Consider the following 144,179-nt stretch of genomic DNA (forward strand, 5'->3'; position numbering starts at 1 on the left):
TTTATTAGCCGCATGGATCAGAGGTTCAGAGGACTGATGTCAGTGTCGTTCTCTGCTCCATCCAGAAATTACACGAAAACCACTGGATTTTTTTTCAGATTTGGCAGATTTAGTGGGGTCAGAGAGGAAAAGTTAAGCTTGGTGTTCTGAATATCTGGGGATCCCACAGGCGTAAAATAAAGTGTAAAAAAGCATAAAAATAACAAATTTTCACCAATTTTGCTTAATTGCAGAAAGACCATTCAGTAACTTTTTTTAAGTTCCTGTGATTATTGGTAATAATATCTTGAATATGAATGTAGTTTGATTTGGCTTGAATCACTCTGGAATGTCAATGGGTTTAGTATAAACCCTTGTAGCTAATGGCCCACCCAAATAGCAAATATTGATTTTTATTTTATTTATTTATTTTTTTGTACAAATACATTACAAGGAAACTGTATGATATCTCCCAGCTTCTCTTTACTATCATCTTAACAACTGTGCTGCTTGCTGTTGCTATCATGCTACAGGGTTTTCTATCCTATTACTGGAACTATGAATGTCCACAGGACTTCGGGGTCTCCATGACCCTCTTTTTTGTTGTTTCTTTGTTAAGCCACATAACACTGACCTATGAATCATTTGAGCCTCAGAAAGGTACCTAATTCAAGGGATGAACCAGTGTTATGTCTATACAAAAACAGACAACTTGGCAAGGAACCCATTCTAAACTGTATCTTTGGGCTTTGTGTGATTTTGTGACAGGCTGCTAGTAACAATTTGTTCCCATTTCTTGAGCTGAATCTATGAAAAATGCCAAAGATAATACAATTTGACAGGCATTAAAATAGTATTTCTGCACCAAAAAAGGTGATTCACAAAGAACTATTAGCCAGAAATTTGGCAATGTCCTTAAGAAATAGCAAAAAAAAAAAAAAAAAATCCAGCAAAAACCTGGCGTAGGATCTGAGAAATGCATTCTATGGCCCTTCAGTTGATCCACCCACTGTTCATTGAAGCCTCATCAGAAATGGTCTCAGTGGAAGGGCGGCTGTCAAGAAGTCATTCTTAAGGAACAAAAACAGGCAGAAAATGCTGAGGTATGGCAAATTACACTGGACTGAAAAATATTTATAAAAATTAATAAAGTAATCAGTGGCAGCAGGTCTTTAGTGATAAATTCAAATGTTGTCAATATGTTTGGGGGTTGAGAGGTGAGCGTCTACATCCATCTGGAAAACACTGTGGAGGCTCTGCCATGGTTTGAGGCTGCATTTCAGCCAGTGGTGGTGGGGATCTTCTCAAAATTGATGGAATTATGAATGCAGAAAAGTACTGTCAGATTTTGAGCCACCGTGCAATACCATCTGGAAAGCAACTGACTCACAACTGCTTCATTTTTCAGCAGTACAATGATCCCAAAGACATTAAATTAGTAGTAAATGCACACTTTGACAGATAGGGGAAGAATAAAACAAAACAAAAAAACAAAACACAGACACCTGAACACTGTCAGTCATGGATTACCCCCCCCCAGTCCATCAAAATTTAAAGAAATGAGGGGTGGGTTAAGACTTTTGTACAGACTGTATATTCATTATTTAGAACCTGTCCAAATGGAAAACAACAAACAATGCCACATTTCAATAGATTAGGTCAATTTATGTGGCAATCACATTCCTATGTACAGTGCCTTTATAATGGTAACTGAGTTTTATGTTTAAAAATCTTGCTATTAAGAATATGCTGGAGCAGAACTGAACCCAGAAATATAAATGTTTTCCTTTTCCTGAGACGTAAAAGATAACAAGAAGCTATTAGAACAACTGTTAAGCAGTGAAAACTATATTCAAAAAGGCCAGAAAAGCAAATTGAACTTCACGAGTCTTCATACTGTTTTCCTTGAACACCACTCCTCACTCTCCAAGTCTTCTGAACTCACCGAAGAAATTGGTAGCCATGCTTTGCTTATGGTACTATTAAGGTTCTGGGGGATGAAAGTGCTCAACTCTTAGTGGTTCAAAGATCTCAACCAGAGAACCTAAAAGGGTGCTACATGTTTTTAAAGAGTGTTTTATTTTAAAGATAGGTATGTTTGACTGGTTTTAAAGCTTCTGAAGTATCATACCACATATAAATCAATTTTCCATCTTTGTCAGAAAAAAAGTCAGAAACAGACACTGCTGCCTCCAAATCTTAGGCCAATTATTTTGTTCCTCAGACATTCTTCTTCTTTTTTACTACTAGCACATTACTGAAACTAAAGCATCCTGTCCCTTGATGAAGTTATTTAACCTACAAAGTATGCTGCCATATTCCATAATAATAATACTAGGTGAGCTTCGGGTATCAATTGATGGTGTTTTCTTTGCCACTCAAAATATTAATAGATCTTGTCCACATGAGGGTAAATTAATCAATTATGCTTGGTTGTAAATCTTTTTTGTGTGCTTTGTAGAGCAATGCACTTAATAATTAAAGTACTTGCAGGTGGATTTGCCAACATTAAACATGTTTTTTTTTTCAGTGTCTACTGTAACCTACAGCAAGTTTCTTAATATAAAAATTATTGTGCTGCAGTTTGTTATTTGGTAGCTATTATCCTGTTAAGCTCAAATTTAGCACTGCGTTGAATCCTTGTTGGTACTTGTTGGTCATTGTGAGCGACATCGCTGTTTGCATTAATATTTCTGTGCTGGTGTGTCGCACGAGTTAAACTCAGATGTTTATGTTGGATTTTGTGCCAAGGTATCTTGAGCTAAAGTTACTATTACTGAAATGTATAAGAAAACACTTCAGAGCCAACAGGGCCAAGAGCTACAAAAACATGAAAAAATGGCACATGTCTACACTGATAAAATACAAGCTATTGGATTAAGATAATGAGCAAGCTAGATACAATTATTTTATTTCATTTTGTTTCACAAAGGCATTTTCCATATGCCAATCAATATTCTGTGTTAGCAAAACAGACCTGTTACAGTTACAGCATAGAGTATAGGGTAAGCCAGTATAGTTTTAATGGGGTACTACAAATGAATAATTTCTTTAGTCTTACTGGTGTAATCTCACGTTTCATTCAGTAACCACACAGCTGCTGAAACATAGCTAATAAAAATTTTAACATCAATCTTTAAGATAAACACTGGCCAGATATGATCATTTGCTACAGAAAGTTTGGTAATTGTAGCTCTTTGCTGGCTAAACCTTAACCATTTTGTCAGGCATACAAACACTGGAAATCACATTTTTCCCCAACAATCAAATTCTTAACTCAGCATAACAGACGACCATCACGTCAGCACTAAATTAACAATTCAAACTTAAACACATACATTCCTGAGAGTCTTTGTGCTGTCCAGCACAATATGTTACATTTTATGCCTACTTTTTAATTTCTTTATGTTGACTGATGAGTTGTGTCTGGGCTTGAGCAACAGAGTCACACTGGGGTCTGATTTAACTGTAAAGAATAATGCATTATGCTGTAATTTAATACTGAACTGTAGCTTTGTTTATATTTTCCCCTCAAGGGCAACAACATTTACTTTCTTCTACTGTCCATTTATTTGGTTTAATGCTTTTGTTTGTTATTCAGTTCAGTGCTTGGAGTCAGAATTGCTAGCAGCATTATAATATGAATTCATAAATCTTAATCACATTTTTTAAAAATTTTAACAACTATTGTAAAGTCAGTGAGGAGCAGGTGAAAGAAAATAGAAACACAGTTTGAAACTGAATGAGTTTTAAACACTTAAAAGGAGAAAACTTAATAGAAGATTTCGTCTCTCCCACAGTTCTAAACACCAATTTTATTCTTTGTCTCTTGTGCTTTCTAAGTGAAACTACAGTTTAAAGTGAAAAACAAAATGATTTGCAGACTAGAACACATATACACTCACATATACACATATACACTTTATTACTGCTCTAATTGATTGAATCCAATTTTATTTTTATGAGCAAGCACTCTGCAACAGTGGGAAGGAAAAACTCCCTTTTATCAGGAAGAAACCTGAGCAGAACCAGGCTCAGGGAGAGGTAGTCATCTGCTACGACTGGGGATTAGGGGACATAACTAACCAGCCATTTACAAGAACCCAGTCCATTTATGCATGTAGACATGGTCAAGACCTGCTGAGGTTCAAACAGAGCATCAGAATGGGCAAGAAAGGTGATTTAAGTGACTTAGACTAGCCTGTCTGGCACCAACAACCATGACATATTCAGAGTATTTCAGAAACACCCGATCTACTGGGATTTTCCCACATAACCATCTCTAGGGTTTACAGAAAATGGTTCAAAGAAGGAGAAAATATCCAGTGAGCCACACAACAGAGGAAGGCCACACAGGATATCGTGCCTGTCAGCTAAGAACAGAAAACAGAGATTGCTATTCACATGGGCTCATCAAAATTGGACAATAGAAGATTGGAAAAACTTTGCATTTGAATGTTGCAACAGAAATTGAGACCCCCTCAGACCAGGCTGAGACAGAATAGTTCAGGCTGCCAGTGGTTGTGCTGAAATGCTGTGGGGAGGATACAGTGCTGCTATTATGTTAAATTGGACCAAAATTTGAGACAAATGTTTCCAGCACCTTGTTGAATCTGTGCCACAAAGGTTCAGCGTAAAAGGAGGCCTAATTGCCTAATTGAGTAGCAGCCAGGGGTAACAAATGAAGTGGCCAGTAGATGTAATTTTTATACCATTTCCACAAATAAAACAAAAAACAAAACAAAACAAAAAAGGATTATTTAGAAAACAGTCAGAATTCAGTAACCTTTTCAAGCCATTAAATTGTACATGTGCCTATTTTCCTGTTTCAGAGTACAGCTTCTCTTCTTGCTATAAAATGTTCTTTGCGCTCTATATTCTGCTGGGACAATCTAGGAAGGTAGGATGTTTCTGGTACTGTGTGTGTGTGTGTGTGTGTGTGTGTGTGTGTGTGTGTGTGTGTGTGTGTGTGTGTGTGTGTGTGTGTGTGTGTAAGAAAATGAGAATGGGATAACGTATCGTTTCCTGATCACTATCTTACATAATCACGTGTTAACAGAGAAAGACAGGAGAAGAGGGAGAGAGGGAGATAATGGAGAGAGGCAGGGGGGAGCACAGGGAGGCCGGTACGAGTTTGAGAGCCGTGGATTGATCTAAAAACCGACCAATCGGGCGCCTTCCTCGACTTGAGCTGCCGCAGTAACTGGGCACAATTGGAGGATGCATCGGCGAAGAGATGCGCACACATGCACTAGCTCGGCTCTCGTCCGGTCGCTCGCACATACGCGCACACGCATACGGGAAGGAAGGGAGAGTGTCGGCTCTCTGCAAGCCGTGAAGCTTTGCCCTGGAGAGGATGACAGTGGTAGAGGAAGGAAATTGAAAGAGACGGAGAAAAGGAGAGAATGGGGAACAAACTCAAACTCGCACATTCTTTTCGCCCTTAATCAGCTGTCATGTGGGTTCAGGGGGGTGCGCGTGGACAGGTAAGAGAGAAAAATAACTTTGTATGCTTTTTTTCCCCCTACTGTCTAACCTATTTCAAGTTGTCATTTGCATGTGTGCGTTTAACTCTCGGTGGCGTGCGTGTGCCTGCGGGAACACGCTGCTGTGCTTCACAGAGCAGGTAAATAAATTGCCTGGGGGTCTTGAGCGCGTGAGTGAGCGCTTCTAAGCCGAGAGTTTGACTGTGCGCGCGTTTGCATTTGCGCCCCGCGTGAAATTGTGCACTAAGCAGGAAGAAACGGACATGATGGAGGGGGCAAAAAAGTAAGCGTGCGCACACGTCATTTTTGTGTTATCAGGAGTGTATTTGGCTCCGACGCGCTTCGGTTTTTCTCCCGGGGTGTTGTTTCACACATTGCCTCAGTGGAGTTATGAATGATGGACAGGCTGCTATAACAGAGTGGGAGTTGGAGGCTACCCGATACCTCTGATGCGTGTGCCGCACCAGTGTAGCCAGACTGAAATTTACGCGCAGTGCAGGAAACAAGAGTCCACTCATTGACTGCAGCTTCTATAAGTAGAGCTTTCTCTCTCCGCACCAGACTCCATCTCTCTATAGAGAGAGAGATAAAGGCGCATTTAGAGTGAATGCCTCACTTATCTGAATGCTGTGAGATGCTTTGACAGTCGCGTGTGTGAGTGTGTGTGGATAGAAAGATGCATAAGGCAAGTGTCAGTTGCTTAGCTGTCCCCGTTAGTGTTGCGTTGATTGGCTCCCGGTAAGCACAGGGTGGATTGTATGGCTGCCAGTTTTGCATTGCATCTTTCAAAGATCCTCACCTCTTTGATGTGTTTGCAAATGTTTAAGAAAAAGATGCCAAGTGTCTTGTAATCCAATAGCATGTTTTGGGCTACAGTGTCTGGTAAAATGATGATATTTGGTACACAGCTGAATACTGAATGGCTTTATTAGAGACCATCTGGTTGCTGCTGTTGGAGTTCTGACATTGATGCAGACAAAATGCAAATCCTCTTTCAAATGACTGAAAACTGCACTAAGAAAGAATTTTAAATATATTTTTCCCTTTATTTGGGGCCCTGGGGACACTCATAGTGGATACTATTCCAGTGGATTAAAGCCTAGTTCTTATTTAACCATAATGACACGATTAGGAGAAAGAAAAAAAAAAAATCAGCAATTTATTATCAGCTAATCTATCAAATATTAGTCAGACAGCTGGTTAAGTGTTTAGTTGGTAGCATGTCGCAGATTATTAAAATGTCCATAACAATATCTCAGGGTGCAAAAATCACTAAAGGTCCACATTTATGAACCTTTCACCAGCAAATGTTTGGCATTTCTGGATTGTAAATGACTAATAATGAATCAATCATCAAACTTCATTGATTAGTTTCAGCACCAGACTGCAGACCAAGGGTTTGGTTATGACACTGACCTTCAGTATGTAAGATGCCTCACATACTTGCATTCATTACATGCAGTGAATGCAGCCTTTTGAAGGGCCTGTGCAGAACCACATAAGTCTTATCTTACTGTGTTTGACTGTATAAGCCATTATCACCTATTTTTCCAATATTTGTCAGAACATGTTACAGGAGCGCTACACAATTACCGACCCAAGCATTGAATTAACTATCACAGCTACCAAAGTCAAGTTAAAATAAAAAACAGCAAGTGTTAACTTTCATGTCTGTGCATACTGTTAAAGCAAGAAATGAGGCAGCTGACTGGGTTCTAAAGAGACCTTAAGAGTTGGTGCTTGAATCTGAAATGTACTGGTTATCTGCCCAATTTAATCTGGCAAGTGGAGGAGTCTGGAATAGCATGGCAACATATGCAAAACATAACCCACCAGCTGCACTAGCAAAAATAAAATGCATAAGAAAAAATAACTGAAGAGCAGATTGATGAACACAAAACTGGGAATGATTATTTTTGTTATGACAACCAACAAAGAGACCCTAAAATTGCTCATTCACTTTGACTAAGATGAGTTAGATCTACAGTGTTGATGTGAACCTCCACATAGCTATTTTCACCTGTTAACATGGCCCAGATATTGAGTAATACAAATTGTGATGGGCTGGTTTTCTGGATAATAAGTTAAGTGAATGATCGTCTTAACTCTGGAGTTAAATGGATTTTCTTAAACACAGACACACGCACATTCATGCAGTGCCACCATTCAACAGACCAGATGATCATTAACAATGCATTTATAAAAAAAAAAAAAAAAAAAAAAAAGAAAGATGGAGTGGCACATTACAGATCACCTGCCTGGTAATAATCCAAGGTGAAATGCGGATGTACTAAAATGACAATAGCCTGACTTGACTTCATTAGACACTCTTGGCTGATATGGAATACATAAGTGTCCAGAGCTAATTTCACCATTCAGTAAAATTTGACTTGATGTGAGCTGCATTTACAATCAGGCTTAAGTGTTTGGATATCCCACTGTGTTTAATGCATGTGGTGCATATTGTGATAAATGCACGAAGGCCAAAGTGAACATGTTAATCACTGGAAACTTTGTTTGATGCCAGACATGCAAACATTACCATGAAGTCAAGTGTCAACTGAAGTGCGAACAATTGTGCAATTAGCAGTCGCTCATTAAAGTGTGTTTGTAGCAGAGCAGACATCTTAAACTCTCAGCATGGCAGCAAGTTGCAGCTCTACCGAATAACAGTTTGTCAAACTAGGTGCAATTTTAGAACAGGCACTCAAATTACAGGGAAACTACATTCAGCTACCCCCTGCTGCCCACAGACAACTCTGCCAAAGGACTCTGAAAGGCAATGTTTTGATCATTTTTGATAAGTTTGTCTACCTAAGTACCAAGGTTCTGTCACATCGCTAGCAGACTAGACAGGAATAAGAACAGTGGATTATTATTGCCCCAACAGCACATTCAAAAAGGTCATTTAAAAGACAAATCCTGCCTCCACCATACACTCCCTATGTCTGTTCAATAGCACCTGAAACGTAGGGACATAATTCAAATAAGAATTATAGCTTTAGCAAGTCTTGTCAGCAGTGCAATCATCTTCTAAATCCAGGATAGTGAAATAATTCCCTGCTTCGAATGCAGCAATGTGATGCTGTTGTGCGGCTTGCAGTGTTAAATGATGTATGGGATTTTGTTGTTAAACTTTGGAGACATGACACCTTGATGGGAATGTATGCTTACACTCAAAAATGAGTTCTCAAATTGAGAATTAATCATGCACTAAACACTGTTTTAAAGTCCTGGCAGGGCAGCAGTCATTAATCTGAAATAAGTTTTAAAGAAAAACAAAAAGAAACAGCTATTATGAAGAGCTGACAGAGGGGGGAAGAGTGGCACTTAATAAGAGTTAAAGAATTAACAGAATCCAGTGGACGCCCTTTCAAATTTGACAAAGATGTAACGGAAAATGATTGTGCTGTACCTCATTTGTAACAAGGTGGGGAAACAGGTACAGAAATCTTTCAAGCTGCATCTTAACCTGTTTTGGCTTCATCACTTCAGTTTACAGTAAAACATTAGTTTTAAGATTCTTAGAAAATGGTTTAAATGGGTGAAGTCTCTGGAGTTCATTTTTTTTTAACATATTTCTAATATCTACATACATAATCCATATAAATTTTATATTTTCTTTCTACGCTACAATACACATTTGTTAACCAATGTAGCTAATCCTGTTTACTACTTTATCATTGGTTCTGAGATAGTCATTAACATTCCTAAACGGGCACCTTCTGCTAAAGTTTCAGTGCTTCCTTGTCTGGGCCATTGAAGTAGCCATTATGCACAGTTAGGTCAGTAGTGTGGGCTAAGAGAAGATCTTCTCCAAGATCTGATGAACTGATTTGGTTTGGTCTACATGGTAATAGCTCAGATCTTGGAGGAATCTTTGCTCTTTTTCTCTTAGAAGATGGGAAAATCAGTCAGCAAAGCCAAAGAACACTTAGCTGGCTCATTAATACCACCAGAAAGAGATTGAATGAGTTCTTATACTTTTAACTCACCATTTTGGGTCAGTTGCCATCCAGCATTTTCTATATTTTGATTTAGAGTTTCATTGCCTCCAGTGAAACTCAGAGCACACTGACATTATTGCACTATGGGTGTCTTCTGTATGGGCGAGAGCAACATTAGAATGATTCATCTCCTACTCTCACTGTCAGTGACGAATGGGCAGTAAAGCATTTCCTTATAGAGCACTCACCCTATAAAAGGAAGTTTGATCGTTGGCAAGCATGTAGGCCAAAGCTTTGTGGTATCTCAGTAACACAAAGTAAATGATAAACTTGCTCCTATTTGGCTGAAATAATCAATAGATGGGGTGCCTCACTGAAAGAAAGAGTTAGAGTTCTCTGAGCTTTACTATGAAATATCTGCATTTATTTCTTTAAACTTGAGGATCCTCAAAGTGACTCGTCCAATCTAAGCAGATGCTGGGGGGGGGGGGACTGGGCTCCTGTTAACTTTCAGCAGACAAAAGCCACAGCTCTCTAAGCACTGCAAAATTCCTTTTAAGGATTTAGTTGAAACATCAGTCTCTCCTACAGGAGATGGCTTTGTGGTGAGTCAGATTGAGCACAGTTCCATTTATGTGAATTGCATAAAAAAAAAAAAACTGTTTTGGCACAATGCTTTATTTAAATGACCAAAATGTATGATTCAAAATATAAAATGAATGAAAACCAAGATGTCCTGTAAAAGGGGCGGGGGGGGGGGGGGGGGGGGGGGGGGGGGCACACTGCAGTAGGATGTATATGAGCGCATTTTGTCTGAATATTTGTCCAGTGTTTTATTGGAAGAATGACTTTGTCAGCCATGAAAACAGAGCCATTTGATTGCCAATGTGCTGCATGAATACTTAATGTACTATTAAAGGGGTTGGATTTCCATTTCACATTTGTGAGTGTTTGCTCAGACTTTCCCTTTTTTTTTTTTTTCTTTTATACATAGCTCTTAAGGATGAACTGTCATTATGTAATCACTGTGCATTTCTGCCTGGGATTCTGAGGGCTACCTCACAGTATTTTATTTTATTCTCTGCTTGAGTGTGTTGGGGTGGTGGGTATGCCTTTTGGCCACATTCAGTATGTTTCAGCTTCCAAAGGGAAGCTGCATTTTATTCACCTGGGTACATCCTTCACTGTGCTTATTCCTATTTAGATTTACATTCTGAGGTTCTAGGCTTTTTACTAACACTTTTGTACTGAGGAATTTACAGAGATTTGTGGCAGATATTGCTCAAATGAATCTACAGTGTTTGCAAAGAAGAGTTAGGAAGATATCTCAGTTTAACCAAAATATGACTTAGGCAGTTATGCTGAGGTTAACGATATGGGATTAAACCTCTGGTGAAACGACAGCTTTCTTTTCATTAAGACATCTGTAGAAGTTTTAACATTTGGCAACGTTAAAAACACTTAATTAATTCTGTCAACTGCAGTATTGTGCGAAAATCTTGAGCTGCTTCATATTTTGCTTCCAAACTGTCTGACCTTCTGGCTTTTAAAGTGGTCTTGAGCAATTGTCCTCCAGGCTTTCTGAAGGTCTTCCAAAGTTTTTCTTTGGATGTTGGCTGCTTTTCACTTGTTTTCTATCCAGTCCTTGTAACTGACCATTTTCAGAGGAATTATTTTTTATTGGTTGAGCATTTAACTCTGACCCATAAAATTCTTCAAGCATGAAAAAAAGGCTTCTAACTCAAAGAATAAACCAGTGTTGTTTACACATAATAGACAACTTAGCAAAGAAGCTATTTTAAATTATAGCTTTTTTAAAACTTTGTTAGCAGCAGCCCGTCACAAAAAAAACAAAACAAAAAAAACAATTTGTTACCATTTCTTTAGCTGAATCTACCAAAAATGCCAACAACACAGGCATAAAATATTTTTGCACCATTCTCTCACCAAATATTGACTTTCAAACTTGTCAAAATTATACAAACTCTGTTTTGCCTTATGAACTATATTGCTGTTCATGCTGTTCAAGACTTTTGCACACACTTTTGTACTGTATTTTTTTAGTAGAATTGTTTCATACTGTGCATCCACAACCAATACGTTACTACTTCAACCAAAGGAGTTCAAGTACCTCAGGGTCCTTTTCACAAGCATGCAGGGGAAGAATGGGGAGACAGATTGACAGGTGGCTCTGTGCAGTCTTCAGTAATGTAGATACTGTACTCGTTTGTTGTGTTGAATAGAACAGAGCCAAAAGGCAAAGCTCATGATTTATCTACATCCCTACCCTGACCTTATGGTCACAAGCTATGGGGAAGAGTGACCAAAACAAGATCGTAGATATAAACCTATATTGACAGACTGATATCATGAAGTAATTTTTTTGTATTGCCATTGTGAACTTGTTTTTCCCTTTTTCATGTGTTATTTTACACAATAAAACCCTAACCTGACCTTAATCATAGTCCTAACCTTTTTGTGTCATTTACAACCATAAAATTAGGAATGCATCAATATGTTGTGCAAAGATCAGTATCAGTGTGTTTACTGCCTTCAGCCTTTCTTCAAATAAGATGACATTTACCAGTGGCAGTGGCCAATGTTTAGCTGTTGTGTCACATCAGTTTTACTCATGCTGAATGTTCAAAGATACTGTAATAAAAGAAAAATAGGTGAAAGGTATTTCCATGGAACAAAAGGGAAAATAACAAAAAAAAAAACAAAAAACAAAAAAAGCATCAACTATCTTCTATAATGCTACTTTAGATAATACACCACGACTGGTGTAGTCTATTGGTGCAAAGTTAAAAATATGTTGACATTACATTTGAAATGTCCCTAAAGTGGTGTGCTATTTATACCTATTCCCAGATAGCGTGATGTTTTTGAGTGGTGTTTGGGCTAATCCTCTAACCTAGGATGAAGAGGTGAGTCATTGAGGAAGGGCTCAGAGTACGATTTCTGTTTCTCCTCACCAAGAAGAGCCAGTTGAGATGATTCAGGAGAGTGGGCTCCAAGGCGAGGTGTGCTAGGGATGCCCAACTGGCAGGAGACCAAAGTGCAGATCCAAGAAACACTGGAGAGGTTGTATGTCTTAACTGGCTTGGGAAAACATTTGAATCTCTAAGGAAGAGCTAGAGGAGATGGCTGGAGAGATGTAGCTCTCAGCGGTTCTATTTGCTTTCCCCCTCAACCTGGACCTTAAGTGGTAGAAAATGGAGGGATGGCTAGAATACAGACTAATTCAGAAGTCATGTAGTGAGCTGACAGAGTCAAGTCAGTAAGTTGTCTGTGTCACAGAGCAGAGAAACCCTGGTGTGTGGTGCTGATAAAACATTAGTGTGCTCTGAGCCCATCAGACTTGTTCACCCTTCACGTGCACCTCTGGCATGTGAAAGAGATGTTAATTGGACCATGTCAATGCTTTATGAGAGTGAGAGGGCGAGGTGGGAGATGGACAGAGCATCCATACTGATTCACAAACCTGAGGCAAACGAGAGGGGAGCCACTGGAGGCTGTCCACTAGAGTTAAGGCAACATATGGAACTTAAACACCACTTGAATAATTCTGGAAATGGTTACATTTTTAGAAAACAATCAACCACCATCTATAATTCTATCTGGAATTCTACTCAGTCATCTTTTAGAGGGGTTTTACATTATGTAGATTTAAAAAAAAAAAAAAGTATCAGGATGTCAGGATAAATTAAGCAATATTTGTTATTTCAGAAATATCAGGTATACATACTTCACAATGTAAAGTCTGTCACAACACTGACTCACCATTATTGCTATTAATTCTCCAGCCAAGTTGCATGGTGTGTAATCAGACTGTAGTTTTCTGACTTGTGATTGAACCATCCGTTTTGCAACATCTGCCTGCTTCCACAGCACAAAGACTCTAGTTGTGAGCTTGGAAACTGTTGTCAAACTGTCAAACCATGTGCCAGAGTGTCAAATGTCTCTCCATGCATTGAAATTAATCTCAATGTGCGTGAATAAGTGCGATGTGCCAAGAACAAATTTCAAGCTTGGCATCCAGTTGATGTCAGAGTTTTTTTAAGGTTCATATGCATTCTTAAATGACATTTATATGGTAGTATTTGTCGCAGCACACCAAGTGCCACTAATTTCTCTGTGAAGAGTAACTCAAGATCAACCTGCTGTTCTGTTGTAAGAATGCATTAAAAAAATAGATCCAGAATTTGGAAAATAAGGTGTTTTTTCAGAAATTAACATTTGCTTTTTGAGCAGGAGGCAACATTAGACAGTTTCACAGATTTGTTGATTTGTTCGGTTATAAATCATGAGAAATCTAATTTGCAATATTTTGGAATAAGACATCAGCATGGGGCCTGGGTAAAGTTGATTGTAGCAGCGATAATCTGGTGGGCGGTATTACTCACATCCCACAGCACAGACTATACTGAACACCATCCATCCATTTTCTTCCATTTATGCAATTCAGGGTCATGGGGGGCTGAAGCCTATCCCAGCCGTCAGAGCAAAATGTGGGATACGATGTGCATTTTGTTGTACTGTACTCTGCATTTTGTTGTCACTGACTTGTGACATATGCAGTGACAATAAATTGAATCTAATCTAATTTAAAAATGTTGCTGCTCTGTTGCAAGGTTAACACAAAGACAGACCATTCAAGCTGACAGCCAATTTAGAATTGCATGCAAGTCTTTGGACTGTGGGAGGAAGCCAGAGAGAGGACCAATGCAGGCACAGGGGCCACATGCAGACTCTACATAAAAGGCCCCAGCCAATAGATTTTAACCCAGGACCTTCTTGCTGTGAGACATCAATTCAAACCACCGCACCAAGGTACTGAACACTAGAGTCAGTTCACTTGAATTATATGTTATTTATATAGCACCGAATCTCAACAACAGTCACCTCAAAGCACTTTATATTGTAAAGTAAAAGACCCAACAATAAGAGAGAAAACCCCAACAATATATGACACCTCTAGCAAGAACTTGGCAACAGTGGGAAGGAAAATCTCCCTTTGAACGTGAAGAAACCTCCGGCAGAACCAGACTCAGGGAGGATTAGCCATTTGCCGTGACCAGTCACGATATCTGTTAATCCTCAACTCAAGATCCAAAGTTGTCAAGATCAACTCTTTGGGACCTATTGTGTGTTTCTGGGTTTAGGGTTCAGGTAGAGAAGTCGCATGGCAGGTGCTGAGGATTTCATGAAGCATCGTTCACCTCTGGTGTTTGTGGTGGTAATTTCTCTAATTTTTTTCAGACAGAAGGCTCCATAGTATCATGTTATTGTCTTCATATAACCCTCTATTACAAGATGTACTCATCTGTACAAGTTATGTTTTGCACAGAATGTTCCGATTGTATTCTGTGGCCATGGTGGGTAGATCACTTGTTCCTATAAATGATTCTATACTTGTTATTCTTTGTCAGATACCACGCAGACTGTTGCTGAACTCTGTTTTTTGACCCCTTTGCAAAGGCAAATTAAAACCTCACAAAGATGACGTGTTTGTGAAGATTGTTTTCAGATTTCTGTAACAGTATATACAGTAGGTAACAAATTAAACAAGACCAATGCTATATTAGAGATTTCCATAACATGCCAAGTATGCCAACAAGGAGATGGTCTATAACTTGAATGACAGGAATAAATTTACAGAATAGAGGAAGCTGTGGGTCTACCTTGCTAAAGCTGAAAAGGCTTTGGGTCTGCCCATCACTGATGCTCAGAGCCATGCAAAGGACATTGAATTTGCCATGGCAGCTGAAGAAAAGCAAAAGCTGAGGCACAATGTCATGGCTCACATCCACACCTTTGTACAGTGCTGCCCTACTGCTGCTCCTATCATCCACCTCAGAGTGGTGATGGCTTTGAGATTCTCTTGCCTGAGCTGGCCAGAGTCAGACAGCCTGGGAAACTTTGCAGAGAAATAAGACACAGTCATAAAGTGGACCTAGACTGTCTGTCCACCCTTGGTAGTTTGGGAGCTACTGTGCACAAGATCTGTACAGTCATCCGGCTGATGGCCAACCTAAAGGAGATTGAAGCACATTTTGAGAAGGAGCAGACTGGTCCCAGTGCTATGCCTTATAAGAGAAAATCCATGTGTGCAGAACGTTGCTATAGCTCGGCTGTTGTCTGATTATATTGTTGGCGGATCCTCTGCACACTGCCTCAGTCCAATGGCTGGAGAGGACGCCGGATGGCAGTGCCAACAGGAGAATCTCTCTGCCTTAGTCCATCCTGACAGCAGACATCATCCTGAGGACACTGCAGAACATCACAGAGGGTCTTGTGGTCTACCTGAGAGTCATTGAGAGTCAGAAATTAAACTCAAAAAAGGGGATCTATAGAGGGAGGTGGAATAGAAATAAAATACGTTTCTGATGGCTAATCAGGGAAAGAGTAATTTTTGGAGGACCAGTAGAGAAAAACTGAATGAGTCAGAATCTAGGAAACCTCACTGGTGATTCAGAAAAGATCAACTGTGAGTGAATTAAAATCTCAGTCCTTAGAAAATATAAATTCTCATTAATCAGTGCTAGACTATTTTGATGGTATTGCAGTAATTGTAGTTTGACAGTATTGAAAATGATATATATAAAAATATATAAAAAAAAAGAAAAGAAAAAAAAAACAAACACTCTACTGCCCCCCTCTGCCCACACAGCCTACTGTACACCTCCTTACACTTTTCCATGACTATTCTTTCCTCTCACTGCCTCTGCCGTCTGCATCACTAGCTTATTCTTTATTTGGATGATGAGGTGGCATATTTGTCTGCTGATGCTCCTAACACCCTCCCTGCTAGTCTCTGTGGGCACTTGAAAAGCAGTGCGGCAAGCATCTGCGAAACCCCCAAATCTCTTGCACTTCATCCTCTCATGAGGGAATCTACCTGGCAGCAAGAAAGCAAGCTTATCTGTGTATGAAATGCTAATGTGAATAGCCTCAGCCCTACTTTGTGGATGAGAGCACAGACACCCTCCTTGTTGTAAAACCCACCCGCTCTGTGTGTTTTAGCATGTGTGAAACAGTGAAGCCTGCCAAACTCCAGTAGCCTCAGCCTGAATTTAGACTTCTCAGACACGAAGAGAACCAAGTGCTGTAGGTGATATGAATACATTTTCAGTCTGAATCCACCTTCTGCCTTTTTCTCTTGTTCTGTTTGACTTACATGTAAATCCCAAAAGGATGGTGTTCATTCAAGTGGAGCTATAATGAGTAGTCAGTTCAATGACCAGCCAATTGATGGGAAATCATTCAAGAAATTCTGTAATTGAGCAATTAGTCATTTATTATTCCAGTATGCCAAAGATCTGTCAGTTCAGCTGCTAGCTATTGAGTGTGATCATTAATGGCTATTTGGGTTTTATTTTGCTTAAGAATAAATATGGTTGAAGGTTCACTGTGAAGTTTATTTTTATTTTTTTGGTGAAGAAATGGAAGTTTATAGCATCGGTTATTTCTAACACAAACCTCTAGTGTTGTATTTATGTGCTGAATTCATTTCATCCCAGTTTAGTTGACTGTGATGAGTTTAGTGTTTTTAATCCATATTTGTTTGCTAACAATCGTCTTTCTTCCTGTGTGTGTGTGTGTGTGTGTGTGTGTGTGTGTGTGTGTGTGTGGGGGGGGGGGGGGGGGGGGGGGGGGGGGGGGGGGGCTCTTATCCTGTTACATTAACACTGTCTATTACTGTTACAGATGTGCAGGACTGATGACAGTTGCTGCCTAGCTCCCACAATAAAGTCCTTTTATAATTAGCCATAGCTGCAAACCACTGCTGTAATGATAAATTAACAGAATGTGGCAGTTGGACAATTGCTAAAAAAATAAATCCTAATAAGTAAATAACAGGAACAAGTGTGTTGACCAGGTTAACACGCACAATAGCCATCTAAAACTCCAGTGTTTGTGAAATGGGAGCTTTACTGACCTCTCAAAGGTCCTCGTAAAGTGTTGCTCAGTGTTATCAATGCCAACTACTTCAGCTGTTAGCGAGGGGGGGGCTGTGCGCCTTCCTGTTTGCAGTGGTGCTGTTTGAAGTTGTGCGTTACCTGGAGGAGGCAAAGATGGCACTGCTGGTATTGATACTGTTGCAAATGAGTATCTAACCAAATAGTATGTTTTACCCCTCCCCTGGAGAGGGGGAACAGGGTGTTGATTTTGGTGTGTTTGTCTGTCTGCTGGTTAGTTACAGCAAAATTACCAGTCAGATTCATACCGAATTTGCACAAAAGATGGCCAGTGACCCCCTAGCTCACCTGACCTTTTGGAACATTAACCATTTCCATGACAAAAAACAATATATGAAGTGCAGCTATTGGATCTTATAGGAATGGTTAAAAAAATAGCACTGTAACAATGAATTAATCATTGAAAAGACAAATTGATTAAATATTGATCTTTTGTTGTTGAAATCATTTTACGGAGCAACATTATATTTGCTTATTCCACCTACTCATTCTTTATTTCCTGTTAAAATAAATTAACCTATTAGCCCATTACATTCAGGCATTTGACAGTGTGCTGTAATCTATGTGCATTAATTTTGATGGACCTCTGCCTGAGTGTTTTTTCCCGCACTCAAAGTGAAGAGACACGATGATGATGATGATGCGAGTTGAAAAACTGTTTTTTCCCCTGCAGTGGCCAGCAGATGGGTGCTGTCGACTCCATCCTGGCAATCCTCCTGTATGATGAGAGCTCAAGAAATCCAACCATTAAACACACAACAGATGGGACATTTTCCATCTTCCGCCCAACTCTCATTAAGCAGTCAAACAACATATAGTGTGGTTGATGAGTGCAGGCATGTTTTCTAATTTGACACCAAGAAGAAAAAAAAAAAAAAAAAAAAAACTGGAAGGAGTCCTGCTTCGCAGATATAATTAAGTTTGTTTAACTTGTCAACATGAGGAGATGAAACCATTAGAGGCTTTGAAGAACTGCACGTTGTGTGTGTGTTATATGACTCTTATTCAGGGCAAGTATACAGACTTATTTTGTTTGAGTTGACCATTTTTGAAAGAGTTATTGCTAATGATAGCATTATCTGCAATAATTATGGTGTGTCAGTGTGATATTCAGTGCAATGCCAATTTTCATAAGTGACATTAAGCTTAAAACTAGACGCCCACCCCAAATTTTCTAGATTTTGATCGCCAAAATGTTATATTGTACCACCAATAACTCCAGAAATTTTCATTGAAATCTGCTCTTAATTTTCCAAGTTATCTTGGAAAATTAGCCAGCCAGACGTGACTGAAAACATAACCTCTCAGTGGGCGAGGTAACAGTGCACTTAAACACACTGTAACAAACGTAAGAACTGCACTCACCTGTCACTCAAAGCAGCCACAGGCATATTTATTTACAACTTTAGCCTTAAAACAATTTGAATAATTTATGGTACTTTACACTGGATTTATTTTGCATCCCCAAAAATTGCTGCTTGCATTTGATTCTGTGCAATTTTTTGATGCAGGGCATTGGTGAAGTATCTGGCGTAGTCATACGCATGTTTTGGTGTTTACAGATCTTGTGATACTTTGTGTTAACCGTAGTTTGATTGTAAATGTGTGCAGCTATGCTCACTGTGCTCTCTCCAGTGCCAAAGACAAACTTCTGTTAAGGGAGACAACAAAGGCTAATCTAATTCTCGCTCTCATTTTGCCAATCTTTACTTTGCCAAGCCGAGTGAGAAATGGTGCATTTTGGGTCTGAGGTAATCAAAGCCAAGGGTTAGGACAGATGGTGTTTGGAGGGCTGTTTACTAGAAGGACAAGTTGCTGTTGACTTTGGGAGAAATGATGGGAGGGGGTGACTGACACACCATCCTCCCTACATGACTCAGTGGGAGTCATTACTGCAATGGGCCTAATTACCTTCAGGCCTAATCTGTGTTTAAAAACCTGCTGCTTATTGCTTTTAATTACCCACAAGTGTTGGAAAAAAGATTGGAATGCAAGGCTGGAGCATTTGTCTCTTGTGCTTCTGTGTTTGCTATGTGCATGAGAGAGAGAAAATATATGCAGGAATGTTTATAATATCCCACCTTTTCAAGCTTCTCATGTTTAATTGTAACTCCTCTGTAGTTCTGCGTTTCCTGCACTCTGGAAAAAAAAAAAAAATATCCAACTGTCAAAACACACTTGTGCTGCAGAGTATGAGGGAAGTAAAGGCCTTCAGTGCACAAACTACACCTTCATTTAAAATGTTAGTCGTACTGTCTGAAAGTTAAATTACTCTTGCCCTCATCATTTTAGGCAAGAAGAAAGAGAGCTCAGTTCTCTCAGTTCTTCAGATCTTGGTTTGACAAGATGAGTTGAGGGAAATGTTATCTATAGAACCAACTCATGATTAATATATGATCTTGGGGCTGTTTTCTTGGGGTCATCCTTGGAGTATGTAACGTGATCAAAGTTGATTCTTGCAGGTACTGGAATGTGTGCTCAAAGTAACTCGGAGAAGAAAACATCAGTAAAAGTACAAACACTAATGCACAAAGTTTAGAAATTTCTATTACAAGCAGCAGAGTCGCAGTGTAGAGCAGTAGGGGGTTAGAGCTCCTCCAGTGTAGCAATTTAGATCTGTTTGTTACATTTCTGGACTTCCCATTTCCCTTAATGTTAGTGCTTTGTTTAGGGGTCATGGAATTTTGGGAAAGTTGGGATGTGAGAAAAGTGAAAAGTGAGAAAAGTGTGTAATTTGCGATGTGGGCTACCTGAATCACAAGACATATTTCTGGCTCACCAACTCTCAATACGCTCTTGAACAAGACCAACACCTGAGCAACAGTTGATCTAACAGGAAAAACTAATAATTTTGAGTAGCTTTCATCATGTGTAAGAGTAATTTTATTTATTGATATATTTATTTTTTAAGGTGTGTAGACAGAACCTCAAATGCATCAGGACCAGTTGGGGCTGATTTGCCAAAAAAAAAATAAAAATAAGCCCTCTCAGATTGTATATCTTACAAAGCTTATTTCAGACTCGCAAGTTCAGGCAGTTTGTGTCAGAAACCTAACCACTAAAGCAGTCCATTCAGATATGATTTCACATATACTCTAGTAAGATAGCATTGTGGAAATATTACAGCTTGGCTAAACCTCTGAATTCCTGGCATTTTCTACAGCCTATTTGTCTCCAGTTTCATGGAACCTCCAGGGTTTGCCACACATTCAGAGGATTGCCCCGCTTGTGAAGCTGATCAAACTAATCCCCCTTTCTTTCATCAACAATGAGCCGGGTCGAATGACCCAACAGACTTGAGGTAAACAGTGGTTATTTTTAGAGCTGGTAGAGATCAATCAAACGTGATTTGACTTTTTTTTTAACTGGTGAAAGAGATGATTCTGTATGGTAAATAATAGGTAAATTGTGTCCCATGCATCAACAATAAATCCTTAAATAGACAAATTCCAAACAGCTGAGCTTCCTACATCGTCTTCAGTTACAGAGAACCAAGAAAAGAATAGTTAAAAACTTTAGAATTTTTCTTTAAATTCATAATCACTATCTATGAAATTCCCTTATGTCAGCTGAGATAAGCTCCAAAGACCCCAAGTTGAATGACAGATGAAATTGTAGAAATCCATATTGTAATAATACTAATATTTCTATGTGGCATCAGACATACAAAATGCATAAAACAAAAAAAAAAAAGGTGCATTTCTTAGGTTGATGTAAAATACTACAATTTGACACAAATAATACCCAGATGTGTGTCCAGGAGTTAAGGAGTAGAAGAAAACTCCACAGACCAATAGCTGGGTGCCTAAACCGGACGGTTATGACTTATGTAATTCAGCTCAAGAAACTACCTCTGAATCAACACACTGCCTCAGGAGTGGTTTTAAGGATAAATTCCTCATGGTATGTTTACATAAATTAACCTTTATTTAACCAGGAAAGTCCCATTGAGGTTAAGAACCACTTTTTCAAGGGAGTCCTGGCCAAGATAGGCAGCAACAAATACAAAACACCTGTACAAAATTGCATAGTTTGAAAACATGAGCAGAGACATAAAATGGTTAAAATTTTACAAACATACAGTAATTAAAAAAACTTGCAATTTGGATTTAAAAGCACTCAATGAAGTTAACTCAGTTTCCAGTCTTTCTGTGACCTGTTCCATGAGGAGGGCGCAGAACAAACAAAAGCCTTTAAACCAATGCACAAAAATCATACAAAAATTTGTCAAATCCTTCACACTGATTTGCAACATTCCCCACACTAACAATTTAACAATTTTGCAAGCAGATTTTGGCAATAAGTATTTTTGGCCGTTAGACTCAGCTGAGAAGTGACATCACAGAGGAGAATCCCAGATGAAGGTAGGTAATAGTGACTTTAACCCTCCCAGCATCTAAACGGATGAGACGGAGGTGGAGAGGAGGAGGGATGCACGATAGATGGTCTAAATGTAAAGTGAAGGACGTGGGTGGAGAGATTATTGGACAAGAGAAGTGGTGTTGACAGCACGGGAAAACAGAAATGACGAAGACAGCAGAGCGGCAAGATTAGCCCATATCACAAGAGAATTACAGACAGTTCCTTTTTGACCTTACAGAAGACAGAAGTACAGAACTGCACCAGGAGATATTAAAAAGACTAACTAGAACATCATAATTAGAATGATAATCTACTTGACGACAGCCAAATGTATGTTGTCTGGCTGACATTTGTCAACTAAATTGTCTTTCCTCTCTTGCAGAAAATGGTTCTGTTTTAAAAAGGAGACCAGATCACTCACTGCACTCATTAGTGACAAATATACCATTAAATTGTCTTCTTTTAAGCATCCATTAAAACAACTATATTGAGAGCCCCTGTCTGAATCAACAAAAGCACCAGAAACATAAAATTATGTTTAGGCCTCAGGAACATTTCACAGCCCTGTTTCAGTCTGCTTTCGCATAATCACATATTGCTCTGTCACTAATTTCTCTTTGTTTATTGTGTCCCTGTGCTCACTTCAGCCCTCTTGTTTACTTTCTTCAGCTCACTAACATTTCCTGACACTACAGGCAACAAACAGGCCCATAAACTGGTGGAAGCTGTTCGGATTTCTCTCCTCTGCGAGTCAAGAGTCACTTTTGCTGTGGCCATCGCTCTCCTTTTTGTTCTGAGGATAGAACAGTAGCTCACTGATATGTGTTTTGACCCGCCCCTGTGCTCTGCTGTCTGGTGTTTGACATAGACAGAAAGCTGATGCTCTGAAATCAAATGCAGTGGGTGAGCTCTCAGCAGGAGGCCAAAACATTAGCTATTAGCAGCAGGCGACAGGCGCCTGTCCTCCATCTCTGCCATACTGAATTGAGGTACATCTCTTCTGCTTTTTCACAACATCTCCCCCACCCTATTGGTCTGTCATTTTGTTTTATCTTTCTACATTTTAAAGTGTTTCATCTCCTGCAGTGTCATCAGTGGGTGTGATTACGTGCAAAAACTATTGGTTTTGCTGAGGTCTTATTAAATTTAAGTTGTTTACAGGACCGGTTGAGTCACTGCGATTGAGTTTTCCAGTTCCCATGAATAAAAAAGGAGATAGAGATATTCTTTCAAGCTATTTGAAGTTTACAGAGAGCAAAAGTAAAAGAAAAGAGAGTATGCTAAGATTCAAGTACCATTGGGGATGTTGGGTTGATGTCAGAACGAAAGAATTCTTATTTCTTTTTTAAAAAAAGGATAAAAAAAAAAAAAAAAAGAGCCACCTTGACCATGTTTTTTTTTTTTTTTTTCCTTTTTCTCTCCCATGTTAGAAGTAACCACAGAGATTGGAGTGCCAAGGTATTAGCTAGCAATGCCCGTAAGCTTGGTTACCAACCTGTATTGAACTGTACAGGTGCAACCAGATGTCAAAAGAAGCAATACTTATCCTTCTTTTTAATATAAAAATTTGGAAACTTGTTTTTTTTTTTTTTATTACTGTAGTCCAGGCTGCAGTTCTTCTGGAAGAGAGCAACATATACATATGTGTTCTAGTCTGTCCTTAAATGCTGAAGAAAGTTACCCATAGGCATAGGAAAAAACTACACATGGATGATGGAAACTACTTCAGTTCCCACGATAGCTCTGCCCTGATTTGCTGATATGAAAGTCAGTAAGAGTCAGGTATTGAAGTACTTTGTGTTATTATCCTGAAATACAAATACCATCTTATTTGACTAAGCTGTCATTCCCATTGTAACATTTTCAGCTTTGTTCCACAGGCTAAAATGTCTGCAGTGGCTAACGTTATATAAATGCTAGCGCTAACGCAATACATAAAACACTATGCCTTGAAGCAGGTACTCTGTAACCATTCTAACATTTTAGTTTGTGTCAACAAAAATGTATTGCATACATTTTTAATAAATTGTCTGCCACCACAGTGTGGTTTAATACTGACAGTCTGAACCAAAACCAGTAGAATTACTGGTAATGATACAGCTGCTAAATTTCTGGTAGGTGCAACACAGAAACATACAGTTGTGGTCAGAAGTTTAAATACACCCATGACCACGAGTGTCGTGGCAATTTTCTGCTTTAATGATTTCTTTGACTTGTTCCTTTTCCAGGGTGAAATGATTGTACGGCATACATCTTTAATGCCTTTAAAAATAAGGATTTACGAACTTAACTCGGATAATGTAATGAAAAATACTGCATTAACAAAATCATATTGAAACTATTGCATGAGTTTATTAACGTAGACAGCCTAGCATACATTCTGCCACAATCTTTTTAATGTAGCTGCCTCTGCTGCATATCCCATCCTGTTAAATGCTGCACATATATAAACATGCCGTGGGCTGAAGGCTGCTCAAAACAATATAATCATCATAAAATGGGGGAAATTATTTCCATTGACAGAGCAAGATGCTGTTGATTTTGTGGCTCCCTGAAATGTATTTTGCTTAGAATCAGGACGATAATCAGACAATTAGGAGGCTGATTGAAGAGAGCCCCAGGAGGCGAAAGTGAAACCAGTGGAAAAGAGATCCTGACACTGAGTCTGACTCAGGTACCACAAATGATTTACCAGTGCTTTCACCATGTAGGGGGATGTTTTACACCATCACTGAATTGTATTATCGAGTCAGAAAAAGAATTATTTTGAACCAAGAACTAAATCTTAAAATCTGTAAAACAGTTTATGCATAAGATTACTTAAGCATTTTCTGCAGGGCTTGGTATAATTTCCTCCGTTGTAGGAGGAGAGCAGGGGAAGCAGGATTTGGGCGTAGCTCTACCTACGCAGATGAAAATCTTTTCCAAGATTACACATTCAGTGTGTCACTGAGTATTTAGCCCTCTCTGCTTTAATCCAGGTTGCTGTAGAACACACTTTGCCTTTCAACCCATTACAACCACTGCACTTAGTCAACATGACCAGCAACTATAGTTTAGCTGCATAATTTGCATGTAAATATATTTAATACATGGGGATTAGTCAGGGAGTTCTGAGCACATCTTAATCCATACGAGAAAAAAATATATCTATAAAAAAAAAAAAAAAAAAAAGAATTCAGTGATTATCCTTCAAACTATGTGACAGCTGTAAGTTGCATTAATGTCTCATTTCAACGTTTCTCTCTAATGTTGGCGCATGCATTGTAAGAGATACTGTAGAGAGTAGCAGGCTTTGAAGTCTGTCAGCTCCTATATCCTGTTATATATCAAATGCATGTATTTGTCCTCTTGATAATCCCTGTGAAGCTGCTATTCTGCCGTAGCACTTCAATGCTAGACCAACTCTCCGCTGTAAGTCAGCATTCAAGACTGTGGAACATTTTATTATATATGGAGGGAGGAGCGGGAGGGCGAGGGTACAAACTCTTTATTTTGCAGGCTTTTAATGTGTTTACTCACATTTCATTAATTATTTCATGTTCTAATGGGGACCTTAGGTTTTAATTTAAAAGCAAAAGACATTGATTTTTTTAATTTACTTTTTTTTATTAAATGCCTCCACCAAAACATATTTGTACCTATGCATTATAAATAATTCTGTGTACTAATTGACATTCTTAGTTGTTTCAAGCTTGGGTTTTTGTTATAAATAAGCTTTAATTCTTTTCGTATTCCAAATTTTTCTTTTTAAGTTCTTCTGTTTTTGCTGACTTCTGAAACATCAATCAGTATTTTCCAATTCCACATCTGCGTGCAGCCAACATGCATTAAATATTCTCTGGGAGATGCTTTCCATAAATATGGAGCAGACAAGTATCCTGCCACATACTTTGTACTGTATCAGCAATTGGCCAGAACATTTTTTTTTTTGCTTTACTCTGAAGGCAAATTCAGGTTTGTCACAGTACATTGGAAGTATAGTCTAAATGTGACTTGCAAGAGTTGCGCAAACTTGTGCTTGCCATTCATTTATTAACAGTGATGTCTGCAGGGCATTTACAACAAAATATTTTGCAGTGCTTTTGTGAAACCAAACTTTAGTGTCAGAGTCCGAGTCTAATGGCCGTTTTGTTTTGGCCTAAGGTAAATTCAGCGTTTGTGTTTAAGCTGGTCACAGTGGACAGTTCTTCAGCTAAATACTTTCAGCTTTTCAACACACATTAAACAAGAAAAAAAATATATAGCATCCTCTGTTTTCCCTGTGGAAATTCAAATGTGGTAGAAAGAAAGGCTACAGTATGTAGCAGATAAATACTGTGGTTGTGGCACCAAACTGAAGAGCATTTCAGAATAGCGGGGTCACATGGAAAAGTTTCTTCTCATCAAAAAAAGTGATCAGTGAAGACCGATGTCATCCTTAAGCAACACTTAAATAACATAACATTAAAATACACCTCAAATTCAGACGGTTCACTCACTAATACCTCCTCCTTAAACGCTGCAGAGTTGCAGATGTGCCTGTAATGCACGTTCTTTTAAATGGGAATACAGGGACTGACTGTGCTTCACTTGAATGCACACTAACAGAAATTCAACAGTGCTTGCAGTTATTTTTTACTACTTTAATTCCATTTCCGATACTGTATATAATTTTGATTTAGGAAAAAAGAAAATTCCTTCTCTCTTTTCCATCCCACTGTCATCTGAAAATCACCATCTGCCTTAAGTCTGAGTGGCTTGATGTCTGTCCTTTCCATTATAAATGTGTTTCTTCCCGCTGCATTTATTATTCACTGTGCATGAGGCACTCTTCAGCCTCACTGTATGCCTTGGTTGGGTTTAAAGCATCCACATTAAAACCTTCAGTTCTTTTTTTTTTTTTTGATAAAGCCAAGCCCTCCTTTGGGTCACACTGTGAGCCATGAATATGACCTCACAGGGTAGTATCAGTCACCAAGTGCCCTGACCTTATAGGCACGGACAACCTTTTAACAGCGCTGTTACTCAACAAGACAGAAGTTGTTTGCGTTATCTGCATAATGGCAAAATTGGCTGCAGTACTGAAGCAGGATTTCTTGCTGCCTTTTGTTGTTTATCACAGTGGCCAGTTTGAAGTGTGCATCCTCATCTGTAAGGATTTACGAGTAGCAATTTAATTGGAGGGAATTAGTGAACATTTAGCTTCTAATATCCATCAAATTAATCTCCAACTCTGTTTTTCTTCCCCCTCCTCTCTCTCTCTCCCAGGAAATCCAGAATGGCTTCCGGGATTAACCTCTGCTCTTCATAGAGCTGCACAGAAGTTCACGTCCATGTGTACGGCCTCTTAGTCTGGGAAATTCCATAATGTAAATGTATCTTGCTTTGAACCATGAACCTTAGAGGATCCTCCTGGACCATCCCTTCTATAGTTTGGATTTAGATTCCTCTTTTGCTGGGACTACTGCGCCGGTGTGTAGCGGTGGCTGTAGGTGGCGGCTGCAGCAGCAGTGGTGGGAGGACCTCGCCACCTCGAAACACGGGGATAAGTTTACAAAAGCACACGCCACCATGAGGATATCCACCACCTCTTGTCTCTGTCCCTTTCTGGTCTGCCTCTGTTTCATCCAGAGGTGCGGTGGGGCGAGCCATCATGTTCCTACCAAAGTGCCCTCCAAGAACCAGACCAAACTGGCGAACGGGGAGACGGAGGTGCACCACAGGCCTAAGCGTGGCTGGATCTGGAACCAATTCTTTGTTTTAGAAGAACACATGGGACCAGATGCACAGTATGTGGGAAAGGTAGGATTTTTATTCAGCTGACTACAACTGAAAAATAAAAAGGGAACTTGCTTTTACATGCTGACATTTTCCCCCTCACATTTTCTTTGTTAGGACAGTTTACAAAAAGGAACAAGCTGTTTTATTGCAGTGGATTGCTATGTCAACATTGTACATGCTTTTTTTTTTGTGTGTGTGTCTTCTGATATGAAATATTAAGGTCTGATTGTGAAGGTGGTTCTGACATTATGATGTCCAACCAATTCTCTCATGATAATGTCCAAAAATGTGTTCTTCTCTGGAGCTAATGAGTGCCTCTCAGCATGTCTCCCACTCTGGGAAGCCAGCTATGCAAGCGTGGATTAAGGCTGAAAGTGAGAGTAGCCGTGTACATCAAGGTATCTTTGAACTGAAATATTAGATTTAATTTCTGTGGGAAATAAACCTAGATTTGATCTGTTGGTGGGAAATTAACCATTTCAGTAAAGAATTGGGCACAATAAGCTAGGGTGCCTCATAGTTAGAGATGCTATGAATGCAACTGGAGTGACTGATATCCCTCACAGTGGAAAACATAGTAGTGGGTGTTCTTCCTGCTTGTGCAAGGTACGATGCAGCCCAGTTGTTGGCTGTTGGTTGTGACTTTTCTGTCAGCTCCACAATAAGCCACAGGGAGCTGGTTAAGTCCTCTGCTTGCAGATTGCCTGCCCTTATCTCCCGAAATGTGAAAATGTGTTTCTTCGCTGCAGTGATCATTATTCTAGGCACTCAGGCACAGACTAATCCTCAACTGCGCTCTGAGAGAAAGGGAATGAGAAAGGCAGAACGCTTCTGACTCCACATATGTCTGTATTTCAACAATGGTACCATTTGAAGGGGAAAAGAAAGAAGAGAGGGATGAAATGCTTGGACAAAGGATGAGAGAGAAAAAAAAAAAACAGCAAATATGTCTTTCAGCCTTAAATGTCTGCTTATTGAATCAGCCTGGGATCTTTATTGTTGAAAAGTATATATATATATATATATATATTTTTTTTTTCTTAATATACCATAAAAACCCCCCATTGCCCCCCAAAAAAATCTTCGTCGATGAAGCATGGCATCCTTAGTACAAGTAATAATAAACAGTGTGCAGCGTTTTCAGAGCAGCAATTTGTTGACGCCCTTACTGCATAAACATGGTTAGTTTTATATTAAATTTGTCCACTGCTTTGAAGTTCGCGATTGTTAAGTTTGCTGACTGTTCTGTGCTAGATCTGCTACTACTACCTTAAGGGTACTGTTGTTCTGTGTGTGCAGTTTGTGTGTGTGTGTGTGTGTGTGTGTGTGTGTGTGTGTGTGTGTGTGTGTGTGTGTGTGTGTGTGTGTGTGTGTGCGTGCGTGCGTGCAGAGGGTGTTGCTGATGAAAGCCAAGTAAACATAAACAGCTAATCCTGGATGATAATAAAGCACTGAGAAGAAACATAAACATTATTAAGGAGTCAATTTGACATGCATGTTTAAAGAGATGAGGTCTCCAGATGGTGAGCACAAAAAAAACATTTAATTATGTGGGTTGAGACAAGTGTGCAGTGTCCTAATGTGGCCAGGAGACAGAATGACCCTTAATTAGAGGAGGAGGAAGAGGAAGAAGAGGAGGAGAATTAATGCACTTGGCACGTACTGTTCTATATTGTTTCATTTTTTTTCCCCCCTTTGCTTGATTAAAAACCTCTGGACATTCGCAAGCAGCAAATCAGCAGCTCCACTGCAGGGAATTGCCAACACTTTCTTTGGTGATAATTGCGTCATCAAAAAATGAAGTTTGAAACAGACGTTTCATGGTGTGATAAGTGATAAAATGCGCACCACAAAAATTCAGACAATCGTTGCACAGTCAAAATAATAAGCCGCTGTGTGCTAAGATATCTACACAGTCAAACATACGTATATCACATTGTAAGATTTGGCCTGTGACAGTTGGAAATCTTAGGTGAACTTTTTATCAATACTTTCACATAGGACAGCATAGAGAGACTTCTGGGAATAAGTGAAGCGGCCAGTCTGTCAAGAACATTTTAATCCCCTGAGGTATCCTATAATCCCCAGTGACACCTTTCTGGGGGGGTTGGGGGTGGGTGGGGGTTGATGCATTTGGAAAATGACAGCTTTGCGCATGAGTGAGACGCAAATGCTTGGCAGGGGACAGGGCTTGTCCAGAGAGTAGACAGGAGACAACCCGTTCTCCCAATGGGAGGTGTGAATGTCTTCATGTCAGTCAGCTCAGCATGCTGCTTTGAAGTAGTAAGACAGGTACAGATTGGAAGGTAATTTTTTGAAAATGATGGAAATCCCCAAACCCTGAATATAGTATATGAGTGAAGATTCACTGACTGCTGTGACTTAGTGGGAACTCTTGGAACCAGAGCCTTGGTCAGGAAAAAAAAAAAAAAAAAAAAAAAAACTTCAAATGAGTTTCACTGGATGTCCGCCTGCTGACAGAGTGGGTGCTGCAGCCCTGACTAGAGGCAGTACCAGTTGTCTTATCCTGTGTTCATTTGCAGAGCAAAGTGGCAACCTCTAAGAAAGGTGGCTAAATATTTTATTCATGCATCTAAAAATGGGATTGTGCTCTGACAGAATCAGGCAACTGTCTTGTTGTATGTATAGTAATAGAGCAACAGTGCGAAGAAGAATTCAGTAAAGTTGTTACGTAACGCTTCTTTTCATCATCATTCTTCACAAGACTGTTCAGATGTTTTCAGCATTAAACCACTGAAGTGTAACGTGGAATAACGAGAGAAATTTCACAGCCAGCATCTCGCCATTAAGCTGCGCTGTTGGAAACACTCAAAAAAAAAGGCGCGATAGTATTCAGCAACCACTGAGAAATATTTAAGGACAGACATCTGCATAACATCTGCAAGGGTGAGCTTGTGATGTGATGATCTGTTTGTGTGCATGCAGTACAGCTAAAGATTTATTTCAGCGTTGATTGCTCTTTAAATCACTGTTTCGATTTAGCTAAAGCCTGCATGTGTTGCCTGTCCGCTCTCAGTGTAGGTGTACATGTAAATGTCAGCTGGGTTTGCCTTCAGCCTCATCTGTGATATCAAGCTAGCAGAGCTGATAGTGTGTTTGTTAATACATATTAAAATTATTCAAAATGACATTAAAATATTGAAATACTTTCCTTTTACATGTGGCAAGTCAAAACTGAAATATTTTCCATTTACTTTACTTCAAACAGATTTCAGGAGCTGCAAAGTGAATTTAAAATAGCAACCTAATATTTACATTTAGTAAGCATTCAGAGAAAAGAAAGTACAACTACTGGTTTTCTATTTACAAATCAAGTAGAAACTTTCTGGGCCCCGTTTCTCTTTGACTCCTCCCCTCCTGATGCACCTGAACTCAGTGATTGACATTTGATTTCACTTCCTCATTTGTCAGAACATTAATTTGCAGTCGTTTGTTGTTTCCATCCATCCGTCCATCTTCTTCCACCTATCCAGCTCAGGGTCACAGTGCGACAGGCTATCCCAGCCAGCCAGGGTGAGAGGCAGGGTGCACCCTGGACAGGTTGCTAATCTGTCGCAGGGCTAACACACAGACAACCAACCAACCAACCATTCACGCTCAGTCACATTGTGATCCATGCATTGACGTACATTCATATTCCTCAATTCTCTCAGTCGTGCATGAACTTAAGGTGAACACACTCAGAGCTGTTTGAACCCAATCTCGAGTTTCCCCATCTCAGAGTTAATGAACTCATAGTTTACAGTTAGACTTTTTGTTGAACCTCGTTTCTGAAACAAGGTGCTGGATTCATTTGTTAACTACTTGAGTTTTATTCACCAATTATACTTGGGTTCTCAGCACTACGAAAGATCGATCCCTTCTTACTGGGATAGGTTGCCATGTTAAATTACACTGCAAACCAAACCAGCTCTGGAGCAAGTTTCAGATTTTAGATCAACAGGTATGAAAGAACTTGCCGTCACTATTCCTGCAGGATACCTCAGACTTCTGTGGGCGGAGTCAAACATTTTTGAATAGTGTCTAAAGTCTTTGTGTTTCTCTAATGATATCAGTAATAAATATAGATTCTTACACGTAACTTTATTCCTTCATTTGTTTGTCCCGTTCGGAAAAAAAAAAATAGCTACTTTGTTGCCAGGACACTTGGTTGTGATTGGTCAGATGCTGCCATTGCTACCTCTAATGGAAACATGCAGGTTAAACCCTCGGTTGACTTAGATTTGTGTGTGACTCTTTATCCTGACTGCTGATGTTCGGGTCAGTGAATCCAGAAAACATACAGACACCCTGGGTATGTTGAAATTGCTTGGTAGCACAGGCCTCAGGTTGTGCTTGCATGCAGGTAAACGTGTTGAACAAAATGGTGCAGACATTTGTCAAAATGCATTCTAAACAATTGGCTATAGTCTGACAATGATTTCACTTTATGAGGTTTGTTTTTTAAATTTATCTCAGGTTGTAAACAATGACTGGCAGATAGTGTCACAGAATGTGGGTTGTAGAGGAGAGAGGACCCAAATGTAGGACATGAAGGCAGAGTAAACAAAAGTGAGCCATTTATTGGCCAATTTAGAGTCCAAACAACTAAAAGTCTTGGAAAACAGGACAGCAAAAAGTACAAATGGTTGGATAAAAAGAGGAATCCAGGAACACAAAAATGAACAAAGAGGGTTACACAAAACAGAGTCAGCACAACGGAGAGCACAGACAAACAATCTGACAAAGAGGGAGAAAAGACTATTTATACTCTGAGGGCAGATTGGGGGGACAAACAGGGAATGAGACACAGGTGAAAGCAATTAACACAGGTGAAAACAATCAGAGAATCAGGGGAAGACGAAGTAAAACTCACTGGATGCAAAAGAAAACAAACCTTCTTGAGACAAATCTGTAACAGGCATGTGTGCAGGCATGCCCAATTTTCAAGGTGCATTCCCCCGGTCCTTTCACTGAAGCACAATTTAGACACTCTGGGCCTCAACCATTCACTTTTACTCACTGCCTGAGTATGAGGCAGAAGCTCTGCATTTTCAAAAAATGATCTGCTGACAGTATCAATTCTGTCTTATTCAAATATCAAGTTTTAGCAGCAGTTGGAGGCAGAGCCATTAAATTAGTGTCAGAGTTGCTTCCGGGACACTGATCATCTTATTACTCCATATCAAGAAGTCAACCATCCTGCTGCGAAGACAACGACTCATTCTGTTTCTACCCAGATGTCAAAATAGAGGACAATTATTAGGGCGGATCCATGATGTGCATCAATGGGATGTCTTCAGCACGCCCCTCATCACTGCCTCTTGATGTATGGTCATTAGGCGGGTGCTCCATCATCAGGGTTTACTGTGACTGTTACAAATCAATTGAATAGAAGGGGGTGCTCAGAGGAGTTGATTGGGAGGGAGCATGGTCAAAATGTGGTGATAATCAGACAATCAAGCACACCCACATAAAAAGTGATTAAGTCCCCTTGAGTGGAGCATAAGAGCCGCAATTTAATCAAAAACAAACCCACCCCTTTCACTAATTGCAAATATGAAGCCAAGACATTGATTACCAGCTAGGGTGCATAGCCTCCTCATTTCTCCTTCCTGTCCTGGCCACTCGTCATGCACCTTGTTGATGAAATAAATGTTCTTCAATGCGACTCTCACCTTCAACTCTCGCGTATGCTTTAGCAAGGCCCGCTTTCAACATCAGAGCAATGGTGTGATAATGAAAGTTTCAGAAACAACATGAAGTCAGTGTCTCTACTTTTTGTCTAATGCTTTTCTGTTTAGAGGAGTTGGGAAATTACGACAGTGCACACACTGATAAACAAATATGTTGACCTAGAATTATGGACTCGCTGCACTGTGTCCCACTAGTCCCCAGGCTGATTAAGCTGGTCATAAAATTAACATGTGAGTGAAATTTAGATTTCTGGAAACTAATTAGAAATGGGATATGGTTCATTTCTGGAAACGGTTGTATTTGACATGTGACATGAAATGTGATCAATGATTTTACATATTTCACATAATGCATGGTACATCGTCTTCTGTCTGCACAGAAGAGATGTTCTTCTTGCTCTACTTTTTTCTCTCTTTTCACTCAGTTCATATTGATTGGACAGATCGTCTGCATGGTGGCTTCTTTTAAACAGGCATGGAGCAAACAAGCCAAGCCAGGCACATTCATTATGTGGATCTGTACACTGAATACTACAAAGACATTACGAAGGGCATTCACCAATAATGCAGTCCAACAAGGCAAATTTATTATCAGGCTTTGTGCAATGAAAGGGATAAAGCCGGTGAAGAAGAGAAAAGAAGTAGAAGGGGAAAAGAGATGAAGGTCAAACTGCGTAGCCACTAATAATGTATCAGGATGGGACTCAATAGAGCGTATCTTCAGCTAGTGTGATGTAATTGTTACAATTCTGTTCCATGTCATGTGTTGCTTTTTTTTTTTTTTGTTTTTTTTTGTGTAGGAAGTTGATCTTTGGCACGCTCCGTTTAAGTTCACAAGCAGACTTTATGTAATTTTCTCGACTCTACCTGTAATGGGAGGAGAGTTATGCCTGTTTGAATTGCAGCCACTTCTAAGCCTTTTGCCTGATTACTGCAGAAGCAGGCATTCAGCTCTCTTTTTTCAGCAAAGAAGAATGGGACAAAGAGGATGGTTGGCATGGTGGTTATGTCTAAATTTTAATGCTTTTATAGTCCATGTTCTAAGATTTCAAGACTTTTAATCTTTTATCAATAATTTTTGTGCTTTTTTTTTTTTTGAGCTGTTTGTTGGTTGCAAAATAGCTGCATTGGGGGACTAAAGAGCTGTAATAATGTAATCAACTGTCCCTGTTAGAAGTAAAATGATCTGTTAATACACTGGATAATCAGTTGGCAGAAAGTTACTAATTTAATATTTGATGGTTTAAGCTTATAAGATATGAGGTTTTGATGCTTTTCTTTCTCATGATGAAACAAAGAGCATAATATCTTTCAGCTGTGAAATCTGAATCTTTCAAAATTCATATTCACCTCTCTTTGGTGTGAAATTTCTTTGGCTCGGTGTACCCTGTGAGTCAAACAGTTACTCTCAGAAGTCTTTCATGTCTACTTACTTGCACTTTGGAAATGAAATTTCAAAAGCACAACCTCCAAATGGAAAGTTTTGGCTAGGTCAGGCTCAACAACTGGGCAGACACTGTGCCATTTGCATTCACATTATTCACTCCAACTGCAGATTGATACCTAAACTGAGTTTTAATCAGATTGCACAGCCATAACCTGGGAGTTCTCCATTGGCACTGACTGGGCCAGTCACTATAATGTGCAGAAAAAATGGTAATGAATTAAAATCACACTGCATACTGCCACACCCTTTAGGTAAACGTGCAAGGAAGCACGTTTACCTAAAGGTGGGTCATGGAGAAAGTGATATTCTTGTTGTAAGAGAGAACCCTGACAACTACAGCAAAAAAGCAGGGAACTGCTGTCTGAAGAAAATGAATCTGTAGTGTCAGAGGCTTCAAAAGTCACAAATTTCCAAAGAGTTTCCTTTGGAGTGTCGATGTGTTTTTTTTTCTTTTTTCCTACAAAAAAAGAAAAAGGCAAGCCTTTGGATGCAGTAACTAAACTGGTGGATGGTGTACCCCCAGTGACATGGACTGTGGCTCAAGTATGTGTGTGTGTGTGTGTGTGTATGTATGTATGTATGTATGGATTAGTGTTAAGTAGATATATATTTAACACATTAAAACTGAGGCATACTGTAATCACTAATATGTAAGAATTTTGTAGTTGTAGGTCAACCACAAATATGAAAACTAACCAAATCTAAAGCCATGAAGAGCAGAGGGTTGTCTTTTAGAATGTGTTCAGTAAATATTCTGTGTTCTTTTCATCTTTTTAAGAAAATTGATGAATCCCAGATTTTTGAATGAAACATTCCTATGTGCAGTTTAAGCACAGAACTAAGCGTTGCTTAGTGAGTTCTGGTGCGCTGCTGGTTTTAATGGTTAATTTACTTGTATATTATGAAACATCTCACACTTAATGGACATTTTTTTTCTTCCACTTTAAATGAAACAGTAAACAGCTTAGGTTCTCTCATTATTGCCAGCTGCATTTAAGTACCTTAACTGTTGTAGTAAATAATAATGTTATGAATTTGTTTAGTTCTAATAACCTTGTTCTAATAACTATCTGGAGGCTACAAAAATATATTTATATATGTAGCATGTGTTCATCAGTAATGTCAGTTGTGTAAGTGTAGGTGTGTGACCATGGCGAGTTGTGGGGCGTTTTGGAGCATGAACTAAATTAAATCACCAAAGAATGTACAGTCGCAGATCGGAAGCCACAGAGGGAGAGAGAAGGATTAATGGGCTGGAGTGGCTTTGATCCTGGCTCCCCAGACCAGGTATGCCAAATCAGCTGATTATGTCAGCTGAGCTTTGCCATGGTGTGTTCAGGGACATCTACGTAGGAAGACAGGCGTTACCCACATATCACCACAGACTTAGTTAGGCAGGGACATTTGCAGAAAATCTAAAATCAGTGTAGGTAATATTCTACCTGGGCTTGCATGGGTTACACTGGGTGTTCCAGCAAAAAATATGCTGTGTCTCATCCCAAGACACTCGTGGGAAACAGATTGTGTTGAAAATGTGTGTGTAGGGTATGCAGGTATAGAAAAGATTCTTCTTTTACTGCTCACAGTTACTGTAATTCGTAGGTGCAATTTTCACACTATGCTTTAGCAACTCATAATTTGTGAATTTTCATTTGTCATCAACTCTGACAGACTAAATGGGTGACTCTGTAACTGTAATCATAAGTTACAGCTTTTGTTTGATTACGTCTGACCCATTAACTTCATTATGTTTTCCAGCATGGCTGCAATGAGTAAAATCCATGTTTAATGTTGCAGAACTTATGTTCCAGCGGCAGATTTCTTTCACGTTAGAGGATTCTTCTCTTCCTCAAATCTCTCCTCTTCCTGTAATTGGCTTGACAATACCAAAAGTAAACTAGTTGGCTGTGAGTACCAATTAGCTTGTGAACACAAACAGTTGCAAGCTGCTCTCAGCGATGAGTGTACAGAGTCCGAACTGTGAAAATGTTACAGCTTGTTGACAAAAAGAAAGTGAGGATGCACTAGATACCAGGTTGCTCCTGTGGGCATATAATGAAAGCACAAGGTTGGTTTTCTTTGACATTGGAGTGTTTTCACTATGCAGCTTTAGAGCCCCAGACTCTGTTGATCTCTTTAAACTCCTCAGAAATGCATTTCCAGCTGACAGCCACATGCCAATCATCTATTCCACTAGTCTTTAATATAGTCACCAGTAGAGGCTGAGAGATAAACACAATCCCCTGTTTTGATGGCCTGAGGATGGAAAGAATTCCTCAAAGATATTGTGGGGAGATGACAAAACAACAAAGTTTGGAGGATACATTTCACCTCCCTCATAACTTCTTGGACCTCTCTTTACAGCATCTGTGAAAGATTCTCATACATTTCCATTCATTATTTACTGGAAGGCTTGGACATTGCCATCATTTTCAATCCCCCATCTTTTGATTGCCACACATGGTCCTGATGTATGCTAAGCTCACATCAAGCCCGCTCTGTGGTTTAACAAAATTGACACTAATTGCATTAAGGCAGGATGTCATGAAATTTTCTGTGTGATCAAAATTAATAAAGTATAAATAAAATATTCCTACATTGAAGGCAGAATGTAGTGGAAGCACCCACTGCAGAGAAATAAAGCCCAGTTTTCAAAATAGTGTGAGAGAAAATTGCCACAAGCTTGTTTTGGTACAGTTAGGGGAGGAAATGTGTGAAGTATAAATGCTCCCCTTAATACCAGTGATGGGGACCATAAAGGGACAACAGTAAAGTCGGGGATTCTCAGTCACAGGTCCAGTCTATTAAGTTAAACATTATTATAAAATAGTCTAGCTTTTCAACATAATCTTGGTTTAAACCCCAAAGCAGCCTAGTTTTATAAAATTGCTCAACAGTTGGGTGGTTTGGATTGCCTGTGGCCTGGGGAGGAAAAATAATACCTGGGGAAAACGTCCGAAAGTCCACTAGCCATGTTTATAAACCATTCATTCCTGTTAGTGAATGGTATAATGGAAGGTTACCTACAGTGGTGTTTTGAGCCACCCAGACATACACCTAGTAGTTTTATCAAAACAAGACGAGTACTGTTTTAAGAGATTTCTACAGTATACTGCAAACCAACAAACTACAAAATTCATTTTGTTAAACAAATACATTTGCAAAGCCGATCTTTTGACATGAGGCTCATGTTTATTCACACCCTCGGCCACTTTATTATGTACACCTTGCTAGTACCAGGCTGTCTTCAGGACTGTCTTAATTCTTCTTGGCATAGATTCAACAAGGTGTTGGAAACATTCGTCAGCGATTTCGGTCCATTGTGACACGATAGCATCACACAATTGCAGATTTGTCGGCTGCGCATCCATAATGCAAGTCTCCTGTTCCACCACATCCCAAAGGTACCTTACTGGATTGAGAGCTGGTGACTGTGGAGGCCACTTGTGAATTCATTGTCATGTTCAAGAAACTAGTTCAAGATGATTTGAGCTTTGGGACATGGTGCACTATCCTGTTTGAAGCAGCCATCAAAATATGGTTACACTGTGGCCATAAAGCCATGGACATAGTCAACAACAATACTCAGGCAGGCTGTAGTATTTGAATGATGCTTAGTTGGTACTAAGAACATATCCCCCACACCATTACAGCACCACCCCCAACCTGAACTATTGATACAAGGCAGGATGGATCCATGCTTTTATGTTGTTTATGCCACATTCTGACCCTATCTTCTGAAATCGCAGCAGAAATCAAAACTCATCAGAACATGCAACATTTTTCCAATCTTGTCCAATTCTGCCAGCCTTTGCTGAGAGGAGTGGCACCTGGTGTGGTCTTCGACTGCTGTAGCCCATCTGCTTAAATTTTCCATGTGTTGTGCATTCAGAGATGCTTTTCTGTATACATGTACCTTGGTTGTAATGAGTGGCTATTTCAGTAACTGTCGCCTTCCTATCAGCTCAAAGCAGTTTGGCCATTCTCCTGTGACTTCCGGCATCAACAAAAAACTGCCGTTCACCAGATATTTTATCTTGTCCCGACCATTCTCTGTAAACCCTGGAGATGGTTGTAAATCAGCAGTTTTTGAAATTTGTGCCAGTTGGTCACATTCAAAGGCTTTGCCTATTCTGATGCCGAGTTTGAGCTTCAACAGGTTATTTTGACCACACCTAAATACGTTGAATTGCTGTTGTGTGATTGACTGCAAATGAGCAGTTGAGCAAGTGTACACAACAAATTGGCCAATGAGTAAAAAATGGATACCCCAGTTATTGTTTGCTGAACATATATGAATATAATTTGCTTTGTATAGCAGGACTTTCATTATTATATCCATGCCTTTGAAGGCAACAAGGTAAACAGACTAGAGAAACTATAAAAACACTGAGGAGACTATTTTTAGCAGGTATATTAGGGGAGCCCTGGATCTTGGATTTTCTTTTCCACTCTAGAAAGTTTGGAACATGTTGATGATTAAAATGGTGAAAATATTTCTCAAAATCATTGCATGTACTACAGTACATGTTTGTCATGGAGATGAGTGAAGGCCACTTAACACACTGGGAAGGCAAATTTATTGCTCATTAACCTCCTTTTCTTCATTGTTATCCTGTTGGTTTGATCTCAGATGGCCTGATGCTGCTGTACTTTGAGCCTATGATGTTTATGTAACGATGCACAACCTGTTAACAATCATTCATCATCCATAGATTTTGGAAGGTAATCATCACCATGCGCGTCATTGGTTTGTACTTTTGCCAAGCATAATATATTGACTCCTTCAAAGGAAGTCGATGGCTAAATTAGCAGTCTGACTGGAGGCAAAATTGCATTTATGAGCTGGAGCTGCTTGACAGAAGCAGATATATGCGTGAAGAAGATATGAAATTGAACTGTTAATAACTCTCTATGTGTTTAAATTATTAAATGTATAAGATGAATTGATTGTCCCACTACAGCCAGCACTAGAAGCTAATATTTCTAAATTGTTGGCACTGAATTGAAAGCAAATCATGTTAAAAAAAAATAAAAAAAATCTAATGCACTTCGTGCACACTACCATTAATGTGTGGACACGTTATGATTTCCTGCTTTGTGAGTTCATATTAGTAAAATCTAGCAGCTTATTAACTACCTAATTCAACAGGATCTTTGACTCCTTATCTAATTACAGGCTTGATATTTACCACAGAAAGGACAGTCAGCTCTCATCAAGAGTCAGGCTGGCAATCAGCAGCAGCTTTCTAATTAGTCATTTATTTGCTAGTCCAGGTTTTGATTAGATGTGGCCAGAGCACCTCTGCTGAGGATATGTTAAATAACTGATCTCTGTGTATTGTGTAACGGTTGTACATTATAGAGTATGTGTAGTTCTTTGCTTTTCTAAAACAGGTTCAGCCATTATTTTACACACCATAAAGAGAGAAAATGCACTGTGCTGTTCAGAGCAGCGCTTCAGCACCACATGTCTTATTACAGGGATGCTATGCAGCTTTTCTTGTGGTGCACAGGAAGAAAAACAAAACAAAAACAACAACAACAAAAAATACACATGATTAGTCTTGCTTAACAATGTGTGCACTCTTAAATGTTTTCAATAAATTGAACAGTAGGATGAATTGCTTCTATATTTAGGTTTCTTTGAAAACAGACTGTCATCAGTTCTGATCTTGAAAAAAACTAGCTATGTCCTAATTCAGACACTGCACCAGTTTTTCTTTTTCACAATAAAATCAAAGCTCCTCGTTGGCCAGTTATTAAAAATCCCTTATAGCAGATTTCCAAGACGTTCAAAAACACTAAGAATAATCTATTTAACTATTTACAAAAATAAGCAATTCCTTGTCAAATTCTTTCAGTTTGAGCTGTTATGAATCTTAGTGAAATGTTACAGCCAGAAAGCTAAATATTATGCACTGTTTATGTTCCATTGGTTTAAATTCCTCATTTGTGTCTTGTGCTAATACAAAAGCAACTGCCTGAAAAGCTTCATAGTAATGTTGCTCCAGTGTTTCTTTGAGAGCCTCATTGCTTTTCTTTCTCTTCCAGGAAATGGGTCTAATTGCTACAGTTTTAGACTGTGTGCTGTGCAGAGCTCTCTCTCTCTCTCTCCCCCATATATATTCTTCACTCGCTCTGTTGGTGATCTTTGTTCTTCAAGTTCGGGTCCTCTAGCAGAGCCCCGGGGGCTTGAGGGTCCTGCGTAGCATCTTAGCTGTTGCTAGGACTGTGCTCTTCTGGACAGAGATCTTGGATGTTGTTCCTGGATTCTGCTGGAGTCTTGAACAGCAGTGGGGACAGAGCATCTCCTTGGTAAATCCCACGCTTGATGGTGATTTGTGCAGTTGGCTTGAAGTTGTCCTCTAGTGTCCACATCCCTATTGAATTCCTGATGAAGGCTGTTAGAGTCCTGTTGATCTTGTACAGTTCTTGGCAGTCCACGACCCATGTGTGAGGCATTCAATCATAGGCTTTCTTGTAGTAAATCCAGGCAGTGCACAGGTTGGTCAGTCTGGTCTCAAGTGACTGCTCTGTCTACCAGTAGCTGGTGCTTTGTTCCTCTGGTGTTTTTTGCCAATTCCTTGCTGGGCCCCGCTCATGTTTTGAGCCATTTGCCTGCTCATCTTAGCCACAGTGATGCCTGACAGGAGCTTCCATGTTGTGCTGAGGCAGGTTATTGGTCGGTAGTTCGGTGGGACTGGTCCCTTCTGGGCATCCTTGGGGATCAGGACTTTCAGAAAGCCATTCTGGGTGTGTCTTATCCATTAGCAGCTGGTGGTTTGTGCTGCCAGGCACTCGTAGAGTACAGTGGATCTAAGAGCAGATTTACGTTTAACATATAGTGTACTGTCTATCATCATTTGGTTCTTGTCAAACTGAATTTAGAAGAGTCTGATCCATCGCAAGGACAAAAAGGTTATTCTTAAGCTGACAAAGCACTGAGGAAATTCTTTCTTGCGTTCAGTGTTTTTAAGCTTCATATCGCTGAGCCCAAACTTGATATGTCAGTGGGAAGGTTATTTGTTGACAAACTAGTTTAGGCATCTAAGGCTTAGACTCCTGTCTCCCTGGAAACACTACTGCTGCACCCCGAGTCTCAGCATGTTCCTGGTCTCTGTTTGTCTGTTTTTTTTTGTTTTTTTTTTAAATAATATTTTTTTTGTTTTTGTTTTTGTTTGGCTGGTAGATGATTTGCTCTCGGTGATCCTCATTTCAGAACTGTTTGTGACTGTGAAAACTCAGTACTATGACAGATGCTGTTAAGTGTCATTCAACAGAATTTTGACTGCGATTTTTTACTTCACAGTGGAAAACAGTTAAGATGATAAATCACACCTTTTGTATTGTGGTACTTACTATTCAGGCTTTACAGCTAACATGATTATTTATTCAGTGTATATATGTGTACATTTATGTCTCTCCAAAGATTAAATCTTGTTTGAGTTAAGTTGGTGTTTCTTGACATGCGTTTTCACTGCTTAAAGGGAAAAAAAAAAAATATATATATATATATATATATATATATATATATATATATATATATATATATTTTTTTTTTTTTTTTTTTTTTTTTTTTTTCCATTTTTAACACCCTGCTGAGCTACGGGGATGAAAGTCTTAACCCTTTTGGTAACAATTGTGGCTTAAAACGTGGCATGGTTTTCCCCTTTTCTTCTCTCCCGTGGTGAGAAAGAAGGTTCCCCTTGACAGGCTTGTAAGGATTTTCCCCCAAAAAAATGAAATCTCCAAAGATGCATTTCTTTAGTGAGCAAAGCCAGACACAGGAATATTGAGTTAGATGTTAGATGATTTTATTGAAGCTGAAATATGCACTTAGGACCAGTGTAATAACACTGGAAATGTTACTTCTATATAAAGAAGGTGTTTTTTTGTTTGTTTGTTTTGTTTTGTTTTTTGTGGCCTTCATATTCTGAATATGAATAGTATATAAACTTTAAATCACAACTTTAAAGCCCAGACCCAGCCATGTGTAAATATTTTGCTAGGGCTATTAATATTTTTCAACAATATTGTATCTATATTGTACCATATTGTATGTAATGTCTGTAGATAATTTCCAAGACTTCAAAACCTTCAGGATGCTAAGACCAAAATCCACAAATATCCAACATCAGTTAAGTTTAATGATGAAGTTATAATTAAAACTGGAGAAGCTTAAAGCAGACTTTAATCAACAACCATTTAATTAACAAGTGAACACCATAGTTATCAAAGGGAGTCTTAATAGTTTCATCTTGCAGGTACTTTACAGCTGGTAAGAAGTGATTTGGCAGCGTTCTTCTTTCCATATTCACACACTATTTGTCTCTTTTTCATTGCAGCTTCACTCAAACTCAGACAAAGGTGATGGATCTGTCAGGTACATTCTGAGCGGTGAAGGAGCTGGGACTATATTTATCATCGATGAAGTGACTGGGGATATTCATGCCACTAAAAGCTTGGATCGGGAAAGGAAAACACATTATGTCCTCCACGCGCAAGCCTTGGACCGCAACACAGAGGAGGCCCTAGAACCAAAGTCAGAATTCATCATCAAAGTACAAGACATCAATGACAATGCACCCAAATTTCCAGATGGACCCTTTGTAGCTATGGTGCCTGAGATGTCTGAAGTGGGTGAGTAGCTCTTCAAAATATACTGGACCTTCAAGTGATTGTTCTCTATTGCCAGTAGCTGTAAGCCTCCATTTGAATGGTCTGAGAGATGAAAAAATTTTGTTGATTTTTAAAATCTTCATGTTTTTAATCCGTTTTATCCCTCTCCTTAAAAAGAAAAACAAAACATTACATCGAGATTGTTGACTTTACGCCCTGTGCATATTTCAGTAAAATATATGAGCAAAAGCTCCTGCAAGATGGATTTAAAGATATTAGCATGAAGAACCGATATCAAATGTGTTATTACCCTGTACAGCAATCCCATCTGTCCTCTGTGATAATGTTCTCCAGAATGTTTGATCTTCTGTAAGCCAGCAAAGTCCTCTTTTTCATCTTTTTTTTTTTTTTCCTGGTTGCTGCGATGGTTTCCGTCCCGGGTGGGCAGGTCTTTATAAAGCACTCAATAGTGGCTGCGCAGCAATCCCCGCCATTGAGACAGTGACGTCCTCCACATCATGAGAAAAGCAAAGCCTCTGTCCACCTCCACTGAGACAGCTCCTCATATGCCTAACATCCTGTGGCAAACATCTATGTTTTATTTCTTTATTCTCTTGTTCCATTTTTAGCTTGGGTGAACAATAGCCACCCTTTTCTTAGTCCAGTGGATTCCGCCTTATGACATAATAGCTCAAAATGATGCTCTAATATTTCTAAGCAGTCTTTCAAAACATGCAAGTTGTCCAAATGATGGCCAAACTGCTGTCAGAGGGATTTTGCTCAGAGTATGCAATATGATAGTAAAATCTTGGCACTGGCAGTTTGTTGAAAGTAATCCATTTCTATCCATCTGTCTAAAAAAAAAAAATCTCCTGAGTTACTAGAAAGAAGTAGAAATCCTTAATAAAAATATCTCAAACAGAAAATTAATAACTTCATCAGCTCCACGCAGGAACAAGATGGGAATGTGATGAAAGAAATTAAATATGCAAACCCCAGCAGACCTGTACGCGCCCTCTTTGTAAACAGTCAATATCTCCCTGGTTGTGTTCATGAATATTCTTAGCGGGCCTGATGCACATACATTTCCAGTCAGTATATTTCTTTCTCCGGTTTGTCAAGCACATGATGGAAAAATAGGTTTTTAGGCCCAGTTTGAGGTAGATGATATTAAACCCCCATATAAAATGATTTTGATCAAATGATACAGCAGTTGCTGTAATACTCGGTGTAAATGAATTCATTATAGGTTAATGAAAGCACTAATTTCTTTATTGGCATCCTTTAGTTTAACTCTAACAAGACTAATAAGACTACTTATTCTAAAGTTTCTGTGTTTGCTGCAAACTTCATCATCGGTTACACAATAAGAATCAATCATCATTGATGACCCAAGGGAAGAAATCAAGGGCTGTGAAGAGGAAAATAATTAGCCTTTTTTTCCCGCCCCCTCTTTTGCTCATGTCCATTAAAGTGGTTCTTCTTTGGTTTGGCATCTACAGCATCAAATCGGCTGTAACAATCAACTGTCATCACACTCCAAAGCACTAATCCCCCCTGCATTTGTCAATACTGGAGCTCCCAAGTGTGGGAAAGGGCTGTCTTGGAGTATTGCAACTAATTGGTTGTGATGTTCTTTTTCCTGTCTAAATTGATCAGCTGGGCATGTGCCAGGTTGTCCAGCTGTTTTATACCTCTTATTCAGCCAAACAGTCATATATATATACATATATATATTTTGTAATAGATGAAAGGAGTATCACTTTCCTACTGTATCTTTCCCACTTCAGAGTTACAGTTGCTCTTTTTTTTTCTTATCAACTGTGTCACATTAGAGAAAACATCTAATAGACGATTCAAAACCCAGAGGCAGAGCTGGCAGTTACCTTGTTTAAATGAATAGTTAAGATTAAATGATTGTTATTGGGAATATGAATGTTATTGAGAATAATGTTGAGCAGAACTGCACACGCAGGTAAGTGTTAAACCCTTTATAAGCATAATAAAATTTCAGGGTTGTGCACAACTGACTTATGTGTTTATCTTCTGCTATTTCCAGTAGATGCTGCAATCTATCACAAAAGATACATTTTGTTCTCATGGAGTTCTTCACTCCAAATTGGTAAAGGAGCGAATGCAAGAGACTTGAGGGAATAATCCTTGTAATCCAGTTTCATAGTCAGACCAACCTGTGTCTCTTAAAATTGAATTATGTTGTCCTGTCCAACAAAAAGATTGCTAAACATTCAAAGCGGGCAATGAAAATTTTTGTAAAAATGGAAAACACTGATTGCTGGTGACAGAGTTTCTGAGCTCCTCTTTAGTTAAAATGGTTGTGTAAGATAAAGATGTTCAATCAGCCGCTGGCTATTTGTGGTGTAAAATTGTCAGTCTCTAGGAAAACTGCAACATGAAATAAATGCACAGTGACCTTAAAACTCATTAAAAAAAAAAGGTTTCCAGTTAACTTCTGCGTTCTTTTAGAAATGAGAGTTGAGTGTTCATTCAGAACAATCAGACCTTTTAATGTAACGCTCATCAAGTTAATAACTGTAAATATACAGCACAGATATACAGAGAGTACTTGAATGCTTAAGTTGAAGTGCATTGTGAGTAAAGCCAAGCACACTGTACAGGTATGTGTATTAGGAGAGCATAATGAGTGCATTATCGCCTGGAATATGCATTAATACAAACCTGTTACCACCTCTTGCAATACTTGTACACATAAAAAAACATATCTGCTATCCCTGTGGGTACACTCAGTGGTTTAATGCAGCCTGTAGCCCCTTAACCCAACCTTCGTAAAGTCACCATCATAAATTAAAGGCTAACCTGAACATTAATTCTAAATGCAATCCTGAAATGAAGTCTTTACCCTTAAAAAAAAAAAGCAGTCTGGACCAGTTCTGCATGGCTCAGTTTGCAGTCAGTTTAAAGTCTCCACTGGGATATTACAGCAAAATAATACCCACACATGCACACAAACACAATACAGAAAACAGAGTAAAGCTGTTTTGTTGTTTCTGCTAGGATTTATAGAGACTTTACGTATACCTATAACACAGAACAAGCTAAGGTCCATCAGTTAAATCATGTTTTTAATACCTTTTAATTGACAGATGATTTAGAACCAGTTGGGCTTCCAGAGCAATCCCAGAGCTGATGAAGTCCAAATAATTCCTGGCACAATTTTCACTGCAAGGTTAAGATTGAGAGCGCACAAGCATACTGTGAAGTACACAGTTCATTATGGCTGGCATTTTCCTCTGCTCCAGCAGGTTTCCAAGGAAAAAATAAATCATATTTGGTGGGACACAGTAGAGTGAGTTTCACTTTTTGAGGTTTCTTGTTTAATATAGTTTAATTCTCAAAGGAGCGCAACAAAGCAAGTGTCCAGAAGATTTACAGGCCTTAAGATATTTAATATATCTTATCTGTCCATCTGTATATCTCTATATCTGTCTCTCCTTCCATCTATACACACACACACACACACATACGCGCGCACACGTACATATATAATGTATTAGCCTGTAGTGTAATTACAGTACACTCATCAGGCGATTATAATGAGTTAATGAACCCTATAATGAGTAACACTTCAAGTGTTTAATTTCTAAATAACTGTGAATATCCTTTAAGTTTTCAAATTATTGGTCATTGTTATTGTCATGTTTTTCCATTAAAAAAAAAAAATCCAATTTAAGCATAAACAGAAACATGTCCACAAATGAGCTTTTCATGTGACCTAACTCATGCATACTGCAGTTATTTTATTAATTTTTTGCAACAATAGCTTAGATTATATGCATGTGCTTCTTGTTTTGTTGTCTTAGATCAGTGTTTTTGTGCAGTGGGCAGCTGTTAGTATGAAACACAGTTGTAGTTGCTAAAACACATTTGCTCGTTAGCTCTTTGCTTCTTTGGATTAAATGAAGAGATGCTCTTTAAAAATCTGGAAGTACGTGTCTAGCATTTTAAATATTATTCTCTATCTAACCCTGCTATTGCATATTCAGATATTTTTCACAGTAATTCTTTTAATATCTAAATGCAATTGCTAACAAACAATAGCACAATTGTGCCTGCAGCTACATCAGGAAGGGCATCTGGGATAAAATTCCACCAAATCAAACCCGCAGAGCCACCCACCCTTGTGGCAAAGGAGCAGTTGAAAATAGCCATACCTCATAATTATACATGTCTTAACATTTGTGAACCTTTTAAAAAGACAGTAGGAATCATATCCTGTTATATTTTTGTTTGTTTGTTGTTTTGTTTCTTTAGGCACATCTGTGTTGCAAGTCACAGCAACCGATGCAGACGACCCCACCTATGGAAATAGTGCCAGAATAGTCTACAGTATTCTACAAGGACAGCCATATTTCTCTGTTGACCCCAAAACAGGTGTGGTATAATGGCATGCTTGGAAAAAAAGAAAAAAAAATGCAGCCATGCTCTTGAAAGCATGGCAACAATGAGTTATAAATGGGAGGTGTAACTTTTTTGTCGATCTCCTAAAATGATGTGTGCGTCATGCTGTGAAATCTTTGCAGCGGTGGCTTCTCGCAGTGAACATCCTGTTCTGTTGTTGCAGTACGTCTCACATCATAAAAGCCAAAGCAGCCACAGCAGAGTTATGGACTACTCATACAGTACAACTGCTGTATTGTTGAGCATGCGATCCACTCTTTGTGAGCAATAACTGACTCCTCAGGGGTCAGAGGAGGCATTTGTTGACATGCCTTCAGAAGCCATTGTTTTCTACATTCTGAAAGGGGGAGAGGGGGTGTTCAGTGTTTTAAAAAATCTATTTTTTGTTTGAGAGGCTTCTAATAGAATCTATTAAATGTTAAAGCATCTAAAGTGCAAGACATATATAACTTTTCTATGATGTAAAAAAAAAAAATGTTTTGGTTCTGGTCTCACAAAGAACTGTGTATGTGCACACATGCCTTTGCATGCTTGCCTCTGCTGCTGCTGCTGTTGCTTAACTGCTTAACATGAACAACACTCCACTTGTATGAATTGATTCATTGCTGTCTGGAACAACTATTGGTCCCTTTGAGACTATAGCGCCCATGTAAAACATGAATTCTTTGCTGAATTAGCAACACAAATAAATTGCTGAATATTTTGGATTTGCCTCGAGGGAACAGGCAGTGGGAATTGATGGAGTAATTTCACAAGGGTGTGGTGATTCAGAAGCAATGCCAATTTCTGAATGGAAATCAGCTTTCTCGTGCAGTGAAGCGTGCATTATTCTTTCACCTTCTGGATTTGAGATTTTAAGTCATGTTTTTAAGGTGTCCTTCATGGCAGCATTCCTCTTCCAGACAGACATTAGCAATTTAAATTCATAACTCTACAGACTTGACTTTTAAGATTTTGGAATTATGTCATTGCTTTTGTAAAACTGTGTCATATCACAGTGAACTCGACCTCCAATTAGGTCACCCTTGAGTCCAAGTGGGCCTGAACATAAGGAAATTCTCTTGAGCCATTCCTGAGATCTCACATTCACAAAAATGGGATGTACAGATGACTGTACAGTATGTATGGAGAAGTGTAAAAGTGTACAGAGACAACCAAAAAGAAAAAAAAAAAATATATATATATATATATAACATGTAATGTCTGTGGGCACGGCTGCCACCAGCTTGGAGGTGTAACAGTGATTAATCACCAGTGATTTCTGTTTCCTTTTTCCATATGCAGAGTGTTTTTGACACATCAGATGGCTTGTTTTGCTTGAGCTGACTCGGCATCTTGTCTTCATTGTAATGCAGCATGGGGTGCGCAGAGGAGCAGGGATGTGATCGAAGGCTTTTCCAGCTGCACACCCTGCACAGTGCTGTTCCACCCACACATATTAATTTATACAGGTCGGCTGTTGATTTTGCCAGTAGCAAACCACCCTTCTCCTTCAAATTAGGACAAGGGCCTTCAGCGGTCAGTGGAAAATGTGCAGGTTGCACTTGCATGTGGTTTTTTAATATGCCAAGTCCAAGTCTTAAAGCTGCTGGAATTGGCATGCTGCCACATCTGAGTGCCACAATGGGGAAGATGAAGCTGCTTCTGCATCTGTCCCACAGTGCATTAGCTTGCTTACACCTTCTAATATCCTCATGTACCTGGCTCCCACTATGCTTTAACTGCAGAGACACTGTCATGGGACACTCACACATTAGCAGCAAGATTACAAGAACATGCACACAAAAACACACACACACGGGCACACACACACACGTGCGCACACACACTCGTGGATAAATATACCTCTTCCTATTTGACCTTGGTCTGGTGGCCTTATACAGCAGTGATAGATTTTACAAGACCCATGAGGTAGACGGAAAGCTCGCTTAAGGACAAAGGGAATAATACCATTTGGCCTGGACATATGGCATTGAGGGAATACCCAAAGGATTGTCTCAGACTTGACCCAAATCCTCAGTAAGAAACAAAGTGAACAGTTTTCCCCGTGCCTTTCTCCGTGGCACAGTGGTTTTAACGTTATCATCTCAACCCTACCTGCAATATGAGATGGATGGATTGTGTTAAATGCTAAATTGACTAAAATTACAGTGCATTACACTTTTCAACCTCAGTGGACAAAACGCTGACATAACAGGTTGTCTTAGCAAAGTAATCCATAATTGTTGTTTCAGCTCCTGAAGCGTTTATATATCTAATTGAGTAATTTTTAATGCCTTGCAGCTGTCTGATTAAATAAAATTACTTTAATTTCCCTGATCAAACTAAAGGGCACCTGCAGATGTTGCTGTGTTGTGCTTCATGCTTTTCAGTAATCTGAAATATCCCGTGTGTATACTGCCAAACCATTGTATTTTAGGGTTTGGAATGACAAACAAAAAACTCAATATACTGACCATTCCCAAATGTATTATTTAGACAAAATAAATATTGCAAACATTCAAAAATTATTACTTGATCTCTCTAAAAAGCCTAAAACCCCTAAAATCTGCACTAAAAAGTCAAACTTGACGTGATTTTTTTTTATTACTTCACAGATACTTCTCAAAGGTTACATGGCTATATGATTTTTGTGAAGTGTTTTATCCTCAAAGAAGCAAATAAACTTCCTAGATTTTCTATATTTTTGGTCGATCCTCATACTGCACACTAAAACCCAAACACATCTTAGATACTGACCAAACCATAGTCTAATTCTGTTCATTCTGTTGTGCATTTTGAGGTCAGTCACAGACTGATGAGACAGATGTGCTCAAGCTCCCCTACATTTGGGTCACTCAAAGGTCCCTTTTGTGCTGGGACCAACCCTGACAAAAGGAGCTAAAATTGTTCAGTCTCTGCAGTGTAGAAACAGAAAAGAGCGGTACTTCCTGGAACAGTATGAAAAGTTCCTAGGTCATAAAGTGCCTATAAATAATACTGATACAAGTGATAATGATGGAAGGCCACAGACCAGACAATGCGCAGAAGAATTAAATTGGGCCACTGAATCATTTTCATGAGTAATTTCTCCAATGTTGCATAGAAATGGATAAATGTATATATAGGCACATACTGTATAACATAATAGGGTTTTTGCCTACTCTAGCGGTATGATGTGTAATTTAAGTGTTCTGATTTGTTGGTGCAGACAGAGCATTTCTATCACAAACCATATTAATTCAGCAGTATGTGTAATATTTAGGATCTGCCATCTGGGTGAAGCTCATTAGGTCCTTCTAAGCTTAAATAATCACGATAGGAGAGCCAGATTTAATGGTTACAGGTTCAAGGCAATTTGTCTTGCTGATATAATTAAATACAATGATACCAGATTAATAAAAGAGTAAGTAAAGAGGAGATTAAGTATAGGTGCTTGCTAAAGCAAAAAAAAAGACATTAGTAAATTAGGCTGTGTATGCTGTCATGATTTTACGACTATTGACTGTGAAACCAAGTGTTTCCGAGACATGTCATAAATTGTCTTAAACAGTTTTGTAATAGTTTCTAGCAGGCACAGATAATCAAAAGATGTATATGTATGTTGAAGTGAGACTGCCATTGTTACCAAGACCACACTTAGGTACTATTTCGTAGAGTCGTAGAATAATAACATTCTTATTTAAACTTGGTAAATAAACATGAGAGTAATGTAAATAATATTTATGCAGTGCCAAATGCGCAGGGTTTCCATAGCATTATACAAAGCTAATGTAATTTAGAGGTGTGCTTATTCCCTTGTTGGAAATTGATACACAGAGACTCTGCAGCTGCACACTATATCAGCATCACACATTCAAAAAGAGCACACAGGCTTTTCAATGAAATTACCCAGTGTGCTGCCAACTTCAGCACTCTTTTAAACCAATACAATTTCCTACATTCACTTTTTTTTAACATAGAATTATTGTAAATAGCATTTTCCTAGAAATGTATTAAATGCTTTGACATTTCACATTTTCAGAAACATATTAATTTGTTGCCAAAAGGTAAATGAGACGACTACTGTTGTGCTAACTTCTTCAGGGGAACCACTTCTACTTCTGCCAGGCTAAATGCAAACTGTCTACCAGCACCTTTAAACTCACCAATTTACAAGATTAGGTTTTTTCTTCTTTTTTTTTTTTTTTTTTTTTTTTTTTGCTGCAAGCAGCACCTTTCATACAGTTTCTACTCGTCACCCACACTTTCTCTGGAGTGCGCCATATTAATAACTAAACTGTACAGTTGCTGGTAAGTGGGTTTTACCTTTGAGGAGAAGCAGGCTGGACGTTTTATCTTAATTTCAGCCTAAGACCACCTGCTGATGGCTTTAGATTTCAATTAAATTTACAGAAGAGACACATTGTATCGACATTAAAAATGTTTTGAAAGTATATAAATGAGGATGTAGTCAAAAGTTTCCAATAACTGCCATAAATCCGGTCAAGGTGCCCTTGGACCTGGAAGGACCTGGAAACCCCCACCTGCTGCTTTTGTTGTGACTTGTCTGGGGATTTGGGTCAAACACAAGAGATGAAGCACAAGGACAACAGAGAATTAGACAGACAGAGTGAACCTCTTTCTGCTCAGTGAATGTTAATCACTGCAGAGAAAGAGTCCAAAATGCTGCATGGGTGTGCATCTGACATATTTCTCTGCGATAGCTCCGTCACTTTTTATGCAACTGCTGTAAAACTTTTAAGAAATATTGATAGTCCGACGTGGGAAGCTTAGCGACATGCTAACTGTATTAAGAACATTCACTGCAATGGATTTACTTGATTACACGGTTTGAAAATCACAAAACTGCAAGCCAGCAAATTTAGTAAGAGCTTTCTATATCTCAGTAAATGAGTGTGGCTGCATTTATCCCTTATATGCTGTAGTTGGGTTGTAACTCCTCTCTTCACTACAGTGCATCTGTCACTTACCCACAGAGACATCAAAGTGGTTGCTTGTGAGCCTTGCCCCTTAACCCTTCTTCACATTTATATCCCCCCCAACACACACACATGCACACACAAAGACACACCACAGTACAGAGCCACTAAGTCCCCTTTGCATCCTAAATAGGCTAATTTCTCTGCTGATCTGGGATTTGCGAGTGTTGGAGTTTATTGAAGGAGCTGACACAGATCAAGACATTTTCGCTGTTAATGGATTAAGCCTTACCTCTCGAATCAGGGAAAGTCATTTGTGATGTAGACTTGAGTAGCCCAATCAGTTTTTCCCCACTCAGATAGATGAACTGATATATAAACAGAGAGAAAAAAAAAAAAGTTTTGTAAAGTAAAAAGAAGCCGTGTTTTTGTGTGATATCTTTGATTATTCAAGCGACTTTTGCTGAAGTTATCTGCCTTTTTTTCAGGAAATGCTCTTAGAGTTCAGACACACAGGGATAACATCGTATTGGAAGGGCGAAAAACCAAGATTCCTGAAGCTAGAGATTGAAGAGCGCTTTAGTAATCTCCTATAATCCTTTTTGTTCACCCAGGAGATTGTCCTCCTTTAGAAGTTTCCAGCCAGACAAAGAGGTGGATAGTATGATGGTATCAACTCTAATAGACTGGGGAGGTTGAGGAAAAGGCTAACCACCTTACTGTGTCAAATGGGCCTGGGTTGAAGGAAGTCAGCTCTTTCTCAATTATTTTCTAAATTAACTGACGAGCTCCACAGAGATTTAGCAGAGACTTTCTGAGGTATTACAGCTCAGAAATGGTCAGGATAGGGAGTTCAGGGGTGCGATCTTTGTGTCAAGTACTGACATACCTTTCAGGTACTTGCACTTTCTGAAGAATACCCCTATGGCTTTTTCTGTATTGTTAAAGAATTTTCATTTAAGTCTGTCTGCAGCTCACTGATTGTGCATTTCTGCAGTAAATACATTGCGTCGGCTGTAAAAGAGCTCTCCCGCATTGCAAGAGGTGTACTGCCATTTGCGTGTTCGATTTTAAATGAGCGGCAGTAGCTCATCCTCATTATTGAGGATAGCAGTGGAATTCATGAAGCGAAGGAAAAAAAAAAAAAAAAAAAACCTTATATTTTGGTGCATGCTCATTGTTCCTAAAATCACTGCCACGAAATATTGTACAGGAGTGATGCACACTCATGAGTAAAGGGGTAATAAGAGACTTGAAAGGTCAGATTGTCTGTCGTGGTGTGGTTTTAATGGAAAGCATGGCCACTTGCCAAGGTCTGTGTGTCTCAAGGACCCCAGGTTAAATAATGCCAAGACTGCAGTTAATAACAAAGGACTTCCAATGGAGTTTGCAGCGCTCGCATCATTACATGAAAATGGCTGCAAGCACTTTGATTAGTTTTAAAATTAAGAAAAGCAGCAGAGCCATGCTGAGAACTGGCATTTGAAAAGAACACTGTGACAAGAAGAAAACGCTTATGCTCTCATGAAAGTTTTTCATTGAATAAGTGGATTATTTTCATCTTCTGTAAAGGTCTAAGAGAAAAATACAGTTTTCTACCCTCTCTGATACTATATTGCGGGACAGGTTGCCAGTGTTGCAGGGCCTATAAAAAATTTAGTCACTATTTAACCTAACCTCACTAACTGCATGTCTTTGGACTGTGGGAGGATGCTGGAGTACCCAGAAACTCCACATAGAAAGGGTAGATACGAACCCAAGACTTTCTTGCTGTGAGGTAATAGTGCTAACCATCACACCATCCTGCTGCCTTATTTCATATATGTCTTTTTTCATTATTTTATTCTACACTAGAGAATGGAGAAGAAAGGTGATTTAAGTGACTTTGAGTGAGGCATGGTTGTTGGTACCAGGTGGACTGGTCTGAAACTGCTGATCTACTGGGATTTTCCTGCACAACCATCTCTAGAGTTTACAGAGAATGGATATTTTCTTTTTCACACCAATGAGTGCAAGTTCACTGTGCGAAAATGCCTTGTTGATGTCGTAGGTCAGAGGAAAATGGCCTGAGTGCTTCAGGCTGATAGGAAGGCAATAGTAAATCAAATAGCCACTCATTACAACCAAGAAGAGCATTTTTTAATGCTCAGCATGTCAAACCTTGAAGCAGGTGGGCTACAGCAGCACAAATCCACACTCCTGTCAGCTAAGAGCAGAGAAGAGAGGCCACGTTTCTCACAGGCTCACCAAAATTGGACAACAGAAAATTGGAAAAATGTTTTCTGGTCTGATGAGTCTCAATTTCTGCTGTAGCATTCAGCTGGTAGGGTAGGACTTCAGTGCAAACAACGTGAAAGCATGCATCCATCCTGCCTCATATGTTGAGACTTCTGGTAGTGGTGGTGTAATGGCGTGCAGGATATTTTGACACGCTTTGAGCCCCTTAATACCAACTGAACATCACTTAAACACCACATGCGTCCTCAGTATTGTTGCTGACCTTGGCCTCTGATGGCTGCCTCTGGTAAGATAACACACCATGCCACAGTGTCCAAATCATCCCAAACTGGTTTCTTGAACATCACAATGAGTTCACTGTACTCAAATGGCCTCCACAGCTACCAGATCTCAATCCAATAGAGCACCTTTGGGATTTGATGGAACTAAAGATTTGCATTCATGTGCTGCCAACTAATCTGCAGCAGCTGTGTGATGCCATCATGTCAATATGGACCAAAATCTCAGGAATGTTTCAAGCACCCTGTTGAATATATGCCACAAAAAATAAAGGAAGATTTGAAGGCAAAAAGGGGTTCAATCCAGTACTAGCAAATAAAGTGCTTGTTTTGGTTTAATCTTTTTCTAATACACACCATAAGATAGATAGATAGATAGATAGATAGATAGATAGATAGATAGATAGATAGTGTTTATTTGTCACATGCACAGTTATACACAGTACAATGCACAGTGAAATGTATTTTGTACCTGCAAACATATATACACACACATATAAATAAGAATAATAAAAAAAAAAAAAAAAAAGTAATTCACACTATACACTATACTCTATATACTATACACTATACACACTTTTATAAATTATAATATTTACATTGTGCAATAATGGTCCAGTTAGGGCTCAGAGTTGAGCAGACGGATGGCTTGTGGGTAAAAACTCTTCTTCAACCTTTCAGTCTTAGGTGCCGTTTACACGAAGCCGTTTTCACTGGAAACGGTGTCGTTTTGATGCGTTTCAGCCTTTCGTTTACACGATGGCGTTTCAGAAACGATCCGCGTTTACACGAGGACATGTGAAACGATGAAAACGATGTAGTTCCCATGCCAGGCCACAAGTTGGCGTTGGTTTTCTCTTTGCAGTTTGTTTACGCAAGACGCGCATGCGTGGAGTGACACAGTAGGTAGTGCGGCAAATTGTTCATTACTTACAAAACGGCCAATGTGAGAGGTTTTGTGTGGACAGATGATGAGGTTGGATCGCTGCTGCACACAACGCTGAATTACAAAACGGTAAAAACACAGGAAAAGCATAAGAAGCACTCGTGAATCCGCGAGTACTGTTTATCAGTTTGCGCGTGCGCGAAAAACTGGCCGTCGCAACCATAGTGCGCATGTGCGAGTCGAGCGTTTTCAAATCACCCCGGTTTCAAGTGTTTACACGAAAACGCAAGCCGGTGCGTTTCTGAAACGCTCCACTCTGGACCCCGTTTCTGAAACACATCGTTTTCACTCTGTTGTCGTGTAAACAGAAGGGCGAAACGCATCAAAATGACACCGTTGTCGTGTAAACGCAAGGCCGAAACGCATCAAAACGACACCGTTTCAAAATGAAAACGGTCTCGTGTAAACGGCACCTTAGTCCTCAGGCAGCGGTAACGCCGGCCTGATGGGAGCAGGGAGAAGAGAGAGTGTCCGGGGTGGCTGGGCTGTTTTAGGATCTTCATGGCCCTCAGCCTGCACTTCTTGGTGTAAATGTCCTGCAGGTTGGGGAGGGTGGTTCTGATGGTCCGTTCAGCTGAACGAACCACCCTTTTTAGGGCCATGAAGTCCTGCTTGGTGCAGTTTCCCATCCAGGTGGTGATGCTCCCACGCATGATGCTCTCGATGGTGCAGGTGTAAAAGTTCCTGAGCACCTTGAGTGGGAGCTTGAAGTCTCTCAGCCGCCTGAGGAGGTAGAGACGCTGTCTGGCCTTCTTCACAGTGATGTTTATGTGATGAGTCCAGGACAGGTCCTGTGAGATGGTCACTCCCAGGTATTTGAAGGTGTCCACTCTTTCCACCTCAGCACCACTGATGACAAGTGGATGGTAGTCCCTCTGCTGCTTCCTGCTGAAGTCCACGATCAGTTCCTTCGTTTTGCTGACGTTGAGCAGGAGGTGGTTCTCCTGGCACCAGTTCTCCAGGCGGGAGACCTCTCTCCTGTAGGCTGTCTCCTCATTGTGAGAGATTAGTCCCACAACAGCAGTGTCGTCAGCAAACTTGATGATGACGTTGGACTCTGACGTGGCCTCGCAGTCATGGGTGTACAGTGAGTACAGCAGAGGGCTGAGCACACAGCCTTGGGGGGATCCAGTGTTGAGGGTGAGGGAGGATGAGGTGAGGTGACCCACTCGTACCACCTGTGGTCTGCTGGTCAGGAAGCTGTGAACCCACCTGCACAGGGATGGGCCCAGGCCCAGGTCCAGCAGCTTAGAGACCAGCCTGGAGGGAACTATGGTGTTGAATGCTGAGCTGTAATCTACAAACAGCACTCTCACATAGTTCCCCTTACCAGTGTCTATGTGTGAAAGGGTCTTGTGGAGGAGGAAGGATATGGCGTCATCTGTGGATCTGTCTGGCCGGTATGCAAACTGTAGTGGGTCGAGGGTGGTGGGCAGTGAGGAGGTGATGAATGTCTTGATGAGTCTCTCAAAACACTTCATCACCACAGAGGTGAGTGCTATGGGCCTGAAGTCATTGGGGCTGCTGGGGTGTGGTTTCTTTGGGACAGGGACTATAATGGACTTTTTAAAGCAGGTGGGAATCACACACAGTTTCAGTGAGAGGTTGAATATCAGTGTAAACACAGGTGCCAGCTGGTCAGCGCAGGTCTTAAGGACACGTCCACTAATACCGTCTGGTCCAGCCGCTTTCCTGGTGTTTACACGTCTAAACGCCCTCCTCACGTCGCGCTCCGTCACAGTGAGTGTCTCCGCCCCTCCGGCCGGGAGCGCAGCAGGCTGTCGGCTTCCCGACTCAAAGCGCGCAAAGAAGATGTTGAGTTCATCAGCCAGAGAAGCGTCGGCACTCACCGGGTGTGTGTGTGGTGCTTTGTAGTCCGTGATGGTGCGTAGTCCCTGCCACAGTCCCCTGGAGTCAGACTGTTGTAGTTGCTGTTCCAGTCTGCGGCCGTAGCGATGTTTAGCCTCTTTCACCGCTCTGCGGACGTTGTATGATGCAACCTTGTAGTCCTCCATGTTCCCAGAGGCGAGGCCGGAGTTGTAGGCAACGGTGCGGGACCTCAGGGCGTCGCGGACAGATTTATCCACCCACGGCTTCTGGTTGGGAAAAGTCCTGATGGTCCTCCTAAGTGAAGTGTCTTCAACAACTTTCCCAATAAATCCCACAACAGTTTCCGTAAACTCCTCGATATCTCCGCCCGCGCTGCTGCGAAACATGTCCCAGTCGGTTGAATCCAACGCACCCTGCAGAGCGGCCTCTGTTTGATCAGACCACCGTGTCACTTCTCTCACAGCAGGGGGTTCCTGCCTGAGCTGTTGTTTGTATTTCGGCATGAGAAGCACAGAGGTGTGGTCAGACTTCCCAAAAGGCGGAAGAGGCTTTGCTTTGTAGCCATCTTTGAATGGAGAATAGCTAAGAAGTAGTTGACACAGTTATAGTGAGTACATAAAAAAGATTCATAAATGTAGCTTTATCCAGCTGTGTTCCTCTGCTGCTTCAAATTTGAGGGCAGTTTTTTATTTAAAAAGTTCTCCTTTTTTTAACCAGTTCAGTGATCCTGCTCTTTATAGAAAATCTGTAGGCATGAGGCAAATATGAACAGGAGGAATCCATGGGTCAGAGTTTAAATGCAATGGTAAAAACTATATTCACAACTCAGGGTTCATGGTTTAAATTTACATTAAGATTACAAAGTCACATTAGGAGAAATCCTGAGTGCATTTTCAGTATGAACTGACTCCTTAAATTTCTTGTGCTCGTAAAGACTACATTTACTATTAGGTAGTACTAGAGCACTCTGGTCTTGATATTTAAACTGTGGAAAGGTTTTTGTTGATTCACTACTAATGAATCCCAATTCACTAGCTTTCTGTGGGACTTCAGCCACTGCTCTGTGTGACAGATGATGTTTAACCTCAGATCCCCTGGATCTTAATACTATTGGCTACCTTGCTCCTTGACCCACTTTTAATGATTATTCAGCCTGAGCCAAGTGGATTAGTTTCTGTCTATAGTCCAGGAGAAAAGGAAGAGAAAAACGAACCATTGTATAACACAGGTATATGCCTGCCCTTTTTGGGAATTTTAGAAAATCATAGCTCTGCCTTAATTCAATTTAGGATACAAAACAATATATGGTGATTTATTTGGCCACTAACCGGCATCAAGGTTTAAGAGTCACATTAATGGCACATTTTTGTAAAAGTGCCTGCATTTTTAATACTTGGCATTATACTGTTTTCCCATTAAAAAAATGTGAAACCTCTGATCCAGGCTGGAAGTGATAATGAAACAGAAAATTGTAAACCTTAAACCTGACAGTGAGAAGTGAGTCTGAGATTGGTCTTCAGTCATTTTTTGCTGTATTTTCTTCCACTTCATTAAACAGCTATAGCATCAGACAGCAGCAGCGCCATCTATGCTGCTTCCATATTGAAATAGTAACTTAAATTATTGTTTTAATATTTTGACCTGCCATTGTGATCATATGGTATTTTCTCTCTACAGCAAAATAGCTGTGCTGCTGCACAGACTCACAGTGAAATTCACTCAGGACAAAACTCCGACTCAGGATGAATCCAGCGGCATCAGAGCTACCTTTTTAATTTTAGCTAAATCCAAATATTGTTTCCCCTGGGGAATCATTACATATGTTTTTTTTTTTCTTTTTCTGCCATATCAAGTGGATTATTGCACATAGTTTATAGTTTTGCTGCTCAAAAGCAGCTTGCTTGCAGTAGTGGCACAGCTGCATGCATGAAATTGATCTAATCATTCAGTAAATAAAAAAAAAAGGGGGCAATAGACTAGACAGTTGACCCAGTAATGAAAACAATTTACTATATTGTGACACAGACTCCCCACGCTCACATATCCCAATTTAACCCCTTTAGAAATGCATGCACTACACAAGTATATAATGTTCTACACTGTCTACTTGTGTACTAGTATCCAAACTGAGACACAAAGTATTAGTATTCCTAAGTGATATACAGTATACAATGCAAAAAGTCTTTCTGTGAGTTTGAGTTTGAAAATAACTGACAGAGAGCTGACCTTGTAATACTGCAACATCAAAACCACACGGATAACCTTAGTAATACTGATTATGAGCTTTTGCTCACCGAGATACATAAATGATGTTCGTGAATTTGATTTTATTAATTTTGTAGAATTAAAGCAGCAGGTGCAGGGTACCCCAAAACCCCCTCGTGTCATGGCATCTTCATAAAAAAAAAAAAAAATGAATATAATAGTCAAACAATGATAATAATGTGGTTTTATTATGCATCATAATTCATGTGAAACCTATGACAAGCACTCTCTGCTGTAAGCCAGTCTAGTTTTTTTTTTCTTTTTTTATGAGACTTCAGAAATGCCTTGATTAATTCTCTCATTGCGTCAAATGTTGATTGTTGTGATTGTCACTCACAACAGGAATCAACAGCAGCAGAGTGGATTCCAGCCTGTGATCAACACCAACCCCCAGGTGTCACTGCACCGGGACAACTATTGTGTATTATGGCAGGGTTCAGAAGTTCAAAAGAACACAAGTTCACTGGTTGCCAGAGGGTCTCTGCTGTGGGGAAAAGCACAATTTACAATGAACGCTCATGTAACAGAACATATTAGATCAGGCTCCATGTGGTGCTGTGGTTTCAGGAGCAGAGGTGGCAAATTAACCCCCTAGCAAGGATATAAACATAGACATGATATACAGTAGACTAACAGATATGCTACACACACACACACACACACACACACACACACACACACACACACACACACACTTGCTCATGAACCTATTGCATTCAATAAATCACCTACCAATGGCAACACAGGAAGCTAATACTGCTCCTGTATTTTTGGCTTGTTATTGTGTTGTGATTCACCCGTATGCAATTTCTAATAGTGGGAAGAGTTGCAGTTATATATCACCGAGTTAGCATTGTGAAAGTTCATGGGAGTGTTTGCTCTGTTATTGTAGTAATAAATGTGACAAATTGCGTCCGTCAAAAAGTTGCATTCTGCCCTAATCCAAGGTTGCATAGTCATTTAATATAATATAATGAATAGTGAGGAAAGGCTAACCTTGACAGGTAAGGAGAATCAAAGATAAAGAGGCACAGTTTTATGGTGTTAGTCTTTGAGAGAAAGGGTGACACAGAGTTGTGCTAGTAGTACAAAAGTGTTTTTGGTGGGTAAAAAAATAGCATATATATTTGGCTAGGATCAGTGTCACTACTGGTAACATAAGGCGATAGCTGGACTCTACAGAGGTTGCACAGGTAGTCCAGCTCCTCCAGGATGGCACATCTATATGTGCCATTGCCAGAAGGTTTGCTGTGTCTCCCGGCACAATCTTAAGAGCATGGATGAGATTCCAAGAGAAAGGCAGTTACTCTAGGAGAGCTGGGCAGACTGGTATCTGCTTCTTTCTGCAAGGAGGAACAGGATGGACACAGCCAGAGCTACAAAATGACCTTCGATAGGCCACTGGTGAGAATGTCTGACCAAACAATCAGAAACAGACTTCATGAGGGTGGCCTGAGGTCCTAACGTCTTCTAGTGGGCCCTGTGCTCACTGCCCGGCACCGTGGAGCCCAATTGGTATTTGCCATAGCATACCAGAATTGGCAGGTCCACCACTGGTGCCATATGCCTTTCACAGGTAGGGTCTGGAGAAGCTGTGGAGAACGTTATGCTGCCTATAACATCATTCAGCATGACTGGCTTGGTGGTGGGTCAGTGATGGTCTAGGGAGGCATATTTGTGGAAGGATGCACAGACCTCTACAGCAGGGATCCTCAAATCCAGGCCTCGAGGTCCAGTGTCCTGCAGGTATTAGATGTGTCCCTGATCCAACACACCTGAATCAAATGGCTGAATTACCTCCTCAGTATGCAGTCAAGTTCTCCAGAGTCCTGCTAATGACTTCTACATTTGACTCAGGTGTGTTGAAGCAGAGACACACCCAAAACCTGCAGGACACCGGACCTCGAGGCCTGGATTTGAGGATCCCTGCTCTACAGGCTAGGCAGTGGCACCCTGACTGTAATTAGGTATTGTCGTGGGTGTTAGCACCGTTGCCTCACAGCAAGAAGGTCCTGGATTTGAATCCACCATCTCTCCGGCCCTTTCTGCATGTTCGCCCCATGTCTGCTTGGGTTATCTCTGGATACTCCAACTTCCTCCCACAGTCCAAAGATATGCACTTAGTGGGGTTAGGTTAACTGGTGATTCTAAATTGTCCGTAAGTGTGGCTGTGAGTGTAAATGGTTGTCTGTCTCTCTGCACTAACGCTGTGACAGACAGGTGACCTGTCCCTGCCTTCCGCCTTATGGCAGCTGGGATAGGCTCCAGTCCCCCCACCACCACCAACCCTGAAATGGATAAGCAGAAGAAAATGGATGAATGGATCCTTGGAGACATTGTCAGACCCTGTTCTGATGCCGTGTGGCCTGGGTTCCTCCTGGTGCACGACAGTTCATGTGGTGCGAGCATGCAGGCAATTCCTGTAGGATGACACTGTCAGGCATGCATACAAGCACGTGGGGACCATACAAACTATTGAGTACTGTTTTGACTTGCTGCAATTTTTATTTCTTTTTCATTTTTACCAGTGTCTTCTGTCCAGTTACCATGTTTTTATTTATTGCTGTTTTTAACTGCATTCAACTGCAAACTGGTTAGCCTTTGTGTTTTATTTTTTTCCTGTCAAATGTCCCACCCCCAAACCACCCAGGAATCATCAGGACTGCCTTAGCTAACATGGATCGCGAAGCCAGAGAACACTACACTGTTGTCATCCAAGCCAAAGACATGGCAGGCCAGGTTGGAGGCCTCTCTGGTTCCACCACCATCAATATCACACTGACAGATGTCAATGACAACCCACCCAAGTTTCCTCAAAGTAGGTAAAAATATATACCTGAAGGTGATGGTTGACCTAACAAAGTTCAGTAATATTTAAAGTGGCAGTGTTGTAAGTTATTATGTTGCAGAATTAACCTCAACTAAATACATGTGTGCTGAAATGTCATGTAATTCCATTTAGGAAATTGGAAGGCAGATCATTTTAAATTGGCAAACTAGCCAGAAGGTTAATGTAGTTCAATAACCACTGACAATGTTAACATCTCATTCTGCTTACCTGAGTACATTAGCTTCTACTGCATGACCAAGCAGGCTTGGCCTTGAGCAGAAGACTTTCACTGCACCTGCTTGAGGAAGTTATATTAAAAAAGAATTTATAATAGGATGTCTCTACTGTATTTTAAGTGTAAAAATTAAGAATTCAGGTTGTTTTAAAGGTCCTAATATGTTTGCACAGGAAACACAGGACTGTTATTTTACAGCATATTTTGCCATTTCATACTTTAAATTTCTCCATTTCAGCAGTCCTCACTGTGATGAATGATACTTGTTTTGTGACTCTGTATCCTCACACTGGAGTCAAATTTTCCATAATTAGCTGTTTAAATTAAATGAGCATTTCATCAAAACCCTCTGTTTTGCAGTCTGAATTTTCTCAATTATAATGATAAATTTAAGTAATGACAAAGTTGTGATTCTTTGTCTTTGGAAGTGCCTCATCAAGTATAATCCCCCTCGGCTCTGAGTTTTTCCATTTTTGCTGCAGCGGAAAAAAAACTATTTCAAAACCATCAACATTTCCTGAATAATCATCTGCCTCAGAGTTTGATGTGCTCCACTGCAGAGCTATCAACCTAAGTTGCCCATTTTATGTCAATTGAAACACAGCAAAAATATTTTTAATTACATTCCCTGAGGAACAAATGGTGGCACATTCAAATTGCTTAGCTAAGCTGTTTTAGGCGAACATTCAGACAAGCATATAGGGCAGAGGAGGCTGATAGTGTGTTCACAACAGTTTTGCCGTCTCTAAATGGATACACATCAATGTTCATCCACAGAAAACTACCAGCTCTATGTTCCTGAATCGGCTCAAGTAGGGAAACCAGTAGGAAAGATCAAAGCTAATGATGAGGACCTTGGCATCAATGCGGACATTAGGTACAGCATCATCAATTCAGAGGGGGCCAACATGTTCTCAATTTCTACAGACAGAGACACAAGGGAGGGAATCATCAGCCTAAAAAAGGTAAACATCTTCTCACTTGAGTGCTTTTAAGATTTTGTTAATATGATGTTTATTTGAGGACTCCAGATAGCATTCTGCTGTTTGGAATTAAAGGGTCAGCTTACCATCAGGTAAATAAAGTCGTTATATCACTCCCTTCAAAACCACTGGACACTTATTTTGGCCTGCAGAAAACAACCAACTGAGGAAGCAATAAACTAGCAGCTTCTTTATTCTGTGAAGTAAAATAATCTCTTCTGTTGTAACACTTTCCTGATGGAAATGAGGATAAGATGAAGCTGTAACTCCTTTAATGGCCTCTTTTTACGTGGCTAAAATGTTTTAGTTTCAGTGCTGCTACTTTTCTCTTCTTTTTCAAACTGGGGGCATGCCTATCACCACGTACTCTGACTAATGTGCTGACCGCTCATAATTTCCTCACAACCCCCACCAGCCAAAATGAAATAGTGAGTGCCATTAATTGTACTATGAGCATGCTAATCATGTGGCCCCTGTGGTGCTTTTTCCCCACAGCCTCTGAACTTCGAGAGGAAGAAGACCTACACGCTCAATATCGAGGGGGTGAATACACATGTGGATCCTCGTTTTTCCTATCTTGGTGCTTTCAAAGACACTGCCACCCTGAAAATCACAGTTGGGGATGTGGACGAAGCCCCTGTCTTTTCTATGGATTATTATATCATGGATGTTTATGAAAACTCACCAAGTGGCACGGAGGTGGGGGCTGTAACGGCTCGAGATCCTGACAGCAGGAACAGCCATGTCAGGTGAGATACTCTTATTACATAAACATTTAAATTACATATACAAAAAAAGGGTGCCACTTCCATGTCAAGTGATTGGTTTCAAAAAGGGCTTTTTTTTATTGAAGCATCAGCCTAGCTGATAAAACACAAGTTTGCCAAGTAAAATCTTTTAATGCCATTTTTGCCTTATGTAATTGCATTTTTGATAGAAATGTTAAGTATCCAAATACTGTACATCCATTATTTTAAGCATAACACATAACAAATAATGTAGCCCATTTATAGTGTCTTTAAGCACTATGTGAGAAATTAAAAAACAAAAAAAAATTCGAAGTTTCTGATCTTGTGCAAACTTACAGTACTATGCAAAAGTCTTGAGCCACACCTAATTTCTTTATATCTTCTAGGTAAATGGGAAATAAATGCAGTGATTTATCGAAACATGTAAAGATACATGGAAATACAGTACATAAAGGAAAAAAAAGCTGAGTTTGTACAATTCTGAGCTTGAAGATCAATATTTGGTATGGACCACTTTTGTGCTTCATCACAGTCTGAAGTCTGAGGCAAGCTTCCTTTTAATTCCTTTAAGTAGTCTTCAGGAATAGGTCTCTAGGATTATTTAATTCCAGAGTTCTTCTTTAGATCTTGGTTGCCTTTTGTTGCATTTTCTGTCAAGATGATCCCACACTGCTTCAGTAATGTTGGCCTCTGGGGAGGCCAGTCTATGACTGATAATATTCCATTGTGTGTGGGGTTTTTTTTGGTTTTTTTTCCAGATAAGCTTTTATTGCATTGGCAATGTGTTTGGGAAGATTGTCATGCTGATTAATGATACTGTTGCTGCTGTCAGATGCTTTCCAGACAGTATTGCATGGTGGATCCAAATCTAACGGTACTTTTCTGCACCATAATTCCATCATTTCACCACAAATTGAAATACAGATCATGACAGAGCTTCCGTTATGTTTCAGATGGCTTCAGATGCTCACTGCTGTAAACTCTCTCCTGATCGACTCTGTATATATTGACAAAGATTTGAACCAAAAATTTCAAATTTGGATTCATCACTCCATAAGACCTGTTGCCACAGATTTTCATTCCTCCGACTTTATTCCCATTTCCTTTCCTTAAGAATGGCTTCTTGACAGTGACCACAGAACAACTTCAGAGCCAGATTTGTCTCTTAGGTCCTGTGTCGGGTGTTTGCTGGATTTTTGTTTTTTCCTGTTTCTTAAGAACCTAACTTTCAGATACTGTTCATCTGCTGTAGAGTTAAAATGAGTGAAAAAGCAAACAGTTAACAAAAGACTTCAGAAAGTCTGGCTCAATGCGACTTTAAAACAATTGGAAGGAGAAATGAGGAGTGGCACAAGACCTTTGCACAGTACTGTACAACATAATGTCTAATAAATGCACTGTAACATCTCAAAGAGACCCTTGTTTTTGTCCCAATACTGGAAATGGAGACCCCACCCCCACCCCCCAAAAAAACAAACTGTACATAGTGAATCTGTATGTTTTGGCACCAGACAGCTGGTTATTTTGTCTCTATGCTTATGAACTAACCTGAGGCAATGCAACTGCTTACCACATTTGTATGCACTAAACACATGCTTTTGTACTGTTGAAAGAAGATTGGTTTTAGCCTTAGGCAGCAGACTAATCCTAGGTTGTCTCTCTGAACAGGTATCTCATTTCATGACATTACACTCAAGCAATTGCACTGCTTGTAATAATTTAAATTCTATTTATAGCCTGGATGTAAATGGCAGAGCAGCAATCCTATATTGCTGTTAACCTCTTATAGAATTATAGTTAAATGTCTTGCCATGGGCTGCAGCGCATGGCGCATGGGACTTTCTAAACAGCAGTAAGCAGTGAGATTTATGACTACCCATGCATTTCATGTTGTTGTGTGATACTACATATGAGTGGTCTGTAAGCAAGAAAATGAAATTATTGTTCACAGAGGCATGGACGCAAACAGGTATGGTGGCCCTGAGAGACCAAACATGCTGCAACTTAAGAAAACACCAGTAAATAGAAACATGCTGTAAAAGCGCAGAATATGCAAGGAAAGTCACAGTGGAAATCAAAAAATCAAAAAATCAAAACGGAAATCGGGGGAAAAAAAAACAAAACACAAAAAGCAAGAAAAACCAAATACGCGAAATGCAATTGAAGTGTTTTTGAGGAGACAGTAACGTGATGGAAGAGATATGACAAGCTAACAGAAAACATGTACACTATACAGTAAAAGTCGCCTAATTTGAAATTGGATTTTCACTCTAGTTGGATGGCTTCTGCAGGTCCCGATTGTTCCTAATGTTAAATCCAGTAAAAATCATCTCCTAAGTCGGATCATACAAGTCGGATTTTCACCTACCTTGGATGAAAAATCTCTTCCTATTGTAATGCATTTCCAATTAAATGTGATCACATAAGTCGGATGAGTTTAGCGCTAAAGCCCTCCTCATCTCCCACCATGCCCACTTCCAATATGTACAATCTATACAAACTCCATGCGTCAGATTGTTCATGTACAACTACACACACTAACAGTGCCTGGAGATCGCTTGAGTGTCTAGACAGTCACATGACGTCTGGATTGGCTGCACTGGGCTAATCAGTTAATTTCACCAGAGACAATCATGGCAAGTGCAGGAGGCAAGCATAAGCTAAAAACTCCCACTCATGAGCAGAAATACAAGATTATAAAATTTGCAGAGGTAAATCCAGGGATGAAGCAGAAAGCCATTGCTGCGAAATTCAATATTAGACCCCAAACTGTCTGATATTTTGAATAATTTTGAAGAATCTGATTTTATCCGATTTACACATAGGACAGATTTTTTACAAGTCGGATGAAATTCCATGGGCCATTTCAATCCGACTTAGGCAGTGTTTACTGTATAAACAAAAGTACTGGAGCTAAATTCGGGTGTTTTCAGTTCTTAGCCAAAGGTGTGTAAAATCAAGCAAGTGTGGTACTGTAATAGTATGCCATTATTGACACCAGTCAGTTTGTGAAATGTCTTCCCTCCTGGATATGCCACGTCAACTGTAAGTGATGGTGTTGCAGAGCGGAAGCATTTAGAAACCACAGCAACTCCTCCACAAAGTGGCAGATCACATAAAGTTACAGAGCGGGTCACTGATTACTGCATAACGCATAAAAGTCTGCAACGTTCTGCTGACTCAATAACTGCAGTGCTCCAAACCTCCTCTGGCATCAACATCAGCACAAAAACTGTGCACCAGGAGCTTCATGGCATTGGTAACCATGGATGAGCAGCTCCTATAGGTGTAATCTGTAGGTGGCCCAATACTTTAGTCTATATAGTGTATCTACAATATTATATCACTCGTGCAATTAAAGTGCATATTACCTCGCATGTTGTTTTCCCTCACAACACAGATGAATCTCCACAGAAACACTTGTATTGTATCCACTGTGTTTTGTGTGCTTTTGCAGCATTTTTCTATACAATGGTGTTTTCTTAAGTTGCAGTGTGTGAGACCTCTCAGGGGCACCGTAGAAAAGATACAATACTCAAAACCCAGTTCTGAATGGCAATTTTTCCACCTTTCCCAAAATGTGTAACAGTTATTAACACTAAAATGCTCTAAAACTAAACAAAGAAACCTCCAGTCTATAGGCAGTAGGACTCTGGTGTGATACACGCATGCTAACAAACCAAAAATCTGAGACTGGTAAATAATAAGGTGAGCTCGAAAGTTTTGTAAGAGGGTTGTCTGGTATTGTTGTGCCCAAGGGTTGTAGTTCAGAATATTTGAGAAATACTGCATCAGCCATTATAGTCATCAACTAGATTGAGTCAAGCTGGAACATACTAGCTCATGGAGTGCAATAAAAAAAGCGGATTGACACAAAAGTTTATTTCAATAATTAAATATCCTGAGGTAAAATCTAGGGATAACGTAGGAGAAATACATATCCACCCCCTTGCATTGTAATCCCTCTGCAGCATGCACCATGCAGCACCTAAAGAGTCCTGCATTAACACTGCAGCCTGGTGGGAGTTGCAGAGGGGCATAACACAAGCACGAGCTTGTTTAGGTTCTTGTTGCAGCACCAAACAGTTACAGTAATCCACAGGTTGAAATCACTTATTTGTCAGTCACCTCCTACACTGCTTAAATAACCTCAGATTTGACCTCAAATGTTCAAGTATGTCACAGCTTCCCCAGAAGCAGAAACAAATTTCATCAGTCAAAATAGATTTGAATTTTCACTACAACAAATTAAAATGCATTCCCTTTTGCAGACATTTAAGTGCCAGTTTTCATCAGAATCGCATTGCAGAAAACATTTCTGTTTAATATCTTTTAGACATTTTTTTTTTTATTTCACTTGGCAAGCTGTTTGGGGTGTGTGGAATCTAAAGTTTGACTGATATAGGAAGAGAAACTGTGGCACAGGAAGAGAGTCTTATTAGCAAGTTGGTCAGGGTGTCACACTCCAACAAACACTGAAGCAGTAGTCTGGTAAAAAAGTCAGCGGGAGAACTTCAGTAAATATACTGCTGCGGGTGATTAGTTGATGCATATCAGGTGTGCCAGCGAAGGGAAACGACTGGCGCTGGAGGAGGCCATTCCCAGGAACCCAGACATTAATACACACACAAACACACACACACGTTTAATGTTGTTGATTCTACATAATTTCTGGTCACAAATTGAAAAGCTGCCATACTTTTCTTGAGGTTTTCATGAGGTTTTCGGCTTAGTGTGTTTACTTGTGTGTGGGTCCTTTTTTAAATAGTCCTTTTTTTCTGCAGAACAGTGAACAGTAAAGTGTACTTTCCATTTCTATAACTGTTACTCTAAAACCTCGGCCTATCTAGACACATTATGGCTGACTAATCATCCCTGTCGGCACGCACTTTGCAGTGGCTGGCTTCAAATTATGATCCAAAGCATCAACTTCAAGGTAAAAGCTAATGGAAATGTTTACATATGCTATAACAACTGTAAACATGAGTTTATTATCTATGACAGAACATAACAGGAACTCGGGGTTCTTTTTTTTCATCTGAAATTAATCAAATAGGCAGAAATGTTTCGAATAAGTCTACTATGTGCTTATTTGTGCTTAGATGGTTATTTGAAAGTGGACCTATGATGTTATCTGCAGTAGTTGATTAAAATAAATTAAAATAATAATTTAATAATTTAAAATAATTCATGTATATTCATGTATTAAATTGGGTTTTGGTGTAGCACTACACTGTCTAAGTATTGATATTGCTGTGCCATGTTTTTTTTTTTTTTTTCCTGCTAATTATCTGGCTTAACTTGAGGCATTCTGGTCAAAATGGTCCATGTGTACAGATAGGATTGTTTACATCCATTTGTGGCACAACTAGCATCAAATTTACAATGTAGAAATGCACAAACCTGTTTATGATCAGTCTTCTTCCCCTCCAGCTGTCATAGGATGTGACTCAAACTCCAATTTATTTATAAAGCACACTCAAAAACAACTCGTGTTGACCAAAGTGCTGAGCAAAAAGGCATTATGAAAAAAAAAAAAAAAAACAGGATTAGATAAGATTAGATCAGAAATAGTAAAATGTTCCACAGTTTGGGGACAAACACAGAAAATCTCCTCTGAGTTTAAATCTAGAGCAGGAGACATTTAGAAAGATCTGATCAGCTGACCGGAGAGACCTGAAGGCAGGGGGGGGGTTAGGTTGGAGATGTAGGAAGGAGCCAAACCATGAAGGGCTTTGTACACAAAGAGGATGATCTTGAAATTGATTCTAAACCTCACTGGCAACCAGTGGAGAGAAGCTAAAATGGGTGTAATATGATCTATTTTTCGGATGCCTTTGAGGAGCCTAACGGCAGCATTTTGCACAAGATGGAAATGGGACATAGAGGACTGACTGAGACCAGTGTAAAGTGAATTAAAGTAGTCCAAGCAGGAGGAAATGAGAGCATGAATAACAATTTTGGGATCTCTCACAGAAAGAAAAGATTTAACTTTCAATATGGAGTGGCAATGGAAAAGGCTGTTTTAACCACTGAGTTAATTTGTTTGTCAAACTTAAAACCTGAGTCAAATATCACACCGAGGTTTTTTGCATACAATTTGGCATAGGTGGGCAGATTGCCAAGCTAATCAGCAAACCCTGTGATGGAATTGGACAAGCCAAAAAAAACAATTTCTGTTTTATACTCATTCAGCTGAAGGAAATTCTGTTCCATCCAGTTCTTAATGTCATATGATGATGCTATCCAGCCTGGACTTGTTGTGATTGAGGGTGAGAGATAAAGCTGGGTATCGTCAGCATAGGCGTGAAAGGTGATATTATGTTTACTGATGATTTGACCCAAGGGGAGCATGTATGGAGAGGACAGGATGGGACCTAAGCTGGAGCCCTGAGGTACCCCACAGCAAAGTGTTGCAGCTAAAGAAGAAAAAATTCCAATGTTTGCAAAGAGAGATTATTTATTTTAGTGAACCAGTGTAGCGCTGTGCTGCTGAAACCAGCACTGGAGTGCAGGTGTTGTAGGAGAATGTTGTGATCACTGGTATCAGAGAAAACTGACAGGAGTAGATCTTTGTGCACTTTAAGTAGGGTGGATTCTGTGCTGTGGTTGGCCCTGAAACCCAGCTGAAGCTTTTCAGAAATATTGTTATGTTGTAAGTATGGAAGAAGTTGCATATTTGGTACAGTGAAGTCTAGGTTGTTCTTATTCGGCAGGGGTTGGATAACTGCCTGCTTGAAGTGCGATGGAACAGTACCAGTAGACATAGAATTGTTTATAATGGGGAGGATGCTTGGACCTACAGTGTTGATTACATCTTTCAGCAGAGTGGAATGCACAGTGTCCAGTGGGCAGATTGTGGATTTCACAGAGGAAACAATTTTTGCAAGAGAGGGTAGTGTAATAGGTTGAAAGCAGGTCAGGTGAGAAAGAATCTGTTAAAATGTGAGATTGAATGTGAACACTATTCCTAATATTCTGAATTTTACTAGAAATAATTCTTAAATTCTTAATTTCTGCATTTGACAGCAGATGGATCCTGAAAGGTTCTGGAGGAAGTTGCAATAACAGAGTTGATAGTGGAGAACCAAATCCTGGGATTATGGGAACTTTTTGCATCAAAAAATATTTAGATCTTGCAGCCTTTACAAATTCCTGATATTTAACAAGGTTAGTTTTCAGGATTTCAAAAGCGACTTGTCCTGCTTCTACTTTCTTTTTGATTTTCTGCATTCCCTCCTAAGAACTCAAGTGATGTAATTGACCGAGGGTGACTGTTTAGGCCTCAATTCATACAGAGCAACAGTGCCTATAATTGTAAAGCAGAAAAAACATTGTAATCAACAAAAAAACCTTGTGCAAAAATTATTAATAAATTGATTTTGTCACTTTTGGCACTAAAATGTGAGAATTAATTTGGTCTAAATAACTTGGTCCTATTTCTTTCTAGTATTATTAGTCGTGATAACTGGCATTACCTTTCTATTTATTTATTATTTGTGTTTAATTTATAATCTATTTATTTATGTTACAATTTATTTTTATATGTTTTATACTGTATTTATATTTTTATATTTTACTTATATATTCTGTTTTCAATTTAGTATTTATTTTCAAAAGATTGTAAAAATGCACTAGATTTCAGGTATTCAGTGTTCTCTAAGTGCAATCAATGCAGTGTGTCTACAAAGTCAGTGACTAATTGTGTTAAATAATCGTGATTTCAGTATTGACCAAAAATATCATCATTATGATTTTTATCCATTATCAAGCAGACCAACATTAGATGAAGCAACAGAGACATTGCTATAACTGTGAGTGCAAGGTTCATGACAGCTGCTGCCCTGCTAACGTGCTGCCCAAGCTACACCTTCTGTTCAGGCAGGCTGTTCTTCATTCACTGTAATCGTCACTCAGTCGTGGTTGTGGCAGATGGCTGCCCCTCCCTGAGCCTGGATCTGCCAGAGGTTTCTACCTGTTAAAAGGGAGTTTTTCCTTCCCACTGTCACCAAGTGCTTTCTCATAGGGGGTTGTTTTGATTGGTGGGCTTTCTCTGTAGTTATTGAAGGCTCTTTAGCCTTACACATTTTATATTTCTTTCCATTTTATTGAGTATATGTAGTGATTTTTCCGCTTCTTTTGCAGCGGAGATGAATTACCATTCAGACATTTTTTTTAGAAAAATATCAAAACCAAAATGGGATGGAAAGATTTGTGTGAGTTACCTGGCATTTTATCCAGGTACTCTTATGCACAAGAGTTCAATTTAATCTGTGAGAAACATTTTGATTCAGATCATAGGCTGTTATTTTGCCTTATGTTACACATCTAGACCACAGCTAACAGGCCAAGATTAATCAGACCAAGAACCTAATTAATTGACTGCTGGCATTTGCATTGACAGAGATAAAGGAAGGGTTTCACATATTTAAAACTGTGTGATGATTAGTTGTTATACTCTTCTTGTTAGTCCAGATTTCACAGGTCTAGTTTTTTGATCTCAACAGATACTGGGAATAATCAAGTCCAGGTTTGAAGAGTATTTTCAAAGCTATGAAGCTGGTCTATTGAAGAAAAACACTTGAGATTTTCAAATCTGAGAGTGAGTTTCGAACATTATTATGGTTTAAGTGAATTCCTTTTCACAACAATGAAGTAGTAAAAACTGCTTTTGTGCAGTATTTTATAAGAATCTATATTCCCTCATTTATTGCCATCATCTTATTTTTTAAGTAATATTATCAGTTGTTATATTGGTATCATTCACAAAATACAGATATGACATTTGTTAACTTCATCAGCCATAAAATTCCCTATCACAGCATCTCTAATTATGTCTGTTTTGCATGAGGTGAGCTTTGTGGCTCTTGATGAATGTTGTGCTGTTTGAAAAGGCTGGAAAACATAGGGTGAAGATTGATTTTTCTGATTCATGTATTAATCTTGACAACCTGTGAAAGATTTGTAGTAAACAGAAAGCTAATCTGCATATGAAAGACTTTCCTTGCGGAATACCTTGTCCATTCCTGCAGTACATTACTCTCAGTGTTCATCACATTAAGAAGAAGGCAGCGGGAAGTATTTTGATAACATCCACTTGAACACTGAAATCCAAACAACTGTGCCTCTGCTTCTTGTGTTTGCATCAGAATGTTAAATGCAGCAGTTTTGCCTCTCTTTGATCATCAAAAGTCTGCCCATGCATGCAATGAAATAAATATGTGATTGAAGTGAGGGTTTGAAATGTTGGGAAGTGGTTTGAAATTGACATCTGAATAATCAAATGAGTTTTCCAGAGGTCATTACATCTGATTGCTTTTATACATTATCATATTTATTAGGAATAGTTATGAAAAGTTTTTGGCCTAGTTACTATTATACACTGCACAGATACCCATCTTCAGCCAATATTAACTGATTGCAACTTTTTAAAATCTGTCATATCAAATAGACTCAATAAAGTAATGGAGTGAAAATATTGTGAAATACCACTAAAAATTACCAAAGAAATCATGGTATCATTATGCTATTTTAACATTTTTAAGTAATTTTGTGTACCCTGCATGCGGTCTTGCGGATCCTGTGTAGTATCTTAACTGTTCCTAGGAGTACGCACTGCTCGACAGAGATCTTGGATGTCATTCAAAGAATCTGCTGGAGCCACTCTTGCAGTTTGGGGTCACTGCCCCAAGTGTTCCGATTACCACCGGGACCATTGTTACCTTCAACTTCAACATCCTCTCTAGCGCTTCTCTCAGCCCTTGGTATTTCTCAGGCTTATCATGTTCCTTCTTCCTAATGTTGCTATCACTTGGTATTGCTACATCTATCACTAAAGCCTTCTTACACTGTTTGTCCACCACTACTATGTTCGGTTGGTTAGTCATCACCAGTTTGACTGTACCTGGAAGTCCCACAGGATCTTAGCTCGGTCATTCTCAACCACCCATGGTGATGTATTCCATTTTGACCTTGGGACTTCCAGGCCATACTTGACACAGATGTTCCTGTATATTGTGCCAGCCACTTGGTTATGGCGTACCATGTATGGCCTTCCTGCTATCATCTTACACCCTACAGTTATGTGCTGTATTGTCTCAGGGGGCATCTCTGCACAGCCTGCACCTGGGGTCTTGCCTGGTGTGGTAGACCCCAGCCTTTATTGAACTTGTGCTTAGAGCTTGTTTTTGTGCTGCCATGATGAGTGCCTCTGTGCTATGTTTCAGCTTTGTTCAGCCATTGGTACAATTTTTTTTGTTATTGGCCACTTCTTCTATCCTCTGGTGGTACCTGCCGTGCAGGGGCCGGCCTGTCTTTCCATGAAGGTTCTTGTTCTTGTTCCTCTTCTTTCTTGGTTTTTTGTTGCTGAGGTATTCACTAAGCACATGATCAGTTGTGGCCATCTTCCTGATGTACTCATCTTTGTTATTTCATCCAGGATAGTGGTTCTGACACTCACAAGTTTTCCACCTTCTTCCTTCTACTTTGCGTACAGTCTCAGGGTCCTGGATTTGGGTGAAACCTCCATGCATGGTAAGGTGCTTTCTCGTCTTGATGTCAGTGGCTTCTGTCTCCTCCTTTGGCCAGCATGGTATTTGATGCCTGGCAGGGCACAGGTGTTGATTGCCCACATCTTGTTCTTCCCATTCAGCTGACTCCTCAGGATTTGCCTTACTCTCTGCGGGTACTTGGCGTTTGCAGCTTCGCTAGAGGTCTCCTCGTGGTTCCCATTTGCCTGTGGGATTCCAAGGTATTGTGTAGTCGGCATCCATATGCAGTCTTGTTAATGATCTGGCTCTTCATATTTGAAGAGCTGGGCGTTGATTTGTCTGCCACTGTGATGGTCACTACATTTATATATATATATATATAATATATATATATATATGTGTGTGTAATGTGTGTGTGTGTGTGTGTGTGTGTGTGTATGCTTTTCTTCTGCAGACAATGACTCTTATTCTTACAACTGAAAAGATGTCATGCTCTTATGAGCCTGAAAATTAAATAAATCATGACAACATTACTTCTGGGAGTTCCAGGAACTCTGGCAATCTGAGGTAAAATATTCAGTAAATGCAATCCTGGCATCTGTATCCCCGTTGCATTTCCACCTCTCATGTCAATTGAAAATTGTCGACTTAAGGGTATATTGCACAGGCGAATGAATGCTGGATTAAAGGTATAAATAGGTCATTAAGAGATAAATTAGGGAATATATAGTCAATGCTCATTTCGTGCTTGAACTCATGAGAAGCACTGGAGCTCATTTCTGCTTTGTATTCCACAGACTCCCTTGCTTCCAGTTTGATAACACTGTTGCTAGAAAGCCATTACAAGAATGTAAACATTGCCAGGAGAACACTGCCTTTTGTCATTATTAAATATTGAAGATAATTGTTCTTGACTTAGAAATGTGTATTTTCAGAACATTCTGTCAAGACCTAAAGTCCATTTAAAAGCTGTAGGGATTATTCTATTGATGTGCTTTAGTGGTGGCTAAACCAGGCTTTGAAAATCATAGAAGCATAAATATGTCTCCTTTGGCTCATGCTGCTTCTGCACTTCCATCATTTCCATGTGCCAGTTTGGTATTGTTATGCTTTCCCAAATCTTATTAATTCAAGGTTTTGTTTTCTGGTTTGATAGCCTGCATTTTTACATAAATTGGGCATAAACAAAAGTAAACAAATATTAGTTTCATAGTCTTTTGACCCTGGCTCGGTAGAATATAAGCCAGTCAAAATACAATCTCTTTGCATAATATTCTGAGGCTTCTTCTATAACTTGTACTGAGAAGAATACTAAAATAATTATAATAATTGGGTGGGATAGACTCTAAAGCCAGTGACTCTAAATTGGATAACCCATTAAGAAAATAGATGGATGGATATAAAGGTGAAAGGTTTCCAGAGGTTTAAAAAATACCCTAATTAAATTATCAGGGTTGTCACTCTCAAAAAAAAAATGTTACAAGTTTGAGGAATCAAATTTGAAATTGTTTACCAAGAGAGGGTCAAACAAGATTATGTTATTAGTTGGATCTGGGCACTATGACTATGATTTTTTTTTTTTTTTTTTAAATTGAGTATGACCAGAGGAATTGCATGAGGTGTGTTCACAATTCATTAAGATTTGCCTGACGTCCTCTTTGAAGAAGTTAGTTTCCTTGTGCAACTCTGGACCACTTCTGGCATTCCTGTTATTTTTAGATTTTTTTGAGAGTGTTTGTGTCAGACTAACCCGGATTACATGATGAGAATCATCACTGATAATGAGCGCTCCAGCAAGGCTCTGACACCAGTTTTTTTTTTAGTGAATGAATGCAGTGTCCAGCCCAAAGGTGGCACACAAGATCAGGAAACTGACCACGAGCACCAGTTTTTCTTGCCAATTACAGACGTGTGCACAGTGAATTCATCCCTGAGGTCAAACTGTTTTAAAACAGAATGTTGCTTGTAATGTCTGAGAAGAGCACAACATGTGGTTGTGTGCCACTGTTTACCATCGCATATGGCAATAAAAAGACAGGAGCCTTTTCAGCTTTACCAAACAACAATTGCTTGCCACTTGCTCTACTCACCAGATTTGTCTTCCTACAACTTTTTCTTCTTTCTCAAAATGTTTATTTAAGTTGAGGCATGATTGTCTTGCCACACTGGGCGAGATCCAGCAAGCTTCACAAATAAAACAAGTGCAAGTGGTCAGGACAGGACTAAAAGTAGCTCAGAGAAGCAGTTCAGCAGCTCAGAGAATGGTGAAGAGATGGCCACCAGACTGCCTATTTAAGTCAGATGTAATTTTGATTTTGATTTTTAACTTAACTTTAACTTATTAACTAACAAAGAAAAAAATTAAACATTTCCATCCAAATTCTTGCTATACATGAGAATTTGTACCTTTCCATTGTAAGTGACATACATTCAGCCAGATATCCCTCTTTTTTCCCAATTTCCCTTTCATGTAACGTTTTATGTCTTTCCATCTAGCATGGAAAGTAAGTGTGCACATGTTAAGGTTTAATCTGGGCAGCATAATAAGCACCATTCCCCCATCTTCCTTGGGGAGTTGCAGTGTTTTAAATTTCACCCTGGGTTCCTTCTCTGCCAAATAAATTCTAGAAATGATCTTATTCAAATTAGAAGACTGTTTCAAGAGAATTCCTACTGGGAGTGCCTGGAATAAAGAGGTATTGTGGAAGGATTTTAATTTTCATACTGTCAATTCTATGGCTAAGACTGAGGAAGAAAATAGTTCCACTTCTGAATGTCATCCTTACTTTTTGTCAAAAGGGGACCACGATCTATCTCTGCTAATGATGTTTCTTTTAGCAATGAGGAAAGTTATGAGCTTACTTAAAGTGGAATTCCTCTCTAAAGTGTTTTGGGGGTGTATAATTAAGAGTATGTGTTTCTGTATATTCAATTTTTATTCGGTATGTTTATCAGATGCTTCTAAAGGGTCATTAAATATAGAAGTGAGCTAGAGGGATTAATTAAATATAGTAAAATATCATCAGCATAAAGTGCCACTTTTTGTTCTTTTCCATTCATGCAAATGTCTTTAATTTCTATCTGTCTTTACCCAATGCACAAGAGGTTATTTATAAAGTGCAAAGAGTAACAGAAAGAGTGAGCATCCCTGTCTTAATGTTCATGTATACCAAATCTTTCAAGAGCTTTATATAGAAAAGTGCAACTCCCTGAGTCAAATGTCTTCTCAGAATCCAAGTTGATCAGGTAGGCTTCAAGATTATTCTGACCAATATGATTTAATATATGTAGTTATCATGTCATCTGTCTTTGTGAGATAAACCCTTTCTGATTGTTATGTATAAGGCCTGGGAGAATCTTTTCGAGTCTCTTGGCAAGGATAGCTGTATATAATTTCTTCTTCCTGCTCTTGTCGGAGACGGTCGCACTATCTCTCTCTCCCTGCCCTCCCCATCTCTCCGCTTGCTGCTTGCTGTGAGAGCGTCTTTTACACACTGTCCGAATAAGAACAAGATTGAAACATGGATCTGGCAAACTGGGCATTCTCCATCATTGATCGAATTTTTTCCACTATGAGACCCGGGACAGGGGAGCCTGCGTGTCCGAGTGGAACAGACCCGGTTGGATACGTCATCGACTCTTGGAGCTCGTGGAGACCTGTGTACTTCTCAGCCCTTGGAGTGGAAGACGTGGAAGACGCATATATATTCGGCTTTTTGGTAGCGGTATCTTCTCTGTTTGGGCTCGGTGGATACCTGCTTTACTGGCAAATTAAGAAAATCTGGACGGCGGTTCGACATCTGCAGAGGCTGCCGACCCAGGTGGAAGGGCTGAGCAGAGCCGTACAAACTCAGACTCAAAGCCTGGTGGACCTGAGCCGCAAGATTAGCGAGCTCGCAGGCGAGAGGGGTTAGATCAGGAGATATAGTTCGGTTCTGCACAGTGAGGACGGCAATCAACGAATTTGGAATATTGGATTTTTGAATGGTTTCCCAGTAAGACTGAAGGCTGTTGGAAAAACAAGCAGCCTGTTCCAAAACAACATTTGTTATCAGGAATTCGGCTCCCCTGCCGGCCTTGGGTTGGCAACCATATCTCTCTCCAGGGCTCTGTGTGCGGCTGCTCTTCCCCCCACTCCGCGTTGTGATTTGTGAAGCTGGGTCTGGTGTATCACGGCCGCTGATGAAATTCCACCACTATCAGCGAACTGTTTTGGCTGGAACCTGGCATCTGGCTCCACAATGCCCCCACCTCTCGTCTCCGTCTGCATCCCCTCCTGACCTGACCTCACCTACCGCTGCTGTCCTAGCTTTACATGTGCAAATGCTTTGCTAAGGTGTTTTTTTTTGGACCCTGGTGCAGTGCTCTTTTTGAGCACTGTACCAGATGACTTTTTTTTTTAACCTAACTTCCCCATGATGTGTTGTTTTCTCCTCCTGCCAAAGGTAGCGCTGCAAGTCGGCTGCATGACCCGAGGACACATATCCCCCTATGTGTGTTGTGTTTTTGTGTATTCTTCGATGGTGTTCTGTAACTGCAATTTCCAATGTGTGAACTTGTTCACCCACATGGCAATAAAACTTCATTCATTCATTCAATTTGTAGTCCACATTTAATACTGAAATCGATCTATATGAGCCACAATCTTGTTTGCCCTTTCCTCCTTTTAGAATAACGAAAAGATTGTTTCATGCCATAAGGGTGGCATTTTTTACATTTTTCAGAACAATATTGCAAACCCAAATAAGGTTTCAGTTCAGAAAGCCTTGTACTGTACCACCCCGACGGGAAGCCAATCTGGGCCAGGTGACTTGTTCGCTTTAAGCCTGGAGATGGCACTGTTTAATTCTCCCTCAGTTATTGCAGCTGTTTGTATTTTGTTAGTTAGATGTTTGTATCTTGTTTCCTGTTACAGCAGATAACTTTAGAGAATTCAAAAATTCACCAAATTGCTGATCACTCTCCAGGTGTGGTTGTGTATATAAAAGTCTATAGTACTTTTTAAATGCTCTTTGCATTTCATCTTGTTTATACCATACAATTTTTGAGTCTGGGTCTTTTACTTATATATAGTGTAATCTGTTGATTCATAGTATTTTTGTTTTTGTAAATACCAGCTTTTATTTCAATTTCCTGTGAGTAAAATATATTTGTTTAATTCCTTATTTATTTATTTTTGTCATCAAGTTTGGATTTTGTCCCTCCTGATGCTGTGTTTCAAGATCCTTTATCTCTTTATTAAGGTCTAATGATCTTAATTGTTTTGCCTTCTTTTCATTGACACAACAGGATATAATTCTACCCCTAACTGCTGCTTTTAAGGTATCCCACATTGTAACTGGATCTTCTTCCTCCTTATCATTTTCTTCTAGGAACATTTTTATTTCCTTTATAATTTTAATCTTAAACTGTGAGTTTTTTAAAATACTTGCATTTAGTCTCTGTAGTGTTCATGCTCTGTGCTTGAGTATGTACCTTGGGGCGAGGAATAAAAAGTATAGTCATGGCCGGAAGGGTAAGAATCTCTCCAGAGATCTAATAGACCCATCTCTGCCATTACAACATTATTTTTCCTATGCATGATGTGATGGCCAGACTTTTTGGTGAGTCTAATTTTGGGTTAAGATGGATATTCCAGTCTCCACCACATATGACAATTCCTGTAGCTCCTATCATTAAATCAAACATCTTCCTGTAAAATACAAAGTCACTTCCAGGAGCAGCATAAATGTTACATAATGTTATTACGTTATGTAATAACATTATGTATTAACATAATGTTATTACGTTATGTATCATCTACCTCCTGCACCGAGCTCTGACCCACCTGGAGAAGCCTGGAAGCACTGTGAGGATCATGTTCTTTGATTTCTCCAGTGCTTTTAACACCATCCAGCCAGGACTTCTGAGAGACAAGCTGGAACTGTCAGGAGTGGACCACCACATCTCCGAGTGGATACTGGACTACCTCACTGACCGCCCACAGTACGTGAGGACACAGGGCTGTGTCTCTGACAGGCTGGTCTGCAGTACGGGGGCCCCACAGGGAACTGTGCTGGCACCGTTCCTCTTCACCCTCTACACTGCAGACTTCTCCATCAACTCCCCACGCTGCCATCTGCAGAAGTTCTCTGACGACTCTGCCATAGTTGGCCTCATCACAGGTGAGGATGACTCAGAGTACAGACAGTGGACTCAGGACTTTGTGGACTGGTGCCAGCGGAACCACCTCCTGATCAACGCCGCTAAAACCAAGGAGCTGGTGGTGGATTTCCGCAGGCGCAGACCCACCACACGGACACCGGTGAACATCCAGGGAGTGGACATTGAGATAGTGGACTCTTATAAGTACCTGTGTGTTCACCTAAACAATAAACTGGACTGGACTCATAACACTGATGCGCTCTACAGGAAGGGTCAGAGCAGACTCTACCTGCTGAGAAGGCTGAGGTCTTTTGGAGTGCAGGGGACACTCCTGAAGACCTTCTATGACTCTGTGGGGGCATCAGCCATCTTCTATGCAGCAGTATGTTGGAGCAGCAGCTTGTCTACAGCTGAGAGGAAGAGGATAGACAAGCTCATCAGGAAAGCCAGCTCTGTCCTAGGATGTCCTCTCGACTCAGTGCAAGTGGTGGGAGACAGAAGGACTCTGACCAAAATAACATCACTGATGGACAAGGTCTCCCATCCCATGCATGAAACTGTTGCTGAGCTGGAGAGCTCCTTCAGTGACAGACTGCTGCATCCTAAATGCACAAAGGAGCGGTACCGCAGATCCTTCCTCCCAGCAGCTGTAAGACTTTATAACCATCACTGCTCCCAACAAAAACCACAATAGCCTACACAATGTAGGATAATATATAATATACTGTAAATAGTCCGGCCTGTTAAGGTTCAACACACAGGCACATCATGTACATTGTATATAGTGTTATTATTAGTAGTAGTAGTATTAAGGTTAATATTGTTTGTTGATTTATATATATTCTTTTCTTAATAGTGTGAATTATTATATCTTTATTTATATTTATAATAACTGCGGCTGCTGTTACACCCAAATTTCCCCTCTGTGGGACAATAAAGGCTGTTTCTTCTTCTTCTTCTTCTTCTTCTTCTTCTTCTTCTTCTTCTTCTTACAACACCATTTATTTTTCCTGCGACAATTTTATATCCCATCCCTCTTTATCCGATACCTCTGAAATATACTCAAATGGTGTTTATTGTTATGTTAAAATTGTCACTCCTTTCCTACATCCTGAATAATATATCCTTGAAAACTCCATTCTCTTTAGTTTTTCATGTTCTAATTAGGTAAGATGTGTCTCTTGCAAGAACAGTACTTGTGCATTTTCCCTTCTCATCTTTGACACTGACTTCTCTTGGCTGGATTTGAAATCCCTTTTACATTAAATGATATAACTTTGAGAACTTGCTTGTTCATAGATTTCTAAGTCAGTTGTCATAAGTGTGCATTGAACAAAACTACCCCAAAAGAGCAAATACGAACATACAAAAGGGAACATTTTTCAACGGAACATCATCAAAGTGGTGTAAAAGAGTGTTGCTAACGTAGAGGCCCATTTCAAGTGAGCCATGGGGGACCTTGTAGACTCAATGTCCCTGTAAGGGAAAGTCCCACATGACAACATTGGTGAGGCCCTAAAAACTGTCCATATACTTCACAGATGTCCAAAAGAAACAAAAGAATTAAAGTAATTAAAATCTGGATAACTTGCCAGTCAGGAGTTCCCTACTCCTTTAATTAGATTAAAAGTAACACACTGTAGAAATCCCATCTACCAGCATGTAGCGCTCAGTGGCACTGTTCTGGACATATACTGTAAATGATGTATATCATTCAAAAACATACCTGCTTTTGTGAGTCAATTGTAAGCCCTCAGTCTCCTGCTATTTTTCTGCCATGCTCTCCGAAGCACCTCCTCTTCCATTTGGTAGCTTCTGAACTTGAACAGGATGGATTGGGAATTTGAATGCATAGTATTATGCTTTGGCTTGAGAGTGTTCAAGCACATTTTTCAACAATCTGCCCCGAAAGCTGACTATCAGAGTGGCTGTAGCTCAGAAGGTAGAGCCGGTTACCTACTAATTGGAAGGTTGGCGGTTCGAGTCCTGGCTACTCCAGTCTCTGTGCCAAAGTATCCTTGGGCAAGATACTGAACCCCAAGTTGTTCTCCGATGTAACTGTCAGCGTATGTAAGTTTGTAAGTAGAAAAGCGCTATGATGATGATATTTTATTGATCCCACAATGGGGAAATTACAATTAACAGAACCAGAACCAGTCCATTTACCATGTCAGCACCTTCTTTTTCTTCAGGTATTCCAGAAATCCTCAAATTGTTTCTCCATGCCTGACCCTCCTGGTCAATAAGCCTTGCCTCCAGGTTAGCTTGGTGCTGCATTAGCTGCTTAATTAGCGATGATGTTACCTGTATTACAGTCTGCGTTTGAACAATTCTCCCCTCTGCTTCATCCACTCGATCATTTGCTCTCTTTACTTCTTTACGTTGCATGCTAGCATCCTCACCATGTGAGCATGGCTCCGGGGAGATGCATTGCCTACTACGCCTCTCCACTGTCTCATTTTCCATTGCATTCATGGTTGTCCTACTTCTAGCTGGAAACCCCCTTCTCCATCATTAATCAGAATATTCACCAATGTTCGAAAGAGGAGAGTTTTTGAGGGGTTATTTCACAAAACTGTTAGGGAGCTCACTGGCTAAACTAGAAGCCAAGAAGCCATTCCTAATGTAGGGAAAACAGGTAGAAAAGACTAAGGTATGCCATATTACACAAGAACTGGACTGAACTCTGTGGCAACAGGTCTTGAACTATTTGGTTCAAATCATCATCAGTATGTAAAAAAGAAGTCAGGAGAGAGGTTCAACAGTAAGCTTCCACAGGCATCTGTAAAATATGGTGAGTGCTCTGTCATGGTTTGGGGCTGTATTTCACCCTCACATGTTGGGGATCTTCTCAAAAATGATGGAATTATGAATGGAGAAATATAACATCAGATTAGGATCCACCATGCACTAACATCTGGAAAGCATCTGACTGGCAGTGTTTCATTTTTCAGCACAATAGTGATCCCAAACACACTGCAAATGCAGTAAAAGCATACATGGGTAGACACAAATTTAAACACTATCAGTTATGGACTGGCCTCCCCAGAGCCCAGACCTCAACATTATTGATGCAGTGTAGGATCATTTTGATAGAGACTGGAACAAAGGGCAGCCAACATCCAAAGAAGAGCTCTGTAATGTCCTTCAAGAAGCCTGGAGAAGTATGCTAAAAGCTAATTAAAGGGAAGAAAGCTTGCCTTGAATTGTACAAACTCTGTTTTGCCTTATATACTGCATTTCCATGTATGTATGCACTTAGTTCCCATTTTTTTTTAGAAAATATAAAAAAAATGAAGGGTGGGCCATTGATTGAATTTATGCTTGTCTTTTTTGTATTTCTCTTTAAACTGCTTATTGTACTTGTGAACTTCTAAATAAGAATTTAGTATTTGAAAAACTTGAGGGCATCTCAATGTAAAGAGTGGATTTCACTGAAGGTTTGTACTGTATATATAGCATTTAATAAGATTTTATTTCTCTTTCAATAGATACTTATTGGACAGCAAGGATGAAGGTATAAGTTACTTCAGAGTTGATGAATACAGTGGAGTTATATATACAACGCAGCCCCTGGACAGGGAAGACATGCCTTGGCACAACATCACTGTTATGGCCTCGGAGGTTGGTAGGTACCCAGGTTTCTTTCCCATAGATCACATCTTTACAAGAGTGAGTAAATGTGATGCAGCTGGTACAGCTGTTTACTCATATGTGAGTGGTCATGAGTGGGTAGAGGTGATGCCAACCATATTTTTCCAACCAAGGTTTTCCTACATTCATAATTGCTTGCCATCTTAACAAAGCGGATGAGGCTTTGTTAAGATGCAAGCAATTATGAAGTAATTTATTTTATTTATTAATATTTTTTGTAAGAAGGCTGGAAATTCAATATTTTTTCCTCTTAAGCTTATATGAAGTAACAACTTGACTTTGTTGTAGCGCTACAATTTCAGGGCAGTTAATTAAGGTTAATTTTACAGTTGTTATATTTTACAAAGTGGATTTTATGGTTTATGACATTCATAAAAAATAATTTACCCCTTGTAAAGGTAAATAAGTAAATAGGGAGGGTAGAAAATATGCACTGCACATAATGAACTGAATGTTCATAAACACTTGAAATGCTGTAATGCATTTGCTGAAAGAGGCACTCAAGAGAGTGATCTTTCTTTCCACTCTTGCTTTGTTTCGCTCAAGCAATAGGAGGTATTATAAATCAGAATTGCATTCAAATTATGGGGGGGTTCTGTGCCATGACAGTATGATTTAAAAAGTAGAAATTACAAAATAAGTATGTGCTGTAGCTCTACCCGAGAGGTTTTTTTTTTATGCTCTCCCACCAGATAACAAGACACCCCTGAGGGGATCATATAGTCAGACAGAGGGTAAAATTGGAGTCAAAATCAATATCAACAAAAGAAGATTCCAAAAGGAATAAGCACATGAATCTGCGCTGAACAGTTCCCCTCTTTCTACAGAGCAAAATTTTTATGTAGATAACTCATCTTATTTGAAGATGCCTCAGAACGATGTATGTCAGCGGACACTCTCACTGCTTACTTGTAGTAATTATTTCATAATTACCAATTAAACATTTGGGAAGAATACACAAAAACATTATGTACTATAATGAAATTATTGTCAGCCAAATTATATTATGGCTCACAGTGGACAAGCTGTACCCACTTCTGAATCGATAAATGCTTAAATTCTTCTTATTTTGACATCCCAAAAAAAAAAAAAAGGTTTAATTGACAGAGCATAAATGTGTGCTATTTGAGTTATGCTGCAAAAATACAATTTAATTTGAATAGTAAATAACAGAAAAATCATTTCTATAATCATTATCAAGAAAATTGCTTACAGTTAAGTAATTGAGTTTTGTAGTTAATAAGGAAGGTATGCAGCTGTTATATTTCTATACATATCAAGATAGTTAAGTGACATTATTAGCAGCAATATAAAAATAGCCAACAGAATTTAAACACGTCAGTAATAAATTAATGGTCTCAAAAAAAACAACAGTAAGTGATAATATTTGCATATTGATTAGAATGTTTTTTTTCTTATAATTAACTAAAAAATCAAATTAGTCTCAATTGTTTGAGTGTCCTTTCCTGCAGTTGAAAATTAATTAAATCAATACACGCCCCTCTAACTTCAATTGCTATCAGGTAACTTGGATAATTTGTAATCACAATTAGGCAAATCTCTCGCCAGGCGAGTGGGATTCTGAATGCTAATGTTTCTTTTAACTTCTCTTCAGTATTCAAGGATACGTTACATGCCAAGACACTCTCAAAGGCAGAAGAATGATAAATTTTTACCTCTTTGAATGAGCAAGGACACAGTGTCATCGAGACAAAGCACCAAACAGTTCGCTGTAACCATCCTGCAGAGATTTTATCCCGAGCAGGCACAGGAATAGATGGACTGTCCAAGCTGAGAAAGTGATTAGAGGATAAATATATGATAAAAACATTTTTTTGGAGTGTTTTGGGGTTTTAAATTGGTATTTTACAGTGGAAATATGGTCTTAGAATACCATCAGTATAATGTCAAATCTTAGTAGGTGGTGGTTGGGGGGGGGGGTAGCCGTACCAAGACAAGTAAGTAAAAATCTAGAATCATTAATTTAAATGAAAGACATGCACACCTGTGTTTTTATATATACATATGGTCACAGAAGGTTTTGCTGAGGAAGCATGCTATTTTTCAGCGCTGTTCTGGTACACTCTCAATGTAAAACAAGCTCGCACCTGGAAGCTACAAAACAACTCTTCTGTCAGTGACAGAGGAGCCGCAGGCTTCTGAGGTTAACTAGATTGCTCAAGGGCCATTGCTGTGGGGCCAGAGAGAAATCACATGTGACCTGTACCCTCCCAATCATATTAAGACTACCTCAAGCTGCCAGTTTTTGACACTTACATTTATAAATTTAGTCTTCTTCTTAAGTCATAAAAGCCTTTTTGTTAGATGTTTTTGCATTCTTGGCCCCTAACATCCTGTCCTCAACACTGTATAGATTGCAATGCAATTGTAGTTTCACTAAATTGGGTTTAAAAACTAAATGATTGGGGTGCCGGGGTGGCTCAGTGGGTGAGCAGGCATCTATGTACGCCGTGTATGGACCCGTGACCCTTTGCTGTGTATCGTCCCCCATCTCACGTCCCTGTCTTTCTTCACTGTTCACTATCTAATAAAGGGAAAAACTCCAAATAATATAAAATAAATAATTAACTAAATTTGTAAGAATACAAAAAATAAAGTATTTTGCATGTAAGATGGGTTATGCATTATAACCAAGCTGAAGAAACAAAAAGGCCACACAGAGATGATTGTATAAACTTTAATAAACAAAGTTGTCTTCTTCGACATTGCACCCCTCGGTGCTTTTATGACAAACCCAAAGATAAAACCCATAAACACTCAAAGAAGAAGAGCACAATGTGTCCTAGTTTCAAATCGCAGTGTTGAATGTTTTACTTTGCTATTAAGGCTCATGCTTGGCTTTCATCTTTTTTGTCTCTCTTTCTTTCTTTGCTTCAGACAATCCCAGCCTTCTCAGTCATGTTCCTGTTACTGTTCAGGTGCTCGACGTGAATGACAATCCGCCAGAAATAGCAACAGAAGAAGAAGTTATTGTCTGTGAGAGCTCAAGGCCGGGACAGGTGAGTGGTGGGGACTCTCCTGGAAAAACACAAAAGCGCCTGTTTCAGTTGTTTTTTCCTCATCTCTGTCTTTACATATTGAAGCCTTCCTTTAAGTCAGAAACATGTCAGCAGTAAGGGGCTGTCCATTAAGCACAGTCATTTCCCTGACTATGTAAATTCTGCACCGAACTGTTGTTTCCCTCAGTAGTTGGGGTTGCGCACTGAGAGCTGAACAGTAAGAGACTGTGAAGGCACTGGAGAGAGCTGCTTAATCATCCCTCATTCAAAATGAGTATCTCAGCAGCAAACCATGACAGCTCTAAATCGAAGCTCATTCCAATTTGCACTCAGTAGTCTTTGATTCATTCAAATTAAGAAGGTTTTTTTGAGATACAGCGCGATCAGCAGCATGGAAAATGGCTGAAAGGCTGGTTCGGCAAAGGATGATGAAGTAAAGACTAGGAAGCCACAACTAAATACATTTTTAATAGTTTTGAGCTGTTGGAGGAAAACTTTGAAGAAAAGTTCGAATGAAAGTTTATATTAAATTTGTATTAAGGTTACATTGTAGCCTGAGGGTTCTTGGCCCAGGGGATTATCTGGTAAGTATTATAATGCACTGAATGAGACAGTGGGATACCACTATTCAGAAGACAATGCATGTGAAAAACAGAGCTTCTCATTAATGTTTCAGAATCTGTTTTGTTTCTTTTTTTCCCCCCTTTTTTTAAATACCACAGCAGTGGGATTTTTTTTTACATCGATTGGAAGATGACAATCAAAATTGTAACATGACACCCATTTCCAATTAAACACTAATATCTCTAATCACATCTCAAGGTTTATTGCAATGCATTTAACTTTATTACAAGTTTTCTTTCCATAATTTTTCATATGGTATAAAACAGAGTTTCTCTAACAGAACATCTAGCGTGGGGCTAATTGTTTAAAGAGTTAAAATGACCAGTTCTTACATGGGTGACCTCTTGCATACTTTTTAAAAAACTACATGGCTGAACAAATTTATTAGACCACCTGTCATAAAAAACAAGAAAACACAATCTTTTAGAAATCTGTCAAAAACTTGTTTAAATCTAAAAATGACTGAATTCACATTTTTATACCCAAACATACACTCGACTTTTCTTAGAAGTCAGAAATTAATCAAAGATAACAATCAACCACTAAAACTATTTCTTTTCCAGTTCAATAATGGAATTAAATAACTGTAATTTGGCCTCATAATCAAAAAATAATATAATAATGTGCTTTACTATTTTTTTCACCAAACAGCAGCAATTAATTTTGCCATTACAGAAACATAAACATTATTTTGGTAATTATCAATACTATTAATCCAGGAGAGCTGTGGTATAAACCTTACACTGGGTGTTGGTCTAATAAAGTTAAGCGCTGTGCATGTAAATCTGTTCAGAAAGGTGCTCCTTTTTAACCACCCAGTCATACAGTACAGGGGGTATGAGTCATTATCCTGACAGCCCTACAATTTGTAACATTTTAGGTCAACTTACCCTATTGTTGGAATGAAGTGTTGTTTAGTTTGGCAAGTTACACTTTCAGTGCAACAGATGGGCTGTTTTAGGGTCTTATTTTTTATCTGATGGTGTGGCAGTACAACAACAACAATATGCCAACAGTAAGATGGGAATATTCTCAGCTCAACAGTCACAGACTGAACTAATGTGTAAGGATTTTTTTTTGTTGTTTTTGTTAAACCAAACCTCTTAATTAGCTCAAAGATCACTGGACAGGTTCAGCCTAAAGGACTATAACGCCCTTGTTCTTAAAACAGAGCTACACTCCAAATAATGGATTAATGGAACACAATTTTTGCACCCACTATCAAACCATGCAGATATGTTCATGCTGACAGCCAACTGTATAGCTCCATCTGATTTCCAAACATCCCATTCTACTGAGTTTTAAGAAAAATCATTTTATCACGTGTCTATTATTTTTCAACACTGATTAAAACCAAAGCAATTAGACCTTAGCTTTGGAGCCACTGGAAGATAGAGAGCTCTGCTGCACTCAGCCACTCTGTCAAGCATGCCATCCACCTAAGTATAAATACACACAATAGACAGAGGCTTGAGCAAGTGCATCAGGAGACGAAAAAAAAAATGTCCCTAATCCCACATTTTAAACTTTATCTTGGTGACAGAGGGTATCGGGTCATTGTTTTCTCTCAACACTAGCCCGCCGTGTTCTCACTGTGTCTTTTACCAATTAAGGGTAGTAATCTGACAAAAGTGGCAGTAAGGTTGCCCCGAGAGCACCGCTTTCATTGTTAGATTCCAACTTCCCCTCGTGCAAGCCAAAAGCTCTCAGATGTGTCACATCCAGATCGTCTCCTTCAGGCACCACACACAAGTAAAGGGGGGAAAAAAAGTTACATGATCATTTGGCTGTAGGTCAGAGGCACTCTGACTGTGACTAATTATGATCAACAAATCACAAGACATGCTACAGAAGCTAAATCAGCTTCTTGTCCTCTGTGCAGTCAGAGTGAGTGTTTCTAAGTGGTGGGGCAGATAATTAAATGTTGCAGGTGTCGTCTCTGAAAAGTGATTTATCCTTTGTCTCCTAAACAACAGGTGATCCAGACTGTCACAGCAGTGGATAAGGATGACTTTGCCAACGGACAGCGGTTTTCCTTTGCTTTACCAAGCCAGCTACCAGTAAATCCCAACTTCACCCTTAAGGACAATGAAGGTAATTAAAGTGATCAATATGTTTGTTTGCATTTCTTATGAGTTTTGCACTCTGCCTATAGAGATATCCTCATTGCTCACGTTTCAAGAGCCAATAATCTGCACTGGTATCCTTGCACCTTGGAGGTGCAATAGAAATATTCTGTCTGTCAGCTGGGTATGGTAAGCATCTGACGACTCAAATGCTGTCAGTAGTACCTACTGTGAGTCAGGTTTGCATGAAACATAAGCATCATAGAGGGTTGGCATGTTTGAGCATTGTGTTGTCAAATGGATTACCTGCTCAGGCACTCTCTCTTTCCACCTCCTGTGTGCATTATTTTGTTCCAGCCCAGGGCCAACAGTGGGTGTTACCATGGCAACAATTTAAGTCTAAGGGGAATACCTAGCCCTGGGTTGGTCTGCAATCACAGTGCTTTTAAAAGCTCTCAGTCTGAAGATCTCACAGTTTCCCACTGAGAAGAGGAGTTCACACAGCACTCCAGATGAATCTCTGAGCCAGAGAAGGGCATAAAAACAGAGAGGAAGGTAGAATGAGAGAGATCAAAAAATCAATGTGATAACCAGAGATGAGTCTGTTTAGCCCTTGGTCCAGTTACTTCCCACCACAAGAATTCCCTTACCTACTTCAGCTACATTAAAGTGCAGAGGGAAGTTTTGCTGCATTCATGTAAGTGTCACTCAAAGACGTCTCTAACCCCCTGCACACCTCCACACCTGAGGGGTGCATAAATCAGCACTTCTCCAAGAACATTTCAGTGGGTAATTTGGCCTCTGTTTGTATCAGTTTTACACATAGCGTGCATACAGGGCAGGCCTGCAGTCACATGCTGAACCTTCAAGAAGTGGTGCAGTGCAAGAGTTTTTCAGTTTGAGCTTGCTATAAATCCTACAACTATTTAAGATATATGTGTGTGTGTGTGTGTTCTGGGAGAAAAAAACAAAACAAAAAAAAAAACTTGTTAAAATTGTTCTCATTTTTGCCACTTTGAAGGGTATGAAGACACACACCTCGACCGTCACATAAACATCTCTTACTGATTTGCCATATGTTGTGCTAAAGTGACCATATTTAGCTTTTTTGGGTTTTACTTTATGGTGTTATATTCCTTTTTCTACACATTAAAAGCCTGCCAGGTAACAAAGCCCAAATTCTCATCAAAGGGACAAAGTAGTGCAGATGAACGGCCTGCAGGGTTTCATTTGTGGTATATGATTTTCTTCCATCAAATGTTATGAGCAAACAAGTTTTCCTGGATTCCCTCTTCACTCTGGCATCTCAGTAACACACAGTGGATTAATTTTATTTTTGATGGCGCTCTTCAGTGTTGGCACATTGTGCGGTTAACGTGGTTAAAGTATTAGCTCAAACTTTATGCCCATACGCAAAAATTTTAAACTTGGAAGAAAGTCATCCATTAAATAGGTTCTGCACCGGGCCGTGCTTCTCCTCTCTACAGAGTTTTATGACATTTGGCTTAGTTGTTTAGTAGCTGCTTGTGCAGGAGTCTCTTGTTTGGGCCAGATTCTGTTTTAAATAAAGGTTTGAACTCCGGTTCTGTGTCAACCATCGGAAATTTGAGTCGTACTAGAGATCAACTAATTGCAATTTTCTTGGCTGATTCTGATTTCTGATTTTTCAACTGATTATGAACTGGAAATGAATTGCTGTACACCCACCTTTACCTGACATATTTTACCTTACCAAACAAAAGCAGGTGCAGCCGATTTATGTAACAAAACAAATGTCAGGTTCTTAGATCATTTTCCAGTGTATCTAGAACTTCACCAGATAACAGGAGATTGACCCTTCTCTTGTTTTCTCTTGTTTCTTCTAAGTGCTCCAAAGCTTAGTTCTTCACTTGTTTCCATAATTGCTTTCATACCTGCTTTTATCCTTTGCTCATACTGAGGCTGCTGGCTTGTGGCTCTGAGCTCTTTCTAGCTTTAGCCACTTTTCCTTTGTTAGCTTCTTTAAAATGCCTTTGTGTAAGTGTCTCATTAGGTTACAAACATGTTCACGTTTCCCCTTGTGGTTTGCTTGAGCAAGCTTTGTGTTTTCACTCACTCCCACTCGAACAGTATAGAGTGTGACTGTGAGTGTGCACGTGGCTATTTTCCTGTGTAGGTGTGCGCGTGTTGCGTATGCGTGAAATGGACCAGCTCATAATCGGTCATAGCGATGTTGAGGGTTCCTGAGATGCACCTGGGGGACAGAGAAAGGAGGCTTACCAGAGGAGCACGACAGTTCCTTTGTGGAAGTGTGTTTTTCTTGAACGTGTTCCCTGGAATATACAAACTATAGTGGGAGGAGGCCTCTTTAAACAACTTAACAGGAAGAATTAAAGTAGAGTTCAAAGACCTGGTCACAGTGACAGTCTTTGTTCTGCTTTCTGTCTATTTTGACATCAGGTGTATTTTATAGTTGTGAACATTAGAAATAAAATGGTGCTCCTGATTACAAGTATCAGAGTGCACAGGTGTGCACTGCATATCTGTGACTATAAGATGGACAAGGAGTATATCATGCAAGTTAAGCTCCTAAAACTCTACACTTCCAGCCCACATACCCGTCATTTGAAAATATTTCTCACTCCTGCAAAATGATTTTCTCAAAAGTTCTTAGATTTATTACAACAGAACCATCTGCAGTAAAATATTCCCAAAGCATTAAAAAAGAAACTCTTCATTTCTTGAAGGATGGATAGCAGGATTAGTTTTTTCATGCTGTTTGAGTAATAGTGCTTTTCATTTTAGAATTCATTTAGATTGTACTGCATGCCATCTCATAGCTTCTTGTTTTTCTTTTTTTTTTTTTTTTTTTTTGTTTTTTTGACATACCAGATCTTTTATATAATCCTATATGGGATCTGTCACGGGGTGTGTTATGGCCTAGGAAGATGGAGGGTTTTTTTTTAGGGATACATTATATCAAAAGGAATAAATCCACAATACAGATTCTACAATAATCATAATTTGAAACTTTTGTACCTCCTAGTATTTCCCCATTATGTTAGCACAGAAGTGCTAACGACTGTCTTAACTCCACTATACAGTTATTTTCCGAGATGAAGGAGAGACACCTTCGATTACTCTCAGAAGCACACCATTCCCTCTCATTCCAAGGCCAAAAATTCATATGACTAATCACACAGCATTCAGATTATCATTTGTTACTTTCTGATCTTTTAATTTGCTTGCCTACTCATTTATACCACAATTCCTTGTCCACTTAGGATGATTCATATCACCTTTTATTCTAAATTCTTCTCTCATCTGCATAAACCGCTCTCTGAAATGTTAAGCTGCTCTACTCAGAATTAAAGTAGTTTCAGTCTTCTCAAATCTTAGAGCCTGCATTTGCACTTGAACTGAGAAACTGGTGTAAAAATCATGTATGCAGCTTCCTGTTTCCACTGTGTTAGTAGGTATGTGCCTGCTCACAATATCTGAGAGAGAGAGAAGCACAGTGAGCCATACTGTTGACTCCAGTGTCTGATAATTAAAGTAAGTTCTTCACACTCAAAGCAGCTTCTTTCATTGCTGTTGTAGCAGACCAACAGTTGGTAGCAGTTCTGTGCCAAGGCCTAATACCCCCCTCTGTTGTTGTGCAACTGATGAAAATCCCTCTCAGTCACTCACAACTAACTCTCTCATGACCTCCTTTCCTCCTCAATTACAATTTGCACAATGGATCAACATGAAACTTGAATTATGGTGGATTTGTGCACAGATTTTTGCACAAGGAAACCACGTTTAATTAGACTCACCAATACGTTTTTAGTTAATTGACCAATTTGCAGTGCATTGCACCTTTTTCATTCTTGGAATTTAACATTAGCTTTAAAAGAGCCTGTTAACTAAACTTATGTGACTTTTTTTTTTTTTAACTTTACCACATCAGTAGCTGTTATCTTGTTACTGCTGGTGTGTTTCCTGTGGAGATGTGCAGCAGAACCGGCTCTGTTTCACACATTCAGTTCAGCAAAGAAGTTGAGGGAGGATTTTTAGCTAAAAAGGAAAATACAGATTTAGCCTTAGTATTAGATCAGTGCCTTTTGCTTGCAGTGGAGTTGAAACCAGGACACCTGAAGTACTGAGCTGCTATGCAAGATATGTTGATGCAGTTGAAGTGGTGGATGTGCTACAATAACTGCAGGTCAAGCTCCTACAGCATTATTAGGCACCATTAAACAATAGGATGCTTCTGCTCAGCTGCTCTGGGAAAGCACTTTGTGACAAACCTGTTCTGTTAAAAGCCCTTTAAATATAGTCAACTTAACTATGCTTAGATTACAGTGACTGAATGCCTCTTTGATCTTGTTATCTGTCACATTGTGATGACACTTTCTTCTAAAAAGGCAATTAAACTAAGCCTATCATCTCTGAATAAGCCACAGACACAAATAGATCAGTTGATTTCTGAAGGCATTTCCTTCCATACAGACAACCTTATAATATTTCAGTTAATCAGCCATTCTGAAAGAAGCACTGTCAAGCCATAGCTATGTGGGACGTTTAATTAGCTTTTATGTCATTCACACTTCACTTGCTATCGGTGTTTCACTCCTAGATTCCCAAGCACCTATTATCTGCTGAAACAGCATGGTTTGTGTAGACCTGTCATGTGCTGTTTTGTCAAAACCTATAGCAAACAACTGAACGCTGTCAGAAACTCACACTGAAATATTTGATCAGTCTTTCTTTAATTTAATTGAAGTTCAATTATTTTTCTCAATACTTATGATTTGAGAAAAAATTTACATATTTTTTCTGTGCCTTCTGTGTTCCACATTTTTATTTTCTTATCTGCCCTAACTACTTCTATTCCTTTGTTTCTTCCTGTTTTATTTTGAAGGGTAATCCCTCAGGCTTTTACTTACTCATGTTGTTCTCTTCCCACCCTCACTAGTGTTTGTTTGAGGTTATCTGTGCATTATCACCTTCTCCCTAGTGTGTAGTTCGTCTGTGTCTTTTCTAATGTCTTTGTCAGAGTAACAAGCCGTCATGCATTCTCTGTGTGTTTCCGGAGTTAGTCTTTTTCTCCTTTTGGAAATTTGTGTTTTCCTTGTTTTTATTTTTCCTGCAACCCTGCTGCAGGCCCCTTTTTTGTTTCACAATGTTGAGATTAGAGTTCCTTTTATTACCACTTGCCAGTCAGTCTAGCTTTTTATGTTTGAAACTAGGTCTTTTTTTTTTTTTTAATTTAACCCAAAATTATGGTGGCAAGAACTCATGTGCATAAGCTTATGTGAGCAGAAAGGCCTCAGCAGTCACATTATATAACTGAACAAATTTGTTACCACATAAGACAGATGCATAACAGCACTCTGCAAAAGAAAAAGATCAGCCTGAAATGAACTTAAAACATGCAAAACATAACCCTTTAACGCAACATGATAACCACAAACCCAAACACAAACAGCTATCTGTTGACAGTGTTCAACATATTGTGACTGATGTGACAGCTAAGCTGAGTAACATCAGTACATGTTTAATATAGGAGTAACTTTTTAAGGGATGGAAAGAATTGTAAAGATTTTGTTCAACTTATACATGAAATGCCTTTGTTTGCCTATATTAGGGCTCGGTCACGGTTTGGTGACCCCCCTGGCCAGCTAGAGAAAAATGTGTATTTCCTGCCCAGCTGGTAGGTGGTTGCTGGAGGCTGCTGGCTGCAACCAGATGACAAAGAGGGTGCTGCATCAAAATCCTACTTGTGATTGATTTGGTTGTTTAGGAGATTGCCATGGTCTTCCATAGTTTGTCAACTTGTCTGCAACCACTTGCCATTTACTCTCGGAGCTGTAGTGAAACTTTAAAAAAGTGCAATGGAAACGGAAAGTGTTCACCTTCAATGTAAAAGTTGTGCATCACTGTCTTCTATGCAAACTACAGGTGACCATGGAAATCTGCTAGCATCCAAAGCAATCGCAAAGAGGTTTTTAGTACAGTACCATATACGTCTTTGTTATTACTTTCAAACTAGCAATTGTCTGCAACCTCCTGCAATGACCTGCCAACCAGTTAGAGAATACACATTTCTCCCTCACAACAGGTGGTTACCATGGGGGTCACTGACCAGTCTTTAGTCCTGTGCGAATGGAGAAGAAGAAGAAGAAGAAACAGCCTTTATTGTCCCACAGAGGGGAAATTTGGGTGTAACAGCAGCCGCAGTTATTATAAATATAAATAAAGATATAATAATTTACACTATTAAGAAAAGAATATATATAAAATCAACAAACAAGATTAACCTTAATACTACTAATAATAACACTATATACAATGTACATGATGTGCCTGTGTGTTGAACCTTAACAGGCCGGACTATTTACAATATATTATATATTATCCTACATTGTGTAGGCTATTGTGGTTTTTGTTGGGAGCAGTGATGGTTATAAAGTCTTACAGCTGCTGGGAGGAAGGATCTGCGGTAACGCTCCTTTGTGCATTTAGGATGCAGCAGTCTGTCACTGAAGGAGCTCTCCAGCTCAGCAACAGTTTCATGCATGGGATGGGAGACCTTGTCCATCAGTGATGTTATTTTGGTCAGAGTCCTTCTGTCTCCCACCACTTGCACTGAGTCGAGAGGACATCCTAGGACAGAGCTGGCTTTCCTGATGAGCTTGTCTATCTTGTCTATTGCTTTGGCAATCAGTTTCACAGAGACTGCCAGAAACCTTCAGCAACCACTTGCAACTGGTTGTCAAACACACTTTTCCCCCCGTGACCAGAGGTTGTCAGAGGGTTGCTAACAAGTCTCTAGGGGTATATGACTGTGGCCTAACACGTATGCAAATATGCATGTTTAGGCTCACTGGCACAGTTTGTTAACCTCACCAAACTAGTAACCTTTAGCAATAAGTTGCTTATTAAAACTGCTTGCCAGGAGACATTAACCTGTTAGCTTGAACTATACGGTATGAAAAGACTCATCGTGTTTCAAATGTTAAGCCAGAGCATATAAGCCCTCCCACAATATCAAATCTTTAGGAGCATTATGGTTTCACAGTAAATTATAACCTTAATTGAATTGGCAGAAAACTGTGTTTCAACATTATTCATTCAATTTCAAGTGACCTTGTTTCTCTGACAAAAGCTTATTTGAAAAAGAAAGAAAGAAAGAAAGAAATTGCCTATGTTTTATGAAATAGGTCATGAACACATATGGCTATGATATACTACCATTAAAAAAAAAAAAAAAAAATATATATATATATATATATATGTATAAAGTTCTTTTTCTGCCTTTCCTTAGAAACTACCCCATATCATTGATCTGTGATCAATGATACATTTTCAGTATCTAAAGTAAAATCAAATTTCAGCAATTTTCGGTGATATATAGGACACAGGTGTTGGCACCTTGTGCCAAGATTGTCAGATTTGATTCCTATGCCTAACATGCCTTTGACACACTTGAATAAAAGCTACATTGATAAGAACCTAATCAGATAGTATTTAATTTTGGAGCAATGCTCAATATCAAATGCTCTTTGATACTGTAGAAAATCTTTATCTGAGAATGTCTCATGGTTATTGTTGTGAGGGTTATGTTGTAGAAACATTACACAAGTTGCAACAAATTCAGTATCTTGACACATCATATTTACTCATACATATATATACACACACACAAAAAATTTTTCATGGCATTCCTAACCTGTATAAACATCTACAACAAGTATAAACATTAACATTAAGTACCCACATTTCCACCAGGACCCAATATATATTCTTCCCAAAATAGTGGCACTATAGAACTATGTTACATTTCAAGTGGCAGCTAAGAAGAAAGATCGTGCTGAATCCCATCAGCGGCACCTACACACACCCACCAAAGTTCACAAGGAATCCAGCTAAGTGCATGTGTAGGCAAGTGTGAAGTCTGCAGAGATGTGTTTGCGTCGCATGCGTCTATTGTTGGTTTATTTGTGTTCTGCGCTTCTTCTTCTATTTTTCTTTATTTTTTTTAAATTACACTTTATATGTTCTAGAGCAATTCAACTCAAGGATTCCCTAGTATATATATATATATATATATATATATATATATATATATATATATATATATATATATATATATATATATATATATATGTATGTGTGTGTGTGTGTGTGTGTGTGTGTGTGTGTAAATATATACAGTGGTAATATTACCATCTTTGGAACAAGAGGTTGGGGGTTCCAATTCCGGCCAGGGCATGCATCCAGTAAGGGTCTCCAGGTTAGCAGCTGATGCCAGAGCAGCTGACCTGAAAGATAAGATCATGGCTAAGCTGGAAACCTGGACATGGATCCCACGAGGGTACGTGAAGTACCCTCTGAAAGTTTACTAGAAGATCCAAATGCAGCACTACAGAAAATCCCTACTATGACCATCAATGAAATCATCCAAGGTATACTCTCAGTGGCAGGAGAACAATGTGAGAACATTGGCTGGAGATGGTCGAAGACAGAGCAATACTGGAAAAGCATATGAAGGATGCAGCACACTACACCAAAGCTCAGTGGCTAGTGGATCTAAGAGCAGACCACAGCAACCTCCCTGAACAGGCTCCAGTAACTATCACAGTGGCAGATATCCAGGAAAGAGTCTCATAATTGAAGAATTCGACAGCACCAGGCCCTGACACGTTTCACACCTACTGGCTAAAGAAGCTAACTGTACTCCATTGGCACCTGTTAGCACAAATGAACCAGTTGCTACAGGCTAAGACACACCTGGAATGGCTGACCAAAGGCCTGATAGTCCTGATCCCTACTCATAGCATGAGGTGATACCTGGACCCTACAGAGGGTGCACAGGTAATCCAACTCTTCCAGGATGGCACATATGTACATGCCATTGGCAGGAGGTTTGCTGTGTCTCCCAGCACAGTCTCAAGAACATGGAGGAGATTCTATGAGACAGGCAGTTACTGTAGGAGAGTTGGACAGGGCCATAAAAGGTCCTTAACCCATCAGCAGGACCAGTATTTACTCCTTTCTGCAAGAAGGAACAGGATGAACCCTGCCAGAGCTACAAAATGACTTCCAGCAGGCCACCAGTGTGAATGTCTATTACCAAACAATGACTAATCAAAAACAGACTTGTGTGAGTGTGGCCTGAAGGCCCGATGTCCTCTAGTGGGCCTTGTGCTCACTTGTCTGCCACCATGGAACCAGATTGGCATTAGTCACAGAATACCAGAATTCACCCCTGGCACAGTGTGCTTTTCACAGATCAGAGCAGGTTCACCACATGTGAGCACATATGACAGAAGTGAAATGGTCTGGAGAAGCCACGGATAATGTTTTGCTACCTATAACATCGTTCAGCATTACTGGTTTGGTGGTGGGCATTAATGGTCAGTTGAGGGTCAGTGAGGTCTATGTATTACCATCAAATGATGTGGCATCCTTTCGTTCCTAACACATTTCCCAGTCCATGCTTGATATCTATACTGATATGATTTGTGTGTGTGTGTGTGTTTGTGTGTGTGTTTGTCAGCATGTTAGGATGCCACTTGGAGCCTTTACCAACTTTGATTTGTAATATCGCTGTTGGGTTGTTACAAATCAATCAGTGCTCTCCATCTGACAATAATTTATAATGAACTAAATAATAATGAACTGGCAACATTCTTACCATTATTTTTTTACAGGTTTGTAAACTTTCGGTTAACATCTGAATGGTTCGTGTTGCAAATTATATTTTTAAAACTTACATTTTTAATTAAATATTGTGTAGTGTATATTAACATTATTTGGATGATTATGATAGAGCTAAAATAGATTTTTACAACTTCTTTTAAAGAATGTATCAGTAGATTAGTGGGGTTGTAATGGTACAAATAAAAAGACTGAACAAGAAGGCTGCAGATTGTGTGTGTGTGTGTGTGTGTGTGTGTGGGTGTGTATTGGATAGAGATCAGTATCTGTTGTTGTTGTTGTTGTTGTGGTTCTTGTTATGGTGATATCAAAACACGTGCGTGTCTCTGACAAAACAGCAAGGGGAAGGAGCAATTTCTAACCATTAACAAGAACATCATAAAATTGCGTGTGTGTGTGCGTGTGCGTGTGCGTGTGTGTGTGTGTGTGTTTATGTGTGTGTCGATGCTATCAGAATGTCATGGCAGCAGTGTCATCATTAATGCTATTTGTCATTTCATTCAGAGGAAAATGACTATAATAAACTTTAATTAACTACCTATTTAAACTTTTTTAAAATGTGGTTATTAAGTTTTTGTTTTTTTATCTTCTGCTGTAAAAAAAAATCTAATACTCGGTATAATAGATGTCATATCTTGAAAAGGAGAGACTGGAATACATAAGTGACAAGAGTTATGTAAGTGATACTTCTCATCATGCTAATGCTTTTGGAGAAGTGAAAAATTAGGCCATTTATTTCTAGCTTTAAAAACCCAGTGCAGTGAGACTACCACTGTTGTGTAGAATCTCATATGCATGTAAAAAATCTGCATGTATATATGACAGCAAAGCAGACATCAGTAAAAAAGGAAACTGCATTTCTGTCTACTGCCATAATATGACTTCACTTTCAATGAAGGATAAAACTTTCCTGAAAGCATATCTTCTCTCATTTCCTAGTTGGTCACCTGTCTTGTACTGCAAGAAATGCCACATGGCATGATACACCACACGGCTGAACTGAGACTTTACAAATAAGTACCGTGTTTCCTCTTCTGCGGATGCACTGTGGCTGCAGATGGCCCTTCTCACTGCAGCATTAATCAACGAGCACAGAGCTCTCCTCCACCCACCTGCGATGACAGGAGGTTTAATGTGAAATTAGCATGACATAATTGATGTGAACTTCCTCACTGTGGTCTGTACAAGGACCTATGCTGCTGTGGAACTGTGCTTCAAAGTGCAAAAGCTGCATTAGAGAACATCACTTACACAGAGCTTGTTTGTCTCTCTTTGCTTTAGCCTCCTTCTTCATCCTCACTACTCTTTTCTTTGGCTCGCACATACACGCACTCCTCCTCCATTCACCCCGCCCCACGCTTCCCCCTCTTCTGCTCTCATCTTCCACCTCCCCATCTCTCTTTCTTGTTATTTGCATCTCTCACACTGCGCTCTCTCAAAACCCCCACCCATCTGCTTGCTGATACGGTGATACTGCGAGTCTGACTTAATAAAGCTTGAAGTACGTGTTGTCATTCCAACTGTCGATCATTATAATTATTCATAGATGGAGCAGAGATTGGAGTGGGAGGCGAGGTCTCAGAGCAGCAGTGTGATAGCACAGCATGGCGGAGGTGTTTTCACTGGGTGCAAAGGAAAGGTTGCCCTCGTGCACGATTCAGCATTTTTGAAACTTGAAATACTGTGCAAATATGTATCAGCATGCAATGTGTCATCTGCAAGTTTCTAGGCATGCAGTCATGTGAGGCCCAATTTATTCATCCAGGTAGCTGATTCACCCAGGCATATACTTAAAATGAACAGGGATACGATCAAGCTGGTGCCATTCCAAGATGGTACTTTTATACGTTCATTCACATGCATGTGATTCTTTATGTCATTATACACCTACCTATTTTACTTCCAGTTATGTATGGAACTCTAAAAGTCCTGCTTCTGTTGCTGTCAGTACCTAAAGTGTTTTACACAAGGGATTTAAAAATATATTCTAAAGCTTGGCAAATGTGCAGCAGATATACATCGAGCATAACATTATGACCGCCTGCCTAATATTGTGTTGGCCCCCTCTTTGCTGTCAGAACAGCCCTGACCCATCGAGACATGGACTCCACTAGAGGTTGTCCTGTTGCACTTCGCTTAGTCAGCCTGAATGTTTGAAAGCCAAGGCCTGCGTATGAATCTTGCACTCAAACTGAGCTGTCAGTTTTATCACAGCTTGCATACCTACAAGACCACACACTGTTCCCAGCAATTTCAGCAAGAAGAGTTCACCCTGTATCAAGTTCATAGTGAATTTCCTTCAGTTCCTTTTCATTGATCTGAATTGCAGAGCTGTTCCCGGAGAGAAACATATGAACTGAACCTGAGCTTACATTATATATATATATATATATATATATATAAATAATTAAATTTTATTTTTTTTGTAGATCACTTGCTTCCTCATTGGGTCTGCTCACTTTTGCTAATTTACTCTGCTTTTGGTAGATTGTGCCGGTCTTTTTTGAAATCACCTGCTGTGTCTTTGTTAAAAAAATGCCACATTGTTGGTAAATCACCAGGAGAACTTCCCGCTGCCATTGGTACATTTTTGCCTCATTTTAATTTGCTTTGCTCAGTAAATCCGGCACTTAGAAATATGGGTATAACTTAGAGTGATTCGACCAGTCTGTCCAATACATATGATGAGCACAGACGTTATAAAATTGTGCATTCACGCTAAAGGTCAGTAAAGTAATAATCTAATTTCCAGTGCACATTTTTCAAAGTTTTTGTGTGTCTGTGTTCTCATTTCCTTTTTTCCCCTCAGCCTTCTCATAAAACCTCCCACTGCAAATCCGCCTCATTTGCTTTTTTTTTCAGCCTTTTTACTTCTGTTTATCTAAGTGACATGTTTCATTAACAGAAATGTTTCTGCAAGGGCCAAGGTGAACTGCTCTTTTGCAGTACATTAAATAGTAAACAAACACCTTTGAAATTAGCATTGGCATGCAAGGAAGCTGCAGACTCTGTACGAAAAATACCAGCTTGGAATACTTCAAAAGAAAAAAGAAGATTCACAAAAGCAAATGAAATTTATTTTTTTCTTCTTAAATTTCTGTTTAGCTAATGACTCTTATCCATAAACAGGAAACTGTATACCTCAGAGAAGGAGACATACAACTGACAAGAGAAACCCAAGAAAAAATCTTTTTAACCAAGGATGTAAAATTTTTATTAACACTGTACTTTCTTCATTACAGACAGCACAGCCAGCATTATTGCACGGAGACGCCGATTCAACCACCTGACACAGGAGCTCTACGAGCTGCCGATTGTAGTTTGGGACAGTGGGGAGCCTTTGTTGAGCGGAACCAGCACCTTGACCCTGCGGGTGTGCCCATGCCAGCGCCATGGCAGGATCCGGATGTGTCAAGGCGAAGCATTCCTATCATCAGCAGGCCTCAGCACGGGGGCCCTGATTGCCATCCTGCTGTGCATCGTTATCCTGCTGAGTAAGTTGGGACAGCCACTGTGGGGACTTCGGCAGGGGGCCGCTGCCTGGGGGCAAATATATGGAGGCCACGGATGGAGGAGATGGACCATAGAAGTGCAGGGAAGAGTGGGAGGTTTTGAAAAGGTATGACAAGGGCAGAGGATGAAAAGACATGCGAGGACACAGGGAGAATCTGGAATGAGGGTAAAAGAGAGTTAGAAGAAAAAGAGGAGCACGTGAAGGACAGAAGAGTAGGAGAACACACAGAGAGGAGGTCAGAAGTAAGGTGACTAGAAAAGAGATGGGAAGGACAAAGACTGTAAAAGGTGAGAGGAATGATGATTCTAGGGTCAATATGAGAGGAGAGAGGAGGCTGACAAAACACTGAGAATGATGCTCTTTCACTTGAAGATGGGAACTTTTTAAGTTTGAGGCAGCTTGTTTAAGAAAAGTGAAAATATGAGCTCAGTCTTAAAAATTTGGAATTTAGTTTGAATCTTCCTTCTTATTCAACAACCAAATCCCTCCCTCCATCACTCCCTGCAGGGCACGTGCTTGACATTGCATGTTGTGACTAGAAGAGCATAGGACAAGCATGGAAGGATATGGTGACAGCCAACACAGATACCACTCTTGCTGATTTCATGTGTGAAGGATGTGTTATGCACCACGAATATAAAAGACCATCAGAAATACATTGAAAATACACAGGGTTTATTCAATCTTGCCAGCTTGTCAAAGCACCCAGAACACGTCTTCGTCAATGAGAGTGCATGCCTTGTTACTATGGCAACCCCTCTTTGCAGGGACAGTAAGTGATTATATATAAACTTGAAAATATGATCTGGTCACATGAATTTGGGACGTTGGACAGCAAGCACCAAAGGTCAGACCAAAAAAAAAAAAAAAAAAAAAAGGGAAGTTCTTGAGTTTCCTAAAGGCGTGGGGAGTGCTGAACATGATTTGGCAAAACTATATAATAACAAAGGTTCATTATTGCTCCTCTCCCCTCCTCTCTTTACTGATTGTCTGTGGACATTAGTGCGTGAAGGTTATGCATATTCAAACCGGCTTTCTTCGTCCTCTATGCCAGCCTCTGGCTGAGGCGAACAAAAGGCCGTCGCCACTGTTTGGTGCAAACCCTTGAGTGAGAAACACATGCAGAATCACTAATCATCAGCACAGGGAAGATCCTGTTTTTTACAGAGTGGTAAAGAGAAAAAGGAAGAGACAGAAACTGTCACACCTGCCTTTTTTTTTCTTCTTTTTTCACTGTTTATTTTGACTGTGTTGTATTTTGCTTTCACACTTTCTAGTCTCGGGTTCTTTGTCTCTCACGCGGTGCGGGTAGCCAGAGGGTCAGCCCAAGAGATTTGAGATTTTGTCAGTGCGTCCAGTCAAAAAATGAATTACATTCCAGTCCATTTACCTTCCCATCATTTTTCTTGCTGATGTCATTTTTCATAATTCAACATCTTTTCACCAGTCCTCAAAAATCGCTACCTCTGCGCCATTCTTTTTTCCAGGTATAATGTAGAAATAGCTTAATGTCGGATTGAAATCGCTAAATGTGATATCCTCATTTTTAATTCCAGCGGGAGTGTTATTTTGCGTGTCATACAGGCCCCCTCCCCCCTCTGTTTGTGTCTCAGTACTGTTAGGCTAGGCATCAGTGTGTTTTGGCCTTGGTACTAACATGTAACATGTATATGAGTCAAACTCACAAGCCTTTAATCACCTTTCCTCATATTGCCATCATTGTGATCAGGCCACAAATTATGTATACATGAAGTATCCTCAGTCACGGAAAGTAACATCATGTGCGTGCATCAATTATTTTGCAACTCTTTGCAGTTTTTGTGCGCTTGCATAAACGAATTAAACTAATAGATGCACAATAATGCACACGCTCTAAGGTTTTGTATAAAAAAATAAAACTTGTTTCTGATACATACAAAATATAGCTCACTGGTTAATAAAAGGAAGTGCTAGCCAATCAGACAGTGCTCACAGTTTCAGTTCTTGCTCGTCTCTCCTTGTCAGTGTGACTTGTCTGTGCCTGATTGTTTTCTGTTTGTCCGATTAATGTCCGTGCTTTATCTCTGTGCCCTCTAATAAGCCATTTAATTAGGCCTGCAGCAAACCAGAAAGGGGTACAAACTAATGATTCAGCTGATAATGACCTTTACACGTGCCTTAAATAGCCTAAAATATTCATAAGCTCATCATTGTTTGGCTGTAGTTTCAAATTCTAATATTAACTCACTATCAAGGAAATAGTACTGTTACTGTACTAACTCAGTTAAATGAGGAAAATGAAAATGAGGAAATTCATAGTAATTATCTTTCTACAGCCTCCTTGATACATTCTGAGTTTGTACTGACACAGAACGCCATCAATATGTTTTTCAACAGGTGTAAGATTTAAGTTCATTTCAGCATCTTAATTTATATTTTATAATAATTCTTGAAACTTCCTTCTCATTTTAGGAACAATAAAATGACTATTAGGCAAAGTGTTAGTCTGATTTGGTCCTACTTTCCCCTCAGGACTCCATCTCCCAGCTGTAAACCTGATCTATATATAACAGTGGTTTTAAAATCTATTGTCCATATTTGAAATATAAATATTCAATTCTTGCACTTGCATATCGATCTCTATGCCCCTTTGTTTACAAGTTCCCTTTTACTTATACAATACTGTGCAAAAGTCTTGAGCCACTCCTCATTTCTTTAGATTTTGCTTCCTTGTATCTTTGGACACTTTGTTGTTAGCAGCGTGCTAAACACAATTTGTTCTTTAGTTGAATAAAATTTATCACTGGCTGAAACTTTTCAAATCCAAATTTGAAAAGTTTGGTTCAAATCATTGTCAATATGTATGAAGATGGTCAGGAGAGAGGTACAACAGTGAGTGCCCACAGCCATCTGTGAAACACAGTGGAGGCTCTGTCATGGTTTGGGGCTGCATTTCAGCCAGTGGTGTGTGGGACCTTGTCAAAACTGACAGAATTATGAATGCAGAAAAGTACAGTGAGATCTGGAAAGCATCTGATTGGCAATGGCATTTTTCAGCATGACAGTGATTCCAAACACATTGCCTATGCAGAGATAGAAAGGCACACAACTGAACACTATCGGTTTTGGACTGGCCTCCTCAGAACCTGGACCTCAAAATTATTGAAGTAGTCTGGGATCATCTTGAAGGAGAATGATGTACAAAGTGGCCAAAATCCAAAGAAGACCTTTGGAATTGCAAAGTTGATGCTATGTTGAAGAATAAAGGGGGTCATTCCAAATATTGACATTCAAGCTTGTTATAATTGTACAAACTGTTATTGCCTTATGTACTTTTTTGTTTGGCTGGCTAAAGACTTTTGCACAGTACTGTAGAAACCTACTGTAGTTTTATAATACAATACAGTCTTCTATTGTAATCTCCTATAACCTGGGTATAAACACAGCATAAATTAGACTTCTGCAACAGCTTCTGTATCTGCTCCCTGGTGCCATAAGTGGTGCACTGAGCTGCATTTAATACCCTACAGCCGGTACCGGCTAGCCACATGGAATGACCCGAATAGACCATTACTAAACTTTAATGCAGAGAGTGTGTTACTATATAGTTTGTACAGTGGACAGGGATATACTATAAATGCAAGTAGATCATGAACTGTAGAAAGTGCAGTCTGGTATATGAAATGCCAGGAAGTAATAAAGGTGCATTATCTCAGCCTCTCAGCAGCATTTTTACTGTATGTTGAGGTTGTTTGCCTCTAATTCACAGTGAGGTGTTAAACTGCAGATAGTGCAAGAGGGAGGTGCTACCAGACAATTTTAACTATATCAGCTACAACACGTGCACGACAAAGTAAAATAAGTAATCACAAATTAAATTGTCTCCCATTTCTGCTCAGTGATTTACCCAGGTTGCTTCACACAGTCACGCGGTGGCTTTGTGTAATTGGTTGCTTTAAATAAGCTAAGTGATAAGCACTGTCCCATACAAATTGCATTTTTCACTGTCTATAACTTCAACCTGGCAAATACCAGGTTGAGTAAAGTTTAGTTCCTTTTTTGTTTTGTTGCATAGATTAATCACTGTTTTTTTATTCAAACATGGAAAAACACTCAACAATGAAAATTTTTATGAACTTATGTGTATTGGCTTTATTTATAGGGTGTATTAGGGTGCATTTTTTGCATTTAACTTGACAGTATTCAAGTCAGAGCATCCTCATGAATAATTTAGTCTGAGTAATCTGATATCCTGCCAGATTAAAAAGTTAGATTGTGCGTCCTGCAATTAAAACATTAAAAGACATGAAGAAATTTCTATGTTTATATCTTCATTTGAGTATTTGAGGACTCGTGCTTAATTTGAGAAGGTCACTTTAATTCAAATCCATAGCTCTAATCTAATCTGAAGCCCAACTGTGTCACACAGTTACACAATTAAAAAGGGGTTTACTGTGTGATGTACTGTAGAGATTTTAAGTTCTGATAAAATTCTACAGTGCACTTGCATGTTCAGGTCCACATAGTGCAGCACAGTGGGGTAGTGGGCAGCAAGAAGGTCCTGGGTTCGATTCCACCTTGGCCAGGGCCTTTCTGTGTGGAGTTTGCATGTTCTCCCCATGCCTTCTCCGAGTACTCCGGTTTCCTCCCACAGTCCAGAAACATGCAGTTACTGGTGTTAGGTTAATGGTGATTCTAAATTGCCCATAGGTGTGATTGTGAGTGTGTTAGCCCTGTGGCAGCCTGGCAACCTGTACAGGGTGTACCCTGCCTCTCGCCCTATGTCAGCTGGGATAGGCTCCACCCCCACGCGACCCTGAACAGGATAAAGGGAAGAGAATGGATGGATGGATGTGTCCACATAGCTACCCCAGATTGAATGTTGCCTACCAACCAAACTAAACTATTGGTGTAACATCACCACTGCTTCACTAACTCAAGTTTGTTGTCAGTGCACCTCCAAACATCCTCCTTCAGAACTGCTTTATAGTCTGTTTGCAACATGCCAAATCTATACAAAAATGCACTGCTTGAGTAAATACATTAGATCAGCTAAATGTATCAGTGCTTCCCTGAGATTATGAAAGCTGAATCCTCTTTATCTAACACCGTCACCTTCCTGTCTCTCACCTTGTATGTGCTAGGTGTCTCATCATTATAGGCTGATCTAACACAGTGTTGTGTTTCTTTTAGATGAATATAGAATATAACAGCTAGATGTGCGATGGCAAAATGCCAAAAACATTTACACATTTTTTGTTTTCTTTTTTAAAAAAGAAGCGTGGTGTGAACGCTTATGGGTTTTTTTGTTTTTTGTTTTTTTTTTTCTCCTGGTAGCATTCAATGCTGTTTCAGTGTGAAGCCAAGTTGCCTCTGCAGGAACACTGATGTATCTTAACTTGTCTCTGTTAATGTAACTTAATGAACTCCCTTTAAATATTGCACTGCTGTAAAACTTTTCTTCCCTCACTGAAGCCATTTTATTAAATAGATTTCCACATTAACATACTGGTAAGAGGTCATCATTAACCCAAAGAAGCATAACTCTCATTAGTTGCGGTAACAAGTTTCAAACTGTAGCATGTCATCAAGTATTACCCGACTTCATGACTTCATTAAGAATTGGAAAGTATATTTAACACTGTACGCTGTCTTTTCTTCAATGTGGCAGAGCAGGCGTATTCTTTGCATTCACATAAAACTCATGATTGCTAAAGCCTCTAACTGACATAACTTTTTAGCCCTTGGCAAGTTTTTGTATCCTGGTGAAAATTACATATATATGAACATAAAACTGCTTGGGTTCAATTGATTTTTAAACTTTTTTTATGAAAACCCAGGGACGCACACCGGGACTCTTATTAGCACAAGAAACATGGCTTAGCATTATTACCATACAGAGCAGCATTACTAGCTTTTTACTCTCTTCACCATGATAAACATTAACACCAAAAAAATATTTCTGTCTTGCAGCAATTGTGGTACTTTTCATTACCCTGAGGCGGAGCAAGAAAGAGCCCCTCATCATCTCTGAAGAAGACATTAGAGAGAACGTGGTCACCTATGATGACGAGGGCGGCGGCGAGGAGGACACGGAGGCTTTCGACATCATTGCTCTTCGTAACCCAGCTGCCGCAGAGGAGCTCAAGTTCCGACGGGACATTCGCCCAGAGGCGAGGAAACATTGCGGTCCGCCCTGCAGCCATCGGAGCCCATCTGTGGAGCTGGATGAGGTGGATGTGCACGAGTTCATCAAACAAAGACTGGTGGAGGCCGACATGGACACCAGCGTGCCACCGTACGATTCGCTTCAGACCTATGCTTACGAGGGTCAGGGTTCACCGACAGGATCCATCAGTCCTGTAGACTCACCCGGCACACATTCGGAGCAGGATTTTAACTACCTGGATGACTGGGGACCGCAGTTCCAGAAGCTAGCAGAACTCTATGGAGATCCAGAGTCAGATGTGACGACCTAGTCTGTGATTTCAGTCTTGTTCAAACCAAATCTGTTTGAAATCCGTTTTTCAGATTTTCAGTGAAGGATATCAACAAACAGATATACTTTCAAACTGTTTCAGTGGTTTCCAACTTATACTGTTGAACTGAAAAGGACTGCTCTATTTTTATTTATTTTGTTTTTCATTTTGTCGCTTTGGATCATGGGTTGTTCATCTGGAAGTATTACATCAGATTTTGACAAGGAAGAACATAAATATGGGAAAAGGAAAATGATATTTTCCTTGGTGTATATTTTTTAATGCTCAATAAAGTCCTGAAATCCATATAAGTGGATATGTGAACATTTGTACATTTGTCTTCTTCCTCAGCACAGATATGCAGCACAGCATGGAATTATCATAGTGGGAGGCATCACCAAAGCTATTCATGATTCCACACACAGAGGATGATGCTGAGGCAGCCATATGCGCAACAATGCCACCTCCAGCAAAATGAGCTTACAATGTGTTTTGTTTAATTTATGTGGTCGTTAGGCTGATTTCAATGAGCGTTTTTACCTTTCTGTAAATTTTTCTGTTTCTCACTTGTTACCTGAGAAAAGATGAGCTAATACTTGCCTTCAGTTAACCATTTATACCCATCTATACTGTTCTAATTCTATTAGAGAATTCCTGAAGAAAAGGGGAAATCGGAATCTCTAAAGCATAAGAAAAAAAACACTGAAAAGTGTCAATTCTAAGTTACCTTTAATTTAAAGATCCCAAATAGCTCTTTCAAACTCCATATGGCCATTTAAGATTTGTACGTTTATATAGTGGTTTACCCAGTTTCCTAACAAGTGAAAGATCCCTCATTTGATTCCAAGAGGATACAAATCACTTCGGGGTTGCATCAGAAAAGACATCTGGTGTAAATATCTGCCAGATCAAATATGCTTATTCAAACATGCCTATTTATTCCCGATATTAGGCATGTGACCCGCCTGTCTCTGAACAGCTGACAACAGCAGCTGATTAAGGGTCCTAAAAATCTCTTTGTCTCTGATAAACAGCTTGATTACATTTTCCTATTGTATGAGTGTTTATTTGCCTGAGTAAATGGTACATGGACAAGTTCTTATATAGCGCTTTTGTACTCTGAGCATTCAAAGTGCTTATACGACACATTTGCATTCACCCATTCTTTTGTAGCTAAGTCCACATTCATACTCCGACGGTTGCATCGGAGAGCAGTTTGGGGTTCAGTATCTTGCCCAAGGATGCATGCAGCCCAGAGCAGCCAGGAATCGAAGCACCAACCTTCCAGTTAGTAGGTGAACCAGTGGTTCAGTTAATATTCTTTTTCCTTAACCTGTAATCACAACACAGACAAAAAGAAATGGAACCTTGGTCTCCATGAGTTCCACTAGGATCCCTTCATGGTCTACGTTCTAATTTATTTGATGTTTTAGAGCCCTTTTTTAGAATCCTGCATCTCTGCATTGGGTCATTAATTTTTCATCTGATTGTTTACTACAGATTGGACAACTGAAAACATAACTAGATGTAGAAAATGTGTTGAAGTCACTTTTTGATGTCTCTCTAGGTTTTCACATTTGTATGATAATTGGTCCACTCTTAGTTGCTCTAACTGCTTGATTTTCCCCTGCAAGAGAGGTACAGTCATTAGTGTAATATAGGCAGAGCTTTGTAGGCCTCCACACATGGATAAAAGGGCAAACAGTCCATGCTGTTTTGCTATACTTTCTGGACTGAATGATTTTGCTAGTTTTATCAAACAAACACTGTGACAGAAATTAAAGTAACTAGCTCTCTTACGAAATGCTTGTATGCTTGAAATTTGTAAAATTGGGTCATGTATCACGTCATAACAGGAAACAGGAAAGAAAAAGTACTTAGGTACAAATATCAGAACTTACAGAAAATGGTACGTCTACCCAGCCCTGACTCCTTTTTCCTGTCGTGCTCTTGTTCAGTGTTGGATGCCTCAGAAATGCTGACGATGCTTTTAAGAAAGACAAAGGGAGGATAATGAATATTTCAAAACCCCAGCTCACAACCACAGAAATTCTCCGCCTCACTCCTTTTCATTGTTTCTTGCTCAAGATTTCCATCTGCTCTCAGAATGACCGCTTTTGTCTTTTTTCACAATTTGATTGAAACAGAGAGATGGGCACAGAAAGTTTTCTAACGTGTGAGGAGCCTGAGGCTGGCCCCCGAGCAAGGGTCACATCATTCATCCAAAGGCAAGCAGAGAACTTCCTAAACCTGGCATTCAGTGGCTACGTTTCACTTCAGTTTCTATTTGGGAGGTTTTGGACCAAAAATATTTGACTGTCAGGCAAAAACAGCAACACTTAGTCAAATCTCAACTACCATGATCTCGTTTCCCTTTTCATTTCCCCTCGTTCTTCACAAAATCATTCTCTCCTGGTGTGCCTGCCAAGGGAACCATATCATACAAATCTGCAACTTTCTGATGACGCCCAGGCTTCTAAATCATCAAAATCTCTTACCTCAGGCAGAAAATATGCCAGTATCCTCCAATAAAGTTTGTATTTGTAAAGAGGGGAAAATTTAAGGAACTGAAAACAAGGGAGTCTTGCTTTGGAAGATGCTGGCCTCCATGTAGCAGGAGGAAGCCAATCTCTCTTCAGCCTAAATGGTTGAATTATCTGTAGGTTAAAGGTTGAAATCTATATGCATTTACAAAGCAGGGTCAAAATATACTATATCATATTTTGATTCAGTCTCAGCACCAAACTGTTAGTTACAATTTTTTGTGCCAAAATTATTTGTTGATCAAACAGTTAGATGGGAAACTTTGCAATTAAGCATGCATGTTATTATCAATCAAAAATATTCTCTAGTTGGCTGTTCAGTTTTTTTAAGCATGCAACATTAATCTGGATTGTGGACTGAGTCTATTTCCCATTTTATTGCCTAATCAAAATAACAGTTGAAAAACAGCTATGATGTGCTACATTTAAAAAGCTTTATTTATTTATTTTTTTTTTTTTAAGTCTTATTGAGTTCTCAGCATCTCTTAATTTGATACTTTTCCTGGTACAAACCTGGGCCCATTTTGGGGACCCAGTAACTTGCTTGAGAGTATTTTGAGATTCAGATTGAAGAAGCTGGGGACTTGGTTTGTAGATTCTCAGACATCCAGGTCATGGTAGTGTTAAGTGTTTGAACTGAAAGAAACTGGACTCACCTCCAAGGCGTCCCATTACAAAAAAAAGCCTCTCCGATGAGAGGTGAAACATCTTCAAGAAGTTGCCTTCAGCCAAGTGCTTCAGATGACTCTATCCATCTCCTCCAGCTACACCTATCATTTTTATAAATAATGATATTTATTTTTGAATGAAGAAAATGTTCCTGGCCAATCCATGCATTAACTGTTCTGCAGTGATTTGGGTTATTCAAGCTTGAACTTTCATACAGTTGATGATGTTGAAGTCAATAAACAGCCCCAGGGCAGGAAATCATTACACTTCCTCTAAATGATTTAGTTGCACAATTAGCCAATTTTACCATATGTAATTAAAGATCCTATTTGATTTGAAGGCATTGGATTTGACCCCTAATGGATAGCATGAACTTTATGCTACACTGCAGCCTCTCCTCGCCAGCCTAATGACATGAAATGAACATAATTCCCCCAGCTGATGTAATATCGTTCTATTGTGCACAGCATGTTCTCATCACATCCATAGCCATGCAATTTGTGCAAAAGATAAATCATATGGAGCGGGAAGCTTTTTAAGGGAAAGAGGTTTTTTCATCCATGACTGGAAAAACTAATCTCAAGGCAATTAGTTACTTGTTAGGAAATTAAGCATACATGACACTTACAGAACAAGTTCTAACTGGAAAAATGAAATCAAATGGCAACTAATTAAAAAGTGGTGTAAAGTTTCCAGAAGAGTGCCAAATTGGGTTTTTGTAAAAAAGTGAATGTAAGATAAGTGTTAGACACAGACAGAGGTTTACATGGATTAAACCATCACTCCCTGAATAAAGAGTTCTTGTAGAGCCACAATCTATCAAAGCACTGCCCATATGTTTCTGCGATAAGGCAGGGGTAATATCTCACAGCCGTATGAGGATATTTGTTGGGGGAAATAGCTCCCCAGGTTTTATCTTTTGTCAGAAGAAGCAGAATGGATTATCTAAGAAAATACTATGGTGCCCATGATGTTTTACTGCCTCCTTCGCTCAGAATGTCCTCATATCTTTTGGAGGAGGAACTATGCTTCTTAGAGATTGTTTACAGAGCATATTACATAATAAAACATCATTAATTACACTTTGCATACCAGGTCAAGATTTGTGTTTGCCTCAAAAGGTAAGGTGTGCATGTGTAATTTTTTTTTTGTTTGTTTCACCTAGTGGGTTGTGTTAAGTAAGGCCTGGGAGCCATCAGAGCCAACCGGTGCTACTTTTTCATAACGTCTGAGGTCAGAAGCTTCTAAGAAGGTTTCACATGGAGTATGATTTAATGGAGGAAGGCTTTGCATATTATAAATGTTCATGACTCTGGAGTATGTGAAGGTGAACTGGAAATAAAAGATCAAAGAGAGCAAAAATCCTTTCAAATTCAAGCTCATGATCATTAAAGTTGTTTTATCCAGAAGTCGGGGCTGCAGAGGTTTGTTTGCTGTTTAAGAAGTACTCGGTGAAGTTGGAATTTCAGCTTATAAGATGCAAAGTGACTTATCAGTGTCACATCTCCCAGTGATGTTTATAACAGTTGAGAGGTTATAATGGGAAAACTGTGTGCCTTTGAGTTCAGTCTTTAAAAATGAGTCTTTTTAGAAAACAAAATTATATAACTGATTTATGTAGCTTTCACTGTTTTCAGGAAATAGGGCTGACAATTTTTGGATTAGCTTCATCTCGCTAATACTTCACTTGTGCAGTAATAGATCATTTCCACTGACATGATAGAATAAACAATGAAGGACCTAAACTCACGGCTTAGAACAGCACTATCATGGAGACAGCTGACCTAGATAGCCTTGAAAAGTTGTGCAGGGGAGGAATGGGGACAGGCTGCTGCTGACTTCCTTCACTACTGTGTGACTAATATAAAGCTACATCATGAAATTGGACCCTCTTCATGAATAGGCAACAAATTAACATGCTTCTTAATGCACATGGAGTAAACTGCAAATTGCATGTCTTAAGGTCAGTAGCTTAGGAAAGAAAAAAAAAACAGTAAAATTCATTAAGAAATGTAAAATTAATGTTTTTCTCTCTTTTTTTAATCCAGCTTTCCATAATTACCAGTGTATTAGCAGTCAATGGCTGATTAATATTGTTTAAGTCTACAGTGCAAAAGTCTTGAGCCACCCCTCATTTGTTTAGATTTGCATAGAAATAGTTATAGTGATTTATAGAAACATGCGCAAACACACATGGGTTTACAGTATATAAGGCAAAATTCTGCAATTTTATTGAGCTTGAAAGTCAATATTTGGTATGACTGCCTTTATTCTTCAACACTGAACTCTAAGGCACGCTTTGTTGTAATTTCTCCTCCACCTCCGACAAGTTGTACAGATGACACTAGTATAATACTGCTGTACATCACTTCATAAGACCTGTTGCCACTGATTTTCAGTCCAGTTCTTGTGTAATTTGGCAAACCTCAGCCTCAGCCTCCCATTTCCCTTCCTTAAGAATGGTTTTTTGACAGCCACCCTTCGACTGAAACCACTTCTGACTGAGCCTTCAGTGAACAGTAGATGGATGAACTGAAGGACTACTGTAGATGCATCTCTGTGTCAGGTCTTTGATTTTTGTCCTATTTCCTAAAGACATGACCTTCAGATACTGCTCGTCTGCTGTAGATAGTTTTCTTAGCTTTTTTAAATTATGTATACACACACACACACACACACACACACACACACACACAGTCTATGCTGTACTTTTCTTGCCATATCACTTAATAATGGTCATTTCTGCCACATAAATTAGCGAATTACAGATTCAGCAAGAACCTGTAGCTAATAAACAAAAAGTGAGATACTCACTGAGTTTCAGTTTTCAAATGTTAGATTTGAAAACTGTTAATATATGAACTGAGAAAGCGGCAAGCAATTTGTACAGCTCTGCACTAATAATGGAGAGGCGATACCTTCCCAACTGTCCACAGATCCATAAACAAAACAAGTGATTACTGCAGTTGTATTAACACTTCTTCAAGGCTCTCTACCCCACCCCCCCTTCCCACCCCCCTCTGACAGCTGGAAATCACACCAGTCTAAATGATTAAGTGTTAAATAAGACACATGTGCTGCACACATGGCATGACTAATGTATTCCTTGAGCTCAGTAGGCAGAATCAGGTTTTTCTGCATCAAATTAAAATGAGGTGTTTTTAACTTGGTAATTTTGGCCTCTTGTGGGATTAATGTAAGCCTGTGCACTGTCAGCACCGTATGAGTGAGTTCAAGTCTCATCAGCGTTCAAACGCTTAAGCAAACATACTGTTTTAACATCTGTGATACCCACAATTACTGCACATGCCAGCATTCACAAACTAACATTCCTCAAAGGTTATAAGCCTGAATATAACAAATAATTAATAGCATATAAAAGGAAAAATATGAAAAAAAATAAAAATCACACTGTAAGTGATCTGTGATGTTACTTCCAGGTTTTAAGCTGGGGTTTCGGGTGTAGATCTATTCACTTGAGAGGATCCACAACAAATTTATGCATAAGCACGATTAAAAAAACAAATCCAAAGACAGGTGGTAAAAGATTGAAACTTGGTGGTTAAAAAATAAAATGTTTGTAGTGACCTAACTAAGCAAATCAGTACTGTAGAAATTTTAAAAAAAATGAGCTGCTGCTTAAGCCTTTTAGATTTCTGCGTGTTCATTTATCGAACAGGAATGACACAAAACAATGGAATAAGGAGTCCAATTATTAAATTTAATTAGCCATTTGTCACACAATTTACAGATTAATCTGGGTCAGAACTGCACGCCATGCCCAGTGTGCTACTGAACATGACATGAAGTGCTCACACACTCTTCTTCACCTCAGGATTTCATATAGTCACAGCTTATCTATCTTGGTTACATCATTATACAAAACAAAATGTGGAAAACATGTTCAGAGTCTCCCTTTATCGTTTGTTTGGTCTCCGTCAGTGGCTGACTGTTGCCGAGACAGAGTATTTGCGTCTGTTATAGATAATCTGTTAGTTAGAGACATACCCAGAACGAAGACAGTGTTCTTTTTTTTTTTTTTTTTTTTTCTTAAATCCTGTCATGTCTCTTAGTTTTCGCAATCTGAACGGTGATCCGAATGCAATGATGTACCAAACATATTTGCTTTTACAAGAACAGCTCTATAAGTTTTATATGGGCTATTCTTGTTAATGTTTGTATTTTAATTTTTTATTTAGTAATTTATGCCAGACCTGAAGACAATGTTCTTGACACCAAACATTAGGTGCTTCTGTATTTGTAATTATTATGTAATAATTATGTTTAATTTCCAGTCTAAGACAAATTTCTCAGGCAAATAGATGTAGGATGATAAGGGCAAACATATACCATGAGTATATTTAAAACTTCATAAAAACTCATTTCCTTCAGTACAAATGCAACTGCTCTAAAAACACAATTTTCAAAGCTCTTTGTCTATGAAGACATCCACAGGTACATTCTACTTAATTAGGGCTGGGGCCTCTGAAGACTCGGGGCGTGCAGAGACAAGCCCTTCTCCATCATTTCAATGTGTCTTGTCACTGTAATATCCTAAGGTCCAAGTTCAAAAATTCCATAAATTTTCTTCTCTGTTTGTCCAATTCAGGATCACTGGAGGGCAGGACTCCATTGACAATGGGCGTGAAGCAGGATAGACCCTGGACAGGCTGCCAGTCTATCACAGGGCTAACACAGAGCCACAGACAACCAGTCACACTTACATTCACTATAGAATCTCCAGCTGAAATAACATTCATGTCTTGGGATTGTGGGTGCAACACAGAGTGTCTGGAAAGAAGCCACACAGGCACATGGAGAACATTCAAATCCACACAGAAAGACCTTAGCCGGCTGGCAGGTTTGGACCGTGAACCTTCTTGATGTGACATAACAGTGTTAAATTAATTTTAATAGTAAGAAGAAACTATTTATATACCAAGTCAGTTTCTTTGTTAAGTAGGGAAACAACCAAATGGTTTTAGCTGTACATGAATAAAGGAGACAGATTGTTTATTGGTACATACTTCTAAGTTACATTTTAAAATTTGAATAAAGATTAATAGATTACCTTGATGTTCTAAAATGTGCTCACATGAAATGCTGATTTATTATAGGCTGATTACAACCAAAGACAAATCCACAGGAATGGAGAAAAAGTGTATTGGCAGTTTTTCCAGAACAAGGGTGATGTGCAGAGCTGAAGCAACTACAAAGAGATAAAGTTGATGAGCCATACCATGAAGCTATGGGAAAGAGGTGTTGAAGCTAGGCTAAGAAGAGAGGTGACGATCAGTGAGCAGCAGTATGGCTTCATGCTGAGGAATAGCTCTACAGATGCAATGTTTGCTTTGAGAGTGCTGATGGAGGAGTATAGAGGTCAGAAGGAGCTTCACTGTGTCGTTGTGGATATAAACGAAGCATATGATAGGGTGCCGAGAGAGGAAGTGTGGAACTGCGTGAGTAAGCCAGGAGTGGCAGAGAAGCATGTGAAGGTGGTGCAGGACACGTATGAGGACAGTGAGATAGTGGTCAGGGATCTGCTCTGAACCTCTTCTTGTTTGCAATGGTGATGGACAGGTTGACAGTTAAGGTCAGGCATGAGCAGGTAGAACAGAGCCTGGAGAGGTGGAGGTATGCTCTGGAGAGAAGACGAATGAAAGCAAGACAAAAGGCATGAGTGTGAATAAATGGGAGGCAGGTATAACAGTGAAGCTGCAAGGAACAGAGGTTGTGAATGTACATGAGTTTAAATACCTGGGGTGAACCATCCAAAGCAACGGACAGTGCACAAGAGAGGTGAAGAAGAGAGTGCAGGTAGGGTGCAGTGGGTGGATATGAGTGTCAGGGGTGATTTGGATAGCAGCAAGAGTGAAAGAGAAGGGTCACAAGATGGTAGTGAGAGCTGCAGTGATGTATGGTTTGGAGATGGTGGCACTAACAGAAAGACAGAAGGCCAGAGGTAGCAGAGTTGAAAATTTTAAGATTTTCCCTGGGAGTGACCAGGACAGACTGGATTAGAAATGAGTACATCAGAGGGACAGCTCAGTTTAAGCAGTCTGGAGACACAAATAGGGAGAAAAGGGTGAGATAGTTTGGATATGTGCATAGGAAGGATAGTGGATGTACTGGACAAGGAGGAAAAGAGGAAGACCGGAGAGAAGATTCATGGATGTAGTGAAGGGAGACATGCAGAGGGTTGGTGTAACAGAGGAGGATGCTGGGGATAGAGTGAGATGGAGGCAGATGATCCGCTGTGGCACATCCGAAAGACGAAGACGATGACAAATCCACACAGAAATACAGACAGCAAAAAAAACGCAAAAGCCAGTTTGAAAAGGAAAACGGGCAGAAGCAAATGAAAAACAGAAGCTGTGAAAAATGGCTACCCCTTTGAAAAGACAGATGATGACAACATAGCTGCATCGAGCAGTAGCGGTGAACCAGCACAGAACTTTAGTGGTAAAGTTAGCATTAATACACCGTGAAGGTGAAAGGGAGGTATCTGACCTATAATCAACCTGCATACATTTGTTTTGTCTTCATAAAGCACAGACAGAAGCTGTGTTGTTCATATGCTGGAACACTGTCACTGATAGTTTTCATCTGCCACGGTGCTCTGACACTCAGTTTTGTGTTTTCATTAAATTCATAGTATTCATAGGTATCTACCATGCAGTGCATTTCACTGTTGCCGGTTGTTTCATATGCCTTTAAATGCTACATGCCTTTATTTATTTGATTTGCTATTACCAGTATGTAATGTTATGTCTAAATGTGATATCGTAAGACTGAGCGAGGTGCTGTTGTGGAGTGTACATGACCACTAATGGCCAGTTTTTGCTTTAATCAGTATGTGTAATAATAACTGTTGTGGCATGCTCTGGGGAGCAGAGGCAATAGATTGAGTAGAAAGAGGAAGCATATTGATGCTTTGTAATGGCTATGGCCCAGCTGACTATCTTGTATCGGGGCCTGTTGATGTCAAAGCTGAACAGAGTATAATAGCTTCAAACTGTTGGGTTCTATCTCAGATTCTATGTCAATGTTAACCAAATTAGCTACACCCGAGCAGCAAATCAGATGCATGGCAGACAGCATGAAACCCTACCTGTGAATGTCAAAGAAAAGGAAATTGCTAGTATGAGAAGGAAGTTCTACTTAGAATAGGAAAAAAAAAAAAAAAAAAAAAAAGGTTTTGATCATGAGCCCATTTATCTCCGGTGAGAGAGGCAGGGATGATACAGTCTCCTGTGTTCTTCATTGACAGGAATACTTGGGATGCCAGGTGTACTCATTTGTCTTTGAAATTATTGGAAATTAAGAGGATAATGAGGTCTTCAGGGAGACACCGAAGAGTGTGTCTGACATTCAGCTGAATGAGGGACAGAATATGTAAAACACTTTGATTTGCCTTCATAAGAGACAAAACCACTGAGCTTTCTCAAACTCCTGCCTGTGAAAGGAAGGCCAGGCAGTATTTCACTTCTGTTAACAATCATTAAGGATAACAGAAACTAACTGTCAAGTTATACAGTGCACAATGGGCCATTTTCTCTTTTAGCAGCATTAAATACCCTGGTTGAAGGGTTGTTAAAAGAATACACTTGAGCCCTTTTGCCAAATTCTAGTGATTTGTTTTTTAATAATAAATAAGACTCTTCTCACATAAAAAAAACAACAAAATTAGAGAAAGTAATTTTTTGTCCTGAGGTGTACAAGCATGTGAAACAACAACAACAACAACAACAACTGCAGTTTGTGTATCTGTGCACCTACATAGTATTTATAGTGTTTAATTGCACTTACCTGGGAAATGCTAATCAGACCCTAGAACCTTGTGTAAGGCTATCTGAGGGTGAAACCATGTCAAATATTTGGGTGGAGCCACATTTGCTAATTGCTCAGACCTCAAAAGGTCATCCAGCTTATTAAGAACAGCTGATTCTCTGTACTCCATGACAGCAATCCATGGCCACTCTGCATTTCCCCATACTATATATTAAAGTATTTGAATAATATAAACATTTAACAATGAATCAGTAATAAAAAACAAAAAAACAAAAAGAAGTGTCAGTTAAATACTTTGCAGTATTTTATGTTTTTACCCTTTAATCACCTGAAACGCTCTGGCCAGCATTCATCTGTAGTAAGTGTAGGCCGTTTATCTCATCTGTCAATATGCTGGGTATCCACATCTATTTACTCTGGAGGAGGCTGTAAAACTTTGTGAGAGGAGTCCGATATGGGCTGAAGAGTCAATGAAGCTCACTTCTGACCAATGACAGTGATAATGAGATAATTTGTTGAGGGTAAACTTTTCAGTGAGCGTTGCTGTTTTTGCTGCTGTTGGCCGGTGTTACCGAAGCTTCCTTTAAATAAACTCACACAATGTGAGAACGTAACAAAACTGTTTATCAGAGGAAAGCAACATTTTTAGGACACCCACCAACCTAATGTTACCCAGGATAATGTCAGCTTATAACCAGCTGCTGTTATACCTGGCTCGTCATCAGCTGTCTCAGAAACTCAGTTTAGATCCAGTTCCCATGTATCTGAGTGGAACTTACATTGGCTTTATTTGTGAAACAGCAAAAACCCATAAGGCAGTGCTGAACTGCACGTGGAGTGGCCTAGTGAGTGACATCAGTGAACAGGAGAGGCAAAAAAATAAATAAAAATAAAAGTGGGATTCTAATCCAGAGCACCTAAAAAGTATCCCACTGAAATATCAATCACAGCTTAGCCTTTTCTGCCACGTGCCAAATAATTTCAGCTGTACAAAAAAATCATCACCCGCAATAAAATGCAATATAGTGACATTAAAGCAGCTTCTTTCATCTGCAAGAAATTAAACTAGCTGTGAATGGTGACGAAAAGTCCTGGAAAATCTCTGAAAATTAATTAATGAACAAAAAATGTTTGGGGGGAAAAAAAATCATTGCTTTCTATCTCAGAACTTTAAATTGGCCCAGTTTTCCAGTTTTATCCTTTCAGTACAAACGACACTTCCTATTCACCAAAAATAAAGACACTATGCTTTGACTAAATTTTACTTATACTAGTATATATACTTCTATGGAGCTGAGCTGGACACATTATAGGTACTGTAGAAACTAACATTTGTCCTATAATGCTGAAGCACATGGAGGTGAGGACCCAAATGTAAAGACACTGAGGGAGAGTTAAATAATAGAAGGTAAGCTGTTTATTTGTGAGTTGCAGAAATAATAATAAAATAAATGAATGAATCCCATAATAGTCCAGAAATATAACAAAATCCAAGAAACACACATGGAAACACAAGGCAGACAAGCTGGTATATCACATTACAATGCAACAGAGGACCAATAAAAAAGACATGGCTATTTATACAAGGACACACTGAGCATTACCGAGGGGAGTGGAAACAGCTGGGTGACGCAAAACAGGTGAAACTAATCGAGGCCAACGAGACGGGGAAATAAAACTGCAAACAAGACACAGAAGACAAACAGCTGCCGTAATAAAACAAGAACAGGGATAATACAAAATAAGCCCTAACCAGAATCCTAATGCAATATAAACAGGAACAAAATATAAACAGTAAACAAACTAAGAACAAATCAGAACGGCAAATAATAAAGAAGAATTCAAAGTTATGACAACATTAGAGTAACATTAGAGTGTTTAACAAAAGAGTAGCAGTCACAGCACCAGTGGAATCTTAAACAAAGAAAAAAAAGGAAAAAGTGCTGGGAATTTCATTTGGGTGGTAAAACCCCATAAGCAATATTTACACTGCTGTGATATTAGCTGTACATATACAGCGATGTATGAAAATCTGCTGTGTAAAACAGCATATCATGCCAAGGTCCCATGTTCATCACCATTTGCAATTTCATGATTAGGTTTATTTATGTGAGTCTTGAAATCTTCCCATTATTCTTCATATAGAGAGAAAAGAATTCAAGGAATGTGCCTCTGCTGTCCATGTTTCATGGGGTATGTGCATTCTTACCTGATGCTAGGAATAGTACTCACATCCTCATCTTTGAGCTAAATACTGAGTCTTCTTACTGCTTCCAAACTAAGCAGGAACTTAAAGATGAAAAGTAGAACGTACAGAGAGATTAAGAAGGAACATCAAACAGGTAGAAACTGGGCGGCGATTGTTGTTGTTCTTTGAAAAATTGTTTGCAAAAACTGATTTGAGGAATTTTCTTTTTTTCAGAAAGCCATTTCTTCTTTTGCTTCAGGCATCCTTCATGGGAACATCAAAGAAAAATCCTCTCACATCAACTTGCAGTAAGTAGTTTGCAAAACTAAGACGGGAAAACAGTCAAAAACTACAAAAGCAGACACGAACAAAACATGAACAAACACAGACAGTAAGTTTTCTTATCTCAGGAGATTTCCCTGAAGAAAAGTGGGCAAGATCATTTTTGTTAAGATGTGTGTGTTGTGGGAGCAACACAATTGCTTCTCCAGACTCCAGCTCCAGGCTCTGGGGAAATATTTGCAACCCATATGTGTGGATGACATATTGAAATCATACAGCAGTGTGGAATCTTGTCCCAGTTACTCATAAGCTAATATGCAGATCCTGCATGGTGGCTGCTTCATAGTGCAGCCTTGTCCCAGCTGACTAGACAAATCTCCAAGGGAAGTTTATTTAATATGATGCTTGAGAAGGAATAAACAAATAAATGAAACCCTGCAACACAACAGTTTTATTACCGCGCCGTCTGTATTCCCTCTGCGCTGGCTATGTTTGCAACAAAAGTAGGAATAAAAAGGACATAAGAAACAAGGAGCCAATTGATGGCAGGAGCATCCAGACTCTCCAAATTGTCTTTGAAATTCTCTCTCTCTCCCTCTCGAGAAAACGTCTTACATTTCATGAAGACTGCTTAGATGTGACCATTTAACTGCTGAGTCTTTGAAAAAAGATCTATTTTATGACAGTTTGGGAGTTTTTTCTTTTTTTTTCCTATTTTCATTAAAAGCAGTAAAGTCTGCAGAAAAAATAAAAAAATAAAAGCTTTTCAACACTACCTTGTTTCTTTCTGATCATTGTGTAGGCCAAATATTCTGTTATGTGTTAGTTCATAAGCAATGTAACTGAATCCCATAAAAACTACAAAGTAAGGGAAGTGACAGGGTCTTGGGTAGTTTCCTACAGAGCAAGCATTTATTTAAAGGAGAACTTTCTGTCATCTGTCAGTAAACTTTGCATTACCTTGCAATAACGTCTGCATTCTCAAGCAAAATGCTGCACATTGCTTTGAATCTATGTGAACAGTTGATGTATTAGTCCAGTTAATAATCTGCTGCCAGTTAACCACCAGAGTGCTGTCATCAGTGATGAGAAATAACCCTAACCTTCAAGGGCCTCTTGCTGTGAGGTGGTAACACGGAGCCAAATCTGCAGCCACGGTCAGATTCACTCTCTGCAGCAGTCAGTGAGAGTCAACTCCTCCCGTTTTCTTTCGAAATATTGTTGCACAGGCTTGTGTCTGGTCATGCAGCAGCAGCAGCAACAGTTTAGAGTGAAGTTACCCACCCCCATTATAGCTGAGGTTGGCCTAGTAGGCTTTAATATGATATTTTATCATAATACAGAGCAGGCTTTTCTGTGGGTCAGGTAAGTTAAAGCATAACTATTATAATGTAGCAGAAAACGTACTGCAGCACAACACAAAAACATTACAAGCTACATAACTTATCACCTTTCCTAGGGAGGACCCTGAAGGACACTAGTGATTGTGACTATTTATATGGCTAGGCTGCCAGTACACCCAATAGCCAGGGTGCATTTTTAGGAACAGTGATGAAAATCACATGCTACAGCTGCAGGAAACAGCTCTGGTTAAAAATGCAGGAATTCTGGTCAAGAAACTGTGCAAACTGACAAAATCAGCTGTTAGTGTGTGCATTTATTACAAATTAGTGGTTAAAGTTATTGACTGGTGGTGAAAGAAGGCCATAACCCCCACCACCACCACCACCCACATCTCAGCCCCTGTAGCAAACATCTCTTGTGAATGAAGTTTAGTTTCTCACAGGCGGACAGATCAACTTTACAAAAGAAGATCATGACAGGAAGTAGAAAGATCCAAAAATAAATGTACTTTTTTTTTTGTGAATCAGAATGGGGCAGTGACAACCTAACAGATAATAAAGCAAGCTTGAGATCAAAAGAATACCAACTGAATCCAAAGAATGTATGAAACTACAGTATATTAATGTGATCAAGAGATACAATTGCTAGCTTTTATTTGTTTTGTTTTTTCGGTATATATTTATTGTTGATTAACTGCCTGATGTATAGTATGGATTTTGTATAACCTGTACAGCACTTTGGTCAACTGAGGTTATTTAAATGTGCTATAAAAATAAACTTTGACTTGAATATGAAAAAATAATATAAAATTCTAATTTGACACAATTGACCTGGTACGACTGCATCCCTTTCCCCCCTCAAAGCAAACATGTATTGAAATGAAAGTTACGGGAATAAGTGTGGTGCCAACCTGGATTCAAATCTGCTAGAAAAAGTAAATTGCTGTTGATATGCTTGGTTGTGTCATGTAATACATCTGGCTGTCTTTCAGTGAATTTCAAAGTGTGTGATTACTGGACTGATAAACATCTCGCCCTGTCTGATTACTTCATTAGGAAGCTCGGATATTTCTGCTCCTGCATGATAAGGTACCTTTAGTGAAGTATGAAGGCCTCAAATCCATCACCATCCTACATGTCTGAGACACTAATCTCTCATTGAGCAGCATCAAATGCACTGAGGCAGTGCATTCAGCTCTGCTAACAGATCAAAGAAAGACAAATTGAGACGAAATGGGTTTGAATATTTGCAAAAACTGAAATATCAGTTCAAAGTCTGAAAATATGATTGAGCTGTGTTGATGTAGCACTTAGGGAGAACCTCTTTTGGATGGGTAGCCTTCATCAAAAAAGAGAAAGAGGAAAAAAAAAAAGTTCATGTTCAGTGTAACTGCTGGTGAAAAGGTGGATAATAAACCAACCCTCACTCATTTTATAGAGGGCTACACCCACACTTTTATATAAATCTGTGCATTACACAAAGAAGCATAAACCAATTAATGTGTCTGGAACTGATGTTTCATTTTGTCTTCGTGTTGCATGAGGACCACTGATGACTACAAAAAAATATTCTCTGAGACATATCCAAGAAATTAAAAGGCTGTTTTCACATGCAATAGAAAAAAAACAAACCAAAAATTTCTGTTTGCTTTTCTTTTTTTTTTATTGTTGCCACCCCAGCTATCAGTCAAGTAGATGAGCTTGAGCCAAAGTCAAAAGGCTTTAATGGGTAAAACTTTCAGAATTGGCAACACAGAGCAGGAGGAAAAAAATAAAAAAATACATAATGAGCTAAGGGAGAAAGGTGTTAGAGAAATTAACAAAAAGTGGACTTGGAAACTTACCTGAACTAATCCCACGAAGAGAAAGAAAATTACTGCTGTGCTACATAACCACATTTTCTAACCAACCAAAAGTATAAAGAATGCAGTGGTCCAAAACCTAGTGTGGTCTAAACAGACCAGTAGCTCTGAATTAAAACATAGCTCAGTCTCCAGGGCTAGACAAGTCAGTCAACCAGTCACAACAGAACGGGTTACATAACAGAAAATCAAGCAAGCGGATATATTAACCCCTTAACTGGCAGCAAATAAAATCACCTGAAACAACTACATAACACCCTCTGGTTATTATTGGCTCTGAACAACCCATTTCACAGCCTATTAATCGGCTGCGTCTGGTTCGCGGGCCGAATGAAGTGCATTTATATGGCAGGCTAGACCCGCCCATTTTGACTGACACCTCATTCGGCCAATCATGTTAAGAAATGGGTTTCCCAGAGCCAATAATACTCAGAGGGCGTCACGTAGCTTTGTCAGGTGATTTGGTGCAGCCAGTTACATGATTGGCCGAATGACGTGTCAATTAAAAATGGGAGGGTCTAGCCTGCCATATAAAAGGGACTACAAACGGCCGTCACCGGGCCCTTGCCAGTTAAGGGGCTACGAGGCTTGTAGGAAGAAAGTTTGTTAGATACAACCAGTACCAACTACAAGTATCCTCTAGTATACATACACATACATACATATACCTACACACACACACACACACACACACACAGATCCCAGCTGGTCCAATCAGCAGTGGTGGAAAATGGGGATAACGGTGGAACAGTGATAATGGAAGGCAGGACAAGACACAGACGCAGGTCCTGATTGTTTGTTAAATATAAATGTATATTTTTTTGCTTAGCTTATTCGTTCCACTAAAGAGGAATATGTATGATTTAATGATGATTTGAGCAATACTGTACTTTAAACTTTCCCAGTTTGCTGTTAAAGAACTTCACTGGCATACACAGAGCCACGACTGCCACCCCATCCAATACCTTTGGCTATATGTTGGAACACAGACTGTAGGATGGTCCTCAAGGCCCAAAATCAGTGCCCAGTTTTGCAAATGTTCTTAATCTTGACTCCAAAATTTAATGGAAAGCCTCCAGCAAAGAGAAGAGGCTGTTGTGATAGTATGGATAAAATGCTCAAGAATCACTATCACATTTTGCCATCTTGTATTACCTTGAACTCTGGTCAAACCTCATAAAGTTTGTTTAAAGCTGGTTGAAATATTTTAATGCTCATTAAAAGCACGAAGTGTCAGCAGACTGGCCACCATCTCACAAAAAGCAAACACCCTTCTCTTGTGTGTGTGTGTGTGTGTGTGTGTGTGTGTGTGTGTGTGTCAATGTCCAGAACATACTTGAGAGCTAACGTTCTTATGGTCATAAAGTTTTTCAAGCAGAGTCACTTTTAGCTGCCCTCCATAAAAAGCAGTTCAGCAGCAGCAGCCTGCGAACCGTGGACAGATGTTTTTTCGGGGTTGTGATTCCACAGCCCGTGACGAAGGTGTTACGACCCGTTAAAATAGCAGAAAAGGGCACAATCCTTCTGTTTTTACAGGTTCTAACAAAAGAAATGCCTAACATGAGCACCAGGGGAATGATATTTTTAACATGTGGAATTGTCTTTAAAATATTTTAATGAATGAAATTAATGAAAAGTTAATTTATTATTTTAACATGGACCTTACTACAACTGTGCTGATACAGTACATCTCATCCACATTATGTGAGGTTGAAAAAAAATGCATTAGCATAAAGACAATGATAATCACCATCACTCTTTTTATAGACATATGTATATGTGCAGTGTTCATTTTTCTTGCACAACCACGCAGAGCTTTGCCTGCTGCTTTTTCTTTTAGTTGTAAAGAACTGTAAGATTGTTTTATTAATAAGCCTATGTGATATGTCACGATGCAAATCTCTACAGCCCTGCTTATACTATAAATATATCTATATAATGATATGATTTAAAAACAAATTATCAAAATGCAATGTAAAATATAGCTTATAAAAGTAATTTTAAAAGCTAGAAATGTATTTATTTAACTATAATATTTGTATCTTCAATTTTCGTTAATTTACAAAGCTATAAAAACAATGTTATAAACTTATGTAGGCTAAAATCGTATTAAGTGTAAAAAAAAAAAATAGTGTTTAAATAAAAATTACCATAAATCCATATCTGCACTTTGCAACATATTTAAATTAAAATACATCTATGTATTACACTGAAGAAGCATAATTCAATCAGTATGTGTAGAACTGATATTTTGTCTCCACATTGCATGGAAGTTTCCATAAGACATTTTAAACAGTACGCCAGAATTTAAACAGCTTTCCAACAAAAATAAGAAACTGTATTCATTTATTTACATACATAGCAATTTTATTTTTTTTTTTAAATTGGGTTTTTTTTAATGGTTACATCCCAGCTCCGTTTACACGATATCATTTTCATTTTGAAACGGTGTCGTTTTGATGCGTTTCGGCCTTGCGTTTACATGACAACGGAGTGAAAACGATGTGTTTCCGAAACGGGGTCCAGAGTGGAGCGTTTCAGAAACGCACCGGCTTGCGTTCTCGTGTAAACACTTGAAACCGGGGTGATTTGAAAACGGGCGACTCGCACATGCGCACTATGGTTGCGACGGCCACAGTTTTTCGCGCACGCGCAAATTGATGAACAGTACTCGCGGATTCACGAGTGCTTCTTATGCTTGTCTTGTGTTTTTACCGTTTTGTAATTCAGCGTTGTGTGCACCAGTGATCCAACCTCATCGTCAGTCCACACAAAACCTCTCACATTGGCCGTTTTGTAAGTAATGAATAATTTGCCGCACTACTGTGTCACTCCACGCATGCGCGTCTTGCGTAAACAAACTTTGCAAAGAGAAAACCAACACCAACTTGTGGCCTGGCATGGGAACGACAACGTTTTCATCGTTTCACATGTCATCGTGTAAATGCGGATCGTTTCTGAAACGCTATCGTGTAAACAGAAGGCTGAAACGCATAAAAATGACGCCGTTTCCAGTGAAAACGGCATCGTGTAAACGGGGCACAAGGAATGACAACTCACAAAATAACAGGCAGTGATAATAAACAGGGAATAACACACGAATGAACATAACACAGGAGACCAGACACGCGAGGAAGGAACACTGAGGGAGGAACTGAGCTAAAGTACAAGGACCAGGGAACAAGACTAAATGGACTGAACAGGAAAATATACAAGAACCTCCAATCAAAGCAGAATTGACTGCTGACCACCAACCAACATTTCCCCAATCAATATCAAAGCAGCGATCATCTGGCTGCATGATGCAACGACAACAATCTGGTCCTAAACATTCAAAAGACCAAGGAGCTCATCTGAAATTCAGGAGGAGTGCGGACACTCATCCACCCATTCACATCAACGGTTGGGCAGTGGAGCGTGTATCCAGCTTCAGATTCCTGGGGATCCAACACTCACAGGACCTTACCTGGATGACTAAATGCTCCAGCCTGATCAAGAACGCTTACCAGTGCCTGATTTTTCATGAGGACTCTGAAGAAAAATCACCTTTCTTCAGACATCATGCTGAACTTCTATTGCTGCACCAACAGGACCAGCTGTGTTACAGTCTTGTAAGGGAACTGTTCTTTCTCGGACTGGAAAGCCTTGCAGAAGGTGGCGAAAACCACTGAGGGCTTTGCATCACTTCCTGCCATTAGAGACATCATTGGAAGTGTTGGGAAGCAATAAACATCACAAAAAATTCCTCCCATCAACCACATTGACCGTTTACCCCCCGCCCCTTGAAAGGTGCTACGAGAACCTCTGGACAAAAACCACAAGGTTCAGGAACAACTTTTCCCCACAGCTGTGGATCTGTCCATATTGAACTCTGCCCTCCCGACACCCACCACGCTCCACACACATACACAATCACACCTACTGTCCATCACCTCATTCGCACATGCAGTCACTAAACCCCCTGGACTGAGTATAGTATTACCATACTGTGAAGGCATGAAATATGATCAGTATGTAAGAGTTAAAGTTTGTCAGCCCTTGGGATCCCCCTGGTGGCAAACAACATCTCTGGTTGCGGTAAAATAGTGATGATGCTCATCGTTGAAAGGGGTTATCCTAAAAAGGTCGCATTACTGGAAACCACGTTGAAACCAATAAAATGCTTTCTGAAAAACCTCTGAATCGATTCTTGTCGTTGGTCGATATTTTATGACTCCTGTCTTGGCTGTGTGTGTTTGTGTGCCTGTGTGTTTCCATTATCTGACTGAATATGATTATTGACAAGAAAGAAAGAAAGAGAAAGAAAATTCTGTTTCTCATCTTGTTGGTCAAATCAGATCTGTTTCTTTGGAATACTGACACACTTCTACTTGGCTGAAAATATGAAGAATTGACTCATTAGTAATGCCAACATGTATTAAGTAAGACTGGTAGCAGTCTTCGCCTTGCCATCTGTGCTTTGTGAATAACATCCACATTTCACAGCTGGTGTTCAGCACTGACAGCTATACTGTACGTATGCTTGGGTGAACGCATCAGAGAAACAAACGAACCAAGAAAAAACAAAAACAGTGCTGCAGAAACATTTCAGCAGTATTTCACAGTAGAGCTCTATAGCTGTGTATATATTTATGTCATTGATCACCTACCTCCCTTCTTTCCCTCTCTGTCCTGCTTTCTCCCCATCTGAAATGGTCAATAAAAACTAAGCTACATCACATACCATATTCCCAGTTGAGTGCATTTCAGAGGTCTTGGGACTTATATACTAACATACTTGAAAAAGTTTGATGAAACAGCTCCTGAAGTTGGAGTTCTGAGTTGGAAATGTGGACTTTTATCAGAGACAATAACTTCACAGAGAAGAAGATGCTCTGACATCACTTAATACGATAAGAGATCTACAAAAGTAAATGGCTCAATGACCTATCTAAAATTTGTTATATTAACTGTAAACTGATGTGTGTAATATTTCAACCAAATATATACACGAATAAATTAGAATCCAAACTATAGAAACTAAGAAAGCAGACCAAAGCAAGAACAACAGCAAACCGTGAAGGAAGGAGCTAAATCATTTAAACACAAGAAGCCTGTGTAAAGCTTTTCCTACACAGGTTCCTCATACTTATAAAAGAAACTGAGCTGAGTGCCTTACACATACTTCAGACACTAAATACACATGTTTTACAGAGTAAGTCAAGCCTGTTATGGTGAAGTGGAAAAAATACAAGATGAATTTTAAGATAAACAAAAGAGCCTGTTTACTTCTTTTCTGTCTGTTTCTTTACATTTACGCAAACACAGACAGTGAATGACTGCCTTCCTACACAGTGCAGTGTTGGTTTTGCACATTCACCACTGAATGGTTACCTGCAGGAGTCAGTGAAACTCACTTCTCTATGATGATACAGTACTGAGGTGAGTTGTTGAGGATTTCCAGAACTTTTCAGTCGGTTACTGCTTCTGTTTTGTCGCTGTTAGCTGCTATTAATCGATCTAACATTAACAACTCAGACACTGAGCAAATAAACTCTCATAAGATATAAGAATGGAATCAAAGTGTTTATCAGAGGTGTTGATACAAATGCAAAAATACAAACACGTCTCACAATTCAAGGAATTCGCACACACAGAGACACATAGTTTCTCTAATATTGCAAAGATACCCCACCACCACACACGCACACACACAATTTGATTTCTTCTCCTTTGCTTTGGCACAAGAATCATTAAACTGGCCTGCATGCATGCACCGGAGCTCTGCTCTGCAACAGTAGCAATGAGCCACTCTTCTTATCTATTAATTGCTCCATCTGTACATTTACCTCTACATTATGTAGAATCTAATTTTCTATTAAAAATAATTTTAACAATGTAACTATACTTTCTCATCATCTCTTCCCGTTATTTATCAAATGCGTCCTCTATAATCGTTTTGTTTTGTGTGTGTGTGTATATGTGTGTGTGTGTGTGTGTGTGTGTGTGTGTGTGTGTGTGTGTGTGTGTGTGTGTGTGTGTGTGTGTGTGTGTGTGTGGTATTAAGTTGTCTTTGCAGTACAACAGAAACTATCTCAGATCATAACCTAGCACGAAAATAAAATATCACAGTGTTGTGTTGTTTTGCCCCTGACACATAACTGTTTCTGATTCAGCCAATATATGCTGTATTCAATTCTGAATGTAGCCAAAGTGAAAGTCACTCAGCTATTAATGTCGAAGCCAGATATGTGCTAACTTATGTGAAATAATTGTCCTGTTATTGTGAATGTCAGCGCTACTATACTACGCAGTCTATGACACCTGACACCGAATGTTGCATTACATCTCTTTATTCAGTCATCATGGCTCATCGTAGTTCAGAAAAGGAAGGATATCTATAAAGAAAATGGATCCATTAACGACTAAGAAAAGCAACACTGCACCTTTGCTGAGTTCAAACATAGTGGCATGGTACCAGCTTCGAGGTATCCTCTCAAGCACTAATGTGTTGGAAATACCCATGGGCCCTCATTGCAGCAAGAATGAAAATATCAGCAGTAACTCCTGCCCAGGCACTTAAAAAGAAAAAGGCCTATGGTCACACTTTGTGACATATACCATCTTAATGGTGATGTTATGAGAGTTACAGGAGGGGCATATATCATTTGAGCTAGACTCATCATCACATGACAGATCACCTACAACCATGCAGTATAGTACAGTTGTATGTTGTAATAGTGTCTTTTAAGTAAAAATGTGTATTCATACTGAAATGAGAGACTTTCACAAATTCAAAGGTTGCTTCTTTAAACCACAAGGCCAAAAAAAATAACCACATCGTACCCAGTAAATACATCGTTGTGTAAAATAAATTCATGTCAGTGTTTTCAGACTTGTTTACAGTCACTCTTATCACAAATCCAGAACACAGAGACGACAGCTTGTCACTATTTTTTATTTAGCTGAAGGAATTTGATTTATGGCAAGTAACAGGTGTAGAAATATAAAACTGGCTTAATATGATTACATTAAACTTTTTTTGCCCTTAGGTTTATAATTTTAAGCTAAGGCAAAATATGTAATTGAAACTGTGTTTAATAAAGGTCCAATTACACTTGTATAAAGTGTCTACCAAATTCAGCCAGTTATTTAGAAAAAATCATTGCTTACTGGGCATAAGGCGGGTGTTAATGATACTCTGACTGTACTGTATACTGTAGAACATGTGAACAATTTATTTACTAAGATAATTTGTTGCAGCTTATATGAGTCAGCTTTCTAAAAAAAAATTCACTGCATTCCACTGGTGAAAACACATTTTAAATGGCTAATATAAATTAAATAGTTTCCCATAAATTTAGTCAGTGTAGTCATTATAATAATACATGCATACAGCATTAACTCAGATGGATACAAACCTCACATCTGTCTGTATTTTTATTCTATCAAGCTATCTTTCTTTTTTTTTTTTTTTTTTAAATCGCTATTTATATCTGAGGTCAGAGGTTTTCACAGTCCATTATTTCCGACAGGCTGTTCAGTTGCTGCTGGATGTAGAACTGTAGTGATCAGGTGGCCACATTGTATTGTATTTATGTGTGATTGTAGGAACACGATGCCTCATTAGACCTTTAGTGCCCTGGCTCACCGCAGCCCCATCCAAACACAATAGCCCATCTTATTATATCTGTCTCTCGCCCACCTGACCACTCCATGGAGAGCTCTCTGGCAGCCATAGTCAAGCTGTTCGAGAGCATGGGCGACTGGGACCTTTTGTATATTGTAACATCTGTACACTGGCTGCTTGTGACAAGGTCTGGCACTGTGATCACCAAAAAAAGCCCCCCACCCCACCCCCCTTACCTGCCTCTCTGAACTCTATCCGCTCTTTTTTTTTTTTTCCCTCTCTGCCCTTTTTCATTCTCTAGGGGCTGTATATAATTTCTCTTTGACCAACCTTACTTGATATTGCTCAGCATTTCCCCCCTTATCATGTTTCCCCAACCACTTTTCTGGTTCTACAGACTTTGATTTTAGCGTTTCTGCTTTTTCCATTCTTGGCTTTCCTGTAAGCAAACCATCTCTATAACATACCTGTAACATCTAATCTGGACCCAACACACGTTCACACACACACACACACACACACACACACACACACACACACACACACACACACACACACACACACACACACATCTGTCTTCTCTGTCTCCGTCTCCCCACCCATATAGTTCTAGATGAATGATGAATGTGCATCGAGTACAGTATGTTCTGGCATGGAACGCAGCAAAGGGAGATTATTTTATAGAATAGTGTGAAATGCTTGTTGCAGTGTTACAGTTTTTCCATCTGTGCACTTTAAGTACTGAAATGATGAACACTGACACAGGCTATGCTTCCACTGTGTGCTGATATCTTATGTATAGGTGTCTGATTGGTATATGATGAATCATAACACCCATAAAGCTCAACCTCAACAATTATTTTCTTGTTGAATGAATGATTAAGCATTAAATTAAATAGATTGAGGAAGAACATAACCAGCAACACCTAAAATGTGTGAAATTCAGTCCTCTTTTCATATGAGACGTTACGCTTATAAGACAGATGTTTACACAAGGCACTGAACACCTGCTTAAGGCCACATAAAGAAAATCAATGTCAAATGTAGTTTTGATTAATGGGTTCTTAATTGGCATGAACACCTGAGAAGGTAAATTGCAGCAGAGAGCATACTCCATCATGTTCATTAACTGAGCATAGATTTGTTGTGACACACCCCTGCTGACAAAACCGGGGGCCGGATGACAGATTACCAGGATAAACAACAAGCAACTTGCGAATCCTGAAATGTTTGTTTTGTGAGCCTTAGTTTACTTATTAAATGAATTAATGCTTTTTGTCTCTTATCTGTCTAAACATAATGAATAAGAAAAAAGTGGAGAGTGTATGCCAAAGTAAAATGACAAAATGAAATCTAAAGACTTCTCACAGACTCATGAGAAAGTGCTGTTTTGAGGTACAGCTCTTTGGAAAGGTAAAATAAAGTGTCTGCAGTGTTGAAGGTGCCCATCTACCATGAAAGCCTCAATCTTTCTCTAATGACAAAATTATGTCTGGAGTAGTCTGGAGCATTCCTAAATTTAACCAAACTGAGTAAATGGAGATGGGGAAGGCTTTGATCAGAAAGGCATCCTTTTGTGGCAACCTTCCACCAGGATGGCCATCTATCCTCATGCGCTCCAGCACTGAAATAATTTCTTCCTAGAAGACACATGACAGCCTGCTGGGAACCGAATGACTGTGATCATGAGAAGCAATCTTTATTCCATCTGATCTGATGAAATAAAGATGAAACTTAGAGGGCTACAATTCCCAATAGTGTGTGTGAGACACCGAGAATCACTAATGCCTTTCCTACAGTCAAGCACAGTGGGGGCAGCATCATGCGAGGATGTTTCTCCGTGATACATATATAGAGAGAGAGGTAATGAGTGAAAAAGTATTACAGGTAAGTTGTACATATCAGCAAGGCAACAACTTAAAATATACCAATGCAGAAAACTCTGAAAATTATTTTTTTTCTAGCCTTTTGCAGTCACAATTACATTAGTGGCTGTGGCTCAGGAGGTAGAGCAGGTCATCTACTATTTGGAAGGTTGGTGGTTTGATCTCGGGCCGCTCCAGTCTGCATGCCAAAGTGGGCAAGACACTGAATTGGGTTGCTTCCGATGCTTTCATTGGAACGTGATTGTGTGTGTCAATGTTGGATAGAAATAGATGGGTGAATGAGGCATGCTGTGTAAAGCACTTTGAGTGCTGGTGTAGAGTAGAAAAGTGCTATAAGAACCATTCACCATTAATATAAACTTAAATTTGGCATGGTCATCCCACTTCTCCACCTTGTTAAAGTACTTGTTAAGTAAAAGTATTATGGCTAATTTACTGTTACAGTTATTTGTCAGTTTTTAAAGGGGAGAAAAAGCAGTCAGCCCAACTGGAAGCATCACCAGCTGCTATGGGATGTGCACGGCCGAAGACCGCAGCAGGAAAAAATAACCAACCAGAACATCGCCAGCACCCATCTGCTGAGAATCAGTGATGTTGGTGAGCCCTGGGGATACTAAAAGACAATATCTTCTCCCAACCTGTTCAACCATCTGCTAAGTGACACACAAGTATCCGCTGCCACACCGCTTGACTTTTTAAGCCTGGAAAAGACTGCGGAACTAATAATTAGCACGGAAACCATAAAAAAAAGAAAAAACAACTGTTTTAATTACCAAATTATTATCTTTTTTTTTAATTTAAAAAATGGGAACAACATCTGCAGTTTCATTGTTCAACTTTGTGTCACATAATGATAATTAAATCTTGAATCTTGTGATACACAGTCATACACTGTGATTGCAGAAGTTTAACTGGTATGTTAACAGTGTGATACACCCAGGATATGCTACTGCATGTATTTTATGGTGCAACAAATTGATGTCAGAATTAGTTGTCTTGTATTGCATCAGCGTTTTGCCAGACACCCCCATTTTCTTGCCTAAGGCCTCCCTCATCTGGACCTCTCTTGTGGCAGAGAGGTCTCACAAGAATAGATGGATTTTTTTTTTTTTAATATGTCAGTCTAAGCATGGGTTTATAAACTAAGGGAGGTCCTGATCTGGCAGCTATGAATGGCAATGGACCTTTCCAAAGCACGGTCAGTTTTAAAATATTACAGCCAAAGATCCTAACTCCTAATCCCTTGTTTCAGTACCCAAATGCATTCTACTGTGTATGACAGTGACGTCAAACATAGCGTCAAAGCTCTATGTTTTATAACAAGATAACTTAGTGACAAGAAGAGCGGGGATTTGTGCGACAGATAGTATGCCCAGCAGAGCTCTGAACTTGACATCGTGGAGTCATTCTGGGATTAAATGAAGAGCCAGAAGCAAACAGCAAATGAGACAACCTAAATTTACAATAGAACTGTGTCAAGTTCTTTTAGATGGTTGGAACAATGTAGCTGCCAAGTGCCTTTAAAGAGAGTGTGGTGTATATAGGATAATTGGTGATTGTTTTAAATAGCTGTTACACAAATTAATGTGTTTTTTTTTTTTTGTTTTTATGGACTATTTTGTGAACAAAAACACTTCATGCCAATGGGCCGGGTTTACTACCAGCCTGCGCCAGTACAAAAACCCTTTTTTGGCACTAAAAAAAAAACTATTGTTGGGAATTAGTAAAGAGGAGCAGTGTCAGTTTTATGACTGAATCCGCAACCTGAATGTTTAGAGGCCAACCCCAAATATTTCTCCTCCTCACAGAGCAGAAGTGAACTGAGACAGGAGGAGAATCTCAATACAGGATGCATACAAGTGTGGTCCTTCAGGATTTTAGTCACACTAAGATTAGTACACAAAAATGTTTCTGCATGTTTTATTGTTTCCCCAGCAGTGTGCACACCCTGAGCAACTTATATGCAGTTTCCTTTCTTATTTCGGAGCTATTACATATCAAATACCACACATACCATGTTTGTGTCAAACTGCAGCTATTAATAGGACTTTGTTTGTGTGTCACATTAATGCCTGAATTTTACACTGTGCATACTGACTTACCTGCTGATGGGTTGGCATCTGATGGTAAATAATGTTTTGTGTTCTTCTACAAGTCGCACACACCGGCTGATTTCAGTAGATGTAGGCTATGTGGCTGATTCAAATTCACGTGACCACACATGTTAACACAATTACATAATTGGTCAGAGTGCATCCTTACACTGATGTCAACTTCACACTGACACTGATGCTATTTAGTGAACGTGAGCTCAGTTGCGCGTCAGCTGCTACATTATCAAACAGAACACATAGCGCCAAGGCTTTCCTGTGGACTCTCTGTCATTATGTTGTTGATTCTGCATGTGTACACTCTTAGCTGCCTGTCATCCCACATTCAGCACACTCCATGATTAATGAGTCATTGAGTCAGGGGGAGGTGGAGGGGGGGGTCAACTCAGCTGGTGTCAACAACACTGACAGTATGTGTTCGGGCTCCTGTACTCTTCATCACACACAGAACACTATTACCCCATCTACGCTGGCTGCACAGTCCAGCACAAGAACTCGTCTGCTGTAGTCTAGATGTCCCTGCCAATTATCAACTTGGAGGGGGTTGTTGGAAAAACATACCACTCCCATTGGCGAGGACCCAAATTAACGACATCAAGCATGGATAGTGTGAAGAGTAAGGTCTATCCATCTCACTTTCTTCTGTCTGATAATAGCACCCAGTGTCTGGTGGTAATAGCCTCCCTATGCAATGCAGAGTGCAGTCACATATTAATGAATGCTGCCATTTGCATGCACAAGCAGTTTCTGAGGGTCTATCAAAGCAAATTGCTTTATCTGGAATGAACATGAACCCCACCAATGACTGAGTTTTAGAAATAACCCATTATCCATCTGAAGCATAATTGTATCATTTATGTCAGTATGTTGCAGGGCCCTGCTAGTCCTATCCGGGCATGTACCTGAGAGTAATACATTCCAAATACACAGGCCGGTGGATGGAGGGTGTGTGCTGAAAATTATGCGAGTGATCTAATTTTGGCACCAGTTTCTGGGCGCGTGTTTGTGACATGATCAGTTTTATGCATATATCTCCCAGGAATACCAAATTCCACATCAAACAAATTATTTTAGTTTGAGTAGTATACAATTAATTTGGAATAAAGTTGATTTATTATCGACACTGTGGATCAATTCAGCAATTTTATTCCTGAATTATGCCCCCCCACCCCCAACCAGCACCACAGTGGTTCAAACCAGGTTATTTTAGATTTTTTACTCACTGAATATTCTTTTCATAGCATAAAGACCCGTGGTTGTATTTAAATAATTATTAGGTTCACAGAGAGAGACTATAAATGTAATTCTCTAAATGCTGTCCTTGGATTGATTGCATCAGTTTGCTAATTTAAACAATATTACTGTGAAGGTTATATTCTTTTTTTATTTATTGCTTTTGTGTTTGCGTTGCTTGTGTTAGTAGGCACGTGGATATATTTACTTTTACATATCCAAGCTCACTATCTTTTCGCATGGATAATACATTTTTAAGAAATAAGGCTTTACTGTAGGCAATGCATATATTACATGTAAACACTGGTACAACAAAATCATTATAGACAAGCAGTCTTTGATAGCAGGTACTGTGCACATATTGTACTGCATCATTTTGCAGCATTTTTAACCCATTTTAACACAATTTGTACCAATTATGTTTCAAGAAAGTGTTTGCTTGTGTTTAATGTAGGGATATTAGCATGCATCTTGGGTGACCTGATTACAGGTGGACCCTTAAAAGTATGTCACCCCCCCACCCCCCCGTCATTAGAATGCTCAACCTTTGAGTGACAGCTTGTGATTTAACAGTTTAACACATGCTCATTATTACTATTTACAAAGACGACATGCTGGAGTCCTGCACAGGTCCAATTTTGCAAACCTCAATTAGCCCACACCTGCATGACGCACAAACTGTTGGCCCAAAATTTTTACAAGTCAAATAAAAAACCACTCCAGTACTGAGGCCATTTAAACACATAGGTTGCCCAGTCACTTGCTTTAAAGTGCTTTATGCTTTTACTCATACAAACAGCAGAGCACTGTGCCATATTTACTCAGCTGAAACAATCCTTTAATGTGACCCCTGACATCTGCATACACACTCCTTAAAAAAATGCATATGAGGCCCAGGATAATTCTCAACCTGCTCCAAGTGATTGGATCTTATTGCTGTAGGTGTGGGACCAGTCTCTGGACACCAGCGATTTTTTTTTTTCTTTGAATCTGGTAAAAAGGAGAGAATGCTCTTTGTGTTCACACAGATTGTGGATTATGCGCTTTTGAAACTGCTGACGTTATTGAAGTTTTTCTGACACGTTGGCAACAGTAACACCATGAAAAAAATGGACGGTTAGATAACACAAAATTTATGGGCTTTAATGTTTTTATATTCTGTGCGCTTTGAAGGATAATAAGAAAGAAATGGGAAACGCAATAGAAGTAGGAAAGAAACAGAAGAATAGGTAGGTCTGTACAAAACAATACAAGGCCAGAAGGCTCCGGTGCAAGAGAGTCACTTCTTGAATTTTTACTGGCATTGTGTAAACGGCAAAATTACGCAACATGATTAAAGCGACTTGGAAGGGCACATTGCATTTTGCCTACTTTTTATTCACCCTATTTCTTACCTAGAAAAGAGATGCTTCATATACACATAAAACAGACCCTGTAACACACTAATTCCTGGATTCTATTTAATATCATGCATTAAAATCCCAGAGTGTCTCATCCAATTTTGTTTTACTTTGGTTAAATGTGTCAAAAGAGAAAGTTATACCTTTCTTTAACCAGCATTATCCATTAAGACGATTTGCTGGGGTACGCCCTGTTTCATACAAGTCGCGAGCTCACTGCACACCCAGATGCTTTCCCAGATCCTATTACAACCCTGCACCTTCACAAAAAAAAAAAAAAAAAAAAAACCTTTGGTGGATTAACCTGAGTGAAAACCCACTAAGTGGGGAAGAAAGAGCAAGCGATGGCGTGGTGTTTACACATGTCAGCAAGCGCATGAATGAATGACTCACTACATTATCAGGTACGTGTCAAAGTGTGGGAACACAGCAGGGGGAGAGAAGCCTGACTGTACTATTTTGATGGTGCGGTAATCGGCGTGCAATCACAATGCCTGCGTGTTTAGAGGTGTCATCATTAATTAGACGTTCTGAGCTTCAATTGGTGGTGTGCTCTGACTGCCACTGCTGCGCACTGTAAATAGTCTAATCACACTGCTAATACTGGAAATGTCTGTTGGTTTTAGCAAAGCAGGAGTATTATTCTTCTCTCTGTTAGTCTCTTGCTGGGTATTAATGTTCACACATGCAGAGTAGAAAGAGAATCAATGTTTCCCCTCAAATGTCTTGAATTAATAATTGCCTCAACTTGAGGGGTGTTCCTTACATTGTTGGCCATCTTATCCATAATGCAACTATCAGTTCTCTGCACTTTAGATTTATTATTAAATCACCATCTTTTTTTTATCTCTCTGTTGTCCGCAGGGGTAATTTTCCCAACTGTCAAATCAAATATTTGCCTTTTTTGGGGGCAACATATGAAACTTTTTTTGTTTGTGTGTTTGTTTTTTGTAGCTTTTAGATAACACTTCACAGCTTTTGCAGTTCCAGCACATTCAGATTTTTGAAGTGAAAGAAATGCTCATAAACATGAATTTCCTCAGAGGTGCATTACTTATTTTTCCTTCTGTAAAATTCTTCTGTGGATTCTTCTGATTACTGATGTTTTTTTTTTTTTTTTTGTATTCACACTAAAGCCTTAAGACAATTCATTCATTTCTCATTCAATTTCATTGACTCAGCAGTGAAATTAACATGATACTCTGGCGCGTAAACATCTGTGTTCGTTGTGCAGATGGCGTTTTGTGGATGCATTGATGAGCTGGAATAAAACGGAGCAGCTATATAACAGAACACTACAAAAGAAAAAAAAAATGGCTTACAAGCAACTGAAAGCGGAGATTGTGGGTCAGAATTCAGAATCCTAGCAGGCAATTAGAAACACAAGCATTCGATGCATGTTGCCTGATGTTTTCTGTGGGAAATGAAGTGAGGGAACGAGCACGTACACACTGCCTTTGTGTTATAAACAAAGTGATAACACCCCGGATGTGCTTCACCTGCATTTAATGTCTGTGCAGGCAGGCAGATATGCTAATGTGACGCGTATGTGAGGAGTATGAACAATTGCTCAGCCAAGCCCTTCTCCCTTGGGGAGAGTGTACTGTGGAGAGGTGTTCGACTTCCTAGTTTTTGCAAACAGTTCTGCAGCCAGGGTGCACCGAGCATTCTGAAGTAGTGGGTAATTAAATGCAAAAATGGGATTAGTGCGGTGCACTCCATTCCCTGTTTCCATGTGATTCTGACAACACGATACGGGCCCGCTAAAGCCAGGGATAAAGAGAACTGCTGTGCAGCACTGCGGTGCAGATTACATAAGATTAGAACACACACATTTCTGCAAATAATTACCACTCGCTACTTTTTTCAATAGAGTCCTGAAGCTTTTTGTCACTGCACTTTATTGTATCTTTGAGAAGTGCTATTCAGTAACTACTGTATGTGTCCTGACAGGAGAAAATGGCAATAATGCATAACAGGTCACTTTTCTGCTTAGGCTGCAGTCTCACAGCTGGAGTCTGTACAGTATGTGTTGCGGCTCTATAGAGGAGCATCCGGCAGTCATATTGCCCTTGTTTCTTCTCACTATCACAATCATCCCCAAATAACCTTTCCATAAAGCAGATGAGGACAAGAGTAAATTTAAATTACCGTGAAATTCCTTTATTACAAACCTATTTCATGTGATACATCAAAGACAACCAGGGCTTCTAAATTACAGAGAGAGTGTGTTGCCTGATAAGAGCTCCGTCCTTCCTGGATGGTTATCAACTTAAATGAAAGGTAGTCTCTAACTTCTTTCTTGATGAGATCAGACTGTAATTGAAACAGTCTCCAAATGTAAAAAAAAAACGGATTTTTATTCTAAAAATAATAATGTAGTGTACTTCCTGCTGGGTTCATCAAACACACATAAACTGTGAGGTGGATATGAGCCGCCTTGCTTTAGATGAGGCATTTTGATAAAATTACTTGTGGAGAGCTGTCCAAATGGCACTCCGCTGGACCATGAAAAAGCACTTATCTTTCAGTTATTGCTGTGCATGGTCTGTCTGTGGCCAATCCTGATTTATGTGATGTTCCACACCAGTATCTTAAGTAAGAAATATTAATTATTTGTGAATAGCAC

General features: G+C 39.4%; 1 protein-coding gene across 3 annotated transcripts; it reads left to right on the plus strand.

Annotated features, from left to right (window-relative positions):
- The first annotated feature begins 5,243 nt into the window (after window positions 1-5,243).
- On the plus strand, window positions 5,244-110,914 carry LOC115799429 (cadherin-18). Of its 3 annotated transcripts, XM_030756590.1 has the most exons (12): window positions 5,244-5,465; window positions 27,007-27,540; window positions 43,011-43,305; window positions 47,575-47,694; window positions 62,830-62,997; window positions 64,022-64,209; window positions 64,723-64,976; window positions 85,102-85,238; window positions 88,163-88,284; window positions 90,885-91,002; window positions 103,904-104,155; window positions 110,128-110,914. In XM_030756590.1, the coding sequence occupies exons 2-12, from the start codon at window positions 27,310-27,312 to the stop codon at window positions 110,631-110,633; spliced, it is 2,391 nt and encodes a 796-aa protein (XP_030612450.1). In that variant the 5' UTR covers window positions 5,244-5,465; window positions 27,007-27,309; the 3' UTR covers window positions 110,634-110,914. The 3 variants fall into 3 exon arrangements, with proteins under 3 accessions (XP_030612450.1, XP_030612451.1, XP_030612452.1); XM_030756591.1 differs by lacking the exons at window positions 5,244-5,465; window positions 27,007-27,540; window positions 43,011-43,305 and adding an exon at window positions 46,259-46,489; XM_030756592.1 differs by lacking the exons at window positions 5,244-5,465; window positions 27,007-27,540; window positions 43,011-43,305; ... (2 more) ...; window positions 64,022-64,209; window positions 85,102-85,238 and having other exon boundaries at window positions 64,898-64,976.
- Window positions 110,915-144,179: the final 33,265 nt, after the last annotated feature.

The sequence above is a fragment of the Archocentrus centrarchus genome, chromosome 20 (genome assembly GCF_007364275.1).
Source record: "Archocentrus centrarchus isolate MPI-CPG fArcCen1 chromosome 20, fArcCen1, whole genome shotgun sequence".
NCBI classification, from domain to species: domain Eukaryota; kingdom Metazoa; phylum Chordata; class Actinopteri; order Cichliformes; family Cichlidae; genus Archocentrus; species Archocentrus centrarchus.

Coding starts and splice junctions, on each gene's coding strand:
- LOC115799429 (XM_030756590.1), top strand. CDS start 27,310: ATGAGGATATCCACCACCTCTTGTCTCTGTCCCTTTCTGGTCTGCCTC. Junction 64,210..64,722: donor GAATCATCAGCCTAAAAAAG/GTAAACATCTTC, acceptor TTTTCCCCACAG/CCTCTGAACTTCGAGAGGAA. Junction 85,239..88,162: donor TGTTATGGCCTCGGAGGTTG/GTAGGTACCCAG, acceptor TCTTTGCTTCAG/ACAATCCCAGCCTTCTCAGT.